This window comes from Salvia splendens, chromosome 12, assembly GCF_004379255.2.
Source record: "Salvia splendens isolate huo1 chromosome 12, SspV2, whole genome shotgun sequence".
NCBI classification, from domain to species: Eukaryota; Viridiplantae; Streptophyta; class Magnoliopsida; order Lamiales; family Lamiaceae; genus Salvia; species Salvia splendens.
This window is the reverse complement of record NC_056043.1, coordinates 26,993,891-27,132,608: the sequence shown is the minus strand read 5'-3', so window position 1 is coordinate 27,132,608 and position 138,718 is coordinate 26,993,891. Positions and strand designations below refer to the sequence as shown.

General features: G+C 36.7%; 8 protein-coding genes, 1 long non-coding RNA gene, 2 other non-coding genes and 2 pseudogenes across 15 annotated transcripts; 9 read left to right on the top strand and 4 right to left on the bottom strand.

The window, feature by feature from the left end:
- Window positions 1–18,687: 18,687 nt before the first annotated feature.
- Window positions 18,688–27,234, top strand: LOC121758286 (pleiotropic drug resistance protein 3-like). The gene is made up of 24 exons (XM_042153698.1): window positions 18,688–19,076; window positions 19,184–19,307; window positions 19,963–20,048; window positions 20,857–20,941; window positions 21,225–21,384; window positions 21,459–21,535; window positions 21,844–21,897; window positions 21,982–22,072; window positions 22,220–22,521; window positions 22,603–22,884; window positions 22,996–23,309; window positions 23,474–23,634; window positions 23,744–23,847; window positions 23,974–24,127; window positions 24,196–24,333; window positions 24,442–24,515; window positions 24,617–24,949; window positions 25,046–25,336; window positions 25,419–25,502; window positions 25,590–25,723; window positions 25,874–26,101; window positions 26,302–26,473; window positions 26,549–26,803; window positions 26,876–27,234. The coding sequence occupies exons 1-24, from the start codon at window positions 18,727–18,729 to the stop codon at window positions 27,140–27,142; spliced, it is 4,320 nt and encodes a 1,439-aa protein (XP_042009632.1). The 5' UTR covers window positions 18,688–18,726; the 3' UTR covers window positions 27,143–27,234.
- A 759-nt stretch (window positions 27,235–27,993) lies between these two features.
- LOC121757224 lies at window positions 27,994–29,467 on the top strand. Its single transcript, XR_006041184.1, has 3 exons — window positions 27,994–28,737; window positions 29,016–29,045; window positions 29,407–29,467. It is a non-coding gene; the product is annotated as an uncharacterized LOC121757224 (long non-coding RNA).
- Window positions 29,468–30,996: 1,529 nt separating this feature from the next.
- Window positions 30,997–31,108, top strand: LOC121759797. Its single transcript, XR_006041741.1, has one exon. It is a non-coding gene; the product is annotated as a U6atac minor spliceosomal RNA (small nuclear RNA).
- A 208-nt stretch (window positions 31,109–31,316) lies between these two features.
- Window positions 31,317–33,641, bottom strand: LOC121759639 (annotated as a pseudogene).
- A 16,402-nt stretch (window positions 33,642–50,043) lies between these two features.
- LOC121757808 lies at window positions 50,044–51,339 on the bottom strand. The gene has a single exon (XM_042153288.1). It carries the CDS (start codon window positions 51,337–51,339, stop codon window positions 50,044–50,046), a length of 1,296 nt encoding a protein of 431 aa, XP_042009222.1.
- LOC121759774 lies at window positions 50,675–50,781 on the top strand. Its single transcript, XR_006041720.1, has one exon. It is a non-coding gene; the product is annotated as a small nucleolar RNA R71 (small nucleolar RNA).
- A 9,943-nt stretch (window positions 51,340–61,282) lies between the features above and the next one.
- LOC121759376 lies at window positions 61,283–65,136 on the bottom strand (annotated as a pseudogene).
- An 11,344-nt stretch (window positions 65,137–76,480) lies between these two features.
- Window positions 76,481–81,207, top strand: LOC121758527 (FACT complex subunit SPT16-like). The gene is made up of 3 exons (XM_042153911.1): window positions 76,481–76,755; window positions 77,440–77,524; window positions 77,906–81,207. The coding sequence occupies exon 3, from the start codon at window positions 77,925–77,927 to the stop codon at window positions 81,102–81,104; it is 3,180 nt and encodes a 1,059-aa protein (XP_042009845.1). The 5' UTR covers window positions 76,481–76,755; window positions 77,440–77,524; window positions 77,906–77,924; the 3' UTR covers window positions 81,105–81,207.
- A 4,443-nt stretch (window positions 81,208–85,650) lies between these two features.
- Window positions 85,651–90,842, top strand: LOC121757807 (putative RNA polymerase II subunit B1 CTD phosphatase RPAP2 homolog). The gene is made up of 7 exons (XM_042153287.1): window positions 85,651–85,849; window positions 86,620–87,207; window positions 87,295–87,885; window positions 87,984–88,174; window positions 88,277–88,537; window positions 89,048–89,206; window positions 90,327–90,842. Exons 1-7 carry the CDS (start codon window positions 85,651–85,653, stop codon window positions 90,429–90,431), a joined length of 2,094 nt encoding a protein of 697 aa, XP_042009221.1. The 3' UTR covers window positions 90,432–90,842.
- A 3,160-nt stretch (window positions 90,843–94,002) lies between these two features.
- On the top strand, window positions 94,003–108,321 carry LOC121758744 (shaggy-related protein kinase alpha-like). Of its 3 annotated transcripts, none has more exons than XM_042154135.1 (13): window positions 94,003–94,154; window positions 103,335–103,489; window positions 103,598–103,690; window positions 104,287–104,346; window positions 104,464–104,736; window positions 105,225–105,299; window positions 105,936–105,992; window positions 106,080–106,220; window positions 106,334–106,384; window positions 107,273–107,368; window positions 107,447–107,530; window positions 107,790–107,892; window positions 107,968–108,321. In XM_042154135.1, exons 2-13 carry the CDS (start codon window positions 103,382–103,384, stop codon window positions 108,048–108,050), a joined length of 1,224 nt encoding a protein of 407 aa, XP_042010069.1. In that variant the 5' UTR covers window positions 94,003–94,154; window positions 103,335–103,381; the 3' UTR covers window positions 108,051–108,321. The 3 variants fall into 3 exon arrangements, with proteins under 3 accessions (XP_042010069.1, XP_042010071.1, XP_042010070.1); XM_042154137.1 differs by having other exon boundaries at window positions 94,023–94,104; XM_042154136.1 differs by having other exon boundaries at window positions 94,026–94,154; window positions 103,305–103,489.
- A 1,874-nt stretch (window positions 108,322–110,195) lies between these two features.
- Window positions 110,196–112,102, top strand: LOC121759564 (zinc finger CCCH domain-containing protein 3-like). Its single transcript, XM_042155198.1, has 5 exons — window positions 110,196–110,404; window positions 110,479–110,546; window positions 111,468–111,546; window positions 111,625–111,699; window positions 111,779–112,102. The coding sequence occupies exons 1-5, from the start codon at window positions 110,257–110,259 to the stop codon at window positions 111,886–111,888; spliced, it is 480 nt and encodes a 159-aa protein (XP_042011132.1). The 5' UTR covers window positions 110,196–110,256; the 3' UTR covers window positions 111,889–112,102.
- Window positions 112,103–113,834: 1,732 nt separating this feature from the next.
- Window positions 113,835–116,619, bottom strand: LOC121759201 (pyrrolidone-carboxylate peptidase-like). Of its 3 annotated transcripts, none has more exons than XM_042154699.1 (5): window positions 116,422–116,619; window positions 115,450–115,774; window positions 114,956–115,060; window positions 114,822–114,869; window positions 113,835–114,246 (listed from the first exon to the last, which is right to left on the bottom strand). In XM_042154699.1, exons 2-5 carry the CDS (start codon window positions 115,714–115,716, stop codon window positions 114,007–114,009), a joined length of 660 nt encoding a protein of 219 aa, XP_042010633.1. In that variant the 5' UTR covers window positions 115,717–115,774; window positions 116,422–116,619; the 3' UTR covers window positions 113,835–114,006. The 3 variants fall into 3 exon arrangements, with proteins under 3 accessions (XP_042010633.1, XP_042010634.1, XP_042010636.1); XM_042154700.1 differs by having other exon boundaries at window positions 116,333–116,439; XM_042154702.1 differs by lacking the exon at window positions 116,422–116,619 and adding an exon at window positions 116,097–116,306.
- A 10,085-nt stretch (window positions 116,620–126,704) lies between these two features.
- Window positions 126,705–127,292, top strand: LOC121758322. Its single transcript, XM_042153738.1, has one exon. The coding sequence runs from the start codon at window positions 126,820–126,822 to the stop codon at window positions 127,168–127,170; it is 351 nt and encodes a 116-aa protein (XP_042009672.1). The 5' UTR covers window positions 126,705–126,819; the 3' UTR covers window positions 127,171–127,292.
- The last annotated feature ends 11,426 nt before the right edge of the window (window positions 127,293–138,718 follow it).

Here is a 138,718-nt window from a genome sequence, read left to right as displayed (position 1 = left end):
CACCAACTCGTTGTGGGGAATTTTGACCCAACTCAATTTGGCCGATATGTCAAATATGCCCCCCGAGCAACTTCGATCGCATGTGGCGATGATACGGGGTCTCCAAAGAACATCGGGGGTAGATCCGGATGAATAGTCATCCACAGGGGTAATTTTTATTTTTTAGGTGTTTAATTATGTAATTTTTAATTTTTAGTATTTTAATTATGTAATTTTTAAATTTTTTTGTAATTTGTAATATTATTCCGGGTATTTTTAATGCATATTAATTTTGTGGAAATGTTTTTATTTAAATTGAATAATATAATGGTGAGACCCTTGAGCTTGTCCTTGCGGAAGAACACGGATGTGAGTGTTGTGCTCTTGCCAAAGAGCATGGAGTAAAAGTGGGACCGAGCTCATATCCGTGCTCATTGGTAAGAGCACAAACGTGGATGCTCTAAAGTGCCAAAAAATTAACTCTATCTTTAGATGGGACGTCTGGGAAAAGAATACGAGTATCGTATAATTTTCATCAATACATGTATACACTGAACCTGCTACAAAACAACTGTATCAAAGAAAGGGAATGCCAGGCCCACCATTAATGGAATCATTTAATGATCTATCTATAAAGTCATAAATCAGTTCATTTGAAAACAATAACGTTGGGAATTTTTTTTTACTTTTTTGAAATGGTAACGTTAGCAAATAGAAACGGATTATTGGATGATTAGAAATAGCGTCGTCTACAACAACAAAATTAATATTGGCCAATTGCATCTTAATTAGACAATCGTGAGAGTTGAGACCATTAGTCTTGGGTTTGCATGTTATGTTTTAAAACAATAAATCACATATGACTTGCCCTAACTCATAAGTCTTAAGTCTTTTTACAGTAAAAAATTTAATATTGGCCAGTTGCATCTTAGACAATCATGAGATCATTTAGTCTTGGGGTTGCATTTTATGTTTTGATAAATTTAATTTGATACAATAATATGAAATTATATTAGATCTGTCATTATCTCTTTTATGAACGCAAAATAGCTACCAATTGAAACATCCCAACTATGTAAAATTTAACGATTGCAATCATTCGTCCCAAAAGCCATGACATCCCAACTATGTAAAATTTAGCGATTGCAATCATACGTCCCCAAAGCCATGATATGATACATTGTCTCAGAGCATTAGCAGCGGTGCGGATGTCCCGGCGGACATCTCCGCGGACATCCCAAAAACACTTCCTGGCACGTCATACGGACATCCCACTGCGGATGCCACGTCATATGGATATCCCACTGCACAGTGACGGACATCCCCAAGGACATCCCGACGGACTTCCCACAATAAAAAAAATTAATGCATATCGGGACGTCCGTGGGAGTCAATGCAATGGCGGACGTCTGCACGGACGTCGCGACGGATATCCGTGGAATGCCGCGGAACTCCGGTGTCCGTATCCGTGCCTCCCTTGCACAATGGCCGACGTCCCGCGCGGACTTCCGGCACGCCAGTCGGAATTACTGTTAATAGTCATACTCCCTCCGTCCCACCACAAGTGATCAACTTTCCATTTTGAGTTGTCCCACCACAAGTGATCAATTTTCTTTTTTAGCTAAAAACAAAACTTCAACCATCTCTTACTTTATTCTCTCTTTCTTATTTTATTCCCTCTTTAACTCTCTTACTCTTTCCTCTCTCATACTTTACTCTCTCCACTTTAACTCAACATATATCATTTTCTTAATTCTCGTGTCCAAAAGAAATCCATCACTTATAGTGGGACGGAGGGAGTATGATTTTTTAGATTTTCGTTACGTGGGAAGCTCAAAATAATCGATATTTTCAATTTTTACGTAAGTATAATGGATGGAAATGAATTTTTTATAATGCTTAATTGTCACCATAAAAAAATATAAATTATAAAAGATACTACCTCCGTCCTTGAAAGTTTGTCCCATTTTTCCATTTCTGTCTGTCCCCCAAAGTTTGTCCCACTTAACTTTTTATCATTTTTGGTAGTGGACCTCATATTCCATTAACTCATTCATTCTCACATTTTATTATAAAACTAATATATAAAAGTAAGACCCACAGTACACTAACTTTTTCAACTCACTTTCCATTACATTTCTTAAAATCCGTGCCGGGTCAAAGTGGGATAATATTTAAGGGACGGAGGTAGTAGAATACAATAATTCTTTTTAATTTTTTTTATTACGTATATATAATGATGGAAGAAAACAATTACGAAGTGAAAAGAGTGAAAACTAACATAATTAGTGGTGTAAGAGAGAACATAAAGAACAAAAAAAGTCACATATGAGAATTGTTGATCTCGAGACCTGATGGAAAGGAGACACGGTCCCGAACCACTTGCACTATAGCCTTCATATATTACCTCTAGTTAAAAGCCAGATTGATGGGGAGACCACCCCCCAAAAAAACGTAGCTTTGCCTGTTTGAGACTAGCCTTATTTGCTATTCCTACCTTTCTCTGATTGAACTGAGTGCTGAGGAATTGTTTCTGTATCAGATTGACAATATACATGGATACCGAAAGTAGTGAATTTACTTGCAAAATTTAACTAAGCGTGGAAAACAATCCACACAACAAGTAAGTATTTCTAATTGTCATGTTCAAATGCTCAATACACTATATCTGTTAAGAATCTAAATTTATTTCTTGTCTATATTTTTCGATGTGTATCACTAGATGAAGACATGAATTCCTAATACATGATCGTTCTCGAAACTGCACGTACAAATTTGGTATGATGGTATGCATTCAGTCATCTGGTACTATACATGCTAAACACATTTCAAAATTAAAAAATCCAAGTTTTAAAGGAGCATGTATATTATAAAGAAGATCAAATATCTAGCATGAGGGTTTACTAGTGGCAATAATGTGGCATCGATAGCATCCTCATTAAGAAAAAGATAAGAGAATTGAGAAAAAATATGCTTGACTTGCTTAAAGAGCATTTATATTTCTTTGCCAAAAATTTGGCAATGTATTTGAAAAATAAAATTGCGCTTAAAGAGCATTTATATCTCTTTGCCAAAAATTTGGCAATGTATTTGGAAAATAAAACTGCACCAACTATTTTTAGTTTTGACTTTTTCAAAAAGTTAATTTCTCCATTGTCACTATTATTTTTACCTCATCAAAATAAAAGTAAGAAGATATTTAAATAAAAAATTGAAAGGATGTCTATGTGAATTGTCGGCTACAACCAAAATTCAACACACAGATACTTCATTATAATTTAGTTTTTTTATTCATTATAATTTAGTTATATATCAATATATATTAGCATAAAATCTGTCCCAATCGTAACTTTGTGGTTAGTAGCTCATAGTACTCCTTCCAATCTAAAAAATAGATAAACGTAACTGACATGAGTTTTAATGTGCAATTGGTAAACAAGAAAGATGTGAAAAAAAGTAAGAGAGAGGAAAGATAGTGGAATGGGTGTTAGAGGATTGTGGGGTTCATATTATAAATGAGGTATAAGATTGTTATTTGTTGAAAACTTTCTTTATTTAGATTTTGTCTAATCTTGGAGGATGATCCAAATGATTAAATTAGTCTATTTTTTTAAGACGGAGGAAATATCATTTTTTTATTTAATACTGATAAATTTTTTTGACGTTGAAGCATGGCAGTAATATTTAGATTTTAGAAAATGAATTGTTGATTTATTGTTATTCGCGCAATCTACTAACTCCTCCGTCCTTTCCAACTAAGATGACGTACTTTCCTTTTAACTTTGTCCCAACTAAGATGACATATTTCTATTTTTGGTAACTTTCTCTTTCCAATTAATATTCAACTTTTTTCTCTCTCCATTTAATATTTTAATATACTCTTTTTCTTTCCAATTAACTACATTAACCAATAACAGAGGGTGTACATCATTGTATGGATTTACATCCGTTTCAGCTAAGAAATGTTTCATCTTACTTGAGACAAAGCAGAGGGAGTATATCATTGTATGGATTTACATCCACCCTTAATTTCTATGTATTTCAATTCCAGCTCATTTGAGATAGCTCCAACTCTTACAATTTTCAGCATTATCTCAATCAATTCACTATATGTTGAGTTGTGCTAAACTTTTCAATCATGAGTTACTGAATGGTCAATACTAAATTTAACTGGTAGAGGATGATATTTTTCTCAATCTTATACAAATAGTTTTCTTTTTCTATTTGTATTTATCCTATAAAAATTCACTTCTGTAAATTTTTTTATCTTATAAAAATAGTTTATTTTTTATTATCCTATAAAAATAATTCACTTCTAATTTTAATAAGTTTTTCTCTATATATTTCATTTTTTATTGGATACTACAATTATTTTTTTTTATCTTTGTTCTGTTTTATCTATTTCATATTAAGTACGTATATTATAAGAGTGTATAATATCTATACCGAAAATTGGGGTTATATGTGAACAAAATATGACTCTTACCGACATGAAGAGTCAATGATATTGATGGTCTCAAATAAAATGGCGACAACTGACAACTTTTTGGTGTGGTCTTATTAAATACACATGGATATCAAAATGAAGTTCAGTGGCATTTCTCAATAATATTGTGATGTACGTTGAAGTCCTATCTTTCATAAATTCCCCTTATCTTTTGTAGATAAGTTTTACCTTTTCTTATTTGTTTCTTCGTCCCTTCTTCTTAATAAAGATATTTCTTTTTGACATATAATTTAAAAATAATATATTAAATAAATAGTGAAAAAAGAGAGAGAAAATAAAGTAAAAGAGATGAAGAGAGAATAAAGTAAAAAGAAAAATTACTTATTGTCAAAAATAAAAATGACTCAATTAACTTGGAACTTTTCAAAATAGAAAAATGACTCTATTAACACGGAACAAAGGGAGTATCATAAAAGCTAAAAATTCACATAATCTAATTGATAAATTTGGAAAAGATATGCAGCGATCACAACTATAGAAAAATTATAGAAATCTAGTTTTGGTACAACATAGTTTAACCAAGTACACGAGTAATAAAAGAATTAATTATAGGATCGAATATTATAGAATTGGTCTATGTCCTGAGTGAATAATGTTGGTAAATTTATTTGCTCTAAATTAATTACATTAGTTGATAAATATTTAATTAAAAATTTCAATTAATATAAAGATGATGGTATAGTTAAATAATCTCACATTAGAAAACGAATTTTGTTAATCATGTATTTCAAGGGTTTCATTTCTATGTGTAATAATTACGTGCCTAAGTGACTAGCATCGTGCACGGTGGACGTGAATCTTGACGATTGGTCTTTGTAAATTTTCGTTGGTCTTAGTTCTTTTGCAGCACTCCCGCGGAAACTTCTCTTGTGTGTCTCCAGAGGACTTCTCTTGGGCGCCTTCTGAGACTGAGAGCTTTTCATGTGCATCTATCAATTGGCACCTAGTGGGCTTTCACCCAAGAATGTCTTATGAGACTAAGAGCTTATCCTGTGCATCCCCCGAACAACTAAAACATGTCCTAATACATCAGAGATATTCCCCGACAATGTTTTCAAGAATTATCTATCAAACTACGTGAGAGATATTTGTTACGTCTGTAACTCCCTCTGTCTTACAAGAAAAATATGCACTCTTTTCATTTTAGTTCGTCTCACAAGAATATACACTTTCTAATTTTGAAAACCCTCTTTTCTCTTTAAATTACTTTTTGTTTCTACTTCTCTTTTACTTAACTAATTATACATTGAAACTCGTGTTAAATCAAAAGTGCACATTTTTGTGGGACGGAGGGAGTAGATAATACTCCATACGTTCCCTCATAGTTTTAAAGTGGGTCGGGTATGAAAGAAAAAAAGGAAAAAAGGTGGATAGAATAATGTTAATAATATGAAAGAAATTTTCCATATTTGGATGTGACTATTTTTTATTGACAAATGAGATTATTTTTTTGGGATTGAGTGAATATAATTTTATACGGATGACATAAAATTATTTAAATATGAGGTCCATTATAAAAACCTTTAAAGCAAAAAATCTAATGACTCTATAAAACTAGCAACACAAGAACTAGAATTGCATATCTCAACATTTAATCTAGGTCCGACAATAGATTGAAATGCAACCACAAAAGATTTTGGATAGACTTTCAAAGACGAAGGGGGTGCTCAAATTTGAGTCTTTGTTCTTACAATATCATTTAAAGCTGCCATGAAAAAACTCTAACATGTCTATTTATACTAGGAGTGAAAAATAAGCAAAATAAAACAAGTCTTGGTCAAGAAGTCACATCCTTGACAAAACGCCCGACTGGGCGTTTCCCACGGCTCATTTCGCCCGCTTTCTGGACAAAAACTGATCTCACAACAGAAACACTGGACGGGGCACTTCTGCTGTGGAAAAAGCCCACCTGCACGTTTCTTTCTACACACTTTCTTAAAATGGATATAACTTCTTCTCTCGGACTCCCACTGCATCGTGCAAGGTACTCACGCGAAGCCCTTTCAAAGACAAAGACAATGGTGGTTGTAGAATCGAATTTGGATATCATCTTGATAGGAAAATTACTGTTGTCGGTTTGAATCAGACTCAAGTTCCACGTGATTTCTTGTCATGTGTCTACCTCTTCTCGGACCCCAATCAACCCATGACCCTCAATATCGTTGTATTCTATAATTGTGAACACCCGGATTCCTATCAAAATAATATTTATTAAATTAAGTGAAAGAGATAGTAAAATAAAAGAAATTACAAAATAATAAAAAGTAGATGTTTTATTTCTAGCCAAAAGAGAAAGTCAATCACTTACAGTTGGTTAAATAATGTACTAGTACTATTATTTCATTCTTGTTATTGTTACTTTTGTTTAAATTGTCTAAAATCATCCTTAGTCGTTAATTAGTAATAATAATTGTCAGAAATTAAAAAATTAGTAGGGGCTGAAATTAGAGAATTAATTGAATAAAATTGCTCCAAAAGATTATTTAAGAAAATAAAAAGATAATGTTAAAATGAAAAATAGAAAATATAAGAAAAAAGTCAAAATCAAGATTTTCGTAAATACTCTCATTTATGAAATATACAAAATATATTATTGGTATGATTTTTTGTATAGCACTCTACTCCATTATTTATATGTATTAGTAAAGGTATTCGATTATAAACTTAAGTTTAGTAAAATCTCTATCAATATTTTTTTTTCGTCCACCCCTATAGATATTATATCAAAAAATCATTTTATCATTTCAGTCCTAAGAAAACATATGGAGTAGTATTAATGATAACGAACTTACAAATGAGTTTCCACGAGTTTTGGACACACGTATCTCTCTCTAAAATTATGGTTAACTAACGCTATATTATTAATTTAGAATTAAAAGTTTACAAGTTAATTTAGAATTAAAAGTTTACAAGTAAGATTTTGTATTGCCCGCTTTTATTTTTACGTTTTTAAATTAAGATTTTGTTTTGAGATTGAGAGAGTGATAGACCTCGAGTAAAATACCGTCTTTGTTTTGATTTGGTTGCGATTGGAAATAGTGAATGCTTAATTTGTTGTTGGTTAAATCGTGTGGTGTAAGTTGTCGACGAGAATGACATGTGATTCGTCGATGGAAGAATTGAGCGTTTGTTTACAAGTACTTGAAATAACACCAAAGTACTAAAAATAAAATACCACAATTTAATTAATGTTCTAAATCAAATATTTGGGCCTATCAGTCTAGCCATTTTATTTCTTTTTAGTTGGGACCAATTTTGAGAAGCCCAAAATATTAATTGTTTATTCTAAACCTGAAATCAATTTTTTGGTGAAATATATTTCTCCCAACTCCATCACCAAACGGTTTTCCCCATATCTTCACTGACCTGAAAAATCTCCAACTATAGTAGAGTATCTATTAACTCCACATATATCCCTTCCCATAGTTTCAGTCATTTATCAACGTCGTTCCACTAATGCCAGTGCAATTTTTCTTCTGTTCCGTAAAAGTAATTTATTCTCATTCCATGGAATACGAAAATCTCCATGTTTATTGATGACTGTTGTGAAGGAAAAACCGGTTCCGGATCCAATATCTATTAACTCCACATATATACCTTCCCATACTTTAAGTTCATGACTGTTATCTTCAACATGCCCCATCAAGCTGACTGTTGTAAACCAAAACCCTTGAGAACTTCTGATAACTTTGGATACCATTGCCTTGAAGCTTGCTTTAGGCCATAAAGAGATTTCTTTAGTTTGCAGACCAATGTTGACTGAGGAGTGGCCCCTTCAACAGTCAGCCTATCTACTTCAAGTCTTGGTGGCAAAGACATATATATGTCCTCTTCTAGATCTCCATAGAGAAAGGCATTTTTGATGTCCAAATGAGTCAGAGACCAGCCTTTGATAGCAGCTAGAGCAAGCATTAACTTGACTGTTGTAAGTTTAGCAACAGGTGAGAAGGTGCCCAGAAAATCCATTCCCTCAAGTTGTGTGAATCCCTTGGCTACTAATCTAGCCTTATATCTTTCCACAGAAGCATCAACATTATATTTAACCTTATAGACCCACTTACAATCAATTGGTACTTTGCCTGGAGGCACATTAATGTACCAAGTGTCAATTCTTATAAAAGCTGAGAGCTCATCTTGCATTGCCAACTGCCACTCTTTTATTTGTGAGGCTTGTTAGTAAGTGTTAGGTTCATAGATAGCAGACATAAGGACTATGTATTTGAGGTATTCTGGAGTGAGTTTGGAAAGAGAAAAATGAGTTGAGATCGGGTAAAGAGATGAAGATGATACAGAATTGCACACAAAATCTGTTAAGTGTACTGGCTGTTTGGAGAGTCTACCTGCTCTTGTAGTTGTTGAGGCAGGCTGATTATTTGGGATGTCTTGTGAGAGTGAAGATGATGGTGAGGGAATGTTGCTGTTTGGAGTTTCAAAAGATGGGAATTGTGTTCGGGAATTGGTAGGGAAGGCAGATGGTTTGAGATGAGACATTGGAAAAATCTCTTCATGAAAGACAACATGTCTTGTTATGATTTCTTGCATAGAGTCTACTTCAAGCAGTTTGTATCCTCTATAATCAGAAGGATATCCTAGAAGAACACATTTAGTGGCTCTAGGTGAGAATGTATCTTCGCCTGTGTGCAAGGTTGAAGCATAGCACATGCAACCTATTACTCTAAGATGAGTGTATGAAGGAGGCTTGTGAGAAAGAGCTAGAAAAGGTGTGATATTATCTGGAAGAACAGAAGATGGGGCTCTATTTATGAGATATGAAGCACTCAGGATGCAATCCCCCTGAATTGGATAGGTAAATGTGACTGAAGCAGAAGGCTTCTAGCAACATTGAGAAGATGTTTATGTTTTCTCTCAACTCGAGCATTTTGTTGTGGGGTTTCAACGCATGAATGTTGTACAATGATGCCAAAGGAAGTGTATAGAGAAGGAAGATTGAGCTCAGGTGCATTATCAGTTCTTATGGCTTTGATCTTTTTGGAGAATTGAGTGAGAATGGTGTTAAAGAAATTCCTGAGAATGGAGTTTACATCAGATTTGTTTTGCATCAGAAAAGTCCACACAAAACGTGAACAATCATCAGCAATGGTGAAGAAGTATTTATATCCTTGCTGAGTGCTAGGATTGAAGGGTCCTCAAACATCACAATGTATGAGGTCAAAAATCTCAGAAGCAACATAATCAGATTTATTGAAAGAAAGATGTTGCTGTTTAGATAAAAGGGATGACTTTTATTGCTGAATGACAAAATATCAGACATAGATTTCAACTTTTTTTAATATAAATGGCCAAGTCTCTTATGCCAAACATCAATATTAACAACAGAATTGATGCTAAGGGGAACAGATATGGGAATATCAGTGGAGGCAGAAGAACTTTTGTGGTTTTTAGGCTCAGGATCCACATGGAGAGTGTATAAGTTTCCCAATCGACTACCCCTTCCAATCACAGTTGCCTGAGAAGCTTCCTGAATTTCAAGAGAATCAAGTGTGAAAATGACATTGCAAGACAAAGAGCTTGTCAAAGAACTCACAGATATGAGATTAAAGATAAAGGAAGGAACATGGAGGACAAAAGTAAGATGAAGTAAGAGTTATTGAGGATGTCAAGCACACTGTTCCTATATGAGAAATGGAAGCAGTTGCACCATTGGGTAATTTGACTGAGGCATTTTGGATAGGTGATGAAGAGCTAAAGATAGATAGATCACAACATACATGGTGAGTAGCTCCTGTATCTAGGAGCCAAACAGCTGGTGGTATGTAAATATTGGCAGCAAAAGGGAGATATAGAGTTGTACATGTAAATGGAGGAGATTGTGTAGGTGGAGATGTATTGACTGCGGCTGAAGGAGAGTTGGATGAGGTGGTAGCAAGCTGACTTTGCAAGAGAGCAATCGGTTGTTGACATTGATCATAAGTAGGCATAGCTTGTGCTGCAACAGGCTGAGAACTAGCAGCTTTGTCAGTTACATCTGTAGAACAATCATCAACCAGATTAATAGACTTAGGTGTTCCAAAATCTTTTGAATTCGGCTTGAATTTGCCTTTGCCAAAACCTGGTGGAAATCCATGAAGAATAAAGCACTTATCAACAGTATGATTTGTCTTTCCACAGTGAGAACACAGTCTGTTCCGATTGAAGGTAGATGAAGCGGCATTATACATATACGGCTGTTCACTCCAAGACGAAGGAGCAAAGTAATTGTTGTTGCCTTCAATCGATCGATGTCTTTCCTCTTACAATACTAGAGAAAACATCTTAGATAAATTTGGTAAAGGAACCATGGATAAGATGTGTGAGCGGATCTGAGAATAGGATGCATTCAAGCCGATCAAAAACTGCATCGCACACTCTTTTTCCTGGTGATTGCGCCATTTGGTGGAGCTGTGACATCTGCAAGTAGTGCACATATACCATGAAACTGGCTGAGTATTCTTATATTCATCCCAGGCAAGGCGTAGATTAGTGAAGTATCCATTAACATCATCATTTCCCTGAGATAACACCATAATCTTTTGGCGAAGCTGATATATGCGAGCTGAATCGCAGATAGAAAATTGATCGCACAGATCAGACCAGATTTCCCGAGCATCATCTAAATACATGATGCTAGAGCAGATCTGCTGTGAAATAGAATTCCTAAGCCAATAGATAATCATGCTATTGCTTCGGATCCAAGCTGGAAGAAGTAGATCTCCATCATAAGGCCGAGGCAAAGCTCCATTGACGAATTGCAGCTTGTTCTTAGCGATCAAGGCTGTGATAACAGATCGACTCCAATAGTTGTAGTTAGAGCCGATTAGAGGTTGAGAAACAAGTTGAAGAGCTGGATTATCGCTCGGATGTAAGTAGTACGGACTCGTTGTGTCTTCAAATGGAGGTGGAGCTCCATTGCCACCACCATTACCGCGTCGCCGTTCATTGCCGATCAAATGAGAAAAATTGAAGCGGAAGAGAATAAAATGTTCACTGATACCATGTAGAAGATCATAAAGCAAACTCCATTGAAAGAAGAAATATTATTGATGCTCAAAATAGAGAACAACAAGATACAACTCAACACAAAGCATGTGTTGGTATTTATACAAAGAAGAGCAAGCTGAAAAACGAAAATAACTCTCTAACTAACTCATCTCCATTCCACGTGATTGCTGACTAGACTCTGACGTCTAGATGACTGGACTCCAGCTCAGCATGTCGAACTACACTCATCAAACCCTATTTGCCGAGTTTGTCACCTTTTCATGTGTACATGCATCGAATGCTTGTTATCTTCAACGGCCTGCCCACTAATAATTGAAATCAAATAATTAGAACGTTAATAAAAAGTTTGGGATAGAAAAAAGGGGGAGAGAAAACTTACCTGCGGGAATGGGCTGACAGAGGCGCTGGCCAGTGGCCACCTGGAACGTCGGCTGAAAGGGCTGTGAACGGAGACAACAGACAGCGCATCGACGGAGATCGGCAGTGGCAGCGTTGACGGCGCTGCTCTCCGTGCAAATTTTGTGTAGATTTGAGAGAGTGAGGGAGAAGGATGGAGTCACGCCTTGTATTTCTTGTTAAAAGTCTCAAGATTGGCTTGATCAACTAAGAAGGAGATGACTTGATCAAGTCATCGATCAAGTGTGTTGAAGGAGATGGCGACCAAGAAGGAGATGGCTTGATCAAGCCATCGATCAAGTGTGTTGAACGAGATGGCTTGATCACGCCATCGATCAAGCGTATTGATTGTGGTCGTAATGGCAGCCAACTTGATCAAGCCGTGAATCATGGTCGTAATGGCCAAGTTGATCAAGTTGTGGACCGAGGTGCCAAGCCACTGGACCTCACTGTACGTTGCATCGATGCGAATGCGACAAAGAAGATTGAAGCACGTGCTGTGCAAGGAGAGCCACGAGCTGAAGCCAAGGACAAGCCAAGCAAGACAGCTAAGATGGAGGACCACACTTGTACTTGGAGAGACGTGTTGATACGTGGATTAAAGAAGAAGGAATCGTTGCAGAGTTAGTTTTGATTAACATAGTTAGTTTTAATTAACGATGTTAAAGTATGGAGATTAAGGAGAGATTCTAGATCTTTCCAATATGCAGTATATGTAATAGGATCTGGCTGCAAGTTAATCAATAAAAAAAAGGCAATAGCTCGAGCTTCCGATTTGCAGCAATGTTTAATCTTGGTTTCTCCATTACGTGTTCTTGTTGTTTTTTTCACTTCTGTTTGAGACGTTAATTTGGGGGATGAGAGTCGAGAAGGTTTTTGCTAAAGTGAGAATAGGGGAGACTAAGTACATAGGAGAGGAAGAACGAGAAGTTGAGGAGCATGGTAGAAGAATGGCGGAGGGAGAGAGACGTGAGATTTAGAAGAGAGATGGGTACCTCTGTTCCTTTTTGGTGAAAAAGGAGATTAGAGAGAGAGAGACGTGGGTGACTTGGGAGCATAGGTACTGATCCTTTCCTTTTCTTTAGTTTTTAAGTATTGGGCCACTTTAATTCTTTTTGTTGGGCAACCTTAATTATTTTGTTTGGGCCAGTTTAGTAGTACTTGTTTAGCTTGGGGTTTAATTAAATAGTGTTGGGCAGATTCTTGGCGATGAATTAAATCGGAAAAATACGAGTTGACCTTATATTATTTTGATGAAATGATAGAGGATGTTTTGATCACACACATATGATGCACGTTCCTTGTCATGTATGTTCAGATATGGTATGGTGATAGTGGATGTGGATGGAAAATAGTTGCGCAACCGAACTTGTGAAATATAACTTTTAGTGTACTTGGGCTTCTTTTAAAGTTAAAACCCCCAAGGTCACTCAAATTATGGCTCGACAAACTATATTTTGACATGTATCCACTGAGTGCATCAAGTACTCAGCCTTGCATATTGTTTTAAAAAATGTGCAAGTTCAGCGGCGACGGACGTGTTGGATGTTGAGGAGAGTCTTTGAAGATTAAGTCTTGTTTAGTATTATTGGTGGTGTCGTGTCTTCATACTCGGGATTATTCCATGTCTTGAACGCTTCCTCTGAGATTCTCTTTTTGTTAGTGGTTTGATTATCTTTGAGTCTTTGTTCTTCAAATTATTGAGACAACACTTTGTCGTATTCAAGTTTTGCAGTTATTCAATTGGCTTGGTCGTACATATTTTGTTCTCCCCCTTTCTTCCCTGCTTCTTTAATCCTCGCCTAACCGCGATTAATCGTGTTTTCTATCTTTAGAAAATGCAGGAGTGACAGATTTTAACTATAAACGACTAAAATAAAATTACTCGTGGTCTTGATCATAAGAAATGATGATGGGCGCAAATAAGGAAAAACTTTTTGGTTTAATTCTAGTAATCTTCAAAGTTAGACTTAAATTAATTAAATTTGAGTCGCATATTTATTATACTATCATCGTTAAGGAATCGTAGTCCGTGTATTTTTCTTGCCTTGGCTTATCTCTCAAATCGTCGTCATCATTTTTGGACTTGATATATAAATTATTCATTTGGACTATGTCACAATCATCAATTCGAATTCTTGAATAAAATTTTAGATTTTATTTAGCGTGTACAAATAGATAAGTTGATGATTTTATTAACCAAATTTAAAGTTTGAAAAAATGCAAGATTTTGCCTGATATTCATGATATTTTATCTAAAACCTCTTATTAATTGTAATAATTTTAACTATTTTAAGTCATGACTATCTGACTATCTCATGCGAGGCTGTGACCTAATATAATTATATGTAGAAATAAATATTGAGGTATAGCCAACTGCCATTTGTTAGCTATTTTGGCTAGTTAATCTTGGATATAGAGTAATCAATGATATCTTAATTAGTCGATTGAGCAACGAGATTCATGCAGTATTAATAAACTTGTGACTCACGTTGCTTGATGCAGGCATAGTGTGTTATCAATTGCAAAGATAAATTAATATTATATATTTATAGTGTAATTAACAGATAGCAAGGGACGCTATAAACAGATATAACAGTTAATCCAGACTCTAGTGCTTATCTAATGAAGGTCCATTGCTGGGTACTCCCTAGCTAGGATAATTAATTTTTATTACGTTGATTATATATATTTTGTGTACGTCCGAGCATAGGAATAAAGTTAAATGCACAAATTCAGGGTGTATATTTGATGACTGTTGATTACTTTCAATGTATATATCCATTTTATAAGTCTAGTATATATCCAAGTTTCATTAATTAAGAAGAGTAATACTCCATAACTAACGGCGAAACACATTATTTTCTCTGCTTTTATTATTAAATTATATTGTTAAAGGCATGTATTGCCCGTTACCATCCAATCATATACATGTTTAAAACATGCTCTACGTTTTATGATATTATGAAATTATAATGATTCTAATATGATGAAATATGAAAATGAAAAATACATGTTTCAGAGATATTATATAGAGGCAAAATGAAAAATAATCTAATTGAGATAATGAAAACAAATTATGTCCCCTACTATAATATACAAATTCACGATGTATATTTGATGAGTGTGGATGGTTAGAAATGGGCTTCCATCACATGGGTAAGAGAAACTATCGTCGATGTGTTCTTGTGCATTTGAGGCATTGAGTCAATTTTTGCTAATGCACGTTTATACGCTTGCACGTACGGCCATACAAGCTAGCGTATAAGAGTGCATTAAGCCAGTTTTAGCTGCGTAATAGTGTATAAGCTTGTATTGTGCATATATAAAAAAATAAATTGGAATACACATTTTGATAGCATTAATCAAGAGTAGCTTCACTGAAATCAGATGTGGTAGTAGGGCAACAAAGATAAATGGTTGCCCACACTGAGAATGGCAAGAGATGAAGATTGCATATGAGGATGACAAACGACGAGGATAGCATGGAGATGGGGCGGGGAAGTGATGGATGTGTGTTAATGTGGTTATTATGGGACCAAACCGAGAGTGCCTCTCCTAAGCACGCCGAGGCTTATAGTTGAGAGAGTAAAACTCAAGTTAAAGGAAGTGAGGTTATCAAACTCACCATCCAAAATTTTGCACGTGTGAGCGAACTCAACTTCGCATTTTTCTGGAATAATTATCACCTGACAATTACAAAATTTTAAAATCTTGTAATTTCTCATTCAAATCTTGAAAAATAGTATGCATGGCCTATTTTGATTAAATTTTGTGATTTACGTGTAATTAAATCATCTATGATGGATAGGTAAATCATTTTCGTTGAACAGAGACTATTTTATTGTAGTAGGTAAATCATTTTCGTTGAACAGAGACTATTTATTGTAGTAGTAATAGACAAGGCTGCTTCCTAAGCATAAAATAAGCATAATTCGCTGACAATTTAGTTTTAAATTTCAATTTGGCACTTAGAGCACCCACAACGGTGGACGGACGGCGTCCGCCGCTGCGCTCGCGCCGCTGGCACGGCGCTGCTCGATGCATCGAGCACGTCCGTGCCAGCGAGCAGGTGACGTGTCGACGGCTGATTGGGCAACGACATAGCCGTTGCATTTGAATATTTTTATACTTTTTTTCAAAAATTCGGTTTTTAATTATAAAAATCGATTAAAAATAAAAAAATATATTTTCTCAATCCCAAAAAATGGCCATTTTTTTGCCCATTTTCTATTTTTTTTATTTTTTATTTTTTTCCCCAAAATCATCTATAAATACACACATTCATCATCCATTTTCCACATCAAATCATCTCTCATTCATATTTTTCATATAACTTATCTACACCTTCATCTCTCACTCAAAACCTCAAATGGATTTCATCCATCTTATTGCGGGAGCCGAGCGCGAAGAACAAGAATAATACGAACAACATTGTGCCGCTTATGATGCATATGTCGCAGCGAATACCCCCGTCCCTCCTCCTCAACCAACTAGATCAACTCGCCGCTACATCCATCGTAACCGGGAGGGAGCCCATGAAAGGCTCGTTGCCGACTATTTTGCCGACCAGCCGCAGTTTCCGGCGGATTACTTCAGGCACCGTTTTCGCATGTCAAAGCGCATGTTTATGCATATTGTCAACACATTGTCCGCCCGTGTTGAATTCTTCCAAACAGGTCTAGATGCAGCCGGCCGGCAAAATATCTCGCCGTTGCAGAAGTGTACGTGTGCCATCCGACAACTCGCTACTGGGCAAACGGCCGACCTCTTCGACGAGTATTTGCATATCGGTGAGTCCACTGGAATCCTTTGTCTTAAAAATTTTTGCGAGGGCGTTCGTACAACTTTCGGTGATGAATTCCTTTGGGCACCCACCACCGATGATTGCCAACGGTTGCTTCGTCTTCACGAATCAGTCCATGGCTTTCCCGGAATCCTTGGCAGCATTGACTGCATGCATTGGAGGTGGAAGAATTGCCCGACTGCTTTGGAGGGGGCAACACTTAAGCGGCCACAAAGGCGGCTGCCCAACACTTATCCTTGAGGCGGTCACCGACTACCGCCTATGGATTTGACATGCATATTTCGGCGTTGCCGGATACAACAACGACTTGAACGTGCTCTATTCTTCACCCCTCTTCAATGATGTGTTAAATGGTGTAGCACCGGCGATCGACTTCACCGTCAACGGAAATATATACCACATGGGTTACTATCTCGCCAATGGTATCTACCCAAGGTGGTCGACTTTCGTGAAGACGCTCAGCAACCCGCAAGACCCGAGACGGGTTCTTTTTGCGCAGCGTCAAGGGTCCGCGCGGAAATACGTCGAAAGAGCCTTTGGGGTCCTTCAAGCCCGATTCAACATTGTGAAGGCCCCGGCTCGGCTGTGGTACTTGAACAATATCGCCGACATCATGTACACGTGTATTATCTTACACAACATGATTATAGCCGATGAAGGACTGAGAGCGGCTAGCTTCTACGACGAGGATGAAGCCGGAAGCTCAAGCGCGAGCTCTCCCCCATAGCCGACGAGGATGGTATCTACCCAAGGTGGTCGAATTTCGTGAAGACGCTCAGCAACCCGCAAGACCCGAGACGGGTTCTTTTTGCGCAGCGTCAAGGGTCCGCGCGGAAATACGTCGAAAGAGCCTTTGGGGTCCTTCAAGCCCGATTCAACATTGTGAAGGCCCCGGCTCGGCTGTGGTACTTGAACAATATCGCCGACATCATGTACACGTGTATTATCTTACACAACATGATTATAGCCGATGAAGGACCGAGAGCGGCTAGCTTCTACGACGAGGATGAAGCCGGAAGCTCAAGCGCGAGCTCTCCCCCACGCCGAGGTGTGCATATGACGGTGGGTGAGAGGATCCAAACAAGGCACACAATGCGCGATACCCGAACCCACGTTGAGCTAAAAGAAGATCTAATCAAACACATGTGGGCGAAATTCGGTAACGCGTTTTTTTAATTTTACGAATTTAATTATGTAATTTTTAATTTTTAGTATTTTAATTATGCAATTTTTAATTTTTAGAATTTTAATTATGTCTTTTTTATTTTATATGTAATTTGTAATATTATTTTGGTTTTTTAATGAATTTTAATGTTATGAGAATGTTTTTATTTAAAATGAATTGTGCTCGTCTTGGCGGAAAAACACAACTATAGGTATTGCGCTCTTGCCTAAGAGTAGGCAGGAATAGTGGCGCTGGGCCCACAACCGTGCTCGTTGGCAAGAGCACGGTTGTGAATGCTCTTAAACCCAAATGCTAAATGTCAGTACAGTAGTCTTCATGAACAACGTATTTAACTATTTATAATCAAATCGCCTTGCCTTCCCCACAATAGATTTAAATATTGTCCTCTACAAATATCAAATCAAGAAATTCGGATAGTCTCCGATTTACTCGTTATACATGATTTAATATACACGATCATTTCATCCCGAAATCAGTCTCAACACTTTTGATCTCACACATAAACTATTCTACCACCAGATTGGTTTTTATAAACAAACAGAAATTTAAAAATAACATGAATGCACTCAAATTTGCAAAATCTTTGATTTGGAACATTAATTACTCTACCGCAATAGTTTAAGTTGAGTAATTCGATGTTCGTTGACAATGGCGGCGAGCATGATGCATTGCCTTACCTCACGATAGTCTCAGGTCCCCATCAAGCCTACCCCTACCCCTACCACCCCCCTCCCAGGGATGTAACACAACGGAAAAAGTGTGTATTTAAACATTTTCAACTACGGCAAAAGGCCAGTAACGGATTCTCCCACGTTTCCTGTTCCACAACAAATGCAAGCTTAGAGAGAGGAAATGGATAACTTCATTGGCGGGGACGAGATCGAGTCGTTCAGGAACGAGCTCTCCGAGATAGGCAGAAGCTTCAGATCGTCAATCCGCCGCCACTCATCGAGCTTTCGCAACGATTCCACCTTGAGCTCTGTAATCGCCGATGAAGTAGTCTCTCAGTGGGCGGAGATTGAAAGACTGCCGACGTATGATCGATTGAGATCTTCGCTCTTCGATGAAGCCGGAGGTAGAAAGGTGGTTGATGTCACGAAGCTTGGCGCGCCGGAGCGGCACATGTTCATCGAAAAGCTTCTCAAGCACATTGAGCACGATAACCTTCGTCTTCTGCAGAAAATCAGGAAGAGAATGGATAGGTAACATTTGTGTTTGTCAAATTATGCTCTGATTTGGATCGTGTCTATTGCTGAAGGCTGATTGGTCGGTCAACTAATAGTCTTAGATTTTCAAATTTTTGGTGCAGAGTTGGGGTGAAACAGCCTACTATTGAGGTTAGGTACAATAACTTGTGCATAGCTGCCGAGTGTGAGGTTGTTGATGGGAAGCCCCTGCCTACACTTTGGAACTCCTTCAAAAGTTTGGTTTCTGTAAGTAGGCTTAAATTTTATTTTAATGAAAAAAAACAGAACAGTTTGTATCACCGTTTTTTCAATTAGTATATCATAAACTATCGACGCAGACTAACTAATACTCAAGCTATGCAAATCTATCCCTGGAAAGGTTTTTTTCGGTTGCATGAAATGGGTAAGATCATCGTGAACTTCACGCAGACTATAACAAAAAATCTCGGGGATATTCCGAACCATTCTTATCAGCTTTTAGCTACTGCAAAATTATTGGGGGATTGAATTGTGTAGTTCCATGCAGTTTGTGTATTAGTGAATAGTGAGTCAAAGTCGATAGTTCATGACAGCGTTGAAAAAATGACGTTTGGTTGAGGTATAGTATTTGACTTTTTTGCCTAGCTATGATGAGCAGTGAACCACATGAATATTAGGCCTACTGCCAAGTCTTCATGTTGTACCGGGCTTCTACCTGTGATATTCAGCAATACTGCATCTGAACATTCATATTCCTTTGAGAACATGCTAACGTTATTACCATGTTTGCTGGAGCACGTTCAGTCGATTTTAGGCTGTTTATGTGCTTTGGATGTTTCATATCTTCTGCATCAAAATCAGAATGCCTTCAGTTTTCTACTCATATGAACTGTAATTGAAAATATCCACTCTTCTTTTGTAGGATGTCACCAGGCTTCCCTGTATGCCAACACAGGAGGCCCGTGTGGAAATCATAAAGGATGTCAGTGGCATCATCAACCCTGGAAGGTGAAGTGAAAAGGCTTTTCATGCCGTCATATGTTACTAAGATTCTGACGATTCTTACTTGCTTTTCTCTACTGATGCTTCTTTCAAATTCTGCTTAATACTGTATATCCTCAGTGGTTTATCAGTCCATTGCTTCTTACCCTATGCATTTCAGTTTGGATAGTCTTGTTTACAGGGTCCTTCAATGTACCACAACTAAAATATTGAATATGTCAGTTTATAGATTGGTGAACGTTATGCAGATTGTGCAGACACTCCGCCTGATATATTCCCTTTCCTTTTCAAATCATAAAAAATCTGTAAAGTCATAAATGGTTCAATTATTCTTTGCCATTATGTTGTTGTGTGATATACTTGCGACGTTCAGAATCTTACACTTTTCATCTTACTATTGCAAAACTATCCCTACCTCTTATTTGCAACTTCAAGATTGCCAATACGGCCTTTATGTTAACTCCTCTCAAACGCAAAAAGGAGTGTCCATTCGTTTTGGGATTGCTTGATTTAGAGACCATATGCTGATAACAGACTCTTTGCAGCAATAGATATAATAAAAGAAATATATTCGTGATAAATTTCTGATAGACAAAGAGAAACCCATTCATTATTGTCAGGACTTATGTGGTGCTGAGAATGCTCATGACTATCATTTAGAATGAAGTCATAAACTATCTGCTAAATTTTCCAAATATCATCTCAGTGACAAATGCAAACATTCAGATTTATTCATTACAATTGCTGGTTAAGGTAGTCTTGCTTAGTTTAGTTATGGTCTTCCATATCTAATGTTGGTCTCCTTTAAATACAGAATGACTCTATTACTTGGTCCTCCAGGATGTGGAAAGACTACCCTTTTGAAAGCCTTAACAGGAAATTTAGACAAATCGCTTAAGGTAATCTTACTTACTTTTTCCTCCAAAATTTAAAGAACAAGAGATGTTTGAAAGATAAGGTCCAACAAGAAAGAGAATGTGTAGCTTCCATTTCTCGTTAAGTTTGATATAAATGTTCTGAACTTCTCCTTTTAAAATGTGAAATCTCAAAAAATTCAGGAAGAACTTTACTTTTTGTTTGTGTAATTTCTAACCTACTATGGCAATGATGTTCTGAAGGAGATTCATAACTGATGTCAATATCGTCTGGTGTGTTAAAGATAACATGTAAGGATGTCAACAGGTTTCTGGAGATATCTCGTACAATGGATATAAACTTGATGAGTTTGTACCTCAGAAAACATCAGCTTATATAAGCCAAGATGATTTACATATTCCAGAGATGACTGTACGGGAAACACTTGATTTTTCTGCTCGCTGTCAGGGTATTGGTAGCAGAGCAGGTATACTATTTAAATGAGGAAACTCGGATTTCATTTTATAATTAGTTGTTCTGATATGCTGTTTTCTTCTAAAGAAATTATGGCTGAGGTTAGCAGAAAGGAGAAAGAAGCCAAAATTGTTCCTGATCCAGAAGTGGACACTTACATGAAGGTACATAATAAGAGCTCATATTGCAACTTTCCTTGATTTGTTAACTGGACCTTGATATCAATCTTCAGAGCGAATTGTTTAGGCTAGCTTCTTTCTATAGGACCACTAAGACCCGGAAATAAATATTTAAAATTCAAGTAAAGAAAAATTAAGAATGTGAGCTTAAAATGTTCCCAAGAACATTGATCCCAAACACCAATACTGGATTACGTTCCAGTTTACAACATTTGAATATAAAATCTTTTAATCTATCTTTTGAGTTTTTAGGTTTCATGTTGCTATGTCCTGATATCGGCATCTTTGTGCAGGCAATTTCTGTGGAAGGACAAAGGACTTCTCTTCAAACTAACTACATTTTGAAAGTATTTGATCTAGCTTTATTAATCTATCTTTTTGATATCTTTATTGGTGCAATTAATTGTCTTTGACAATTTTCATATTCTTAGATTCTTGGTCTTGATATATGTGCTGATACACTCTTTGGAGATGCCATGAGAAGAGGAATATCTGGTGGCCAGAAGAAGAGACTTACTACAGGTAAATTTGATGCCAATACATTTTATATTTTCTATGATAACAAATGATGCTTAAGGATTATCAAATTGAAAACATTTTTTGTATCCTAAAAATTAGTTATTGCTGTGTGTATATATTTCAGTAGTTAAGATGAACAGTATCATGCAGGTGAGATGATAGTTGGACCAACAAAAGCCTTATTTATGGATGAAATCTCGAATGGTCTAGACAGCTCAACCACATATCAGATAGTTTGTTGTCTTCAACAACTTGCACACATCTCAGATGCTACAATAGTTGTTTCTCTTCTCCAGCCTGCACCAGAAACATTTGATCTCTTTGATGACGTAATTTTGATGGGTGAGGGAAAAATTGTTTATCATGGACCTCGAAATGATGTCTTAGAGTTCTTTAGAAATTGCGGATTTGGGTGCCCTGAGAGGAAAGGAGTGGCTGATTTTCTCCAGGAGGTAAGTGCATCAGAAAGTGCTACAAAAGTTTATCTTTTGCCTGATAAGATACAACAATGAACTATTGACTGGTCTTCCCAGGTTATTTCTAAGAAAGATCAAGAACAATACTGGCTGGAGACACGACAACCTTACACTTATGTGTCAGTTGATATGTTCGCGGCGAAATTTAAGGAATCTGCGCATGGAAAGAATCTTACTAAGGAACTTTCTGTACCATTTGATAAGTCGAATAGCCACAAGAGTGCTATTAGTTTTAGTGTGTACTCTCTGTCCAGATGGACTCTTTTCAGAGCTTGTATGTCGAGAGAGTTTCTTCTGATGAAACGAAATGCTTTTATGTATGTTTTCAAAACAGCTCAGGTTAGCCAAACTTATTTTCTGATTCTTCCTCTCTTCAAGTGCACTGACAATATCAATTTGCACTTTCTGCCTTAACAGTTGTTAACTTTGTGAAGTATCACTCATTTGCAGCTTGTCTTCATTGCTTCTGTAACAATGACTGTATTCCTGAGGACGCAAATGCATGTTGATCTTGTCCATGCAAATGATTACTTGGGAGCTCTATTTTACACTCTCATTATTCTTCTTATAGATGGAATGCCAGAGCTCTCCATGACTATAGCAAGGCTTCCAGTTTTCTACAAACAAAGGGATTTGAACTTTTACCCTGCATGGGCATATGCGATTCCAGCAACCATCCTGAAAATTCCTATGTCATTGCTGGAAGCTCTAGTCTGGACATGTCTTACTTATTACGTTATTGGTTTTAGCCCTGAGGCTGGGAGGTTAGTAGTGGATGAACGCTTAAAATTCTTACGCTCTGCTTATATTTTCTTGGAGTATGGTTGTCTTTGATTCATAGGACATGACCAGCTCAGCATCAGTAAACAGCTCATCAAGATTAATGCTTAATCTTAAGCTAGCAATACTGACCCTCACCGTTTTACAGGTTCTTTCGCCAGATGATTTTAGTTTTTGCTGTGCACTTGACCTCATCATCTATGTTCCGATTCCTAGCAGCTCTCTTTCGGACTGTAGTTGCGTCTACAACAGCTGGAAGTTTGGCCATACTGTTTGTGATGTTATTCAGTGGCTTTATAATCCCACGGCGTGAGTAATTTCTTAAGCCATAGTAGTACTAATTTAGTATCCTCCATGCATTTATTAGTCGCACAATATTACCTCAAAACACAATGTTCTGAAGAAATGGCTTTTGCAGCATCTATGCCAGTTTGGTTGAAGTGGGCATTTTGGGTTTCTCCTCTTTCATATGGTGAGATAGGCCTTTCATCCAATGAGTTTCATGCTCCGAGATGGCAAAAGGTGGGTGCTTTGTGCGCGTGAACTTCATATGGGTGCTTTTTGATCTAAAATTCTCAACTTGATAATTAATCAAATTCTGACTACCATAATGACGTTCAGTGTTCCATATTTGTCATGTTTTGGTAGGATCTGACTGGAAATACAACCATAGGAAACCAAACACTTGCAAACCGTGGATTAGACTTCAGTAAAGATCTCTTTTGGGTATCCGTGGGTGCCCTTATCGGGCTGTCACTGCTCTTGAACCTTGGTTTTGCATTGGCATTGAGTTACTTAAAACGTACGAACATTACTTAAACATTACAAATGCATGCATGATCTTGTACTAATGAATTCCAAATGCACCAGCTGCTGGTTCTCGTGCTATTATTTCAAGCGACCAACTTTCAAAGCTAAAGGGTAATAGTAAAGAACTGGATAAAAAAGCTAGTATTGAAGGGCATTCCAAAGTTTCTTCTCCTAGAACCAGTGTAAAACCTCATGGAGGTTAGGCATTTTCACCTTTATCTATATCCTATAAAAGTACATTAATCAGAATTGTAAAGACTAGAAATGGTTTGTGTTCTTTCATTGGTTGATGATCTATTTATGCAGACAGAATGATTTTACCCTTTCAACCCTTAAGTATGGTATTCCAAGATGTGCAGTACTACGTGGACACCCCAATGGTAAATCTGGAAACTGATTTACTAGGAAATTTCCTTATCATCAGATATAAAGAGATGGAGTACTAATCTAACTGCTTGTTTTGCTCTCTGCTTCCTTTTAGGCCATGAAAGACCATGGTTACACTCAAAAAAGGCTTCAGATCCTTTGTGATATCACTGGTGCATTCAAGCCTGGTGTTCTCACAGCACTCATGGGTGTCAGTGGGGCTGGGAAAACGACGCTTCTAGACGTACTTTCTGGCAGGAAAACTAGTGGCACCATCGAAGGAGAAATAAAAATTGGAGGGTATCCTAAAGTCCAGAGTACATTTTCTCGGATTTCAGGTTACTGTGAACAAACTGATATACATTCTCCGCAAATTACTGTGCAAGAATCAGTTATTTTTTCTGCATGGCTTCGTCTTGATCCACAAGTTGAGGAAAAAACGAAATATGTACGATAACATGTCCTGAAGCTACAAACTTTCAAGTTTTAGTAGCAATTTCCCCATCAGTATAATATACCATAATTTTGTTATGAAATCTAATAGGAATTTGTCAAAGAAGTCCTTGAAACCATTGAGCTTGACAGCATCAAAGATTCATTAGTGGGCTTGCCTGGTGTTGATGGTCTGTCAACTGAGCAAAGGAAGCGGCTAACAATAGCTGTTGAACTAGTTGCTAATCCCTCCATTATCTTTATGGATGAACCTACCACTGGACTGGATGCCAGAGCAGCAGCAATTGTTATGCGGGCAGTGAGGAACGTGGCAAATACGGGAAGAACCATTGTGTGCACCATTCACCAGCCGAGTATTGACATTTTTGAAGCATTTGATGAGGTAAACAGCAATGTATATCTTAGTTGGTTATCTCTAGTTTGTTTGATAATCTTGTTTACATGCTAATATATGTTACTTCTAGTTAGTACTATTGAAAGCTGGAGGTCGCATGATCTATTGTGGGCCATTAGGTCATCATTCTTCTGAAGTGATTGAATATTTTGAGGTGTGTCTTCCCTTGCAATTTCCAATGGATGTGTCTTTCTTAGTAGAAAATTCTGTATTAACTTTATGGTTTCAATTTTCATAAAAGGCAATCCCTGGTGTGGAAAAAATCAGAGATAACTACAATCCAGCTGCATGGATGTTGGAAGTCACTTCCACTTCCTCCGAAGCTGAACTTGGCTTAGACTTTACTGAGATTTACAAGAAATCTAGTTTGCATGAGTAAGACCATCATGAATAACATCTTTAATGTAGCTTCAATGAAGCTAGTCATGGAAATTTTTATCCTATCTTGTGATACCTTTCCTCTTTTATTCAATTATCACATCAACTCATCAGGCATGCTCTTTTCTCTCTATTTTTTGGCTTAAGGAGTAACAAAGAGCTTGCAAATAAGCTCAGCGTACCACCTGCTGGATCAAAAGATTTGCATTTCTCAACCCGATACCCGCAAAATGGTTGGGAGCAATTCAAAGCTAGCCTCTGGAAGCAGCACTGGTCTTACTGGAGGAGTCCTAAGTACAACGTGATGCGCTCGCTTCATATGATTTTTGCAGCTTTTCTTTTCGGCCTGGTGTTCTGGAATCAAGGCAAAAAAGTGTAAGTTCCTGCAATACTATAATGGACAAAACTTGATGCCTTTCTGCAATCTTCATAAAATTTTGGTTGAACTGAATTAACCTTTGGAAACTTATTCTTGAGATACTGAGTTCAAACTCAGAGTTTGCTGTCTGTTTGTTGGAAACCTATCTCTTCACATGAAAAGTTTATTTAACATCTTTTGCCTTGTGTGTGAACAGACATAATCAGCAGAGTCTATTCACTCTGCTGGGCTCAATGTACGCCTCCACGCTATTCTGTGGTATAAACAACTCCTCTTCAGTCCTTCCATATGTTAGCACCGAGCGAACTGTTCTCTACAGAGAAAAGTTCGCTGGAATGTATGCTTCGTGGGCTTACTCAGCCGCGCAGGTATGCAGCTCGCCATGCCAAATGTGACCAAAATCACATGTTATCAAAATGTCTGATGAGTATTGATTTCTACAGGTCATTGTCGAGATTCCATATCTGTTTGCACAATCAGTTGTATTCACAGTCATCACATATCCGATGATCGGATACCACTGGACTGCATACAAGGTGTTTTTCTACATTTACACCATGTTCTGCACGCTGCTATACTTCACATACCTCGGAATGCTGCTGATTGCCATAACACCAAGCTTTCCAGTGGCTGCCATTTCGCAGTCGGCCTTTTACACCATGTTCAATCTGTTTGCCGGATTCTTGGTCCCTCACCCGGTTAGTTACTCACTTGTCTCTCCACAACCACAAGCAAGCTTGATTTTGTAATATTATCTGTTTTTGTGGCAGCAAATTCCGAGGTGGTGGATATGGTTTTATTACATGGTTCCGACTTCGTGGTCGTTGAATGGCATGCTTAATTCACAATTTGGTGATATAGAAGAGAAGATCTTGGTGTTTGGAGAGACCAAAACGGTATCAGCCTTTTTGAAGGATTATTTTGGATATCAACACCATCTTCTACCTCTTGTTGCTGTCATGTTGTTGTTCTACCCTATTCTTTTTGCTTCTCTTTTTGGAATTTGTATTTCCAAGTTGAACTTTCAAAGGAGGTAATGTAATCTAATCACACGGCATGCCGTCTCATCTGTGTCATAAGTTATTGTAACAAATTCATATCTCTTATATTTATATAAAGAGTCGGTACGAAGTTTGTAAAAATTTTGGATTTTCTCAAAACATTAGTAAAATGGAAAAATCTGATACTCTCTCAGTGAAATTCTGAATACGTTTCCAAAAACGTGGAGTTGCTTTATGATTTGGTTGAAATGTCGACTTGCTTTCGCATGACCTAGACTTCATAGTCCGATGCACATAACTTCTCCTTCCCACGTAACCCAGAGATCTTGCAGTCCGATTCGCGTCATCCATAATTCTTGCTCGACCCACTCATCAAGATGTGCAGTGCAGGGACAAAAAATTCCTTAGTCTACATACCAACTTCACAATATGAATTCATGTTATTAATTGGACATAATAACTCGTTGCTAATTTAGTAGTATGTCTACTATGAAATTTTCTCATTGCAGAAAAAAAGTAAAATGTGGTAGTACAAATATTCAGATTTGGCTGAAGCTTAAATGATCGAGAAATTGACTGAAGGATATACACTGACATTCAACGGCATTTAGTGCAGCCAACTAAGTTTCAAAGGTTAAACAGCAAATTGAGTTATAATTGAGCAAAAAAAGTTATAAATAAATTGATTTATTATTATACTCAACCGTTTTATGGCGTTGATTATGCACTTTGATTAAATTAAGTAGCAATCCCAACCCCTGTTTTAAACTGAACCGGCGATCAATTTTGAATACGTAAACTGAACAGTCTGGACCGGGAACCGGTTTAAGCAATTTTTTTTTAAATTTAAATTTGTTCCACTTTTTGAATTGCTACGTAGGTTGAGGTTGTGTGAAGAGAACTCACTCCAAAGCCGCTTTCTCTCCTCACGATCAGCGCTCCTCACCGCCGTCGACTCGCCATCGCATACACAGATTGCTCTCCTGCATACCCCTCTCTAAAGTCGTACGCCTCTTCCTGTCTCTTCTTTTTTGATTACATATAAATGTGGCTTCCATCTATTTTTCTTTCCTTCATAATGTATATGTACGTCGACCAGTCTTTGAAAATGCAGGGGGTAATGCCAAATTTGTATTTTTCTGTTCTTCTATTCGATCGATTTTATTTTTGGTAGGTTTTGGTGCTGTATTATTTTAGGAAGACAAACTGATAACTATGGTGCTAATTAGCTTAACTATGCTAATTTTATTGATAAATTCACCGCTTGGTTACATAACCATCGCTGTCCCAGTTTCAAATTCATCCATCCACCACAATTATTTGTCATTTACACAAACAGCTTATGTGCATTGAACGTCCAGTTCGTATTGTTTTACTTGAGCAATTAATTGAACATCTTCAGTCATCCAACAGCCACTTTATCATTCCTGTGGTAAAGCTATGTTTCATATGCACCTATATTATCAAACGCATTTGGTGATTCCGCCTTTCACTTCGTATCATAAAATATTATTGGAGCGGTTTGTATTATTAGAAGACCTGCGTATGGTTATTGACAATGAGATGTGCTGATAGAATGCTTCATGAAAATTGGTTCACGAGCTGGAAGATCTTCCTTTGTTGTAGACCGGGTTGGTGATAATTTGTTAGTTTTAGTTTTTCATTTTTGGGGAGGGTTTACATTTAAATTTCTCAAGTTCCTATTGCGTTGAATTAGATAAATTGTTTTTCAAGTTCCTATAATACAATTGATTTGGAATAGTCAAATATGGCAATTTGCTCTTTCTTGACAAACAAAGAACTCAATATATCATAGTGGGCTAAAAAGTGGGAAATATTGTAGTAGTATATGATTGTATGTGGTTGATGGACCTGATATTCTTATATGTGGTTGTGTTTGTGTTTGCAGGGAACAAGAGAATGAAAGTCAAGATTATACGTATCCTACATAAGCGTATTATATTTTTACATGCATATCGGGAAATTGTCTGAGTACTTTTCCTTGGTAGGTACTAGGTAGAATAATCCAATGGTTGTGTAGGTACGATTCTGTGTGGTTTTCGATAAATAAACTAATTTTATTTTCTAAATATGCACATTATTGATTATATGGCGGATGCAATGTAGCAAACATATTTTTCTTTAGGGCGTGCTATAAGCCTGTTTGTCCTTGACCCTATTGTTTGTGAATTCTGCTGGGCCTGATGGACAGAGTATGTATCTTATCCTCTTAGTACAGCCAGTTTCCTTGTGAAATTTATTTCAAGAAGCTGAAAATATGTTCTTTTTGGAACTTCCAGATGGCATGCTGTTGCTTCTTGGACATGGGATGCCCAAGACGAGACTTGTGGTATTTGTAGGATGGCATTTGATGGTTGTTGCCCTGATTGTAAACTCCCAGGAGATGACTGCCCCCTAAGTAAGTTTTTTTAAACATTTCTTGCTTGTTGTTTGTCTTATCTTTTTATTCCTTCCATTTTTAGTGGTTATCCCCTGTTTTTGGCATGTTAAAAGCTTACTCATATGATTATTATGTCAATTGCAATATTACATATAGTAAGTGAAATCCATTAGTTTCTCAGTTCCGTCAGGTAAGCTTGAATACCTAATTGCCTATCCACCATCGAGGTCCTATTTTACTTTTGATCTATTCACTTATTTATCGCATGTCAAAAGTAGTATGATCTACACAGATAAACTAGTTAACAAAAATGAACTTGGTGTCAACTGTCAAACACTAGTCTCAGGGCATGTTTCAATCATAGAGAATTCCAACTGATGGATTTCACCAACTGCTTATTTAGGACTTTTGGAGCTGACAAAACCTGCTACTTTGGTTTAATAGGTTGACAGAGCCTGCTACGTTGGGTCATAAAAATATTACATAGAATAAACTATGCAACTGAATGAATGTTATTTGGTATAATAGGTTGGGATACTTTATAAGTTTGGCTAGTCTTGGTTGCTGTAATGAACTAAGTGACTGTAGGTTTACTTGCTCAGTAGGGAAGCATATTGTTGCCATTGAATATATACAAATATGAATTACGACTAAGGTTTCCATTAGGCCACCCACTCTACTTTTTACGGCCTTAGTGCTTTCCTCCGTTCCATCTCTGAGCTCTTTCCTGTCCTCTCTCCCTCTAACCCCCTTCATCCTATTATCTTATTACTCAAACCACCATTGCATGATAAATTTAGACCGATGAAAATCATTCGAAGTTGCAGAAAATTGCTGACCCCTTCTTATTGTTCTTGATGTCCTTTATCTTGTGCTGACCTGCCAGAAACTTCTGCTAGAAAATCAAGTCCTCGCTTGTAATGAAAATCTTGTACTACTATCTTTTTTAGTCTTGTCATTCTTTGGGTTAGAGTGAAAGATCTATTATAGCTGGTTTTTCAATTTATGACTTTGTGAGAAACTATGGTTATTGATGTTCGAATAATGATTTCCGAAGCCATTCATATTTTCATTGTCTTTGAATTTCACTATATTGCACTCACTTTCTTTATGAATCTATGTTAGAATAGCCACTATCTAATCCATACACAAATTTATGTTGCAGTTTGGGGTTCTTGCAATCACGCATTCCATCTTCACTGCATCTTGAAATGGGTGAATTCACAAACTTCACAAGCACATTGTCCCATGTGTCGTAGAGAATGGCAATTCAAGGAATAATTCTTGTTCATTTCTATACATATGTAGTTATATGTATGTCTCAACTCAAGAGCTGTGTTTTACAAATGGCAAATTTTGTCGGGCTCAATCGAAATTGCGAATCTAATCATGTTTGTTGCGGTGGGAATATTGTAAATCCAAACCATTCCATTCTTGATGTATCTCATTCTTTTTGGTTTATTTACTGTTACACCCTGAGCTTATATTCGTGTTCGTAGAAAGGAGAGATGGTTGGTATCTCCCCTGACAGGGACGGGAACAGCCTTCAGGCTTTACTTGGTTAAGGCTTACCACTTCGGTGGATCTTATAAGGACTTCGACTTCTATATGCCATTGTTGTTGGTTTGCACTTTGCACTAATTAAATAAGTAATTACTTTTTCATGAACCAATTAACTCATCTTCAATACAACAGAAATACTACTAAATTAAGACTATAATTCATTCAATTAATGAAAGCATATGCAACGAACGTCATCAGAGAGCACTGAAACTACGATGCATAGCAAGAAAAAAGATAAAACTAAAATTTAAAAATCGCAAACAATTCATCGATTGATATGAGAAATTCCAATAGCTGATTCCATAGTAACATTACTCAAACATGTATCTTACATACTGCTACACCACATTAATTAATTCCATAACATGTATCTTTGGCTCAAACCAGACTACAAAAGAAGCTTAAAAAAAACCAAAAAACAATAAAGCATCAAACAAGAAGATGCACCACTTGAGGTGAAAAGCCATTAGCAACAAGAGCAGTATAATTCAATGCCTCAACCATATGACAGATTTTCAGTTCTGCCACTGGAGGGGCTTGACGACTTCCCACGTGAAGTCGGGGTCCTCTCTTCCGAAGTGGCCATATGCTGCTGTCTTCAAGAACCTCCCGTTGTTGCCCCTCTTCAAGTCCAAGTTGATGGAGATCATCCCAGGCCTGAAGTCGAACTTCTCCTTCACGATCTCCAGAATCTCCTTGTCGGGGATCTTCCCAGTGCCATAAGAGTCGATAAAGATCGATAGGGGCTCAGGCACACCAATCGCATACGACACTTGCACAATGCACCTCCGTGCAAGCCCACTCGCGACAATACTCTTGGCAGCCTGCCTGACAATGTAAGCACCGCTTCTGTCGACCTTGGTCGGGTCCTTCCCTGAGAAGGCGCCACCACCATGGGCACCCCAGCCACCGTAGGTGTCGATGATGATCTTACGACCAGTGAGACCGGCATCACCATGGGGTCCACCAATAACAAAGCGGCCGGAGGGGTTCAGGTGGAAGATTGTCTTCTCGTCCAAGTACTTCACAGGGATGACGGGCTTGATGACGTGCTCCTTGAGATCCCTTGCAATCTCATCATTTGTAACAGTCTCATCGTGCTGAGTAGAGATGAGAACAGTGTGGACTCTGATCGGAACCATGGCGCCTTTCTGATTGCAGTACTCGACTGTGACTTGGGTCTTTCCATCAGGTCTCAACCAGGGGCATGTACCATCCTTGCGAACCTCAGTGAGACGAGCACCTAATTTGGTGGCAAGCACATGGCTGAGAGGCATTAACTCAGGGGTCTCATCGGTGGCATAACCAAACATGTGTCCCTGGTCACCAGCACCAATATCCTCTGGCCGCTTAGTCAAGTGGCCATGGACACCCTGAGCAATATCCGGGCTCTGCTGCTCAATATTAACAAGAACCTTGCATTTATCAGCATCAAGACCAACATCATCAGAAATAAATCCAATCCTACGACAGGTATCACGCACGATCTTCTCATAGTCTATGTTGGCCTTGGTTGTGATCTCACCAAAGACCATCACCATGTTGGTTTTGGTACAAGTCTCACATGCAACCTTGCTGTCGGGATCTTGCTCGAGGCAGGCATCAAGAACTGCATCAGATATCTGGTCGCAGAGCTTGTCAGGGTGTCCCTCGTTCACACTCTCAGAGGTAAACAAGAACGTCTCCATTTCCTTAACCTGCAAATATAAATCATGAAGAACCCTTGTCGTTACAAAGAATCTGTCACCTATAAAGAAGAATCAAATGGAGCCTAACTGAAGCCACTAAAGGACCACATAAGGAGTCATGAAGATTGAAGAGTCCTTATCTTTACTCGGAAATCAAGTAAAGCCTTAAAGAAGAATCAAATATCAATAAAGAAAGGGCATATCTCGCCAAACAGCATGTGAAAAAGGTAACTATTGCGTAAATCTCAGTTAAACAAAAAGCACAACCGATTCATTGATACAAATGATCAAGATCTATAAATTAAAAAAAAAAAGAGAAGAAGAAAACAAACGATGTTGAAATTTCTTTCGATTCCGTGCTTATTTATGTGAACTGAACATGATTATGCCGCTAATACACGTCACCGCATCAAACCCCAAATTTTATCATGAATCCCTAAATTTAAACATGAAACAACATATGCAAGCCTACTTAAATCACACACACATACAACAAAACATGACGAGCTCACACAGAACAAGATCTCTCATACTGCTCCACGAAAAAGAAATGCATGATAACGAAGAATTTCAAGTGAAAATAACATAAACACTAAAATCATCAGATCGTGTAATCGAACGAAGCAAAATGAGGAAGCAAACAATTCAAAGCAAGAAGCGAAGCACACAAGTAAAATTAGCAATAAATCAAACAAATTGTATGATTGATTTGGGTGAGAATGTGTACCTCAGATAAATTCAACTCAAACAGCAGAGGAGAATGGCGTGGAAGTCTCCGAGCCAGAGGCTGGCCAAATGTTTACGAGTATTGGCGAATTAAGTTGGGGTTATTTATAGGGAGGAATTGGATAGGATGATTGCTTTCAAAATTCTTCTCATATTCTCCGTATAATTATGCAGAGTGTTAAGATTTAGTAATTTTATTATTTTTTTATAGTAGTTGGAATATCAATTGTTTTTGGAGATTTTTTGTAGCACCCATATTATTAGTATGTGTTGACTGAGTTGTGTTAGCAATATTAAAGTAAAACTAAGAGATTTAGTGGTTCAAATAATGTGATTATATTTCAAATTAAAATAATTAGTAAATAAAATTATAGATTATTATTATCAATTTTAGAGTATATGGTAGTTAAGATTAACTAATTTTCTCTCTTCAAAATCATCTCAAAGCTTAAAATTTACGTAACTCTGTCAATTTAATATATTTTTTTTGCAAAAAATATATCAAATTAAAGGTATTTTTATAAGGATTCTAATGAGATTTCAATTGTGTATGTTCCGACGGCGTTCGGATTAGGGATGGCAAATCGTGCCTGTCGGGTCGTTATCGTGTCGACACGATAACGACACGACACGATAACAACAAACACGAACACGATCCGTTAAGAAAACCCCAAACACGAACACGACCTGCTACCCTTAGACACGAACACGACACGTACCATTTCGGGTCAACACGTACATGAGATGACACGATAACAACTCGATAACAACACGACCTGATAACGGTTAAACCTATTAAAAACATCCAATTGCTAATTACAAAATCTGATCTAAACATAAAAGCATCAATAATTTCTTAGTAACAAAATCCAACAAAAATCCAACAAAAATCCAAAAATAATTCAACAAAAATGAAAATAATAAGAATTAATAATATTATAATATTATTTCTTAACGGATAACACAAACCCCACACGAACACGACACGAACACGACATGAAATTTTCGTGTCCTTAACGGGTCGAACACGACACGAACACGACATGAAATTTTCGTGTCCTTAACGGGTCGACCCGATAAGGGCACGAACCCAATAAGCTCTGACCCAAACCCATTAATTTCGTGCCGGTTCGTGTCGTGTTATCGTGTCGTGTCAAAAATTGACAGCCCTAGTTCGGATGATGAAATTTGATAATTTTTATTTCAGTTTTCGTATATGTTGATAAACAGATTTTTTATCAATAAATGCATCAAAAAATTTCAATATAATGCATGTAAAATATCAATAAAAATGTGTTGATATTTTCGTGTACTTTGTTGAAATGCTCATGTCATTGTATGTTGATATCAAACAAACCACGAAAATTATGATATGATAACATAATGACGATCTTACCTATTTGTGATATTTTATCTATTATTTATTGAAATTAGTGAGGTTTAATCTCATTCACTCATCTCAAAATCTAAAGGTGCAAATACGGTCTTAGTTTTGAATTATGATGCTATAAGAAATATAAGAGGACCATGTGATGAATTAATTACTTTTATTATTCTCTCATATGGGTTCTCTTGCTCTCTCTTCAACTCTCTTTTTTTTAATTAATCTCTTCGATTATCAACTATGTTCGTCGTGCTGTCAAGCTCTTTTCATGCCATTGGTGTTCTGGTGTTAACTCCGTAAGATGGATTTTATATATTCAAGAATATTTTGATTACTTCGAGTTATCTTATACCGACCGGCTGTTCTTCGTAAAGAGATTTTTTTAACCATCCAACATCCATATGGTTCTATGAATATCTAAGCTCAAATCTTCACCGAGATGACGTAGGCAGTTGTGTATTTGGCAAAAACAAACGTCAAGTCAGATCCATCATCGAAGAGACGGTCAATACAACGACGAATCGCCTCAAGCATTGAAGGAGGAAACGAATATGATGGAAACCATATGTCCTCAAAAATTTCATAGCCAAAATTCTATGTTGTTGTCATTGATTATGTTGCTAAAGAGATCTCTCTTCACTCGGTGGAGTCAATCCCTAAATTCCCAACAAAAAGACGAGACAGAAGATTTTATTTTTGTGACTTACCCCTTGACGGCAAGGTGGATTTCAAACCGTGGGAAGTGGGGAGTTAATAGGTACCTGGACTTTTACTTTGTTCTAGAAATGAGCTGATATTCTTCGTATAATTGTTTAGCTTATTTTATGATTTATTGTTATAGTTATTAAGATTTAATTTACTTTTTAGAATTTAATTTGTTTTTCTAATTTATAATAGAAATTTTTGCACCACACATTATAAGTATTAATATATGTGGAGTCTTTTTTATCAATATTAAGAATTAATTAATTTTATCAGTCTCTCCCGTCGATTCTCCCTTCTAGAGAAACCTCTTGCTTTCTCTTATTAATTTCTCCGATAATACCTATCATAGGATCTCCAAAATTTAGTTTCAAAATTGATTCTCTCCGGTTGGCGTGTTTGTTGGTAATTGGTATAGGATGGCCAAAATTTAGTTAAAAAATTTAGGTTGTAGGAATAGGAATATAGGATGACCAAAACTTAGTTTGAATATTGAAAATTTAATTTTAATATAGGAATAGGAATAGGAATATAGGATGACCAAAATTTAGTTTGAAAATTGATTCATGCTGACATTTAATTTGGTGGGTCTGTTTGTGTTGTGTAGCTAGCTAGGTAGACGATTTTATTAATCCTGGCAATTGATTTTTACGGTTTGGATTTAGTCTAGTTGATATTCAAGACAACTCATTTTATTTATTGATAAGAAGTGGACGTTCAAAGTCAAATTTAAAAATTGATTCAGGTGACATTGACAAGTTGGGGTGTGTGTGTGTTTGTGTAGATACATAGGTAGACTGATATTTTAATTGTTGATTAATCGTATGACTTTTAGTTCTTCATATTTTAATACCTTACCAATATATACCGTTTTGTATCAATTAATAGTATTTTTCATGACCATCCACTATTTTTTATGTGGTAAGTTGATAGGGGAAAATTATTTGAATAACTGAATATAAACTTCTCACTATATATGAAAGAATAAAGCCGTGCTTGTTTTTTTGTGATCAGCCACTATTTTTTTATTTGGTGTGAATAGGATATCAACTCCAAATGTGAATCAAGTCTTGCCTGTTTGGTGTGACTTAATTTTTTATGTGTGATTCTAGGAAATTAAAGATAAAACTAGGAACTGTAAAATTGAGATTTTCTTTAGTCGACAAATATAAACATGACAAACTGGTAGTTAATAATAAAATGAGATTTCCGATGGGAGACAAAATGGAAATTCCAAAATACTCGATATATGAAAATCGATAGTTATATATATTCCCTTCATTTTAATTTTAAATTAAGTTATTCGTAGAATTTTATACTATCTTTTTTTTTACTTGGAATAAATCTATGGAATTGATATAATTAGGAATCAACATAATCAAAATGCGGATATATCAAAATAGGAGATACCAAGTTAGTAAATCAGGTGAAGTTACAATTTAGTAATTTAGAGAGTTGTAGATCCTATCTCTTTTACATTTGCTAAAATACATCATCACAATTAAATGTATAATTGGGGGGTTGCCGACACTTTAGCAATTCATAGTGTTTGCATGGGGCATTTAATTATTAAATTTATTTGATTTGAATTGAATTGAATATGTACATCGTCACCGCAATGAGGATACTATTTATTCAATGCGAAAAAAATGAAACATTTAATCATTAAAATTTAATATTGTTGAAAGGTGTGTTAATTATGGAGCCTAAAATATCTCCTACCATGTTTAGGATTTGTTTCTTTGAAGTATATTTCCTTGTGATAGATTTATTCCTTAAAAGATATTTCCTTATGGAATATGTTTCCTAGTTTGACTAGAATTAGGGCTCTCTAGTTGCTTATAAATAGAGGTGCTCCCTCATTGTTAAATCATCCTGAAATTATATAGTGAAATCCCTGGCTTGGCATCGCCCCCAGACGTAGATACACATTGTATCGAACTGGGTAAACAACTTCTTGTGTTCATTCTCTTTCATATTCGTGATTGCATGTGTTTATTTCTCAACAACTGGTATCAAGAGCCTAGGGTTTAAGAGGCAGAAATCACGATGGGGATCGACGAGAAAATTGCTGTAGAGAAGTTCGATGGATCTGATTTCGGATTTTGGAAGATGCAGATTGAGGATTACCTGTACGGTAAAGATCTCTGGAAGCCTTTAAAAACCAAACCCGAAAAGATGGAACATGAGGAGTGGGAGCTGCTGGACAGAAAAGCGATGAGCGCGATTAGGCTATCGTTGTCCAAGGATGTGGCTTATCACACGACTGCAGCAAAGTCGACAAAGGAGATGATAAAGATCTTGGAGGACATGTATCACAAACCATCAACGGCAAACAAGGTACATCTGATTAGACGATTGTTTAATTTTAGAATGCAAGAGGGAAAGCTGGTGCAACAACATCTCAACGAGTTCAACATGATTACTTCACAACTGAACTCGGTTAATATAAAATTCGATGATGAAATTCGTGCCCTGATTTTGCTATCGTCTCTGCCTGAGAGTTGGGCTGGCACAGTGACAGCAGTTACTGCTGCAGAGACAAACTTAACAGTTGACAGAGTAAGAGATCTGATGATTGGTGAGGAAGTTCGCCGGAGAGAATCAGGATCTTCTACTTCGGGATCAGCACTGAATACAGAACAGAGAGGCAGATCGAAGGGAAAGCAAAATCGTGGAAGATCAAATTCCAGAGGAAGGAGTCAATCCAAGAAGGATTTGGATAAAGTTAAATGCTGGAATTGTGATGAGTTTGGGCATTTTAGAAATCAATGTGAGGCACCGAAGAAGTACAAGAATAAGGATCAGAAGGACAAGAAGACAGCAAACGCTACCATGTCTGATGACGATGGCGAGGCGTTGGTCTTGAGCGTCAGTAGTCCGATGGAATCGTGGGTATTGGATTCTGGGGCGTCGTTTCACTCCTGCAGCAATGTGGAGATAATGGAAGACTACGTTTCTGGCGATTTTGGGAAGGTACATTGGCTGATGACGAGCCCTTAGATATCGTGGGAAAGGGAAACGTGAAGGTAGTGACGTCCAATGGATCCGTAATAAAACTGAATGGAGTCAGACACATTCCTGGATTGCAGAGAAGTTTGATTTCGATTGGGCAGCTTGATGCAGAAGGGTACACCGTGACGTTTGGCTGCAACAATTGGAAGATTACCAAGGGAGCTATGATAGTAGCTCGAGGTAAGAAGGAGGGTACGTTGTATACCACAACTAACTCCAAAGATTGCATTGATATTGCAAGTGAGGCAAATAATGCAGATTTGTGGCACTGTCGTCTTGGCCACATGAGCGAGAAAGGGATGAAGATAATGTGCTCAAGAGGTTTACTGCCTGGCTTGAAAACTGTTGAAGTTGGCCTGTGCGAGGATTGCGTGTTTGGGAAACAGAAAAGGGTGAGTTTCTCAAGAGCAGGCAGAAAATTGAAGACACAGAAGTTGGAGATGGTCCACACTGATCTATGGGGACCAGCACCTGTGAAGTCCCTAGGAGGCTCTGAATATTATATGACTTTCATCGACGACTCTACTCGAAAGCTATGGGTTTATTTTCTGAAGAGTAAATCCGATGCGTTTGACGCTTTCAGGAAATGGAAAGCCCTTGTTGAAACTGAAACCGGGATGAAGGTGAAGTGTCTAAGATCCGATAATGGAGGAGAATATGAACTTGCAAAGTTCAAGGAATTCTGCGCCGAGAATGGAATCCGCATGGAGAAAACTGTGAAAGGAACTCCACAGCAGAATGGAATCGCAGAGCGCATGAACAGAACGTTGAATGAGCGAGCAAGATGCATGAGGTTGAAAAGTGGATTGCCAAAGAGTTTTTGGGCAGATGCAGTCAACACAGCTACATTCCTAATTAATAGAGGTCCATCAGTTCCCTTGGAGTTTCGGATACCCGAGGAGGTTTGGACAGGAAGATAGGTAAATCTATCTTTCCTACGCATCTTTGGTTGTGTTGCTTATGCTCATGTTAGTTCCGTTGAGAGAAGTAAGTTGGATGCTAAATCTATTAAGTGTACGTTCATTGGTTATGGAGGCGATGAGTTCGGTTATAGACTCTGGGATGAGCAGAACCGTAAGGTTATTCGCAGTAGAGATGTCATCTTCAATGAACATGTATTGTATAAGGATAGATTGGAGGCGTCAAGTCCCAGCAGTTCTGAGCCACAAGTGGTCGAGCTAGACATCTCAAACTCGAGTGGGAGCAAGGAGAGTCAGAATGCTGAAGAGGTGCTTGAAGAAGAACTAAACACTCCACCACCGACTATTCCGCTGCCTAAATCGACTAGAGAGCGACGTGCACCTGATAGGTACTCGCCCTCTAATTTCTATTTGTTACTTACTGATGGTGGTGAGCCCGAGTGTTATGCAGAGGCAGGAGAAGGCCCTGATAAACGAAGGTGGAAAATTGCCATGGATGACGAGTTTGCCTCTCTTCTCCTAAATGGCACATGGGAGCTTGTGGAACTTCCTAAAGGGAAAAAGGCATTGAATTGCAAGTGGGTCTATCGAATCAAAGGTGAAGCTGATGGTAGCAAGCGCTACAAGGCTAGGCTGGTTGTCAAGGGATTTGAGCAACGATACGGTATTGATTATACAGATGTGTTCACTCCTGTTGTGAAACTAACTACTATTCGTTTAGTGTTGAGTATGGTAGTTGCAGAAAATCTATTGTTACATCAGATGGATGTAAAGACGGCATTCCTTCATGGTGATTTGGAGGATGAGTTGTACATGACACAGCCTGAAGGATTCATAGTAAAAGGAATGGAAAACCTTGTATGCAAGTTGAAGAAGAGCTTGTATGGTTTAAAGCAAGCTCCAAAGTAGTGGTACAAGAAGTTTGATGGATTCATGATGGAGATTGGCTATAAAAGATGCTACGCTGACCATTGTTGTTACTACAAGAGGTTTGACAAGAGCTATCTTATTCTGTTATTATATGTTGATGATATGTTGATCGCAGGAGGTGATCAAAAGGAGATGGATAAGTTGAAAAGGCAATTGTCTGAACGATTCTCCATGAAAGATCTTGGAGAGGCTAATCAAATTTTGGGCATGAGAATCGAGCGTGACAAGGCGGCGGGAAAATTGTATCTTTCGCAAGCTGCTTACATTGGTAAGGTTTTGGAAAGATTCAACATGGATAATTCGAAGCCAGTAAGTGTGCCTTTGGGCAGTCACTTTAAGCTGTCGAAGAAGGAGTCGCCGAGTACAAAAGAAGAACGTGCTGAAATGAAGAAAATTCCTTATGCTTCAGCAATTGGCAGTATTATGTATGCAATGGTGTGTACGAGGCCTGATATTGCACAAGCAGTGGGAGTAGTGAGCCGGTTCATGGGTGATCCGGGCAAGCAACATTGGGAAGCAGTTAAATGGATCCTTCGATACTTGAGAGGTACTACAGAAAGCGTCTTATGTTTCAATGGCAAGAATGTCGAGCTGGCAGGTTATGTGGATGCAGACTTGGCGTCCAATGATCTTGATGGGAGAAGAAGCACAACCGGGTATGTATTTACTTATGGTGGTACTGCTATTTCATGGACTTCTAAGTTGCAGAAGACTGTTGCTTTGTCTACTACGGAGGCTGAATATGTAGCTGCGACAGAGGCAAGCAAGGAGATGGTGTGGTTGCAGAGTTTCTTAGATGAACTTGGGAAGGAGAACAAGAGTAGCATACTCTACAGTGATAGTCAGAGTGCTATTTTCTTGGCGAAGAATCCAGCGTTTCATTCTAGGACAAAGCATGTGGAGTTGAAATATCATTACATCCGACACCTAGTTGAGATGAAAATCCTGCAACTTGTGAAGATACTTGGAAGTGAGAATCCTGCAGACATGTTTACTAAGGTGGTGACCTTAGAGAAATTGAAGCTATGCATAGCTTCAATTGGCCTTGGAACTAGAAGAGAAGGTTAGGCGATGCTAAGCGGATGAAGGGATGAGATCACGAGGAAATGGTTGTTTAGGAGTTGTTAGTCTCCAAGTGGGAGATTGTTAATTATGGAGCCTAAAATATCTCCTACCATGTTTAGGATTTGTTTCCTTGAAGTATATTTCCTTGTGATAGATTTATTCCTTAAAAGATATTTCCTTATGGAATATGTTTCCTAGTTTGACTAGAATTAGGGCTCTCTAGTTGCTTATAAATAGAGGTGCTCCCTCATTGTTAAATCATCCTGAAATTATATAGTGAAATCCCTGGCTTGGCATCGCCCCCAGACGTAGATACACATTGTATCGAACTGGGTAAACAACTTCTTGTGTTCATTCTCTTTCATATTCGTGATTGCCTGTGTTTATTTCCCAACAAGGTGTGTTTCAAAGTGTGTAGATCTGTAGGTTTAGAGATGAGTTAGTGTTTTCCGCAATCAAATCTTGAAGTCGACTCCTCATGCATGTTTGTGACGCATAACATATTGTCAATATATACACATTTTCATAATTCTTAAAACGAATTATATTTTAAAACGAAACCATGCATGAATTTTATCTTTATAATTATAATATCATAGCATAGGTCTCCATTTGGACATCATTCTTATACATGAAGTAACAGTCAAGGATAAAAACATTAATTAGTAGTAACATTTTAATACTCTAGGGTCCACAATAAAAGAAAGCATGAAATAAACAAGGAGTAAAAGGCATGAATCAGGTCATTAATGCATGCAAGCTTCAATACCCGCTAAAGTTAATTAAGTATGGCTATCATGCAAGACGATTAATTATTCGATAACCAACATTCAATACGAATATACAATAGAATTGAAAGATAAATTTACGTCATGGGGAAAGGAAAAAGGTGAATGATTTTAAAATTTTGTTATAATATACTACTACCATTGAATTGAAAGATTAATTTGTGCTTAGGCATTTTCAATTATTACATCAAACTTAAACCCATTTTTTAGTGTTAATAGTATCTCACCTGTGCTATGCATGACACATTATATTTTCATCCAAAATTTATATAATTCCAAATAATTATGTAGCACAAATATTAAATGAAATATCATTTATTGAAATTAATCCATAAATATTAGTAATAAAAATCTTTTACATATCTAATACTACAAAAACTAAACTACAAACACACATCAACAATATAATTAAAAAAATATATAATTCAATAATGAAACATTGTTACCGATAAATGAAAAAAACAATTAAAAACTTATAATGAAAATTATTAAATGTTGAATAGTATACTTGATGCGATATTTTAGAGTTCTTAATCAAAGTATACAGATTATCAAGTTCAATTATTTTGTCTTTAATAATACTACACTACTGCAAGAATACAGTATCGTAGTAGTATTTCAAGTGTCGATCCACAGGGAGGCGAGATTGCTTACACTTAATATGACTACACAAAGCATATAAAGATTTGGTTTTGATTTTGAGATGGTTAACTAACGTAAGCTACTGAAATGAGATTTTTAACACGAGAAAGACAAGTCACTCCAAGTTGCTCCCTAAGCTTGCGTTGTTTTACACCATTTACAATGAAGCATACGGCGGGATTATAATTATCAACCTAATCGCGTGCACTGAACATGTCTACGACGTATAGTTCACAGTCAGCTGAACACTTGTTCCATGAACCAACTTTCAACGACATTTAATTCCTGCGGATGCGCGGGAACAAACGTCGTCTACTATAATTACTTACCTAATCCACTATCAATTTATCCCCTGAACAGTTCTAATTCGATAGTATACCAACAAACGATCAATCCTAAGCTATGTTAAAGAGACGATAGTTAAGATTTAACAACACTACATCATTAGCCAAAAACGTAGCATTTTAATTATCAAACACATTGTTGGTATCAAACGTACGATTCAAGGTGTTAAAACAAATATACAAGCCAAGATTACAACTTGGAGCAACAAAGAGAGTCTAGCCTATACACATGGTAGAATGTAGAAACAAAACCATAGGTGTGTGGCTCTCGTCGAGTGGAGTCGGGATTCGGGAATAGATGGTCGGAATAATGGCCGGAATGCCTTCCTTCTCTTCTTCATCTCCTCCTTTCTCTCTGTTTTTCTCTCTAATATCGTGTGTCGAACCCCCTGCTAGACGTCCTTTTCCTTCTTTTTAATCCCCCAAAACCGCTGGGAAGAAACCGCCTATATGCAGTTGGAATCACCATGCCCGACCGGGAGAAATTGGAAGTGGAAATCGCCCGACCGGGCGTAAGGATTCTGGATGGCTTCGCGGGAAACGCCCGACCGGGCGTTCCGAAAGATGAAATCGCCCGACCGGGCGATTAATCTGGACTCCAAGTTCCCTTCAAATATGACCCGGCCGGGTGTATTTTCAACCCCACAAATTCACCCGGCCGGGTGACTCATTTTCCGAGCTTTCTGGATTCACGACGCCATTTGCACAACCTTTTCACCATCCGAGCTTCATTCCTACACCATAAACATACCTTTGCAAGCATCAAACTATATAAATCATGTAAAGTTAGGGGAATAGAACTGTACAATTTGATTCACATCAAATACCCCCAAACTTATTTGCTTGCTCGTCCTCGAGCAAGATCACAATAAACATAAAACTTTAAAGCTCAGCTCACAAAAGTTTTTCAAAAGTTTTCTTAAGAGCGAATCACGTAGGGACGTGAATGACAAAATCTAAACCCCAACATTTCCAATCAAGATTTCCCACTCTCAAGAACAATCACTCATCCACCTAGAATTTTAAGTCAAGGTGCACATCAAAATAAGTCCAAGCATAAGATCATACAACTCAAACCGTCATCATTGACTCATCAAGCATTACTTACCACATAGACTTGCGGATTTCAAATCAAACTTCAAAAACTCTACCAAGTTATTTACAAAACATCCACAAGCATCAACAATAAGGTCCAAGGTCTTAATTAAAGGTTGTAATGGGGCTAGGGATGAGGTAGGATAAATATGGATAGTGAGCTCAAAAGCTACACATTTGAGTGCCAAATTCTTTCCTCCTACAACCTCCTTCCAAAGATCGAACAACAAAATATTACAACCAAACTCGAACTCCCCCAAACTTGAGATCTATTCTAGACAAGATTACATCAAACAAATATAGAAGCTCTATCTTTATTCCATCAAACTTATTCTTTTTCTTTTTTTTTCACTTCTCTTTTTTTTTCTTTCTTTTTTTTTGTAAAGACCTCGACTTTTGCGAATTTGGAGGTCGTCTTTTTCTTTCTTTTCTAAGAACTTCATTCTCTTCACACTACATTAAGTCTAGAAATGACTACTCTTTACAATTCACCACCCCACACTCCAAACTCAAAACACAAAGCTCAACTTGTATTTAGCACCCAAATAGTAGCGCGGTCTCTTGATGAGGCTAAAATTAGGCTTATTTAAGTAGCTCAGTGATCGGCTAAGTGTTTACACAAAGAATAGGGAATTAAGCTCAAGGTGGCTTCTAGGGGATCATTAGATGGACTAGGCATGTGATCATTTGGCCATGGAGTTCATCCTAGTGCCTTATCCTCCCAAATCGTTAACACAAACGAACGCAAGCACTTCACTCGGTAAAGCAAATCAACCCAAAATAATTTCCACAAGACATGCGATTTTCATACTCTTCTCAACTCAAGAAATCGGTTGTAATCACAACATGCTCTTTCAATTAAATTCATGCACCCATTCCATTCATCCTAAGCTTCAAAGTTCAAGTAAAATTAAGCAAGATTTCCCAACCAGAAAGCCGAAGATAAAGCATGCACCCGTCAACTACATAGATTCAAAACATCTTTATCATGCAATACACCCAAAAATATACATCACAAATCATTCACAACCCCCCCAAACTTGAATGCATAATTGTCCTCAATGCATGCAAAGAAGACAAATAAAGTAAAGGGAAAGAAAACTCCCCCAAACTTGAGATGACGTCCATAGTGCATTCGGGTGGGATGGTGGGTGTAAAAATCCTTTGCAGGTGTGCTTCCTCCTAAGCTCCAATCCTAACTCCCAGTTGCTCCTACAAAAAAGAAACAAACCTACAAAAAGAAACACTCAATTCAAAATAAATGTTAGAGGAAAGAATTGAGCAAACAAAACCTCCAACACATGAAACCAAAAAAAATAAAAACATAAAAACTTGGGTTGCCTCCCAATCAGCGCCTTTGTTTATAGTCGTTGGCTCGACCTCCTTCATCCTTGGTCTACACTTTCGGATTCTCTAGTGTGACCACCTCTTCTGTCTCCATGCCACCTTCAACTCCAACATAAGCCTTCAAGCGTTGGCCATTCACCTTCTAAATGCTCCCGTTCTTCTCATCCTGAACATCCACAGCACCATAGGGGTATACCTTGTGCACCACATAAGGCCCCCACCATCTTGACTTGAGCTTGCCAGGAAACAGTTTAAGCCGAGAGTTGTACAAAAGGACCCGTTGTCCCTCATGGAATTGACGAGGCTTAATGGCTGCATCATGTACCCTCTTAACACGCTCTTTGTAGAGATCAACACTCTCGTATGGATGAAGCCTAAACTCGTCCATTTCATTCATATCACACATTCTCTTCTCGGCTGCAGCATCATAATCCAAATTAAGCTTTTGCAAAGCCCAAAAAGCTTTATGCTCAAGCTCTACCGGCAAATGGCAAGCCTTTCCAAAAACCAACTTGTATGGTGAAGTTCCAATCGGGGTCTTATACGCTGTTCGATATGCCCACAAAGCATCATCTAACTTTTGAGCCCAATCCTTCCGAGACGGCCTTACAACTTTCTCAAGCACCCGCTTTATCTCACGATTGGAGACTTCAACTTGACCACTCGTTTGGGGATGATAAGGGGTAGCAACCTTATGTTGGACACCATACTTACCTAGGAGGTTCTCAAATAACTTATTGCAAAAATGAGTTCCTCCATCACTGATAATGGCTCGTGGTGTCCCAAAGCGGTTAAAGATGTGATTCTTGATAAACTTCAACACCACTTTGGCATCATTGGTCGCCGAGGCCACTGCCTCTACCCACTTAGAAACATAGTCAACAGCAACGAGAATGTATTGCTGCCCATTAGACTTGGGAAACGGTCCCATGAAGTCTATTCCCCAAACATCGAAAAGTTCTACCTCGTGAATATTATTCATCGGCATTTCATTTCTCCACGAGATATTGCCGGTTCTTTGGCAACTGTCACATCTCTCTACATAGGCTTTTGCATCCTTGAAGATCGATGGCCAATAGAATCCTGACTGAAGCACCTTAAATGCGGTTCGACGTGCTCTAAAGTGGGCGCCATACAACGAATCATGGCATGCAGACAAAATCTGAAGGTGCTCATGCTCTCCCACACACCTTCGAATCACTCCATCACTACAAATACGGAAGAGAAACAGATCTTCCCAAACATATGCGCGGGTGTCACTCAAAAACTTCTTCTTTTGGTTAGATGACAACCCTTCTGGTATAATGCCCGTGACAAGGTAGTTTGCCAGATTAGCAAACCACGGCACATATGTTTCCCGAGCTTCCACTTGCAACACTTGCTTGTCGGGAAATTTCTCATTGATCCTTCTCTTTCTTTCATCTTCCGTCTCTTCCAATCCTTCTAGTCTCGAGAGATGATCAGCTACCAAGTTCTCGGTCCCCTTTTTGTCTTTAATCTCCACGTCAAACTCTTGTAGTAGGAGGATCCACCTCACCAACCGAGGCTTTGCATCTTTCTTGTTCATCAAATACTTGATAGCTGAATGGTCCGTGAAACTACCACCTTCGTGCCCAGTAAGTATGCACGAAACTTCTCAAAGGCGTACACTACTGCTAACATTTCCTTCTCCGTCGTGGTGTAATTCAGTTGAGCTTCATTGAGTACTTTGCTAGCATAGTAGACGACATGTAGGACCTTATCTCTCCTTTGGCCTAGAACGGCCCCCACAGCATAGTCCGAAGCATCACACATCAATTCAAATGCCTCAAGGCATTTCTCATCAAAGACGAACTTGGCATCCTTCTCGAGTAAGTTGCAAAGTGGCTTTGCAATCTTCGAAAAATCTTTTATAAATCGTCGGTAGAATCCCGCATGTCCAAGGAAACTACGGATGCCCTTCATATTCGTTGGGGGAGGTAACTTCGAGATCACATCAATCTTCGCCTTATCCATCTCCAACCCCAACTCTGACACCTTGTGTTCCAACACTATGCCCTCCTTGACCATGAATTGACACTTTTCCCAATTGAGCACGAGATTTGACTCCTCACATCTTTGTAAAACCCGTCTCAAATTTTCCAAGCAGAGGTCAAATGATGATCCAAAGACGGAGAAGTCATCCATAAAGATCTCCATTATGTCTTCATTCATGTCAGAAAATATTGCCATCATGCAACGTTGAAATGTCGCCGGTGCATTACACAAACCAAAAGGCATCCGGCGGAAGGCATACGTACCAATCGGACATGTGAATGTCGTCTTATCTTGATCTTCCGGGGCAATTGCAATCTGATTGTACCCCGAGTATCCGTCTAAGAAGCAATAATGGGAATAACCCGCAATCCTATCGAGCAACTGATCTAGAAATGGCAACGGAAAGTGATCTTTTCTCGTCGCCGTGTTCAATTTCCTATAATCCATGCAAACTCTCCATGAGTTCACCAATCGAGTTGCCAAAATTTCATTCTTTTCATTCACGGTCACGGTTATTCCCCCTTTCTTCGGTACACATTGCACCGGGCTAACCCACTCACTATCGGAAATGGGATAGATCATCCCATATTTCAATAGTTTCTTCACCTCCTTTTCCACCACTTCTTGCATAAATGGGTTCAACCTTCTTTGTCTTTCTCTTACCGGTTTAGCTCCCTCTTCCATCAAAATTTTATGCATGCATATAGCGGGGCTAATCCCTTTGATGTCGGCAATAGACCATCCTAGAGCTTTCTTGTGTGACTTCAGTAGCTCTATCAACTTCGATTCCTCTTCATCATTCAACATCGCCGATGTCACAACCGGTAAAGATTCATCCTCACCAAGGAATGCGTATTTCAGATTTGTCGGGAGTGGCTTCAATTCTAGCTTTGGTGGTACTTCAATTAAAGGCTTCACATCCGCCACAAAAGTATCCACCACACTTTCATTCTCGACACTTGGTTGTTCAACTTGATAATCTTCACTTTCATCAAAATCAAAGTCTACTTTAAAAGTCGAACCAAAGTCTCTTTCCAAGCTCCCCTTATCATATACGCTTCCTTCTATACTTGCCGAGCAACGCATCTTGTCAAAAATGCACTTGTCGAGGACATCAACTCTAAAGCACGCTTTTGCATCACTAGGATGCTTCATCGCTTTCTCCACATTAATGGTAACTTGCTCACCATTAATTCTAAACGTGCCAGAGTTGTCCTTAGCTCCTAGCAACACGTCCCCCGTGGCGAGAAACGGTCTGCCAAACAGAATTGGCACTTCTTTGTCTTCGGGCATATCCAATACTATGAAATCAACGGGGATGACGAACTTGTCCACCTTGACCAAGACATCCTCTACTATCCCCAAGGGCTTCACAATGGAGTGATCAGCCAATTGTAGAGCAATGTCGATGGGCTCCATTATGTTCTCCAGTCCAATGGCACGCGCCGTTTTCAACGCCATCAGCGAGATCCCCGATCCTTGATCCAACAGACATTTGGTGAAAATTGTATTGCCTATCTCACAAGGAATCACGCAACTTCCCGGATCCCTCTTCTTCATTGGCATCATTCCTGAAATCAGTTGTGAGCAATTCATGCTCAAAGCTACTATCCCCTCATCTTGCAATTTCTCCTTATTTGCCATCATGTCCTTGAAAAACTTGGAGAACTTGGGAAAATTAGTGAAGAGGTCTACCAACGATACATCCACATTCACTTTTCGAATCACGTTCATCATCCACTCGAAGCTTTTCTCCTTAGGAGCTCTCTTCTTCCTCTTCGGTGGATATGGTGGAGGAGGAATGTGATCGGGGAAGTTGAACTTGCTTTTTGGGTCTAATGCCGGACTTGTCATCATCTGTCCCTTTGATTCCATCTCTACTTTCTGCTTTTCCTTCTTTTCTGCTGAAAACCTGTCGCTTATCTCGGATTCTACACCATTTTCCTTGCTGCCGGATACAGTCTATTCTTGACCATGTTGGGCACCCTGTACCAACGCGGGACTTCCCTTACATGCCTCGTCCGCCCCTGCGTGCGAGGAATGCAAGCCTAACATCTCATCCGCCCCTGCGTGTGAGATGCCGGAAGTGCCTTGGCCGTCCATTGATGGTGTCGAATCCAACTCACGACCACTTCTCAAGACCACCGTCTTACACTGTTCATTGCCTCTCGGGTTGGGCACAGTATTACTTGGGATGGTGTTAGGAATCCTTGTATGTGATGATGTAGCTAGCTGCCCGATCTGCGTCTCAAGATTCCTCATTGTCGCCTCCATCTGACCAAACTTTTCCACCGTCTTCTCTTTGAAGTTTTCATTCTCCTTGACTCTTAGTCATGAAAGAGAGAATCTGTCCCAATTGATCCTCGACCGATGGCTTCTTCTCATAACCCGGGGGTTGAGTGTTGTTCCTCCATTGATTACCCGAGTTGTTGCTAGGACCAGCTTGATTCCATCCCGTTTGTTGAGGCCTCCAATTTTGCTGATTGTTGTATTGGTTGCCTTGATTGAACCCTTGGCGATTGTTGCCAATATAGTTCACATCCTCGACGCGTGGTCCTTGAAGACTTGGGCATTGATCAGTATGATGCCCACCTTGGCACAACCCACACTTCATAACGGTCACTGCTTGAGGTTGAGGAGTTAGTTGAAGAGATTTCACTGCTTTCGTCATTGAAGACATCTGGGTACTAATGTCCGCCAATTGAGCCTCAATGGCTGTCACTCTTTCCGCGTCTTTGGTAGCACCAAATGTATCTCCTACCTTCTCAGCCGCTCTTCTTGGATTATGCCAATTCCTTTGATTGTTGGCCAACCTTTGGAACAAGGCTCTCACCTCATCATGCGTCAAATCATCCAAGTTCCCGTTTGAGCCTGCAGTGACTAGTCCCGTGCCCTCATTGTTGAGACCTTTGTAGAATTTTAAAAGGTCATGCCCCGGAGCTAGTCCATGACTTGGGCATTTCCTTATCATCTCCGTGAATCTCTTCCATGCTTCCGCAAAAGACTCATCATACTTCTGTCGGAATGAAGTGATCTCCTCTCTCAACTTCTCAATCTTCATTGGAGAGTTGTATTCCAAGAGGAACAAAGTCTTCAACTCTTGGAATATTGCTATGTTGTAGCCCGGTAGAGAGTCATACCATGCTCTTGCTTTCTCCCTCAACGAGAACGGAAATAGGGCCCTCTTAATCCGATGATGCTCCACGTTTGGAGGTCTATGCGAGTTAGTTAGCTCATAAAAGGCATTGAGGTGGCTCACTGGATCTTCCTCATCCCGTCCGTGGAAAAGATTTCCTCCATTCACCAAACTAATGTAGTGAGGTGGAATGTTGACGTTGTCGTTTGCATAAGCGAACTCCCCCGGGTACTCAATTCCCGACCTAAGAGTATCGCCAAACCTTCCCACGGGTGGTGGAATCTCATTGTTCTCTGCCATTGATTCGGTATCCGACTCTTGATCTCTTTCTGCACTTAACCCAAAGAGTGAGTTACTTCTGATTGGACTCGGATAGTCCGGAAAAATCTCAAACTCTGAATCTCTGACCCTTCTTCTTCTTTGATAACAGAGTAGTCCAAACGGCGGTGTACCCTGTGATCGCGTGTGCATTCACTATTTTTATTATTTTTTTATTATTACCTACACAACAGAAAATACACCAAGCACAAACAATATATTTCCTAATTACCGAAAGCGAGACCTCTCGACAACTTCGGGGTAAGTACTATAAAAAGTGTGTGCTTAAGTGAAACTAAACTACCTAAACTAGAATTAAGAAAATGTCACCTTGAAAAAACACTCCTTCGTCTTCAAGTCCAGATGTGGTAGATAGCTATCACCTCCAAAGAAAACGAAATGAGTACCTACAAAACTCAAAAAGAAAAATCAAACAAAATAAAATAAAAACTAAAATAATTAAGCATAAACAAGCTATTGCCTCCCCGGCAACGGCGCCAAAACTTGGCGCGATATTTTAGAGTTCTTAATCAAAGTATACAGATTATCAAGTTCAATTATTTTGTCTCTAATAATACTACACTACTGCAAGAATACAGTATCGTAGTAGTATTTCAATTGTCGATCCACAGGGAGGCGAGATTGCTTACACTTAATATGACTACACAAAGCATATAAAGATTTGGTTTTGATTTTGAGATGGTTAACTAACGTAAGCTACTGAAATGAGATTTTTAACACGAGAAAGACAAGTCACTCCAAGTTGCTCCCTAAGCTTGCGTTGTTTTACACCATTTACAATGAAACATACGACGGGATTATAATTATCAACCTAATCGCGTGCACTGAACATGTCTACGACGTATAGTTCACAGTCAGCTGAACACTTGTTCCATGAACCAACTTTCAACGACATTTAATTCCTGCGGATGCGCGGGAACAAACGTCGTCTACTATAATTACTTACCTAATCCACTATCAATTTATCCCCTGAACAGTTCTAATTCGATAGTATACCAACAAACGATCAATCCTAAGCTATGTTAAAGAGACGATAGTTAAGATTTAACAACACTACATCATTAGCCAAAAACGTAGCATTTTAATTATCAAACACATTGTTGGTATCAAACGTACGATTCAAGGTGTTAAAACAAATATACAAGCCAAGATTACAACTTGGAGCAACAAAGAGAGTCTAGCCTATACACATGGTAGAATGTAGAAACAAAACCATAGGTGTGTGGCTCTCGTCGAGTGGAGTCGGGATTCGGGAATAGATGGTCGGAATAATGGCCGGAATGCCTTCCTTCTCTTCTTCCTCTCCTTCTTTCTCTCTGTTTTTCTCTCTAATATCGTGTGTCGAACCCCCCTGCTAGACGTCCTTTTCCTTCTTTTTAATCCCCCAAAACCGCTGGGAAGAAACCGCCTATATGCAGTTGGAATCACCATGCCCGACCGGGCGAAATTGGAAGTGGAAATCGCCCGACCGGGCGTAAGGATTCTGGATGGCTTCGCGGGAAACGCCCGACCGGGCGTTCCGAAAGATGAAATCGCCCGACCGGGCGATTAATCTGGACTCCAAGTTACCTTCAAATATGACCCGGTCGGGTGTATTTTCAACCCCACAAATTCACGCAGCCGGGTGACTCATTTTCCGAGCTTTCTGGATTCACGACGCCATTTGCACAACCTTTTCACCATCCGAGCTTCATTCCTACACCATAAACATAACTTTGCAAGCATCAAACTATATAAATCATGTAAAGTTAGGGGAATAGAACTGTACAATTTGATTCACATCATACTTTGTATATAAACCCACACATAAACTGACATTACAAAACTAATTTAAACAATCATAAATTTTAAAACATTAATTATACTCTCAATCTGTTGAATTTTGGAATTGAATGATTACATAGAAAATTATAAAGTTGGTAGATTTTAGGAATATTTTTCTTATATATTTATTTAATTATATATATTTTATTTGATTACATTCTGAATATGTATTTTAATTAATTTTATACTCCTTATTTACTAATACTATTAGTACAAAATATAAAGGATGGGATGGGATGAGATGAGGTGAGACCTCTTAGTATCTGAATATTTAAAATGTGATAAGATTAATTTTAGAAATGTATATCATCAATTGATTTATTATTTGATGCACAAATATTTTTCATGTAAATATTTAAATCATTTGACTGTATTTTGCATGATATATCTTAAATTAACTTATTATTAGATGTTTTATTACTTTGTATAATGCAAAGTATATCATCAATTGATTTATTATTTGATGCACAAATATTTTTTGTGTAAATTTTTAGGGTTTAACATTTGATAACTTTATTAGCCGATATAATCTAGCAAAAACAACTTCCATTCTCATTTTCTTCGCCAAATATTTATGTGACTTTTTTTCTGGACAACAAACATCTTCCTACCCAAGCTTTACTCGTCGGTCAGCTCAATCAGGTACTTCTCTCCCTTTCTCTATTCAACAAACAAAGAAGCAATAGTTTAAATGAAAATTTTACAACATTAGAAAAAAAAACATACTCAATTAGAAAAAAAACATACTCAACATTAGAAAAAAAAACATACTCAACATTAGTGCTATAGTTCAACATAATAAACATAGATATTGTACAAAAATAGCAAAAAAAAATGAAATCGGATAGCTTTTGCAGAATGGTTGGAGCTAATTCAATCTCAATAATGAGATGAAGCATTGTTGAAGTTATCCCTAGCAAGAAAGAATTTCCATCAATTCTTCAAGCTTCTTTGCTTGGTAGAACTCAATTATTTTGTAGAACAAAGTCGAATCAAATTTCGTATTTCCGTTTCAGTAAATCATCCTTGTACAAGTCAAATTTATAGAAAATGGGTAGCTTTTCGTATTCTTAGTGAATATAATCCAATATTATTTGTTATAAATTAAATTAATAACAAATGAGTTACAAATTGTTTGACCTTTCACATTATAATCTATTAGTAATAAAAAAGAATTTGAATCAATTGATTTTGTATTGTTGTTGCCGGTTTGTGTACAATTGCACCATAATGATGGAAACTTATTTTCTCTAATTAATATGCATTCAATTGTAGTAAAAGAATTCTAAATGGATGTGTACATTTCTTATTTTCTTGTAAAAGATTCAAATTCATTAGGAAAATCACAATTTTAATTATCATCGAGATGAATGAATGCACACAACACAAGCAAAACTAAGCAATTAATTCAGCATAGAGACAGCACAAACAATAACCAATTTGAAACTGATGCATTTAATTCTGTGAAAATATGAATTAACCATTTTGCATTTAAAATTGAAAAATGAATCATTTAAACTCTCTCTATATATTACTCCATTTTTTCAGAAAAACGGTTGTTTTTAGTTTAAGTTTTAATATGGCCCCGCTTAGTAAAAACAAACGAAGGAAGTTAGGATTCAGCTAAAATATAAATATGTGGAAAATAATAATGTACATTATTTTTGTAAAATGGAAAAATGACTCTAATAGTGAGACTAAAAAATAAAGCAAATTTACATCACGCAAATCAAAAAAACCTAAAGAATGTATAATCACCACTTCTCCTAATGATATTTAAGATATTGTTTATCAAAAGCTATAATTTAAGATTGCACTGGTGAGACACTTCCTAGTCGAGCTCATTTGTTGCAATATAGTGCCCCTATAAACTAAAACCCAAACCTTAAAACCTAAATCATAAACCCTTAACTTTAAAATATACTCATCATGGCCAACAAATGAGCCAAATATCAATAAAATTCTCCCTCCGTCCCAGTTCAAAAATTTAGCATTGTACAAAATAATTTAAAAATTAAATAAATTCACAAATAATACCATACACTACTATTTGTGATGATAAATCTAAAATTAAAATTAAAGTATTTATATAAATATTAGAAATGTTTATAATAAAAATAACATTCACATAAACATGTAAAAGTGTGTAGACAATTGAACTATAATTTATAGTATTTTAAATGGTCCATTTATGGACCATTTAAAATACTATAAATTATGTCTATTGTACTACAATAATATACTAAGATTATCAAATTGATAATTTTGTAGGAGTATTCATTTAAATATTTAAAATTAGATTACTATCACAATTAGACATACTGGAATAAAATTCCTGAACCCGTAGTAGGTAGTATTCTAACTATACTACTATAGTACAAATTTACAATAAAAAAATGAACAAAAATACATAGAATATAAATTACAATGAAAATAATAAAACAAATCGAACTATAAATTGAGTCGAGGAAAACCCTCTTTCCGGCCCGCAAGACAAATTACTTCCAGCTATTTGCTCTCGGATTGACATATTGTTCCCATAGATAAAAGAACTTTCTCCTAATATGTAGAAACACCCCAAACTGTTAGACACTGATGAACTTGATGAAGCTTCGGGAATCAAGCAATATAATGCTCCTAAAATGCACACTAAAATATAGAAAACTTTAGAAAGGAGGAAGAATGCTATTGTTGATGTGTAATCCATCTACAAATCAATGCTTTTCATAGGTACAAAATAAGAATGCGAGAGGTTATGTAATTAAGTCGCCTTAAACCATAAAGTAAAGTTAAAGCAACGAAGGTTACAAGAAATGAAATGTCTCTTCATTATCATCCTCCACTACTCAAGCCATTATTCTCATAAGAGATCTCTCTTTTTATTTTATTTTTCTCTTAATTTCTTTGCACAATTAGTTAGATGTAATTTAACGCACATGACTTGATATGCATGATTGAATTGAGACATAACATTAGTGATGGATCATAATATTAAATTATTTCAATCCCACATTAAATCCAACGAGATTTAAATTAAATTACTATTAAATTATTCAAAGCCATAGTTTCATAATAGTATTGCTAAATAGATTTTTTTTTCATGCATCATGTATGTCGATATATGTTTTATGGGGTAGTAATATTTACTATAGTGAAATGGCCTGTTAAATAGATAAAATCTTTTCATCTCTCTAATTATCACACAATAAATACAACCTTTTTATTTTTAGAATTTTATTAGAAATTTTATAATGACATTCTTGTTATTTTCTCCAAAACTCAAGGAAGATAGAAGGAAATTGTCTAACGGTTGTTGCATAGGAATAAATTCTCATCACCATATATAACCGTCCAATTATATATATGATCATGATTCTAATCAATTAACCAATTTAATAATTTTTGTTTATTGCGTTTACATCCTTTTCATAAAATAGTTATACAAAAACTCTCAAAACTCCCCTTTTATATATGTATAGATTTTATATCAAAAAGTAATTTTACTCCAATTATTTATACCAAACTCAAATTTATATTTATGAGTCTCACAAAATTTTTGCAGTAGCTACAATACACATCCATATTTATATTTAATATTGTTTCATAAAAAAAGTACAAAAATAAGTTTGGATTTGCATTATGATTGGAGAAATTTCTACACCAAAAATGAAATTTGGTATATGATTGGAGATGATTTTAGAAATATATTATTTGGTCACGGTGTATTCATTCAATAATACAATAAAATATGCCACCACATGGATCACGTAGGTGGGCATTTTTTCTTTGAGAAGGAATGCAAGGGGGTTTCTTAAAATTCAACCCATGTTACTATGTTAGTAGTTAACATTTATTTTATTAGGGAAAAGTTGAATCCAAACAAAACATACACAAATTGATGAGCAATATATGATGGAATTTCATTAACAAAAATATGGTACTTGCGTGGGGAGGGCCGAGGTTATTGGATTCCACGTTGATTGCATGTCACCAACTCAATATTATTATGTGCTTTTACAAAAGTGATAATAGTTGGCTTAGCTTACGTGACTTCCAACTAACCTCACTTAATTATTCACAATCTCCCCCATCACATAATCGTTTTTAAATGAGTTTACATCTGTTATATTTTATGTGACGTCATTTTAATTTCTATTTGAAATAAAATAACTAAATGATAGTATAAGCATAAAGTTTACTACTTATTTTGAAATAAATTAAAGTACTATAATAACTAGTTTGACAAAATATTTATGAAATTAACCCATACAGAATAGAACGCAATAGTTAAAGCCCAATATATCATCCAAGTCCAACAGTTTGAGCCCATGAAACCATTCATAAATCATAATTAAACACAAGAACAGTCGAACTTTTAACTATATCCATTAATTTTGATAGAGAAATCGAAATATTTAATGAGTTATTTGCAGTGCTCAGATTATGTCAGCATAAATAGTGGGTAATTCACCCTATATTTTTACTCCCAAAAATAGTTTTCTAAAAATCAATTGCATCAAGAGAAGGAGATGTCAGCATGAAATGTACTCAGTTGATAAAAGGCAAATTAAACCCTTTCTCCAGCAAATAGTCCAATAGCTCGAATCGACTATAGAAGAATATATCTACATTAACTTTTATGTTAGTTTGTGTGAGTGTGTAACAAAATATTGATAACACTCTTGAGTTGATTTGGTTGTTAACATTGAGTGATGTGATATTCTCAAATAGACGATTATAACATGAATAAATGAAAAAAGAGTTTCATCAATCCGGCCAAATTAAAATAGACGTAATTGAATAACATGACCTAGCTTGAAACCTATTACATAGAAACCCTAGCTAGTACGTAGAGAAACCCTAATACATGGATAAAAATTAAAAGGAAACAAACCCTACTAAATCATACTTAAAACATTATTATAAACTAGCCCCATGATTCTAATCATGGGGTTTCCCCGATTGGGGAGCCACTCCCGTTTGGTACAAACGGGATGGTGGGCTGGACCGGGGTGCACTGGACCCCGGGAAATGAGCAAAACGAGGGTGATCCAAAAGCAAAACCGCTTGGGCCGGGAAAAGATCCAATAGAACCCGAGCTAGGAGATGTTCCGCCAAAACTACCGAAGGTCTGAGGCTGATCGACTTCCTTGAGAGTTCTTGCTCCATTCACATCCATTGCGAGTGCACCGAGTAACAAGGTGAGGCCGAGGAGAGCCTTACCCAAACCCACCTCCATCTCTTCAAATATCTTTAGTTAATTCACTCTTTTTGTGTGTAGGTGGTGCGTGTATTTGTGTTTTGCTTGAGGTAATTATACCCTTATTTATATCAGAGGGATTTGTATTGTTGGGTGCATGGTGCATTGGTCATATAAGTTGGTTTTGAATTACTAGTATAGATGGAAATGAAGAAATGAATGGAGTGGTAGATGTGTGGGATTGAATGCAGCTACTCCTAATTTATGACCATTCAATGTCTTCCTCATTTATGAAACCATATAATGTGAGCTAGTGTACATGCTACTACATTTTTGTGTTATTATTTATTTGCTCGTACCTATTTTAGTAGTGGTGAATTGCAGTGTTATATTATGGTACTCTTTCTAGTGTCATAAGTGGAGACGTGGTTCCAGATGACATATTTTCAATATTATTAGGTGGTTATACTCCCTCCGTTCCTCTGTAGCTGAGTCGTATTCTTTTTTGGGTTGTCCCACTGTAGCAGAGTCATTTCCTTTTTTGACAAAAGTACTTTACTCTCTTTTCATCTCTCTACCTTTTTTTTCCTTTCTACTTTATTCTCTTTTTACTTAATTCATTTAAAACAATTTTTCTTAAATCTCGTACCGAAAAGAAATGCCTCTACTATAGAGGGAGTACCAAGATACAATCTAGAATTGAGTTGTGAGATTAATTTAGTCATAGGGAGCTATGACTAATTATCCCATGATTATCCATCTAAGATTGAGCTGTGTGGTTGAATTTCATGAACCAAACACACTACAAATTTGATTTCGGATACAATCTTGCAAACCGAACACCCCCTTTGAGTTGTAATACGATATTTTTAAGACTTCTTCAATTTGATTGACATGTACAAACCTTTCAAAATCTTGAATTCTCAAATTACCGAATTTCATATTTTATATTTTCAGTCGAGTTGAGGAGTCATCTTTCCGCAAGACGAGAAACGTCCTTTCGGCGAATAGTCTCCAAAAATAAACAGCAACGGCGCGAGTGTTGCAGCATCACTGACAAACGAGCTCCCAAGAATTGGATGATGGCAATGACAGAGCTTTGATAGACGAAGCATACAGAGAGTGAAAGAGAGAGTGTGTATGCAGAGATTGCTTTGGTTGAACAATGCATCGATGACTATTGATAGTTAAAAAAAAGTAGTACTACTAACTTTACACTGCATAGTTGAATTCAACGTTAACAGTTACTCCGTAGTTTAAAATCATGCTATATTCCTTTCATACTCTCTCCGTCCATTAAAAATAGTCTGGATGTCCATAAAAATAGTACTCCCTATTTTAAAAGTGGAAACCTCCTCTCTTATCTTTTATACTTACCGACTTTTTTTCTCCACCTCTCTTACTTTATCAATTTATTATAAAAGTTCGTATCATCACAAATGGGACTATTTTCGTTATCGAAGGGAGTAGTATCCAACCATCACCATCTCATTTTAACGTTTAAACTTGAAAGAGTGAGGATGGAATCGGAAGCATTTAAGTATTCAACTGCCCAGACAATAATACTTTAGATAATTAATAGAGTAACTAGGTCACATCATATTAACCTAATACATGTATGTACTGAATAACAAACTCATAAACTGAGACTTGTTAAGATTATTTATTTAATCATGTAATAGGACATTTTAAATTATTTATGGCAAAATATATGTATAGGTACTTACAGTTTGTTAGTAATTTTTTTGTACAGGACAAATTAAATTAAACAATACAGTATAATTTATAAACTTCAAATAAATTAATTTACATTGCAAATAATTAAAATATTATCACCACTCATTCACCCCAAAATAAATGTATACGGTTTGATGCCCACTAGCTAGAACTAATTTCGACAATTCCAATGTATGTTTTCATGATTTACGAAACTATTGAGTGTGCTATGATTTATTTGCTCGTATAGTCGTATTTCATGCTGTCTTACTATTCAATGAGTGCCTAATTTTAGGGTAAACTTTTTTTTATTAATCCCATAATTGGGAGTACCATTTATAGTCATTTTTGTCTCTTTGGTTCCAAAAAATGACACGTTTCCATTATTATGAGCTGGCTTTAACAATGCATATCATCTCATCAGAATTATGCAACAACTTAATCTTAACTCACCATAGCTGTTACTGTACTACACTTCAACGTCGTCTAAGAAATTGAAATTTACCAGCACACAATGTATGATGCGGGTTTTAATGCAAAATTGGTAAAATAAGAAAGATCGATAAAGAAAAAAGTGATTGAAATATTATTAGTAAAAATGAAACTCACCTAATTAGAGATTGAAACCTAACATAAATCAAGATTAATTTTGATGAACAGACCAAAACGGAAGAATATAACTATATTTTCGTGACAGATGCATTACATTTCAGTAAAGTTCCGAATGCCGAATGGCACAAGATAAATTTTCTCCTCAGAAATATGATTTGAGCTTCTTTTTTTTTTTCTTTTCTACTCCTCAGAAAAGAAAAAAAAAATATATGATTTGAGCTTCTAAATTCCAGTGTGGATATATGGACGACTTTTTTTTAATATATAATTCTGTTAATAATGAATATTACTATTCCCCTTTCACTTCATTCCAAGGCAAATATTTGATGGTGTTCACTAATAAAGATGATCACGACTTGGGAAGAGGGTTTTCTTTATTTAATAAACGTAACAAAATAGTAAAGACATTATCTACTCCATCAATGTGTGTTTGAACAATCGGCATGGAACCCTGCAGGTTTGTATCTTCATTCTTCAGTCACATATTTATCTTGAAGAAAAAATGAGAGAAGGAGATAGGAGGTAAGAAATTTCCACATAATTACAAAGGAAGACTTTCAAATTGAAGTATGTTAGCAAATGATATCGTTTTTCATAAAAGAAGATGATTTACATGTAATTTACTTTTAAGATTTTCTAGTTTTTCCCCAAACTTTGAAAAAATGATGTCTTCATTTTACTTTGAATCAATCTCATATAGAGCATGTAAAATGAAAGACATCATTTTAAAAGATCTACTAAAAGGAAAACAGCAATGTAAAAGTTGGTTTCAAAACAAATTCAGGGGCAAACAGCAAAAACAATATTCACAACTTCCTAGACGACTTTCTCAATACAAGAACAAATAGTCTTCGAAAAGAAGAGAATAACACACACGACACAGAGAATTAATCCATCTGCAGCCTGACTTGAGCCGGTTGGACTATTATCTTCACTACGATAGAGAGCAGAAGAGTCATTGTGGCTACGACATGATGCATTCGATAGCTTGCTTGCAAATCCCAGTCATTGTAGCCCCATGCCCATAAACCTAAACCAGTATTAATCATAGAGCCCAGATAGATGTTATTCGAGACTCTATTTCAATCACATTTAGTATTTAAATTGCTAGCTTACTCAGATGTTTGAAGGTAGAGAATAACCGCAGTAAGAAAAGAAGGAATGACAAGTCAAATAGAATGAATATGGGATAGGAGAAATGTGATTTCATACCTCAATGGGAACTCCGAGTTCTTCTCCCAAAGCCCTCATTCTAGCCAAACCAGTTTGGTGGTTGGGGCCACCTCGACGAACATAAAGGTGCATTCTAGCCGCTTTGAGTTTTGATTCCTGCTCTATTTATGGGTAAATTTATGTCATCCTCAAGAGTAAAAATCAGAAATGTCATCCTAAACAAAAAATATTTTGAGTACCTTCTCTTTCAGAGCTCTGATAATTCCATTGAATGTAGCAGCAACATCAGTGAAGTTGGCAATGCCACCTCCAATTAGAAGAGCTCTCTTACGGCCATCTGGGTCAGCTGTGGCACACTGCAAGCAGCAATGACAGAGAATTATGTTAGAAAAGTATATAGGGAGAAATGTTGAGACGTGAAGTACTCGAACGCAAATCAGAGTTCTCACATCAATAACAACTCTGGCATATTGCAAAACTTCTTCTTCATTTGGAGCTCCACTATACTCAGCATAGTTACCAAGCTCAGATGCATAGCCCAGATCTCCAACCTTTTTTGGGGAAATTTCAAGTAGAAATCAATAAGTATTCTCAGACAATATGGAACATAAGAGAACTTAATGCAAAATTTGGTTTTTGCTTGGTTGGTTGGGCATCAGTGAAGATAAATCTGGAATACTTACTGTATCGGCATATATTACACTTGCACCACCTCCAGCAACCATTGTCCATATACGCCCTTTTGGATTCAAGACAGTAAATTTCAAAGATGCACTGGTCTATAACATGATAAAGAATACAGGTGAGAAGATTAGCAATGAAATGTGCTAAGTACATGTACATATAGGTTCACAATATAGAACCGAAGCTTCAGAAACAAGGTTTACTTTTGTTAATCTAACAGCTATGAAGTTGATTTAAGATCATCTATTTAACTTGAAGTACAACAAGACCATAATATATCATTGAAGTTATATTCCAGTTATCCAGAGTGAAGCATGTTAGTAAACAAGCAAAGCTATGACCATTAGCCAAGGCCACAACATGGATGAACCCTGGGGATGGCAGGGCAGAAAAATCCTACTCTCTTTCAACTATTTAAGTGTGAATGATCATACTCATTGTTTATTTAATAAAGAACCACAGAACAATCATTACTGAACCAATGGTCTAAAAATGAGGTTCTTTCTTTCTCATTTCTAGTTTTAGCACATGGAATGACCTTTGGAACACAATAGGTGGTGGCATTTACTTTCTCATCTGGTGAGTGAATGAAACTCTCTGTTGGACTAAGAACTCTTCCAAAAGGTAGAGGAAACTCGATGTTACCCCACCTGAAACAAATCATAATTTATAAAGAGATAAGCTTTATATTCTAGCAACAAAGTAATTTGAATCATGCTATGAGAACCATGCATCAACATACTTTTTGAAGTTTTTGAAAGCAGCTGTGTCATCCAACTCGCCTCTCATATCTAATGGAAAAGGCTCCCCATTCACTAGTGTAAATGGGTTCATCTCAAGAAAACTAAAATCCAGATCTGTGGATAATAAATAGGATCGATGTCAACTTACCCGGTTAAAAAATCAAAAGATAAAAATCATATGCTTCAATTGCATCAATACAAAGATAACAGAGCAGAAGACAAGGGATGAGGTATGGTATCGGCTGGGGGACAGGGATGAAGAGAAATTGAATAACGTGTTGCTCTATCCTTGATGAATAGTTCCAACAACTTGATCTTTTCATAATTCAAAGTCGTACGAAAACAACTGATGAAGTTGAAGTGTGCTATTAAACTAACAATCAGTTCCATTATGAGTGTAATAACTTGAAATACAGAGAAGACGCCAGTTATAAAATTTCCAATCTTTCCCCGGACCTGAAACAAATGATGAAGAATTTAGTATCAAGAGGACATGAAAATATAGGATAGTATCACTTCATTATGAAAAGGTTGGGTTATACACCGCATCACTTCATCAGAAGATGAAAAAAATCAAAATATTATATAATTATAAACAAATTAATATAGGATATCTCACACCAAATAAAGAGACAAGGTGATTCAGATGTCTACCTCTAATGGCAGTGTAGTAATCAACGGAGCACATACATCCAAGGTCATTGGCTTTTCAGTTGGGAGGGATATTGTTTTGACCTGCAGAACAATAGATTAGTTGGTGTCTATTGTTGCATACCTCATGTTAATTTCGAAAGTAGGGAACCAAACAAAACCATGTTGCAGTAGTCTACCTTGTCCCAGTTCTCTTCAATTTCAATGCCCCCACATTCTGAGAAGCTAATGGTGGATCCTAACCTATCAGATACTATATAGAAAGGTAATACTCTTGATCGTGAGGTACGAAAGGTTCAACAATGAAGGTCGCTATAGGGGCTTTGCAACCACTCATCTCAACCTGGGAAAAATGAAAATCAAGTAAGCTTCCAGTGTAGCATAACTAATATTAATAGAGAAATCTATTAGATTTTTCTATACCTCAACGCCAAGGTGCTCTTTGACAAATGCAGCTACTTGAGCAAGATCCATGTTTAAGGCTACAAGACCACTCTTGCCACGTTTCCCGAACAACATGTCAGGTTTCACAACCAACTTTGTCGATGATAGCCATGGTTCTTTGTTCGTTAATTCAGACAAGTCTGTTGACTGTGTTACCTGAGGGAAAGTACATAGTCATCAGCACAACTAGACATTTACTGAGATCAAAGCAAAAAAACACTTGTGCAACCACTGGGGAAACACAACGTTAGCATAAAAAGCAATAACAACGCAACATATTAGTAACTTTACAGAGCTTAAAATCTTATATCAGATCATATGGCATCCGCAACAACTCAAATCCAGAATCATCTTCATTTGGAAGGAAAAAGAGGAAACATGAGACAGTTGTAGAATTCTTCTTATCCGTAATGATGTGTTCATGTGTTTTATCAATGATTATCTAGTTATTCATCATAGATTCATGATCTAATGTGCGAAACTCATAAATAAGTAATCATCTCACAAATCCAACAACTCTCATAAGTCATATCCCTGATCTAAGTGCAGAATAAAGTGACAGGACAGTGATCACAGCATACTAAAGGGACCAGTGAATCAAAAATCGCGATTCACAATTTTCCGAAACACAAATATATAGGTACGGATCAAAACCCCTAACTAAAAGAATTCCGAATAAACAGAGTAAGGATCCGATCCATTCCTAGGTAATTCCATTTCAAACAAAACATAGGATACAATTGAGATGATAAGTAGAGTATATTTTTTGTGTATACCTGAGCAGAGCATATCTGAAGGTCAATACCACATAATCTCTTCAAATGCTCTTTCAGCAGTCTCTTGGAGTCGTACTCTCTGATCTTCTTTCTCGCCATTTCAGACCTAATTCGAGAAGAGAAATTTCGGAATAAGGGTTTAAATTCGCTGACCTTTCTTAATTAGGGATTCAATTCACTGACCTTTCGTAATTATGGATTCAATTCACTGACCTTTCGTAATTTGGGATCGAGGCATGTGTATTCTCCGTAATAAGGGATTTCTGATATTTTAGCTTATTTATGTATTTTTTTAATATTATTTCTCTCCAACCATTTATCAAACGTCTAAATTACCCCTTTAAATTTGTTTTTTGTTTGCTAGTTTCGTGCCTCTAAAATAAATCTCCAAGAGCAAATGGTCTCTTATTTCCTTGACATACTCGAATCATGAACCATAAATTTGTTGTATGTATTCTACAGTGCATATGATTCCACACAATCTACACTGAGAGCACCCTTTCATTCTTATTTGATTTCTTAGGAAATATTTTAATAAGTTGAAAAAAGAAAAAAATATTTGTCTTCCACCCGAAGAAAATCGATATCGTGAGTACTTGTATTTGATTAATGAGTATAGTTGCATGTTTTATTATTGTTATATTGTATCCTTGGCTTTAGGGATGACAATGGGGAGGTCTGGGTTGGGATTGGATTTTCCCAGGAACCACTCAGCCAGGGAAACATGTGGGTCAGCTCAGCAGCTCCCGTCTTGCCTTGATGATAGTGGAAGAAAATTGAGAAAATAAAACATTAATATGTCCATATATTTAGTGACTTTAAAGTTGGAAGAAGAGGAATATGTAGGGGAACAAAACCAATGGCAAGGATGAGGAGGGCCCACAGTGTCTGTTACTAGCATCTGGGGTGGTGGGTGTGACCATGGGTGAAAGTGCAGAATTTGGGAGACATAGCTATTGAGACTCTCAGAAAATATAATGACAGAAGAGTCATAGTGAAATGTATCATGTATAGACATTAGAGAAGTGGTGACATGATGAAGGGAAGTGAATGGAAGTGGTTGGGTCGTGTCTAGAATGGATAATATATGTATTAAAAAGATCATCTTTCTACACCTAATTTATCACAATTTTATCGTCCCAACTAAGAACAAATTTGAAGGGGGTAATTTAGACGTTTGATAAATGGTTAGAGGGAAATAATATTAAAAAAGCACATAAATAAGCTAAAATATCATAAATCCCTTATTACGAAAAATACGCATGCCTCAATCCCTAATTACGAAAGGTCGGCGAATTGAATCCCTAATTACGAAAGGTCGGCAAATTTAAACCCTTATTCCGAAATTTCTCAATTCGAGAACTAGTTTATGTGAATGGAATTACGCTTACGCAGAGTGAGAGGGGGTGAGAGATCTGGTGAAGATATAGAAATTCTCTCTGAAATGGAGATGCCTCAGCTTGACCGAAAATAGTGAGATGTTAGAGCATCTCCAATAGCGGCGAGCGCACCGGCTAGCTGATTCTTGGCGCTCGCTGGTCCGCTCGCCGAATCATTGCAGCCGGCGAGCGCCAAACCGGCGAGAAAAACGGCGAGCGCACGCCGATTCCCGAGCCCTCGGCGATGCGCTCGCCGATCTCCTGGCCGCCATTGCAGGCTCCAGATCGGCGAGCGAAATTTTTTATTTTTTTATTTTCGAAACATTATATATACGCGATCTGCGAGTCAACTGGAAGCTCATATTCGACTCCAAAAGGATTTAATTGAAGAGTTGTGGGCGCGGAGGACTGCACGGCGTTAGTTTTTTTTTGTAATTTTGTAATTTTTTAATGTACCTTTTTTAAATTTAAATGAAATTATTGCATTTTCCCGTATCTGTGTCGTAAGTTGAATTCCGTATTTTGTGTGATTGTTATTTTTATAATTTTGTTTATTATAGCTGGATTATGGCTGAGCTATTGCTTGTCCAATTGCTTGTCCTGATGATGTGGCAGGAGGAGTTTGTGGCTTGGCTATGACTGGGCTATGGTTGGGCTATTGCTATTGAAGATACTCTTAGGTGAGAGGAGTGGAAGCCAAGAGAGCTCAAGTTGTTAGGGAATAAATAGTTGTTGGATCCATATAAATTTATTTTTGTAGCAGAAGCCAATAGAAATCAGTTCATTTTAAAATGTCTATACTATCCATAGGTATAGAGTTTTTCTTCCATAAAATTTTTATATTTGTTCAAATTATAATTTAAGGATATTGGTCTCTAAAACCATAAACTTTGTCCAAATTTTGGTATTTCTCATGAACTTTAAAATTGGTCTAATATATCACAAATACATTTTGTTTGTTATTTCCCATCTTAACTCAAATAAAATATCTTCGGAGAAAAACTAATTCTTCGTGGGCAACCGAGAAATATTTACGATATTTTAGACAACTTTTTAAGTTCTTGGTAAGTAGGATAAAAGCCACGCAAAACAACATGTTGATCTAGTAGTGAAGTAGGATAAAAAAAATGCACGTAAGTTAGTCAGATATAGTGATTTAATTACCATGGGAAATAACAAACAAAAAGTAAAGTTTGTGATATATTAGACGAATTTTAAAGTTCGTGAAAATACCAAAATCTTGGCAAAGTTCATGATTTTAGGGACCAATATCCCTATAATTTACTATACAAAGTCTATGTTAATAATCTAAGATTCTAAATCATTCAAAATTATATTTTTATGCAAAATTTAGAATATATATCTCCTATCAATATTCATTTTTGCGGTTGCTTATATCAAGGAGATTATTGTATTCTTTGTAGATTTTTTGTCATACTTTAAACAATCGACGAGATTTTTGTGGTTGCTTATATCAAGGAGATTATTGTATTCTTTGTAGATTTTTTGTCATACTTTAAACAATCGACGAGGATCGTATCGTTCATTATCATTAGTCATTTTCCGATTATGGTGATTTCTTTATTTTTAATTGAAACTTTTGAGTTCTTGTCTGCAGAAAAAATTATACTACCTCCGTCCACCAAAAATAGACATAGTTGTGTATGACACGAGTTTAAATGTGCAATTAGTAAATAAAGAGAGAAGGAGAAAAGAAAATAAAGAAATAGTGATGTTTGGCCAAAAGAAGGTTGGTCTTGTTCCTCTACCGCCTCAAGAAATAAGTAAAGATCAAGAGTATGTGCAACAACAACGTGAAAAGAGGCAACAAATGAAGACAAGGACTCAAGTTGCAAAAGATTATGAGGCAAAGAACAATAAAAGCTACAGCAGATGGTCGTTGAAGCAAATGATCAATCACAAGAAAGTTAGGATGAAGAACACTTTGAGAATTTGAGTACACATATCACATATTAATAATTGATATCCACACCAGAGGTACAATCTTTGGTCCTTATTTTGGAACCAACATTGATACTTCCAATTCCTACTTCTGTTGTGAAAGTTTTGATTCCAACTCTCATGTAATCGACAAAGATACCACCACCATATGTCGTTCCAAACTTTTTTTTTATCTAAATGCTAGAGTTCGAGCTATAAAGTGGAAAGATAAATCGAACCAAGAAGTATGGTTTTGTCAGATGTCCAAATTAATCAAGTTACGCACGAGATGAGTTAAGATTCGACTACCAAAACTATGTATACTTAACGTGCATGTTAGAGGGCTGAAACAAGACAAACTATTGAGTTGGATCATGAATAAGTATTTTGGTCACGACAAGGAAGATCTGTACAGGATTTGAGAACAAATCCTTTTGAATAAATGAGAAATGATGTATATATCGCTGAAAATAATTAGTTTGATTTCCTTTTCTTCTCTAAATTAGAGTTTCCTGAATTCCTTAAATTGTTTCAATATTTATTTACTTTCTTAGTTAATTAAAATAAGTAGTTGAAAAGTTATTGACAAATATTAATTGACTTTGATATTCTTTCTTTAACTAGAGATTCATTTTAGTATATTTCTTTTAAGTTTTATTTTTCCTATGTGTATGATTTTTTGCCTATAAAAGGGCCTCATTGTTGTACTAAAAAGTTACATCTTTGAAGATTAATACTCCCTCAGTCCCGCTTTAGCACTCCCGATTGAGTTGGGCACATGTTTTAAGAATAGTTTGAGTGTGTAATAAATAAATAATGTAGTCGATATTTGGACCCACTTTTTAACAATTTTACACTTAAACACTTTTTAATGCTTATTTTCGGCTGTTACTATCACTCATTAGATTGATTTTTTTTTAACTTAGCTATATTAACATTAATGAATTTTTAATTTCTATAGAGATACACTCAATTCAGTATATCACCAAAAAAAAGAAGAAGAACAACGACCAAAGGAAGAGGGGTGGAAGATAATTTGGAAATCATGCTCCGAATCAAACAATTAAAATTAAAATATAGAATCTGTCCAAAACAAACAAGCAAAATTTCGTCAACAACGTGTTACAAAAATGGCTTTTTAATTTCTGTGAACACACCAAAATTCGAAAACCCTGTGGACTGGACAAACAAAGAGGATTAAATTCAAATCCTGGCCGTGGCGAAATCGGCAAAGAATGCTGGCGGATTATTAGTGTAGGCGGTGACATGAGCGTCGGTGGAAGCGCTGCCGCTGAAGAGCTCCGGGTCAGAGTGCAGTACACCTCTGTTGGCCAGATTCTTGAAGTAGGCAGTGTCGAACGACACCGGGCTGGTCGAGTCCAGGGGCGAGAGACTGTCGTCGCTGCCGTTTAAGGGCAGTTGGATTTAATGAGGAGTAAACACATGGTTCGGGATGGCGGCGGATCTCGATCTCCAGATCTAGGGTTCGCATGGAAGGGGGCAGAGTAAACAGAGAGAGAAATGAGGGGAACGTGAAAGGTTTTTTTTAATTGGCTTTTGTATTTAGTTGTTTAATTGATTTTAAAATTGGAATGAAATCATTTTTTATGTACCGAGTCCAACCGGGACTGCTAAAGTGGGACGCCCGAAATTGATTAACCGGGACTGCTAAAGCGGGACGGAGGGAGTAATATTAAGAGTTTTATCTCTCTTGAGTTCTCTCTTGAATTTTTCATTCGTTGACGCTTTCATTCGACTTACGAATTTTCACACTTGTTTTTTTTGTTATAAAAATTAACTCCTATATAAGGGAGGAAATTACAAATAAACTCCTATACCATAGATGACATCAATCATTTCATCTTTATGACTTATCAAACGGCTCCTACATCACGTATGTGGCATCATTCATCTACCTCCTATGAAGCCTTCCGAGGCCTGTTCTAAAGCGAATTCCTCGTTGTTTTTCTATAAGCTATGAAGATCATATCAACTACTCCATCCGTCCTATAATAGATGACACACTTGGGGATTAGCAGGGATTTTAGGTGATGTTGTTTTGTGTGTTAGGTGGAGAGAGAAAATAGCATATTTATATTAATGTGAGAGGGAGCTATTTCCAAGAAATGAAATGTGACATTTTTGTGGGATAAACTAAAAAGGAAAGTGTGACATCTATTATAGGACAGAGGGAGTATTTCCAATTACATGTCATATATGAATGACATGTTTAGGTTTGGTTAAGATCCTATGGGGATACTTTTATGAGGTTTATGGTTGTACTAGTATCCATCCACGTGCAATGTACAACTAAATTAATTTTTTGAAAGATAATTTAACACTTTTTTTTCAAAACAAGAGGAGTATAGGATTCGTTTTCTTGATGTTATTCGCTTCCTTTTGAATCACGGTTTGACTTTTAGAGGACATGGTGAGACATCAACTTCTTCAAATATGGGCAACTTTCTGGAGTTATTATATGTGTATAGTTTAAGGAATGATGAAGTTGGCCAAGTTGTATTGATAAATGCTCCTGGAAATAATCAAATGATTGCTCCATCAATTCAAAAAGAAATGGTTGAAAATGGAGAGATAATTGAAAGATTTTTAGCCTTAGTTAATGTTAAAGAGACTTCATCAATATGCTTGAAAATGACAATTGACTTTGTATTTTCTAAGTTAGGATTATTTTTGTCAAGATTGAGAGGTCAGGGATATGATGGGGCTTCAAATATGAAGGTGAATTTAATGGACTCAAAAGCACTTATTTTAAAAGAAAAGCCATCGGCGTGATATGTCCATTGCTTTTCCCATCAGCTTATATTGGTACGTGTGGCAGTATGTAACGCCAATCGACATGTTTCTAATTTTTCGGCTATCTTAGCCCGATCGTAACAATATGTGGATCTTCTTACAAAAGGGCAGATAAACTCTGACAAATTGAATATGACAGAATGGTTGAAAGGATTGAGAAATGGGAAATCAATTCAAGTAAAGGTCAAAATCAAGAAGCTTCTTTGCATAGATCGGGTGACACTCGATGGGGATCTCATTATATCACTATAATTCGTCTTGCATCTATATGGCCCTCGATAGTCAAAGTACTTGAAACAGTGTTTGAAGATAGAGTTGATCCCGAAACAAGTGGCAAATCTAAAGGGTTGCTTCAAAAGATGGAAAATTTTGATTTTGTGTTTCTTATGATGTTGATGAAAAGTTTGTTGGGTATGATTGAACTATCTTGTGCGCTGCAATATAGAGATCAAAATATTTTGAATGAAATAAATTAGATAGTGATTGCGAAAGAGGACTTGCAAGCATTTCAAGAATCTAGATGGGAGGATTTCTTGCAAGAAGTGGAAGCATTTTTCCGGGCAAATGAAGTTGATGTCCCTAACATGGATGACATTGTTCCAAGACGTATTCGCATGAAGAATGATGGAAAAAGTATTACAAACTATCGTTATTATTGTGTTGAATTTTTTGGTCAGGTATTTTTGATAACTAATACTCCATCTGTCCCTTAAAATTTGTCACCATTTGACCCGACACGGGTTTTAAGAAATGTAACAAAAAGTGGGTTAAAAAAGTTAGTGGTATGTGGATCCTACTTTTATATATTAGTTTTAAAATAAAATGTGAGTGGGAATGAGTTAGTGGAATGTGAGGTCCACTACCAAAAATGGTAAAAGTGAAATGTGACAAATTTTTAGGGACGAACGAAAAATGAAATAGGTGAAAAATTTTCAGGGACGGAGGGAGTATTCTTATTTATTTAAACTTTGATATTAACTCTGTTGGCTTAATTAGTCAAGAAATGAAGAATCGTTTTTCTGAGTCCATGATGAGAAACCGGGTAGTGCTAAACCATGGAAAGTGAGGTGAAAGAGGTGACAATGAGCCAATCCGCAATTGGGGTCAGATTCGAGCGACGATTCTCCTATCTATATGATGTCCAAATGCTATTCAAAGACTACCATTTTCTTCATCGTCGAAAGAGCTTCGCGTGAGTATCTTGCACGACTCAATCGGAGCTCGGATGAGAAAGTTATGGTCGTTTTACAAAAGTCGCGCAGTCAAGCGATGGAGGCTCCAGAGAGTTCACCCGGGCGGGTGTTTTCATGTATGAAAACACCCGACCGGGCGATGTGTGTCCGGGAAGAATTCAAAAGGTGGGATTTTGAATTATTTTAAGTGCCTTTTCATATTCTAACCCTAGTTTGAGTGACCTTTCATCTCCTAACCTCCCACATCTATAAATAGAGTCTTTTGTATCATTTGTAAGAGATTAAGAATAGATTGAGTTTAGAAAAAGAGTGTCTCCTTTGTGAGAGTCCCTCCCCATGTTGGGTGAGATGAATGTTTGGAAAAATCCATGGCCGGGCTATGGTTACTTTGTGGTTAGCCCGGGGTTAGTCACTTGGTAAATTTTCACAACTAGCACCATGTAGCTAGTGGCGGAGCTTGAGTGAGAGTATACCCTAGAGGCGGAGCTCGAAAGAGTATACCTCTAGTGGCGGAGCTTGAACGAAAGTATACCCTAGTGTCGTGTAGCTAGCGAGTGAGTCGATATAAATGGTTACTTGGATGAAAGTTGCCAAGGGTTGCCATCATCTTTTTGGTGGAGGTCCTTCGGTCTTCAAGAGGTCATTTGTTTACTCCTCAACTTCTTCCATTTCGATCCCCCTCGTCCATTCTATTTTTGTTCTATCTTTTTGTGGGATGAAACACCTATCCTTTTTAGTGTAAAATTTTATTTAGTTTCAATGTAATGCGTTTTTATGTTTTTGTTGTAGTGTTTTTAGTTTGTTGTAATTTCAATTGTGTTGTTTTTTTATAAGAACAAGTCTTGGGCTAATTTTGGAGATTCACATCAGTCCAACACATACTTACTCAAATGTATGGCATGTCTTGATCCAAGAAATCATTTTTCCAATTTCAATGTCGATAAACTTGTTCATCTTGCCACTATTTATCTGGAAGACTTTTCATCCATGGAGCTTAACTTGTTAACTCAATAACTTCAAAGTTTCGTGAATGATGCAAGAATAGATACACGTTTCTCAGATTTTGAAGATTTGGGAACTCTTTCAAAGAAGATGGTTGAAACGATGAAAGAAAAGATTTTCAAATTGGTATCGATTGATAAAATTGGTCTTACTTTTACCAGTAGCGACAACATCTATTGGAAGAGTATTTTATGCAATGAAATTTGTGAAGTTAGAGTTGCGAAATAAGATGGGAGATGACTGGTTGAATGACAGTTTGATGGTATATATCGAGAAAGATGTGTTTGCAACTATTCCCAATGAAAGGATTTTGAGTCGTTTTCATAAAATGGATACTCGAAGAAGCCAACTATCTCGCATAGCATAAGATTTGTGGTATTTATATTTTATGTATTTTTGTTTAGAAATGTTTATTATTAAAATATTATATTTATAAGCTTGTTCGGTTCGAGCCAACAGTTTTTGATTCCTGGATCCACCATTGTTGATAAAAAGGCTTGAACACTTAGTCAGCAATGTCTAAGCTCCTTGCTGCTAGAACAAAGGCTCCAGACATCATGCTACTTTGATTGTCAATATGGAGGTCTCGCAACCCATTACCATGTCATATTGAGTAGTGATGATCATGGTAGTATTGTTACTTTATAGAATCGTGTCTTAGATTTGTAGGAATTGATATTATCCCCAAGACGTGTTCTGATCAAGTTTATATCATAAAAAACATAGCTAGTTGAAATTTATTTTAGTACAATAAATAAGTTTAAACATAACTCCCAACATTCATTGGAAAAATAAATTAATTATATTGAGTTAGCAACCGGCTTAAATAATTAATGTTCATAGACTATCTTAAATATGAGGTAAATTAAATTAAAAATCAATATAATCATGATAATGACACTGATTATTATTCCCTTAAAACTTTAATTAAATTGTGCTTGATATAATTAAAAAATAGAAGTTGATTAGGATAAGGCTTATCCACATCTTTACATTATTCTCCTCTTATTTCATTTTTTCTCCACTTTAAGGATTTATTACTCCATCTGTTCCATAAAAAGATGTCTCACCCTCCTTTTTTATTTGTCATATTAAAAATGTCACACTTCCATTTTTGAAAAATGTTCTATCTCACATTAATATAAAAATTATATCTTTCCTTTACACTTAACACACAAAAATTAAACTTCTTAAAATTTTGTGTCATCCCACAAGTGTAATATTTTTTGTGGGACGAAGGGATCATCATTTTTTCAAAACGAGTGTAAAAAAGAAGTGTGAGATAAGACAAGAGAGTAATAAACAAACATTGTGTTTTGTATTCATAGGGCTCAATCTAAATATAATGGTACTCAAGTCCAAATATGATGAAACATGTAAATTTTTTAATAAAATATTTTTCTTATTTCTTAAAAATAGAAATTCTTTTCTCTTTTGTCCATCCCCTAAAAATATTTTCTTTTTTAGAAAATTTCTTTCTCTCAAATGAGGTGACACCTTTTTTCCACTAAGAGCATCTCCAACAACAAAAGGTAAATGAAAGAGATATATCATCTATTTACCTTCTCAAAAAGTGATATATGCCATTCCAAAAAGTAATACTCCTACATTTCAAAGGAAAAAGGTATATAGAAAAGTATATCATTTTAAAAAAATAAAATAATAGTACAAAATGCATTAAAAACATAAAGTGTAATACATTCTCAAATACCTTCCCCCTTGGAGAATGATTTTTCATGAAAAGAAGACAAATATGGTGGTTAAAAGATTTTACCTCTGCATTGACGGAGAGGTAAAGATACATCTTCAAAATGAGAAAAAATATAATACCTTCTCAAATACCTCTCCTCTGGGAGAACGATTTTTTTACTGAAAAAATGTAAATATGGTAATTATATGACTTCACCTTTTCATTTACTTCTCCCCTTGGAGATACTCTAACACATTTTTATTTCTATCTTTCTTACTTTACTAATTTTATATTAAAATCAATGTTATTTCAAATATTTTTATTTTTATTTTAGAAAAGGAATAAAATATGAATTATTAAGTACTTGCCCAAAGAATTGTTATAATTTATTTGTTATTATGTGAAAACACAAGTATATTTTGCAGAAAGATATGAATTCAAACTCAATATAATTGATTGATTTATTTCCCTAAATATGATCTCTTACAGATGCTAAATTAGTAAGTGTAAATAATTTAATATACTAACACTTTCCCTTCCCGCCAATCTATACAAAGGGAAAGCAATCTCCCGCCATATTTACAGCAAAGGAAGATACGATGAAGTTCATGGCCAATGGGCTGCTCCTCGTAGACCCCCATTTCATTGACCTTTCACAAAAATAACCACCTGAAGTACCAAAATGCCCCTATTAAGTTGTAGTAGGGGTATGACATGATCTATACATTGAATATTTTTATTAACATTATTATATTATTAATCATGATGTGTATGTCACTATCGCAAATAAAACACATTTTTAATTTCATAACTTACTAGAAAATTTTCCATATTGGTTTACTTTATTATATAAATTGTGACTCTTACTAGACATTATTTACTTTCATACTTTTTTAAATAGAAAATTTATAATATAATTTAAGCCATTATCAATATACTAATTCAGTAATGAATTATGAATTTTGGATGATGTTGATCAATGATCATGCTATTTAAGTAGTTTATTAAATATCATATATATACGTCCGACTCCACAATAATTAATTCTTAGATCGGTAACTGATTCGAAAAGATTGGATATATACTATGAATTGAAGTTATTCAATATGTTTAGTGAATAAAGTGCATGTAACTTGAAAAAAGTACTATAATAAAATAAAATAATAATATAAAATCTTTAATATAAAAAATAGATATAATTAGAAGTGCGTATATAGTATCTGACCATTGCCATGTGAATTATTGTTTGCGTGGTGTTTTTTTACTAAAAATTTGGAAAAGGAATAAAAGAGAAAATAAAAAAGAAATAAAAAAAGGGAAATAATCAAGAATTGGATAGAAAAAGAAAAAGAAAAAGAAAAAGAAAAAGAAAAAATGAATTTGAAATAGAGTATTAATCTCATTTTGCCCTCACTTACGAGAACCCTCCCTCATAAAATCCACCGCCATTCACACCCACCGCCACTCACACACACACACACACACACACACACACACACCCGCCATTCACACACAAACGCGACAACCTCTCTCTCCGGCGAACCACTGCGCCTCCGGTGACCGCCCCGAAAGCACCTCATCCACGTTTTCTCTTTGTCTAAAGTTCTCTTTCGCTGTTCAAACACACACGCCGGCCTCTTTCTCTCTCTGAGTTGCCGCTGTCCGGCAGTTTCTGGTGCCACCATCGCCGATTCCGGCACATCTAGGTTAGAATTGTCTCCACTTTGTGTAAGCAAGTCCCTTACACCACCTATTTGCCCAATTTCTTCTTCAAATTAAAGTTAGGGTTCATTATCATGTTTTTTTCAATTTAAAGTTAGGGTTCATAATCACGTTTTTTCAATTTTAAGTTAGGGTTCATAATCAAGTAAAATAGGTGCAAATATAAGATAGGTGCAAATCTAACCGTTTGATTTTTAATCCTTTGCCTAGAGATAGTTGGAGAGATGGTATAGAATGAAAAGGTTATCTTGATGTGTGAATGTTGTAAATTTTAGAATTCTGCTTTTGATTTCGGAATTTTTTTATGCTACTTTGGATTGATTTGTAATTGATCTTTTAAGCATAATTTACACCTTGATAAGAGGAAGTTTGTATTCTTGACATGAGAAAGTTTGGACAGCCTTTAGACAAAGTGGAATTGTGAGGATTTTGCATACTTTTGGATTAAAGATGTTCACAATAAGTTAAACATGCTTATCTGGGAATGTGTTTTAAATGTTTAGACTAAGGTTGATGGAAAAAAGTAAGTCATTATGCTAAATTGTTGTAGTTAGTTAAGAACACAAGTCCATAATATTTTGGCTAGATTTTGAAAGGAAAACTTGATTTAAACTTACATTGTTTTGTGTTGATGTTGATAAGAATTATACATATATACATATTGAAAGGTAATCCTGTTTCGAGAGATAACACGGGTAAGGAGAAAGCAAAGGAGTAAGGTGATTCCAACATCAAGACATTTTGGATTTTGAGGTAGTATTTTCTACACTAAATCTTAATTTTTGAATTAAGTTATGTTATTGCATATTGAGTATTGAGTGTTAATTGGTAATGCCATATGCAAACCTGATATGTGATTTATTTCTTGGATATGTTGAGTGATGATATTGAAAGAAATGAAATATACTTTAATTATGTGATTCGATAATATGTCGAAACAAGTTGTTAATGTGTTATGTTGGACTTTGCTGGAAAAGAGTGTGGATATGAGATACATGATGTGATAGGAGGATGTGATATGTGATGCAAGGTGTGATTGGTTTGAGCCTTGTTTTACAAGTCAACATTGTGGATTCTTATTGGCTGTGGCCTCCCCTATTTGCTGACATACATCATCTTATGTCTTTTATGAAGATCAATCTGGGTGGATGCAATGCCTGAAGAACGGAATGGCCTGCCTGTAAATGCCAATGGCAATAAATATACAATTGACTTGCCTACATTCAGTAGGCGGCTGCAAGCTTTCTACAAACACTGGAAAGATCACAAAGATGAGCTTTGGGGTTCTTCCGATGTCCTTGTTGTGGCCACACCGCCTCCTTCGGAGGATTTACGGTATCTGAAATCCTCTGCTCTTAACATTTGGTTACTTGGATATGAGTTTCCAGAGACGATTATGGTTTTCGGAGAGAAGAATATCCATTTCATTTGTAGTGGTAAGAAAGCATCACTGCTCGAGGTTGTCAAAGCATCTGCCAGAGAGACTGTAAATGCAGAAGTTGTAATATGGGTTAAGGCAAAAAATGAGAATGGAAGCACTCAAATTGATAAGGTGCTCCGGGCTATCCGTTCTCAGCCAAAGTCGGATGACCATGATACACCTGTAGTTGGAAACATAGCTCGTGAAGCCCCAGAGGGGAAACTCTTGGAGATATGGTCAGATAAGTTGAAGGGTTCTGGTCTAACCCTGAGTGACATATCAAATGGATTATCTGACCTTTTTGCTGCTAAGGACAAAAATGAGATTACATGTATTAAGAAAGCTGCTTACTTGACTGCTTTTGTAATGAAGAACTTTGTTCTTCCAGAGGTTTTAAAGGTGATTGATGAGGAGAAGAAAGTGACACACTCTGAACTCATGGAGGAGACGGAGAAGGCTATAACTGACCCTCCCAAGATTGGCGTCAAACTAAAAGCTGAAAATGTTGATATCTGTTACCCTCCTATCATTCAGAGTGGTGGGAACTTTGATCTCCGGCCTAGTGCAACAAGCACTGATGATCCGTTATACTATGATTCTCCCAGTGTTATCATTTGTGCAGTTGGGTGCCGCTACAACAGTTATTGTTCAAATGTTGCTAGAACATATCTTATTGATACTGATGCAGTGCAAACCAAAGCTTATGAGGTTCTTCTTAGGGCTCATGAGGCTGCTATTCATGCACTAAAGCCTGGAAACAAGGTTAGTGATGTATATGAGGCTGCTTTGACAGTAGTGAAGAGAGATGCTCCCGAGCTGGTACCCCACCTAACAAAATCTGCAGGAACGGGCATTGGTCTTGAGTTCCGTGAATCTGGATTGACTCTTAATGCGAAGAATGAAAGACTTTTGAAAGAAGGCATGGCTTTTAATGTCTCACTTGGTTTCAAGGATCTACAATCGAAGTCGAGCAATCCAAAGAGCCAGAATTTCTCACTATTGCTTGCAGATACAGTTATTGTGACGGATGGTGTCTGTTATGTTGCAACTTCGGTCAGCCCTAAAGTTTCTAAAGATGTTGCCTATTGTTTCAATGAAGATGGAGAGGAAGAAGAGCCACGAAAAGCCAACATGGAACCTACTTCCAGGGCTTCTATGTATTCCAAAGCAACGCTTCGTTCAGACAATGGGGAGATCTCCAAGGAAGAACTTAGGAAGCAGCACCAAGCAGAACTTGCACGCCAGAAGATTGAGGAAACTGCTCGCCGCCTTGTTGGGGTGGGATCAGCTAATGGGGATGGAAGATCTACTGTGAAATCAGCAAGTGAGCTAGTTGCCTATAAAAGTGTTAATGAACTTCCACCACCTAGGGAAATGATGATTCAAGTTGACCAGAGGAATGAAGCTATTCTAATTCCCGTGTATGGAAGCATGGTACCCTTCCATGTTGCTACGGTGAAAACTGTGTCAAGCCAGCAGGACACTAATCGAAATTGCTATATTCGTATAATCTTTAATGTACCCGGCACACCCTTCACTCCTCATGATGCCAATTCTTTGAAGAACCAAGGGGTGATTTATTTGAAGGAGGTCTCGTTCAGATCCAAGGATCCAAGGCACATAAGTGAAGTGGTGCAGCAGATTAAAACTCTTCGGCGTGGTGTTATGGCCAGGGAATCTGAAAGGGCTGAGAGAGCCACTCTCGTCACCCAAGAGAAACTTGAACTTGCAGGGAATAAGTTCAAGCCGATAAGGTTGCACGATCTTTGGATACGTCCAAATTTTGGTGGCCGTGCCAGGAAGTTGAGTGGTACATTAGAAGCACATGCGAATGGGTTCCGCTATTCTACTTCGAGGGCTGATGAGCGTGTTGATATCATGTATGGCAACATAAAGCATGCCTTTTTCCAGCCCGCAGAGAAAGAGATGATTACCCTTCTTCACTTTCACTTGCACAACCACATTATGGTTGGAAATAAGAAAACCAAGGATGTGCAATTCTATGTTGAGGTGATGGAGATGGTTCAGAACATTGGCAGTGGGAAGAGGTCTGCTTATGATCCAGATGAGATTGAGGAGGAACAGAGGGAGAGAGATAGGAAAAATAAAATTAATATGGAATTCCAACAGTATGTGAACAGGGTGAATGATCTATGGGGGCAGCCCCAATTGCGCCTGGACTTGGAATTTGATCAACCTCTCAGAGAGCTTGGTTTCCATGGGGTGCCATACAAGGCCTCAGCTTTTATAGTTCCAACTTCTAGCTGTTTGGTTGAGCTGATAGAAACTCCTTTTCTGGTGATCTCGTTGAGTGATATTGAGATTGTCAATTTGGAACGAGTGGGTCTAGCACAAAAGAATTTTGATATGGCAATTGTCTTCAAGGATTTCAAGCGTGATGTGATGCGGATTGATTCCATCCCATCTTCCTCGCTTGATGGCATTAAGGAATGGTTGGACACTACTGACACCAAGTACTATGAGAGTAGGCTGAATCTTAACTGGCGCCCTATTCTAAAGACTATTATGGATGACCCGCAGCAGTTCATAGAAGAGGGTGGCTGGGAATTTTTGAACTTGGAAGGCACGGACTCTGATTCTGATAACTCAGCAGAGTCAGATAAAGGTTATGAGCCATCTGATGCAGAGCCAGAGTCAGAATCAGAAGATGATGCTTCAGAGAGTGAATCACTGGTAGAATCTGAAGATGACGACGAAGAATCAGAAGCAGAATCTGAGGAAGACAAGGGCAAGACATGGGAGGAGTTGGAGAGGGAAGCTACCAATGCTGATCGGGAGAAGGGGAATGACTCGGACAGCGAGGATGAGCGTAGGAGAAGAAAGATGAAGGTTTTTGGCAAGACAAGGGCTGGACCTAGCAGTGCTGCCTCAAAACGCTCCAAGTTTAGGTAGATGGTTGCTTACAGTTGAGGTAGTGTAGCTTATTTTGGATATTTATAACTTGTAGAAGACCTATTCCTTTTCCATCTTTTGTCAACTTAAGCTTTTAGTTTTTTGTGGTTGGATCAAGAATATCTCAAAGTATATTTTGGTTCGTGCATGCGGTAACCTAAATGATTAGGTGTAGGTTTATAGCCTTTTGTGATTTGAATTAAGCATATCTCAAAGTACTGTGCATGCTGGTGACGTAAATAATATATGCTCATGCTAAATAAATACTTCCTCCGTCCCAACTAAGTTGAGTCAAAACTTTTGGGCACGGAGATTAAGAAATTATGCTGAAAAGCTAGAGAGATGAATAAAGTAGGAAAGATAAGGAGAGGGTAAAGTATGTGATGTAACGAAGTAAGAGTTATTGGATGTTTTGTTTTTTATTAAAAAGGAAAAATGACCCAACTTAGTTGGACATCTTAGAAAGAATACAACTCAACTTAATTTGACCTCTCAGGCAATTGACAACCATAACTCCAGAAGCCCGTCTCATACCAAGACTTTTGCCACGTCATTATTCCTCCATGTTTTTGTCTCAGGCCAAACCTCATGTACGCCTTCTTCCTACGCTAGAACATTTAGTTTGCAATATTCATTGTTTTCACTAGTAAATTTGAAATATGAGTATACAATACTTCGTAGAGAACACATCAAAATCAAAAATATTTTTACACCTTTCTCCAGAGTATGCCCAGAAAGCGCTTGTGGGTTTGACGCTCCTCCTCTGTCAATGTATCCTTCATTTTGCGCTTTGAAGTAGTGGTACATGGTGCTAATCATATCGATGTCCTCAATTGACTGACAAATACTCTACAAGCTGGGTGAGGTCGATGGCTTTGGGCAGTGCTGGATGTGGCCGTGTCTCTCAGTTCTTCAATAACCCCAGGCGGTTATCCGACTTCTGGAGTAACTCAAGCTGTGCGTCCTACTTCATACACGATGACTTTGGCAATTACGGGTAGTGCCTCAACAACCACCTCAATGGTCTAATCCATGCCTGGTACATAATAAAATTCTCATCCGGAGCCAGATTTATATTCTGTTGAGAGAGAGTAAAGAAAAATGTACGACATGAGGAAGGGATTTTGAAGTGTTGGGAGGGTGGATATTTATAGAATTTGAAATTATAATTCTTTTTTTTTTCAAAAACCCTAACTCACCCTTGGAAACCATCCCCCACCCCCATTTTGGCATTGCGTCCCGACCCACAATGAAACTTAAAAGGAACCTGATAGAAAATACTAAAAGTTAATATCTTAAAGTTCGGTAATGATCACCTACTCCATTAAAAGAATCCATTTCTACTCCATACTCCCAGCACAATAAAATGGACCCATCATCACTTATTAAAATTGTTCATATTTATAAGATTATCTTATTTTATTGTGAATGTGGAGTAGTAATAGATTTAGATTAGTAGAGTATGTAATCCTTAGCTCTTAAAATTTAAAAGATCATCTAGCTCTCAAATCAGACTGCTCCCGATTCGGGTATCGGGTATCCACATGTATCCAAATTGACAGCAATTACTTACGATTAAATAAATCAAAAAGACCAAATTGACAGCAATTACTTACGATTAAATAAATCAAAAAGACCTAAATCAAATCAGAAGTGCTCTTTTTGCTAGTTGCGTTTTGCCGCCTTCATCTTCTTCTTCATCTGCCGGCTGGTTTCTTCTTCTTGTTCATGGTATTTGTGTTTTTACTGTTCAGAACCTGATCCTAACGCCAAATGCGTATGGGTTTGCATTATTGCTGGAGCAAATTGATTTGAGTGTTGCAGTATGGTTGGAGTTAGATGTGCCCTAGCTTCGAAAATCTTCCACTCCGCTTCTATAACTTTAATCCTGGATTCTTTGATCCACAGACGAGAATTTGAAGAAAGCCTTTGCGATATTGGTGGTTCGTTCGACCCGCAAAAGATTATTTCGTCTAAGTAAATTCAAATCCTTCGATTGTTTCGAAAATGGCCAAGTATGAATCCCTGACAGTGAAGGACTGTTGCATGCATGACTATTAACCTTGATCAACATACATGCATGCAACGTACATGCATGCGACATATAGTGAGGTGGCTGTGACGTGGCGTTAGTAAAGAGTCTTGACCAATGAGAAGAAGGCAATGACGTGTTAGCAGCCAATAGGAAGGATCCTACGTGGAAGATACTAAGCTGGAAGACGGCGTGAGCTAGCTTGAGCTAAGAAACAGAGTATAAATAGTCGATTGCTACTCTTTCTTTAGTTTTTAGCGTTGATATTGTGAGTTGTACGTTTTGATAAGCTCCGATCGTGGATCGTGAGCTCCTCTTTGATTCGTTTCTCCGAGTTGTAAAGACTTTCGATCATGATTGTTAATTCAGTTCATTCTCATTGATTGTAGAACATTATCATTGTTAATGCAATCCATTCTATTGATCATTCAAGTGTTGAGATCTGCGTTTTATCGCTGAGTTCGGCAACGCCGAACTAAGAGAGGAAGACCGAGAAGAGGTCACTGAGCTCGGCAGTGACGAGCTAAGATAGGCCGACCACGAAGAAGTCACTGAGTTCGGCAGTGACGAGCTAAGATAGGTCGATCGCGGCGTAAGATCGTAACAAATGGTATCTAGAGCCAACGTTCCTCGGAAAATGACGTCGGCGACGCGATTGACGGAGGAGGAGGAGATAGAGTTGGAATGGGAGAGTGTATGGGAGAGGATTAAGGACAGGATGGAAGCCTCATTCTGCAAATTCAAGCGAGAACTAGATGCTGACTTAGATAAGATACGGAGGTCACTTCAAGACATGTGCTCGACGATGGAGACAACGGATGTGAGTTCCGGCAGCTGCAAATTACAATTGGAGCTTCCTAAATCATTCGACAATCTGGATTTTCAGAAATCAATCGATGTTGATCGAGTAATTGCTGATGAGGATCTAATAGAGCAACACAACAGTGGGAGATTTGAAGAAATGGATACAAAATTGGAGATCGGAGTGGAGGATGGTGCAAGAGTGTCGATGGAAATTAATACACGGGAGATGGAGAGCTTCATTCCTATGGGGAAATCAACCGAGGTGAAGAAAGGGAGGGAATTAGAGCAGGATACACTCAAAGGAACAGAATGCATATCATATGCTCGACAAAATGCGTCAATGAATGAGTTGACTATGGTTTTACCTATCTCGACATATTATAGCTCGTCACTATCGTGGGTGCTCAATTGGTTTCCGAGGCCTACGGTGAAGCTAAAGTTCATGGCTCAACATGGTAAAGAGATTGGTATTGAGAGTAATGAGCAACGGGCATCGACCAATGTAGGAAAGGACCGGAATTATGTGATAGTATTGCGTGAATTAGGTTGGTTGTATGATGGAGATATGGAGGAGCAGGTTGTTGCATACGTGACAATGGCTAGTGAACTTGGTTGGTTAGCATCAAATTGGTTTACTAGGCCCAAGGCAAAGATGGAAATGGAGAGGGTAGGAATAGGTGATTTGATGGATATCTCTGTATTGATGGAAATACATGAGTGTGGTCAAAAGATGGGGCATAAAGTAGATAACCTTTTTCTTTCCACTAGTGCACAATCGGCTGGAAGTTTGGTGATGCATAGGATTTATTTCCTTTCAATGAAGTGGTTGTTGGATTGTGATCCTAAGCCCAAGGTGAAGATGAAGTGTAGGGTTGATTGTGTTGAGTTCTACTCCAATTTCAGTCACCATTGTAATAGGGTTGATTGTGTTGAGTTCATGGTGGTTCCAATTGATAGTTGTAGAGTCTTCAAAGGGGGTGGTATGACTAGAGCTACTCATATGCAAGTAACCGGAGCATCGGGCTACGTCGCCATATGGCTCGTCAAATTCCTGCTCCGGAAAGGCTATACCGTCAAGGCATCCGTTCGTAATCCCAATAATGCAAAGAAGACTCAGCACTTGCTTGCACTCGATGGAGCCAAAGAGAGACTTCATTTGGTGAAAGTAGATCTACTGGAAGAAGGGTCCTTCGACTCTGTAGTTGATGGCTGTGAAGGTGTTTTCCATACTGCATCTCCTTTCTTCAATAACGTCACCGATCCACAGGCGGAGCTGATTGATCCTGCAGTGAAGGGAACACTGAATGTTCTTGGGTCATGTGCCAAAGTGCCGTCTGTGAAAAGGATTGTTTTGACATCGTCTATAGCTGCAGTTGCATACAAAGGGAAGCCTCTCATACCTGAAACGGTAGTTGATGAGATGTGGTGGTCTTCACCAGAGTATTGTGAACAGATGCAGTTGTGGTATGTTCTTTCAAAGACATTGGCTGAGGATGCTGCTTGGAAGTTCGTCAAAGAGAAAGGTATTGAAATGGTTGCCATAAACCCAGGAATGGTGATTGGTCCGTTATTGCAACCAACACTAAACGAAAGCTCTGCAAATTATATGCAAATTGCAATTTGGAAAGCTTGATGAGGTTGTTAGTTGTACTAAGCCATCGCCTTTCACATGGAGTGGTTGCTCATTGGTTCTCTAAGCCAAGGGTTAAAATGAAGTTGGAGAAGATAAAGCCACGAGAAGCTTTTCTATTAGGTGACTGGGAGTTGGTGGTGTTTCTTGGTGACTTGGAGTTAGTGATGCTTCTTGGCTTTTCTTGTAGCTGGCCATGTTCTACAGTGAGCAATTCTGAGTGCTTCTTATTAGGCATAGGAGGGATCAGTGTGGAGGAAAAATTGAAGGTATGGGAAGGTAAAGCACGAGAATATTGGCTCCATGATTCCTTGTGGACAAGGAATCTTAGGGGGGGATTGTTACGATCACAAATTGTAGAAGGAAGATCGCCGGCCGACGCTTCTTGGGAGTTTGCGGATGTGATTAAAGCCAGATTTCCATGGTTCCTTGTGGAAAAGGAACCTTAAGAGGGGAGTATTGTTGCATGCATGACTATTAACCTTGATCAACATACATGCATGCAACGTACATGCATGCGACATATAGTGAGGTGGCTGTGACGTGGCGTTAGTAAAGAGTCTTGACCAATGAGAAGAAGGCAATGACGTGTTAGCAGCCAATAGGAAGGATCCTACGTGGAAGATACTAAGCTGGAAGACGGCGTGAGCTAGCTTGAGCTAAGAAACAGAGTATAAATAGTCGATTGCTACTCTTTCTTTAGTTTTTAGCGTTGATATTGTGAGTTGTACGTTTTGATAAGCTCCGATCGTGGATCGTGAGCTCCTCTTTGATTCGTTTCTCCGAGTTGTAAAGACTTTCGATCATGATTGTTAATTCAGTTCATTCTCATTGATTGTAGAACATTATCATTGTTAATGCAATCCATTCTATTGATCATTCAAGTGTTGAGATCTGCGTTTTATCGCTGAGTTCGGCAACGCCGAACTAAGAGAGGAAGACCGAGAAGAGGTCACTGAGCTCGGCAGTGACGAGCTAAGATAGGCCGACCACGAAGAAGTCACTGAGTTCGGCAGTGACGAGCTAAGATAGGTCGATCGCGGCGTAAGATCGTAACAAGGACGCAGTTCATAAGCTTCAGCTCTTCCTTCTTGATGGAATCAAAGACGAAAACCATCTATTAGCTGCTGGTTCATTGATATCCCGCGGTGACTACAACGATGTAGTCACCGAGCGCACGATAGCTGAGATGTGCGGCTACCCACTCTGCACCAACCCTTTGCCATCCGACCGGCCGCACAAGGGGCGTTACCGCATCTCACTCAAGGAGCATAAAGTCTATGACCTTCAAGAGACGTACATGTATTGCTCGAGTACTTGTTTGATCAATAGCCGAGCTTTTACTGCGAATTTGCAAGAAGAGAGATCCTCGGATCTCAACCCTGCGAAATTGAGCAGAATTGTTAAGTTGTTTGAAGAATCGAATTCGGACACTACTGTGGATATGGGCAAGAACGGAGACCTAGGCATTTCCGAGTTGAAGATTCAGGAGAAAACAGGTAGAGAAGCTGGGAATTTGTCCATGGAGGAGTGGATTGGTCCGTCAAATGCGATTGATGGCTATGTGCCACGGAGTAACAAAAACTTGGAGTCACTTCAATTGAACAACAATAGAAAAGCTGCTAAAAAGGGAAAAGGTTGAAAGTTTTAATCTTTTAAGTATGATTTGTTTATGTTGTTGTCAATTTGGTTCATGTAATCTCCTTGATGTGTGTATGTTGCAGGGCCTAAGCATCGGCTTTCTGATCCAAATGTGCAAGACATTATGTCCTTTGACATGAACTTCACAAGTACTATCATTACTCAAGATGAGTATAGCGTTTCCAAAGCTGCTCCATCATTGAAGGCTAAAGAATCAAGAGGAAAGTTGAGTGCTAAAAGTGTAAATTGTGAGAGCAAGCCAATGCAAAACCCAGCTGCTTCATTGACTGACAAAAATGAAGTTCAACCGAAAAAGTCTGATATAAGTATGGGTTCTACTGGAGTAGATGACAATGTTGATGCACCCGAGGATATTTCTAGTGCTTGCCAAAGTGATGATACCAGGGCTACTGTTCTGAGGTCCTCTATAAAGACTTCGGATTCAAAGAAATCAGTCCGCTGGGCGGATGAGAAGACTGATTTTGATGGGCAAAATCTTGAAGAGTATCAAGAATTTAAAGAAGAAAAAACAGATTTAGTAACACCCCATTCAGCAGTTGAGGAAGTCGGTGAGGAGGAGTTGTATAGATTTTCATCTGCTGAAGCCTGTGCGGAGGCTCTAAGCCGAGCTGCTGAAGCTGTTGCATCAGGAAAATCAGATGCATCTGATGCTGGTATGAAGTTGGGCTTGAATTAATATTGCTGACATAATGTTGTGCTGTTACTTGCGAGTTAAAACTCTTGTCCATTTCTCGTTGTGTTTAACATACAGTATCTGAAGCGGGTGTAATAATATTACCACCTCCTCATGGAGTGGATACTGCTAACTCTGAAGAGAATGCTGATATCAAGACAGGCCTGATACAGTTAAAGTGGCCTCTTAAACCTGGAGTCTTAAGTTCTGATTTGTTTGACTCTGAGGATTCTTGGTATGATAGTCCCCCGGATGGGTTCAACTTGCAAGTAAGTTGGCCTTCTGTCAATGGCTTTTGTCAATTTTTTGTAAGTGTCATTTTGTTTGTCTGTCATTTCTGACTGGCTGTCTATATTTTACTCTTTGTTCAGTTGTCGACTTTTTCAACAATGTTTATGGCACTCTTTTCCTGGATATCGTCATCCTCTTTAGCATATATATACGGAAAGGAAGAGAGTTTCCACGAGGAATACTTGTCGGTCAATGGGAGGGAGTATCCTCACAAGATTCTGTCAGATGGGCGCTCTGCGGAGATTAAGCATACTCTTGCTGGCTGCCTTGCTCGAGCCTTACCCACTCTTGTGACTGAACTCAGGCTTCCTGTACCAGTTTCAACTCTTGAGCAAGGACTGGTATGCTTATACTAAAGGGTTTTATTTATTTCTGGCATTCTGGAGAGTTTGTTTTTGTGGAATGTGGCTGGTAGAGGAGCTTTAAATGTGTGCAGGAATGTAATTATATATTTGGATATTACTATTTGGGAAAACAGTGAAGTATTTGATTTTTAAGAGCTGTTCAATTGTAAACGTTTCTTCTACGGTGATCAAAACGCTTTTAACTATAAATTCAACTGTTAATGTCATATTTGGATTGGAGGTATAATGGGGTGTATACTGTATAGTTGATTCATCATAAATATGATAAATGATAATATGGGGGAACAGAGGTTGGAGTAGTTGTACTCAAATTCTTTGCAATTCATGGAGATCTGTGATTCTCCTCATACAACTTAACTAAGAAATTCTGTAGGAGCAGCGAGCATATTGACTTAGCTATTTTCTTATTTTTCCTTTGTAAACATGTCTTTTGTCTTTTTTAGCTGAAACTGTTTTGTTCATCCTCTATTTATTTGTATGATGCAGGGCCGCTTACTAGATACAATGTCTTTTACCGATCCAATTCCTGCATTTAGGATGAAACAATGGCATGTTATTGTCCTGTTGTTTCTTGACGCTCTTTCTGTCAGTAGAATTCCATCGCTGACCCAATATATGTTGAGTAGAAGAGTTGTAATTCCCAAGGTGAGAAACTTAAATTGTAAGCCTTTTCTGTTATGTGCGCGAATATTAGACTACTACTAATAAGTTGGATACATGGTGTGGAATTTTTTTGAAGTACTTCTATGCTTCATTTACCATATGTGGAGCTCCATTTTTTTTATGAGTTCTTCTTTAGATGACAAGACTTATTTATTAGTTTCTTTGTATTCTTACCGATTTAAAAGTGCAGCTATAATGTGTTCTGTTATGCAGTGTCTATTGGCTGAGTTTACATTGAACTTGCTTACACCAGTTAATTGAATAGTAAGACTTGTTATTTTTTTTGTGTCTTTGGGCCTAGGTGTTGGAGTGGTTAATGCATGGGTTTTTGGTCTCATGTCTCAGTTTGAGTCTACCGTTTTATGGTATTTAAATTTAATGTTGCTATTACCAAAAAGAAAAGAAAAACAAGATTTGTGTGATTAATTGGTTGCTTTGTTTAGTCGAATATGTTCTGTTAAGGTTATTGAATCATGCAGTGCTCCATTAAAAAACAGTGTACGGAGCTAGGGATTCCATCTCTGTCTAAGAAAGAACAAAAAAATGGAAAACAGGCGATCAATATGCTGGCTCCCAGTAATAGAAGTTTATAATTCATTGTGTGCGCAAAAGGTTACTTCTCTATAGGCACTAAGTATTTGAATTGTGTATAAACTATTTAGTTATGTCTTTTAGCAGTTGCACAATTTTCACCTGCTCAACTATCCAAAGATAACTCTTAGAGCGCTAGATATAGTAACATGCGAACCAAGTTTACAAGTGGAACGAAATGTATCAGAATTACTAAGTTGGCATTCAAATAACCCTGTCAGCTCAAAATCGCTCTCCATACGATGAGTTTTCATTAAAGCTTATGCTTAATTGCTTACGCAGTTACATCCAAACCATTTCCAACTCCAATCTTTAAATTCACTTCTGTCACAGGTTTATGTACCTTCTTAAAGGCCTGGTGTACAATTATTGATGTGCTCTGTTAGTAGTTGCTCTCGTGTCTATTCTTGATAATTCACTGTTACCGTTATTTGTCTCAGTCCTTTTTTTTTCTTGTGTTATGTTTCTGCAAATCATGAAATTTCAAGTGGCTTTTATTTCGAACAATTAGGTTCTTGAGGGTGCACAGATTGGTTCCGAAGAATTTGAGATAATGAAGGATCTGGTCATTCCACTTGGCCGAGCACCTCAATTCTCGACTCAGAGTGGAGGCTAGTCAAAGAAAGCCATCAAAGAGTGCCTTGCTGCATACTACTATATTGGAAACTCTGCTGAAGCAACACGAGTTAGAGAAGATGGGTTGCGACTGCTTCTATCTTCTACGAGCTTTGCCTGGCCTTCGGCAAATGCTTTCAAGTTATATGGTTTGATGCCAGTTGCAATGTTTTGAAATATCAATGAGTTTATACGACTACGATAAACCTGGGTTTCAGCCACCAGAACTGTGAAATGCAAATGCATATATAATAGCTAGCCAGCAAGTTAAGCATACCTGATTTGTTTTTATTTTATTTTATGGCGATTTTCGAGCATCTTGATTTTTGTAAGAGATTGCTTTGCCATTTGGAAGTGGACTGTTTTTTTTTTTAATTTTTCAATATTTAGCCGAATTGAATTTTTTGACCAAGGATAGATATTGGCTATGCTATCATTTTCATTAATGTTCGTATTCAGACAAGACAGGACAGCCCCAGTCCTACTTCCCTAATTAACCAATTAGAAGATTGAACTGAATTTCCTTTTCAAGTTTTAGTTTTTCTCTTTTCCATTTATTAATAATTGTACATCAATTTTCAAATCTTTAAATAAACGTATGCGTTTAAGATCCAGTTTTCACCGAAAGTTTGATAATTTTGTGAAATAATGTTTGGAACTTTGTATGATTTATGTAAAATAAAATTTTAATTTTGAGGGTACTTAATTATTTATACAGCAGGACCACTTTTATTTTTAGATAGTTCATGACTACTTTCGGTTTGTAGCGACTCTGAATTCTGGAAAGGGAAAATTCCAGATACTGTGAGAGAATTTACCTTCATTTATTAATGCAACTCTTAACTGCTTTATGAATTTTATTTACTGTTTCAGTTCTTCCAAAATTTGGTAAAGAATTGTATTTACCGCAATGAATTCGACTGTAGTACAATCATTCGTCAAAAATAAATAAAAAGCTAATAATAGTAATAATGCTAGTTTTATCTTATTCTCCTTGTCTCCAGAATAAAATTTAGGTAGCTATGACTATGAGTACATCTAACTCCATTACACTGCCATTTTCCATGCCCTCTTAAGACTCAAATTTAAAAGACAAAGATTTAGGTAATATATGGACAGTAAAGTTGACAATAATAATTGATGCGATTTCTATTACATTTTCGATGAACGAATAAAAAATATAGTTCAAATACTCCATAAAAGGACAACTTTTTAAAAGAGTGCAAACAATATAACTCTGGTAAGTAATAGTAATTGAATTTTTCGTCACATATTTTAGTCTATGATAATGAGACAGTATAAGATATACTACTGTTTTTTTTAATATACTACTTAATTTATTCAATTTTTTTTCCAAGAAGCAATGCACTGTATAAGCAAATAAAGAAAACAAAGATGTATGAATAAATTAGAGGTTTGAGGTTTGACCGTCAGGCCATCCACAACGCTGTTCCTATACCGTTTCTTAAACCACTATTTGAGGGCCCCACTGTACTTTTTTACTCCATTCCTTAACTAAGGAACGGAACCTGCAACCCTCCGTTCCTTAACCGTTCCTTAACCGTTCCTTAAATTACTATTCATTCAATTTCATTTTTTTTTATTTCCAACCCAATTCAATTTAAATAAACACACTTTATTAAAAAAACACACAACATTAAAAAAAATTACAACTTAAACGTAAAAAAATAAAAAGCACACAATTAAAATCCTAAAAAAATAAAAGTACACAATTTTAATAATTTCATCCGCCAAAATTTGCCCAAATGTGCTCAATTAGATCATGTTGGAGTTGGGTGTGGGCACTAGAGTCGCGTGTCCTTGCACGAATAGATAACCGTTCTTGTATAGACGGATGCGCTCCACTTCGAGGCGGACTACTTGCGGTTGAGCTTCCGGGGGATTCGTCGTCGAACCAATTTCCCGCCTCGGGTCCTTCGTCTTGGACAATCATGTTGTGCAAGATTATGCACGTATACATGATGTCGACCATGTTTTCCATGAACCACGTACGAGCCGGGGCTTTGATGATGTTGAAGCGCGCTTGGAGAACCCCGAACGCCCTCTCCACATCCTTGCGAGCAGCCTCCTGCTTCTGCGCAAAAAGAGTCTGCTTTGGGTTCGCAGACCCACTGCACGTCTTCACGAAGGTAGGCCACTTCGGGTAGATGCCATCGGCGAGATAGTACCCCATTTTATAAAGCCGGTTGTTGGCGACGAAGTTGATGGCCGGCGCTTTACCATCCAAAACTTCGGTCAAGAGGTCGGACTGGTGGAGCACGTTTACGTCGTTGTTCGACCCGGGGACCCGAAGTACGCGTGCCAGATCCAAAGGCGGTAGTCGGCAACGGCCTCAAGTATAACGGTTGGGTGGGTGCCTTTGTGGCCGCTCGTGTAGGACCCCTTCCACGCCACCGGGCAATTCTTCCATTGCCAGTGCATGCAATCGACGCTGCCGAGCATCCCGGGGAATCCGTGCACTGTTTCGTGAAGGTTGAGCAGGAACTGACAATCGGCCGTGCTTGGCCTTCGGAGAAATTCGTCGGTGAAGGCTGCCCGGACGCCTTGGCAGAATTTGAGCAAGCACATTCGCCCAGTGCTGTCTCCGATGTGGAGGTATTCGTCGAACATGTCGGCCGTTTGTCCAGTCGCAAGCTGGCGGATTGCTGCAGTACATTTCTGCAGCGTCGTGTGGCTGGGACGGCCGACCGCGTCGAACCCTTCCTGGAAGAACTCTTCCCGGGCTGCCAAAGTATTCGCGATGTGGAGAAATAACGGTTTCCCCATGCGGAAACGGCGACGGAAGTACGTATCTCCCCAAACCGGGTTATCGCAGAAGTAGTCGCGTACTAACCTTGCGGCGGCTTCCTCCCGGTTACGATGGATGTACGTACGGGAGCGTCGTTGGGGTGGCGCGGCTTCTTCCGCCTCCCGTCGTCGATCTTCTTCAAGTGATTGTTCCAATATTTGACGCATTTGTTCATAAGGATCCATTAGTTTGATTAAATTTGGGAGAAGGAAAATATAGTTGATTTGAGATGAAAATTGGGGTGGAAATAGAGAGGAATAGATGTGTGTTTGTGATTGAAATGAGTATGAAATAGGAGTATTTATAGAGTAAATAAATAAAACAAAAATTAAAAAAAATAAAAAACGGATATAAAAAAAACGGTCTCATTACCGTTGCAAAATTTTTTTTTTTAATTAAATTCGAATTTTTTTTAAAAAAATTAATTATTGCGTCACCGGACGAAGCCCACTCGCGGGGCAGCGAGTGGGCTGCACGCGTCGAATGGAAGGCCGCCACGTCGCCTCGGCGCGTGGCGGAACGTTCCGTTCCGCGTTCCTCCGGAACGGAACGCGGCACGGCATAAGAACGGCGACGGAACGCACCCCGCAACGCGTGCCGCCGCGGAACCGTTCCGCCGGAACGGCATAGGAACCGCAACGGCACAGCGTTGCGGGTGCCCTCACGCCCCCCATTATTGCAACATGCAGAGCTAAATAAAATAATAATAATAATAAGCCTTTTGAAAAACAAGGGAAAAAAGTATATGAAATATTATCTCTCTCTGATCTATTCATTTTACACTGCTTACTATATTTCCCTCTGGTTTTTTCTCTCTCTAAATTGGTGCGCATTTCTCTTGTTTTTCTCTGGGTGGAAGTGTCAGGTAATTCAGCCACACAATTCATCATCGAAGTCAGTCATCGATGATCATCGGTGCGCTCTTTCTCACTCCGTCCTTTTCTGCATTCTGATTCCATCACGTTTTTCCTTTTCGCTTCTGCATTCATTACTTGTGAATTTCATTTTCTTTTTGTATACTGTATGTTTTTTTCCTCTTTTTGTGTTGATACAATCGCTGATATCTGCGGATTTTCGGTGGATTTTGTTTTGAGTCACCTGCGGTGGATCGGCGGATCGCCTTTCGTTGAGTTTGTTTCACTGAAATGTGATTTTGTTTTATGAATAGTTTTCCTGTGTGTGGAGCTGATCATTTCTCCTTTTTTTTTGGTTATCGGCTTGTTAGGTCTCTTATCTTCGAGTTTGATGTCTTTTTAGCCAACTAATATTAGCTGTGATTGTTTCAAATGTGGTAATTGTTTTCACTTATTAGGTTGTCTTTCGTTTTCAGCTTGGTTATCGTTTTGGTCGTTATGCTGCTCTGTATATACTAATACTGAGAGGATTTAGATGTGTCCTACAGGTTGGGGGTTGTGTGTTAAGGTTAGGGAAATGGACTTACAGCATATGTTGTGCTCTAAGTTTTGATGTGTAGGAGTCGATGAAAGTAGTGTTGCTCTGAATCCACAAAATTGGATGAATGACTCCTATGCATGGACCTGTGGACGGTTAATGAATGTTGAAATATAAATAAATGTAGGAGAGGGAAGTTAGGACACATTCTCCACACCTATGTGCCATTAAAAGCTTCACATAAAATAGAAGATTCGATACCCTTTTCTAACATTTCAATAAGTTGTCATCTCTGCAAACAAAGAAATAAGTTATTTAAGTAAGACCTCTTTGAATTCTAACTACCTTCAAAAGACCACGGGTCAAACCAAATGAACATTTGGTCGATATATTGGCTTGATCAATGGGATATTGGATACCCAATTTTACATGAGTTAAGAACTTTGGGTAGCAATATTGCCAATCTTATACTTATTCAACAGTTGATGAAGTGTGCTTTATTCAACATTACGGACTCATCTAATGTAATTCTGTGGAAGTTCCTTAAATAGCTGCTTGTCATAAATATTGACAATAAATTCATCGTAAGTTTATTTTAAGTAGATATCCTTGTCTTTGTTGGATTTAGTGCTTCAGTCGTTGTATAATCTACCCATGGCTTACAACAACTTATCTGGTGTGGGTACCATGTGGGATTAAACCATCACTAATAATACTATTTGCGTGATCAACAGAAAATGATCTCATCTATGTTTGCTTTGCTATTGTCTCTAGCCTTAAACCATGTCGGTCTTCAGATGCTTGCACACGGGGCTGGGTCTGGGCTAATTTGGAGTTTGTTTTTGGCCAGCTGAGCAGACCAGGATTTTCCTTTAGCTAACTAAGCTATTTGATCAAGTATTGATTCTTCTTTTTTACATATCACACACACACACACACACACACAGAGATTCTGTACCTGGCCTTAGACTGCTATGGTTAGCCCATCAAATTCAGTTCTTCAAAACTTCCCTATTCAATCATCCCTTCTCCTTTTCATTCTGTCTGTTTTCTGAAGCAGCAGTTCTGCATCGAGAAAGCTTAAACAGCCAATGCCGTGATAAAATGTACTTATTTTTTAGTTTTGAGTGCGCCCACTGGTTTCCTCTTTAATAATCTTGTTTTGGTACTTATTGTTGGATTGGTCTAAAATAAAGAAATTTGAACTGGAAATACATGATGGGTAGTACTTCCTTAAGTAGAATTTCCAAAGATTTGAAATTTTGAATTGGTTATTATTTGAGCTCATCTTTCCATTGTTATCAGAGGTGCCTGAGGCTTAGGTGTACAACTTTAGTAAGGCGTGTGCCTAGGCTATATGGCACCTTAGAAGAGGTTATAGGTGCAAAATGCTACGCCTAGTGTAATTTTTATTAAGTTTGATTTTTTATCCATGTGATTTTAGCTTCCATTAAAGATTACTACTCATCTATGACTAAGTGATAAAAAGAACGATCTTGAAGATCATGAAGGGGAAATCCAAAGTGACCTTGAGGAAATTGAGGAATTTAATTACAAATAGGGTAAGGATGCCTAATTTACCATGTCAATCTTAATGATGATGATTAGTCATCTAACAGAACATGATTCATAAATTATAAGTACTCTTTTGTTTGGCAGGAAAGCTGAATATTGAGGCTTAATAACTTTATTAGACAATCTGGTTTATAATGTTATCATCCCTGAAAATAATTATTTATCTTATCTAATTATTATTCGTTACTCCATCCCCGAACTCCCTCCCCCTCCATTCTTGATACTTGGTCATTGATAATGGGCTATAACACACATTGTTTGCTTGAACTAATGCACTAGACTTTCACTTTTCTTTACCTCTTCTCTGGATGTCCTAATTGGAACCAATTCCCTAAAACAGATCCGTTTCCCTTGAAAATACCCCCATTAAAAGACGCATCAAAATTTTTTGGGTCTCTTCAAAATTCCTAGAGCTGAAGGAAATCTTAGTTTTACTGGCCAGGAGATGTATATAAATACATGCATCACATCCCTTTTATGTAGCTTTATGTTCCTCATATATTTATACAGTTTATTATCTTTACCCACTTTTGGCTGATTCTTCTTATCTCTGGGCTGAATTGCCTCCACCTTCTCAAATTTCCTGAGTAGGTGTTATAGTGGCTGGGAAAACTATTGGAGGATCTCTGCACACACATCCTTGTTTAACTATGTATCATTTCTTTTAGATCCTTGTTGTTGGGATTTACGCACACACAAGGCTTTCACACACTCAAGAAGATCACACACACACTCACTGTTGTATGAGATCACACAATGCAGAAACACACACACTCACACTTTGAGTATTGAAGATGATAATCTTGGAGAGAAACTGGAAAACTCTTTATTGATTAAACTCTACTCTTTACTAAACTACATACACGGTTTATGAGCTATTTAAAGCTCTACAATCAAGTAGCAACTGCTACTAACTAACTACAAGAAGAATCAAGAAAGCAAGAAGAATAACCGCTACATCTCAGCTAACTAACTGGTGCTCCAACGGCTAGTTCGGCTAGGTTGCTTCTTCCTTCTCGGTTCAAGACCGAACTCCTTCCTCGGCTCAAGACCGAACTCCTTCCTCGGCTCAAGACCGAACTCCTTCCTCGGCTCAAGACCGAACTCTCTTCTCGGTTCACAACCGAACTCCCTTCTCGGCTAGTTCCAGCTCAACGCCGAGCTTACCGAACTCCCTTCTAGCCGAGCTTACCGAACTCCTTTCTAGCCGAGCTTACCTTCTTCTGCCTTCTTCTTCCAACTGAAATGAGCACTCCATTATTACAATTCTCCACCTGAGGGCTCATCTCAGTTCTTGCACAAACATTGATCAACTTCTTGCAATGATCAAACTTGTCTCTACCTAGAGACTTTGTTAGCATGTCAGCCGGATTGTGCAAGGTGTTAATCTTAATCACCTTCACTCTCCCCTTCTCAATCTCGTCTCTAATAAAATGCAACTTTATGTCTATGTGCTTGCTCCTTTCATGAAAACCCGGATGTTTAGCCAAGCACATAGCTGAGCTGCTGTCACAATGAATCACCATTGTCTTTTGGTCAAAACCAAAGTCAGAAATCACTCCCTGAATCCAAAAGCTCTCCTGTACAGCTGCAGTGAGAGCTATATACTCTGATTCTGTTGTTGAGAGAGCAACAACACTTTGCAAACCTGATTTCCAGCTGATTACAGTTCCAAACATGGTGAAAAGATAACCTGTTTGGGACTTTCTGTTGTCCAGGTTTGCAGCATAGTCTGCATCACAATAGCCCTGCACAACCTCCTCAGATTCACCTTCCCAGCCATTGAAGACAATTCCCCAGCCACTGGTTGACTTCATGTACCTCAATATCCACTTAAGAGCATTCCAATGCTCCTTCCCCGGGTCAGCCATGTATCTGCTAGTCACTGAGATAGCATGTGCCAGATCTGGTCTGGTACAGATCATAGTATACATAACACTTCCAACCACACTAGCATAAGGAATAGACTCCATCTCCTCAGCCTCTTGCTTAGATTTAGGGGCCTGCTCCTTTGAAAGCTTAAAACTCTGGGACAGAGGAGTTGATGCAGCTTTTGCATTTTCCATTTTGAATCTCTGCAAAACTTTCTCAATATAGTCAGTTTGCAGCATCCACAGCTTCTTGCAGCCTCTATCTCTCTGAATATGTATGCCTAGGATCTTCCTTGACTCTCCTAGATCCTTCATTTCAAAACTTGACTTCAGATCTTGTTTAACTTTCTGAATTTCTGTCATAGAAGGCCCTGCAAGTAGCATATCATCCACATAGAGTAATAGGTAGGCAATGGGAGTCCTGCCTGCCTTCTTGATGTAAATACAATCATCATATTCTGACTTGGAGAAGCCAATCTTCTTCATCTGTGCATCAAACTTCTTGTTCCACTGTCTAGGACTTTGCTTAAGTCCATAAAGACTTTTCTGTAACAGGCACACCTTGCCTTCTTCTCCAATCTTCACATAGCCCTCTGGCTGTTCCATGAAGATAGTTTCCTCTAGATCTCCATTGAGGAAGGCTGTCTTCACATCAAGCTGTTGTAGCTCCCAGTCAAGCTGATTCACCACAGCCAATAGGATCCTAATTGAAGTGTGCTTCACAACAGGTGCAAACACTTCATTGAAATCGATTCCCTCCTGCTGTGTAAAGCCTCTAGCCACCAGCCTTGCCTTGAACCTGACTCTATCCTTATCAGTGGTCTCAATCTTTCTTTTAAACAACCACTTACAGCTTACCAGCCTCCTTTCCTTACCATCTGTACTCAGCTTGGATTTGTCCACCAAAATCCATGTTTTGTTCTTGAGTAAAGACTCTATTTCCTCATTCATGGCTTCAATCCATCTTTCTCTATCTTTACTCTGCATAGCTTCTTTATATGTGAGTGGATCTGCACCATCAATACTTTCAGCTGCACACAGAGCATAATACACAACATCAGAGAACTTTGTTGGTGGCCTTGTTTCTCTTCTAACTCTGTCCCTTGCAAGCTGATAGTCTCTGATAGAGTCTGATATAGACTCACCAGCCTGGTTGCCCTGAGTTGGAGCCTCTTCTTTATCTGAATCAGACTCACTCCCTGAGTCAGTAACTCCACCTGCTCCTAGGCCAACCCCCACAGGCTCCACCTTGAAGAAATCACCCTCATCTTCACTGGAGTCCAGCTTATCTTTCAGGAATGGCATCTGATCCTCCAAGAACACCACATCCCTACTCACCAAGACCTTCTGCTTACCGGACTCAATACACCAGAGCCTATACCCCTTAACACCCCTCTGATACCCCAACATAATACATTTCAGAGCCCTAGCTTCAAGCTTGCTTTGCCTAGCATGAGCATAGGCCACACACCCAAACACCTTGTACTTTGAGTAGTCACTATGAGCTCCATACCACATGTAATCAGGAGTTTCAGATTTCAGGGCAGTAGATGGGCATTTATTGATGAGATAGGCTGCTGTATACACAGCCTCACCCCAGAACCTGCTGCTCAAACCAGAACCAAGAAGTAGGCACCTCACCCTCTCTAGGATTGTCCTATTCATCCTCTCCACAACACCATTTTGCTGAGGATTACCAGGAACAGTCCTATGTCTCTTCATACCCTTCTCTTTACAAAACAGATCAAACTCAGCAGACAAGAACTCTAGGCCATTGTCTGTTCTTAAGCATTTAACACTTCTACCCTTCTCTAGCTCAACCTCCTTACACCATATCTTGAACTTTGTGAGTGTTTCAGATTTTTCTTTAAGAATATATACCCACAACTTCCTTGTATAGTCATCAATGATAGCTAGATAATACTTTCCTCCACCAATTGAACACACCGGTGAAGGCCCCCAAAGATCACTATGTATGTAGTCTAAAGGGGCTGTAGAAGAGTGAATACCTGTAGGATAGGGTGCCTTCTTTGCTTTTCCAAGTATACACTGCTCACAGGGGTTCATCTTGTTGAAATCTCCAGAGATCAGACCCTTCTTGATGAGTTCTTTCAAGCTTCCTTCAGCTGGGTGGCCCAATCTCTTGTGCCATAGCATTATGGAATCATCTGACACTGCATTGCTTTCTCCATCAACAGCCTTAGCCTTCAGATAATAGAGAATATGCTCTCTGTCAGCCTCCATCATCACTGCATCTCCAGATTTAACAAGCAATTTTCCTTGACTCATCAATATGGTGAACCCTCTCTGCTCCAGCATTCCCAATGAGATGAGATTCCTCTTCACTTCTGGAATATACCTCACCCCAGTTAGGATCTTTATAGAGCCATCTTGTAGGCTTAGCTTTACCTTCCCTATTCCTCTGATCTGACAAATGTGATTATTACCCAGCACCACAGTGCCGGATGCTTCTTGAAGGTCATGAAACCAGCTCCTATTTGGGCACATATGGAAGCTGCACCCTGAGTCCATAATCCACCTATGACTGACCCCACTGTCACTAATATTCATAAGTTGAGCCGGGGGATCAGCACTCTCCACACAATCAGATTGGTTGTGTCCCTCAGAGGCTATCTTTCTCTTCCATGCATGACAATCTTTCTTCAAATGTCCAGGTTTCTTGCACCAATAGCAAGCTCTGGTTTCCTTCTGAGCATCAGAACTTGAGGGTTTAGGGCCCTCAAACTTCTTCTTGAAGTTCTGCTTCTTGAACTTCTTCACATTCAAGGCCTCTGCAGCTTGAACATTGGAGCTTGCAGAGCCTCTGTTGGCTGTCTTCTGGAGTTCTTTGGCCATCAACGCTGAATAGACTTCTGCATAGGTGATAGGTTTATCTCTTCCATAGATAATTGCATCACTTAACTGGTCATACGAGCTAGGCAAGGCATTCAATGTGAGAATGGCCTTATCCTCATCTGAAATCTTGACATCAACAGATCCCAGGTCATCAATGATCTTGTTGAACTCCTCTAGCTGCTCAATGATGGACCTATCTCCAGAAAAACTATAGGCATACAGCCTCTTCTTGAGATACAGCCGGTTAGCCAAGGATTTGGCCAAGTAAACTTCATCCAACTTGTCCAAGATCTCCACCGCAGTCTTGGCTTCTTGAACATCCCTCAAGACCTTATCTCCAAGGCACAGAATCACTGCAGAATGTGCCTTGAGCTGCATCTCCTCCATCTTTGCCTGAGCTTTATCATCAAGCACTGGAGCCTTTCCTTTCTCCTCTGGTTTTGCAAGAACTGCGGCAAAGCCTTGTTGAATCAAAACCGCCTTCATCTTCATCTTCCACAGGCTATAATCATTCTTGCCTGTGAACTTTTCTGCATCAAGCCTTGCTGCCATCTCTGAAACCGTTTGATCCTCTGCAAATCAGCTTCAATATCCCTTCCCACAGACGGCGCCACTTGTTGGGATTTACGCACACACAAGGCTTTCACACACTCAAGAAGATCACACACACACTCACTGTTGTATGAGATCACACAATGCAGAAACACACACACTCACACTTTGAGTATTGAAGATGATAATCTTGGAGAGAAACTGGAAAACTCTTTATTGATTAAACTCTACTCTTTACTAAACTACATACACGGTTTATGAGCTATTTAAAGCTCTACAATCAAGTAGCAACTGCTACTAACTAACTACAAGAAGAATCAAGAAAGCAAGAAGAATAACCGCTACATCTCAGCTAACTAACTGCTGCTCCAACGGCTAGTTCGGCTAGGTTGCTTCTTCCTTCTCGGTTCAAGACCGAACTCCTTCCTCGGCTCAAGACCGAACTCCTTCCTCGGCTCAAGACCGAACTCCTTCCTCGGCTCAAGACCGAACTCTCTTCTCGGTTCACAACCGAACTCCCTTCTCGGCTAGTTCCAGCTCAACGCCGAGCTTACCGAACTCCCTTCTAGCCGAGCTTACCGAACTCCTTTCTAGCCGAGCTTACCTTCTTCTGCCTTCTTCTTCCAACTGAAATGAGCACTCCATTATTACACTTGTCATAGTGTATTGTGTATTCTGAGTTTCCTTATATATATATATTGTTGACAGCAGAATAAGTGGCCTTCTCTGCATTGTTCTTTCCCTTTATTCCCAAGTCTGTTTTTGATCACTTGGAAGGTTGAAGGGGGGCTTTCCTTTGTAATAACTAAAAGAAATAAATTTGAGTATTTTTAATTTCCTTGTTTTTCTCTTTCAATAATTTATACTCCTAGGCACACTAGGTGGTAACAAAAAACCCTTCTTATTGGCATATAAGTTTATGTCTACTCTACTCTAATGTTACTTATTAGTTTTGTATGATACCTCTTTATTTCAATTTTTGTCTGTTGATTCCTGTAATATTTAGAGCGATGCTGTTTTATTTTATTTTAGTTATTTTTGTTATTTGTGTTATAGTAAAATAGTTCACCTGCTCATCTAGAGAATGTTGTCAGCCTAAGCGTACACATCATTTACTGCCAGATAGATAATACATCAATTTTAACATTGCGGATGGGATTATACTGTAATTCATTTTAGTGGTAGTATGGGGCTATTTTTCCTTTATATCTTTTTCCTCAATCTGAAATAATCGTGGATTATGTAATCTGGACCTGATACATTATATTTATGATGTGATGCTTATTACTTCCTCGTCCAACTCTACATGACTTAAGATTCATTTTGGTTTGTCCCCTTTATAAAGACTCAAAAATCAAAGCCAAAAAGTTTACGTAAAAAGTGTCTTACAAGTAGACTTTTTTAACTTATATCCATAAAACTGCATTCCTTAATATACGTATTCAAAGGTGTTGAGCCATGTAGAGTGGGATGGATTTTGCATTAGATTGTAAGAGCTCACCTTAAAACTATAATATGTTACGCATTCTTCTTGAGTTATTAAACATGTGCTTATTATGTTATATGTGGTTGAGTCCAGACACTGCATCTTCAGCTACACAAGCAAAGTGGTGTTTTATTGAAACACTATTTCTTGAACTTGCAGAAATTCCATTAAGGATACTGCCTTAACTGTCCCTCATTTCTTATGGATGCTCACAATTTCGATTCGAATTGTATTCACTGTTGACAATTAGACATTCTATAATAATGATTACACTTCTTTATGTGAATAAGCATTCAAAGATTTCTCGCTATAAGCACAGGTCTTTTTCCTCAGGAGTTTACATTGGCGCTTTGGTTCATACAGGTGAGTGACTTGCCTGAGGATATATAATCTGATAGTTGTTTTGGCAAATGGCTACTATGGCACCTACTTCTGACTCAAGGGAGTCAGGGAGTCATGCTGTAGGGCTTGATAATTTGCCCGAGGAGATGAATGACATGAAAATCAGGGATGAAAAGGTATGTAGGGTTAAAAGTAGATATTGAAAACTTTGTTTCTTTATAGTTCTCTTATTGTGCCTAACTTTTGTTGGACTTGGCATGTAATGAGATCTTTCTTATTTATAGGAAATGGAAGCAACAATTGTAGATGGCAATGGGACTGAGACAGGTCACATAATAGTTACTACTATTGGTGGTCAAAATGGCCAGCCAAAGCAGGTAATGTGCCATCTTGTCATCTGTGTTTCTCTACTCTCTTTATCTGATGCTGCCCTAGCTGCAACCTTCTAGGCCAAAAAGACCTTCCCCCCCCCCCCCCCTCAACACATAGAGCAAGCAAAATTTTAAAAAAAAGAAAAGAAAAAGAAATGATCTGTTGTGGTAGAATATGAGATGTCATCTTCTTGAGTTCATACTCTCAGTTTCTTGATGGAATTTCGATAGTATTTACTTCGGTCACATTGTAAAATTCATTAGAAAATATAAGAAATATCCATGCTTATATGAAAAGTAGGCTGTTGTTGATGACAGCAGACCTAAAGAGTATATAATAGCTAATGCCAAGACTTTCAAGGGAAATCATTCATCTGCTCAGAAAGACTCTAAGGGTGCCACTTTTACTCTTAATCTTTCTTAATATAGGACGCATAGGGACTGTAAGGACACTGGTTTTGCAAGTTGGGTGAACTATTACAGTATTACTGCAAATTTATATGCTTCTTGCATCTTTTGCAATTTTATGTTCTTCCCTTAGCTTGAGGGTCTGGAACTGGCTTACAAATTTCACTTTTTCTCCTTTTGGGCAATTCTTTCAGACAATTAGTTACATGGCAGAACGTGTTGTTGGACATGGGTCATTTGGAGTTGTATTTCAAGTAAGTTCGTTGATTTCCTTTGGCCTTAAATTTTTATGTTGTACAACGACCATATTGTGTTTGTTATATGCCAATGCAACTACATTGTCATTGCTCATCGATTTTATGGTAATACAGGCAAAATGTTTGGAAAATGGAGAAACGGTTGCTATAAAAAAGGTTCTCCAGGATAAGAGGTATAAGAACAGAGAGTTGCAAACCATGCGCCTTCTCAACCATCCAAATGTTGTGTCTCTGAAACACTGCTTCTTCTCGACAACTGAAAAGGATGAGCTTTATCTCAATCTGGTACTTGAGTATGTACCTGAGACTGTTCACCGTGTAATCAAACATTATAATAAGTTGAGCCAAAGAATACCACTGATCTATGTCAAGCTGTATGCATACCAGGTATTTTTTCAGTTGCATTTCCTAGACTCTATCTGCTCTGTGAACTGTGGTTATTATCTTGGGAACATGTGGTGAAACTATATTCTCTCTTTGATATGCCTCTTCTTATAATTAATTGTAGGCGCTTGTAGGTTCTTAGCTCGAAACCATGTTTAAGTTTTTATTGAAATATAACATCTAATTATTCCTCTTGTTTTTTGTCTTTGTCATAATTTTCTATTCCACTCAAGCTACTTAATGAGTTGATAAGATTCCATCAACTTTATCACCATAGAGTCCTCATTATTTTCTGAAATTATGTCACATAGTTAACCTTGAGATATCGGTTGCTAATCTGAAAATCTACTTCAGCCTTTGTAGGCAAGGAATATTACTATTTCTATTGTGTCTGAGCAGCTGGATATTAATCAATAAATGTGTTTCTACAGATCAGCCTCATAATTGTATACTTATCAGAATTTTTAACTCACCTAGCTGTTGTTTGGCAGATCTTCAGAGCTCTGTCTTACATCCATTGTGGTATTGGAGTGTGTCACAGGGACATAAAGCCTCAAAATTTGTTGGTATGTTTGTTCAAGTTTATATATCATTGGGGGTATGCAGACTTATTCTATTCTTGGTGACTGAGTTCTCTATCCTTAGATTTGAATGACAAACAAATTCATATGTAGGTGTCGTACTTCATTTTGCTTGATATATGGCAGATATTTAATAAATGTTACTTCTGTACCAAGTGTGTGTATATAATGTTGATATGCTTAAATCTAGGGTGATGATAAGTTGCTCGTAATCTGATATACTAGCCATTTTATGTATGATCTTCTGTTTCTTGCCGTCTGCTGTAAATTTTGTTCTAGTTAACCAAGTGTCAGGACTCAGAATACAAGTATAATTAGTATGTGGAGCTCAACAGGATATCTTGATGGGTTATGAATCCAAGTAAACTGGGCAACATGAATTGGTAGTCGTGTAGGTCTGATGTGATGATAATTGAGGCTTTAACAGATATCCAACTGTATCGTCATGCATATATACTTGCTTATTTGCTTAATTTAAAATCATTGTGTAATAACTGCCTAAGAATTTGCCTGTATTTAGATTTAGAGTTAATTTGCTTCATTCAGTCCCTTGTAAGAGTTTTCTCTAATTTGCCTGATCCTGACTTTCTTTCCATACAATAATCTGATCATGTTATGCAGGTGAATCCGCACACCCACCAGGTCAAATTATGCGATTTTGGAAGTGCCAAAGTTTTGGTATGAAATATAGATTAATGAAGTTGGCATCACGTTCATAGTTGGAAGCGTATATTATTGGCTTTATTATTTTTGGGTTTTTGGCAGGTCAAAGGGGAGCCCAATATCTCGTATATCTGCTCTAGGTATTACAGAGCACCTGAGCTTATTTTTGGAGCAACCGAATATACCACTAGCATTGACATTTGGTCTGCTGGTTGTGTGCTTGCTGAGCTACTTCTTGGACAAGTACTTATTTTCTCTTGCTCTGCCTAATAGATAGAGACCTTCAGCACAAGCAGTTACAGTGTTTCTTTTACAGTTTTACCTCATAATAGTAACTATTTTCCTTTTTTTATCAGCCTCTGTTTCCTGGTGAGAGTGGAGTAGACCAGCTTGTTGAGGTCATCAAGGTTCTCTCTCTCTCTCTCTCTCTCTCTCACTCTCACTCACGTACAAACTCACTCAGTCAAGGAAATAAATAGCATTTCTATCCATGCACTATGTAACCATCTTTTATAATCTTGTACTATTATCTATAAATCCTTCCCCCCTATCATATGATCGTTTTGGTGGGGAGTTCTCTTTTTTGCTTGGGGGGGGGGGGGGGTTCTGTGTGAGTCCTTAGCAGTGTTGCTAGGGCACGGGGCGCACCGGGCCAATGAGGTGAAAATCCGGGGCACGGGGCAGTGGGGTGACGGGGCGCACTACATGCAGAGGTATAAATGAGAGAAATGAGAAGTAAAAGAAATTAAATGGGCAAATGAAGTGTAGAGATATAGTAAATGAGAATAGGGAGTCTCCATGACAGATTAATGGAAAAATATGAAATAGTAAAGCACCATTAATGAGCCTAAATGTTGTTAACCAGTTACAGTTTTACAATATCTTATCTGTTTGTTTCTTCAGATATTTAGATGTGTAAGTATTAAAAAGGGGAGAAATTCTGGATGGGTTCACGTGGGAACCATTCCTGGTGAAGAAAGCTAGGAGCAAATGCTTCTTTGCATATTGCTTATTTATATATACAACAATGCTTAGTTTATGCTGTTGCGATTTGTATACACAACACTTTATTCCCAAAGTGTTTATTTACATAATGCTTCTTTGTATGACAACTGTAGATCATATTGGTTCTGAGTACCTTCAGAGAATTTGATCTCTTCCCATGAAAATCTCATTAAGTCATCTAGTGGATTTTGGGGTTCTCGAATCAATCTTGGATGTCAAAGGGTTCATGTTAGTGAATCTTTGTATAAAGCTCAGTGAATCTAACTCCTCTAATGAAATGATTGTCTCAGGTCTTGGGTACTCCAACCAGGGAGGAAATAAAATGTATGAATCCCAATTATACCGAGTTCAAATTTCCTCAAATTAAAGCTCATCCATGGCACAAGGTATTCCTATGCTCTTGCGTTTGCCCTCATTTCTTTGTTTGTTACGGGATTCCAATTTACAATTTGTCTGTTGACCAGATATTCCATAAACGCATGCCTCCAGAAGCTGTGGATCTTGTTTCAAGACTACTACAGTACTCTCCTAATCTGCGTTGCTCAGCTGTGAGTATTCTAGTCTTTGCATTGATTAAAGGGTTGAAACCGGTCATTTTGGTTTCATAGTGCTTTTCTATATGCATTTGACAACTTTACCAACTGTCCTCTGCTTTAGATCATAGAAGTCATGGTTACATCTATTGTTTTTATTCTCTGTGGACATCTTATAATTTTCTTCGGTGATTGGTTTCCAGAAGCTCTTATACTTATGAATTACCTTTACTATTAGTTTAGCAAATAATTGAGTCATTAACACGCACTGCAGCTGGATGCCATAATGCATCCCTTTTTTGATGAGCTGCGTGATCCAAACACTCGACTTCCCAATGGCAGATTCCTGCCCCCATTATTTAACTTCAAACCACAAGGTAAACATTCCCAAGTCTTGTTAAATGCCTCATTTCTGTTGGATACCATTTCAAATAGTTGCCTTGTGTGTACAGAGTTGAAGGGTCTCCCAGCGGAGACTTTGGCAAGGTTGATTCCTGAGCATGCGAGAAAGCAGTGTCCTGTTCTCGCATTATGATTCTCGTAGTAACCAGTTGAGCCTTGAAGAGCCGTGCACAAACATAATGTATCTCTGTCTTCATCACCATATGTTGTTGTTTTTATGTTATAATATGACCCTGTTTGCATGTGTATGAAACTGTTGACTGATTGCCTGAACACCATCTGTTACTACATTTTTCCTGCTTTTTGGCCTAGAGGTTTTTACCTCATGTGGATATAAGGATGACTTCTTATCTGTAATGAACTCACCATTCTCTCTTTCTGTATTGCTATCTTAATTTCCCTTACATGTCCATTTGTTTAGGGAAATTACCATTTTTAGGGAACAATCCCATTATCTTATTTGAATTTGAATAATATTGTTTTCCCAGGCTATTCTTATTGCGATGTTGTAGTATACTCTCTCAGTTCCATTGCAGTTGATTACAATTGAGTCGGTGTTTTTTTTTTTTTGGGTGTTTCATTATAGTTGAGTCATTTTTCTCTAGGATAAATTGCCTAAAGAGTCAAACTTTAGGGAAAGTTTGGTTTTTCCCACAAACTATAAAAGTTGGGCTTAAAGTTACGAACTTTATCGGATCGTGCAAATTTCTCAAACTACCGACCTGACGACATATTTCCGTTAAAAGCTTATCCCACGTGGCATGCCGAAGGCATGATTTGGAAAAATTTCTGGCTTAACCCTAAACTCAGGTAATATAACCTCTTTTTGGCTGATTTCGAAAGCGCAACCCCAATTCAATCGACGGAAAACGTAATCAACAAGAGTGAAATCGTCGACAAACGGTTTAGGGATGAAATCGGCGACGTGTAAAGAAGATTTAATAAAAAAAGCATAAAACAGCGTCGTTTTGTGTCTAGTCAAAAATTTTGCCAAGTCACGCCTCCGGTATGCCACGTGAGATAAGTTTTTAACGGAAATATGTCATCAGGTCGGTAGTTTGAGAAATTTGCACGATCCGATAAAGTTCGTGACTTTAGGCACAACTTTTATAGTTTGTGGGAAAAACCAAACTTTCCCCAAAGTTTGTGACATTTTAGACAATTTTCCCTTTTCTCTATAGCAAAATTCAACGTAGTTTATGAATTTAATTTCTCTGGAGTTGATAGTTTTTTTTTCTGTAATTTGTGGGAGATTAAGCTCACTGTTGATATGAGAGTCTACAATAATTTGTTGCCACGAATGCATGATTTTCCCCCAAAGTGAAATACGATTCATGGAATTAGTTTATGGGTTTTGATTATCTTGAAATGGTAAAAGATTTGATGTATATTTTGTTGGTTTTGGTGGAGAGAATTTTATAGATCATTTGTTTTAAGTTTCAAAGTAAAATGTGTACTCCTATTTCAGTACCAATTCTAAAATTAAATAGTAAAATGGACCTGGTTATTAGTTGGTGCCTGTTTACGTTGTAGTTCTATCATGATGTCTTTTACAGTTTTTTTTTCTTCTAAATTTACCAGAAATCTTATAAAACTTCTCTATTCTATAAAAATATGCATTTTTGGAAAGATACCAATTTTATTACAAAAATAGTAAAGTAGGAGAGAGAAAAAGAAATTGAGTATAATCTTTTAAATAAGACAAAGAAAAAGAAATTAATGGAGAATGAGGCTATTTCAATAGAGAAAAATCAAAATATAGCAGTCTATTTTTTATAGGACATATAAAAAAATACTAGTATCTGTTTTTATAAGTCGATTTAATACCTTATTTTTAACAACGTAAAATTTAAGTCCACTGATGGCTCTAGAGTAATTTTATTCATGTCACAAATGTGACGCCCAAAATTTAACCAGTAGAATATTTTGAAAATTATGTAATTAAAGATGAATGGTTGAATTTTCTCATCGTTTCAGGTGTTTATCTGAAAATGTCGCACGAATTAGATAATTACCATTAGTACTTATTGTTTCAATTTTGGAAATAAAATGCCATAAATTTTTTTTTTCTAGCAATCAAAATATCGATGTATAATTTCAACTGTAAGGTGGATATTCCAATCAGATTATTTGAAGGATAATAGTATATTCTAAAAATGAAATGATAAGCATGAAATAGTAATTACATACTGAAGTAACCGATCGGAGGACAAAATCGACAATTTACCCTAAAATTAATAAGCAATTATATACAGTAACATTCATAGTGGGGAATCAATCAACTCCAGCTGTAGACACTACTCCAGAGATACAAATGTTGTAGCCGGAGATTGGGAAAGATGCCGTTGGGGAAATACTACTGCGATTATTGTGACAAACAATTCCAGGACACTCCGCCATCACGGCGGCGCCACCTCAACGGCGTTGCTCACCAGAGGGCCAAAGCTCTCTGGTACGACGCCCTTCGCTCCTCCTCACAATCACAATGTCTCTCTTTCTCACTTCTCGCTCAACATTTCATTCAACAAACACAAATACCAACTCTTCTTTTCTTTTTTTAGTTGGTCTGGATCAGGTTGATGACTTCCAGTCCATTAGCAAAGGCGTCTGCCATCGCTTTGTCCGTACGGTAAATTCTCGCACTTTTTACTTGATTGCTTCAAAATGTTTACTGATAAAAGTGCCACTCAACAGGATGAAATTGATTAACCAAATATGTTGGATTAGATATAAGTTATGAGATGAAGAACTTCCTCGGTTTAATGTGTTATTGTGGAAGCCTTATGGAGATGTATGTTAGGTGTTTGATAATTTGCTTCATTGGCAGCTCAACTAATTAAACTGATTTTTGTGACAAAAAAATTACTATGAGTTTTTATTGTAAAAGAGGTCAAATTAGTGAATTAAGAGGGTTCTCCCCTTAATTATGTTTCAAATTAGGTTAAGTGACCATACATATACAAGTTATGGCTAAAATTAATTTTAACAAATTATGGATTGTTAAAGATTTTTCAGAGTACAAAGAGGGAAAATGAAGAAAGCTGGTCGTCTTTGCAACTATCTTGCAACTTTAAATATTCTAGTGCTATGTGTTCTTCACAAACATCTCCATGTCACTGCCCATTAGATAATTACGAACAAAGATTAGGAGAGGTTAGCACAGTTTTCGCATATATTTATGTTCACGGATTCAAAGGTAGTATATTGATGAAGGGCAGTGAACACTCCTAACTATCCTATTAAGAGAAGCAAGTCTGTTTGAGTATCATTTGAAACTAATACAGTTTATTTCACTACATCATATCTGGATGATATATTTTTAACAATTAGTTACGGTGCCTTCACGATGACGAGATTATCCAATTTTCAGCAGGCTGCATATATTTGGCCGGATGGTGTATGAATGCATCAATCTAGAAACTTAATTTATGACTTCCCATGCTTAATAATATGATGATGAGCGAAAACTGGTTAATCCTGAGTTTTTGAAACTTGAAAGACTATATTTTGTTGAAGGGTTTTTCTCTCTAATTTATTTCTTAAAGTAAAGGGTTCGTGCCAATATGGAGAGTCATGCAAGTATCATCACCCCAAGAATTTGACAAATATGAATGCTCAAAGATTGGAAGGTATCTGTTGTGTTCTTTAACTACTAGTATTATAATCAGTAGTTTAGATATTCATGTTGTCTGCTCTCCAATAACCAGGAACGACTGCTGCTAGTCATGCTCTGTCTGGGGGTATTCCCGATAGTCATTTGAATGGAGGAGCCACTCTGCCTGGCAAGTTTACATTCCCCTTTCAACAATATCTCGCTCTTCTTAATATGTCTCAGTGGTAACCTTTTCCATTTCATTGCAGCTATATTCCTTGGCAATCAAATGGGGATGTCGCTTGGAAATCTACCTCCATCGTTGTTACCTCCTCCAGAAGGTGGATACCCATCTCTACCCTTTGTCGATTGGGGATAGGTGTGCCACCCTTCATTATACCAAGCTGTAGTTAAATATACATATTTGTAGTGCTTATTCTTCAAATTTTAGCTTGTATTTACTACACCTAGAAATTTGTTGTTACCTAAAATACATGAATCCTCACCTTATTGTGCCTTTTTCATGATACATTCTCCTGAATGTATTTTCACACAGCTTTATAGAACCAATATATATATATTTCCTTGTCTAATCTGCAATGTTCTAGAATGTCATGTTACGCTTGGAAGAAATTTGAACTTGAGATTCCGAGCATGACCATTATATTGGTTGAATATTCACCTTTCATATATTCACTTGAAATTGTAAAGTTTTCACTTTTCAGGAAGTTAGGAACTTTGCAGTAGCTTCTGATTGGGTGTGTTCTCTTTGATTGTAAATTTTGTCATTGAAAAAGGAGGAAAAATGAAATTCTTACCCTTTAAATGCCTCCTTTCTCTTCACTCCTTGTATATAAACAAAAATTTCATCATCATTTCTTGTTTCTCCTTTTCATTCCAAAGAGGGAAAATATTGTTGAAGTGAAAAGAAGGAATAAAGAAAGGGTGAAATTCTTTTTTATTGAAAAGGAGGGAAAATAAAAGAAGAATTTAAAGGGTGATGACTTTCTTTTCCCTTTTTTCTTCTGGTAAATTTACAAACAACAGAGAAGGCACCCTAATTATTAAACAGAAAAAATATAACTTTGGGTTGCAAATCAAGCATTTAAGTTGTACTGCTCTAATTTATGACGAGAGGATGATGTGGTTAGATCTTAACGTGTTTTGGATGATTTGACAGTGATTAGAGTATGGTTGAAGTCAGAAATTTCTGTCCCCTCCCGATAGCAAAATGAAGTTGGATAACTAGAAAGATGGACTGCTTTTCAAAAGTTCCATTAAATGAATTTGATCATGATTGAGTCGACTGTGTAATATATGCATGTGGGGTGGTTTTGGTAAAGGCCCTGCCCTGCATGGACTTGGGATGTGGATGGCATTTACTTTTTAGGACCACATCAAGCTGCTAAAATATGATGTCTAGTGCTATTAGATCATTTTATATCCAATGGTATACGATCTCTTGGTTATGGGCCAGCGATTCATGTTCACCATGATATCCTGTCCCTGCTCGCACAACATCCAACCAAGTGTCAAACCCGGCCATCACGTCATGATGGCACAACACATTCTCGTGTTAGACCCGAGCAACCACCTCATTTCCAGTAGCCAAAGGAGACATATGAAACATGAGCAGTGTTGTTAAAAGTGCGCCCGGGGTGAGGCGGCTGGGATGCTGGGGATGGCTGTGACTTTTCAAATATCGAACCACCCTAAAGTAGCGGTTGTGCCTTTCAAATCCCTAAAACCTAAAAAGTTTTTTTTCATAAAATAACAAACACAATAAATGTTTAAATCTGTCAGATTTCCTGCTTTAAATATGTGTTCTTCTCCCTTCATATAACTTCAATAACACACTCACAATTCTCTAAACACAGGGTATATTTACTGCAGTTTTTCTTCATACTCAAATTCTCGCCTTGCATCCCGGATTTTTACCTAATCGCTCGGTGCGCCCTGAGCTCCTAACAACTCCGAACATGAGCTGAATATGTTTTGTAGGTAGATTCTTGTGACTATCTCAAGAATTTTGATGCTGTGAATTTATCAAATCCACGACTGCCTTCTTCTTCCACTTGTACATTTGATGTTACCCCAATTTTGAAATAGCTGGAGCGTTTATATTATTCATAGTAACTATGCGACATATTCTGGTGCATATGGACGGATGATTTCAAATTTGTTGAGCTATTGTGTTTTCAAATGATTATCCACAATTTCTATTTCTGAAACAACTTATTTTCTTACAAGTCAAATTAATAATACTTAGATAAAAAGCATCGTAAAGCTCTGCAGTAACTTAATGTGGAGTATGTGAGAGAGAGATTTGATAATTTACATTCACTCAAATATTTATTTATAAAATTATAAAAGCAATGCAGTGAATAGAAAGGTCCCATCTTCTTGGCATACACAACACAAATCCAAAGGTGAGTCATAACAATCTCCCAAAACTTATTGAGAGATTTAAAAGAAGACGATGATGAGTTGAATGGCTCTAATATATGGAGGCAAGTGTCTCCAAGAGAGTAGCAGCAAACTGCATTTGAGTCTCTTCATCTATTGTCAAGAAGAGAGGAACATGGACAAACACTGATTTTATCCCATTCTGCTCTGCAAACCGCAACGAGTGGTAGTATACATAGTTGCAAACGAATCGACCAGCATCATCTGATGTTGTCACCTCATATCCCATCTTCGCCAATGATTTTGTTATCTCCTTAACTGGAAGAGAAGTCTGCACCAAGAAACACACAAAATTGAACCAACAAATATCCAAACATATGCAATTCTAATTTCATGGACTTTAAAAGAAAACTTGACAATAACTTCACTCCTGCTGTTAGCAAGAAAATCGATAGTGAACAGTACAATACGAGACAAAAATAGTGAGCACAATGCCCAAGAATGCAAGTGTGACAAAAGGGTCAAGAGAGCTGAAATGAAAAGCTTGATTAGTGAAGCAAGTCTTTGGGTTAGTCACATATTATAGTCTTTTAAGGAGAACCTGAAATGTTCCTTCACCTCCCTCTTAAAACCTTACCAACTTCCCTCAAAACAAAAGATTTCACAAATCAGCAATGTTTAGACTATTTCTACTTACACAAAAGTGAAAACTTAAGCAAAACTTATTCCAACACATGCACAACTTATTACATGTCATTTTATTAACATTGGTGGTGGCCCAGATAAAATGTACTGTAAAGGATCAGACTTCCCCAACATTCTAGCACGCAATGATTTAAGCTTTTGCGTCAGAGAGAGTTTCACCACTGGACATCGATAAGAACCATAAGCAAAATTGTCACATACCTCACGAAGTCGTGAGATCCCACCATCTGCTGGAACAATGGGAACTCTCTGCAATTAACCAACAAAGATGCCAACTTATATATTAGAATTCCAAGAAGATGAAACAAAATAGACAGTCTGAAGTCAGTCTCAACCTGGGGCTTCCATCCCATCTCATCAGCACAACGGAATGTAGCTTCATTGACAGCTTGTTGCTCGATAGCAAATCTTGTTGCTCCACTATTAACCCCAAAATGAACCTGAAAGCTAACTTTCCACATTATGAAAAACTCATGCATCAAAACAGAAAGCATCCAAGTAAATTCACAGGTGCACCTATATCTTGGCACTTCTATCAATATCAAATTAAACAAAATTTGTAACCATGATATCCATTGTGATTTTCTAGCACTGTACACTCCAATGCTTTTGAGTGCTCAACAATTGAACTGATTAATTAATAAAAACAGCATAGTCAAGAATTTTCGACAAGGATGAACATGCAATGAGCCAATGACACACATACTCGCAAGATAAAATGACTATCACAAATTCAGGAAGTTTGTGCTCTGTTTTGATGAATATTTTCCTCATTTAATTAGCCACATTCCCAAGTTAACTATACAAGAAAGTAACCTAAGCAGCTCACCCAAATAACTCGGTTGGAATTCGGAACATTAGCATCCTTACTCAAAGCAGATTGCAAAGTTTGATATAAGGGAACGATAGCTCCTTGTCCTGCAGTTTCAAGAACTGTACAAGTGCCAAGGATCAACCCTTTTGGCAGACCCCTTTTGTTCATGTATGATTGCAGATTATTCACAATTGTCTCAGTAGGATTTTCTGCAACCCCATGAAATTTCTTAAATCCGGTCACGTGGACTGTTACTACAGGAGCAGGACCTTCAGACCCCATCTATCTATCAACACGCAATCTCAATGACGCAAAATATGTCAAAGAATTCAGGTTAAACCTGAAAGACAATGATCAAACATGAGTAAAATCTCAAGCCAGCAAAAGGAGATGGTCAACAAAGCCCCATGCATCAGCACAACACTACAATAACTAATGCTATACAAATTTATGTAATACATAGGAGTATTGTTCAGGATATGTATATAAAGAAAAATCATCAACAAAAACAATCAAGCAAAACTCAAAAATATATTCAAAGACACAAGAGAAGAAAGTACAAGTAAAGCAATTCAAGAATTTTCTTCAGCCTAGAAAATCAGTATGCACTCAAAATCTTATATTCTATGGAGAATTCAAAACCAACAATATATTACACGTACATGAAAGAATCTAACACTATATTTGCGGCTGAAAAAGGAAATAAGAACTTTTACAGCTGACGATCAGAACTGATCAAAACCCATGCCTGATTAATCTGAATTCGTAAACCTCTGTGATTAAAAGTTGACTCCACAAAAACAAGAAATCTCAAAACACACAATAGAACCAGTACTGAAACTAAAACCCTCTTGGAAATTCCAATACAGATAGATGATCAAGGAAAAAAAACCAATACCGACAGAGGGATCGGGAAAAGGGCACACGTAGAATTCAAGAAAGGAACAAACTTTGGGCAAATATTGAGTTTTTTCCTTCTGGGCTAACCTGATTTATGAAATAAAGAGGGGATGACATCGGGCCTCAACCACTAGTCTTATCTGTACATCTTTATTTTTTATTTAATTTTTATTTTTTTGGGAGATTTTGTGGAACTAATTGAACTTCATTTAATTAAATGAATGAAAAGATTCGACTTTTCCGGCGATGCTACTATTGTCACTCTCTCCCTGTCTATCTTTCTCCATCAGCATGAATTTTTGGGGGCTTAGACGTAAAAGGGTAAAAGAAGGTGGGTGGTGGTGGTGGTGGTGGTGGGCTGGACTGGGCCCCTTTTTTTATTAAGAAAACAATATTGGTATCAATTCATAATTATCTCTGTGTTATTATATTGTGTGTATAATCATTGCCCCTTGAATGTATTATTATAGTGGTTCAAATCAAGGTAAAGATAAAAAGATTATGGTGATATGACCCAGCTGCTATTTTGCTTTTTCTCCACTAAAAGTGGATTCGAAGTTAAATTGTTGAGTGTTATTCAATTTATAATGTTTAGTATCGATTTTATAATGTGAAGCCATGGATTTTATGTAAATTGTGTGAATACACTACCACTAAGCTTTGGCCACGTGGAGGCTAATATTTCAATTTGTTGCAAATTAGGATAATCATTAAATTGATCGATTCATCAATTTTTTTATATCAAACAGATGATTGTCGTTCCAGGCTGCCCAGCTATATTCCACAAATCAAATGTTGGGCTTTTGATGTTGTCGAAGAATTTTTATTTTGTATAAGAGGACGTCTAATGGTACTACTTTGTAACTAGATAAATGTTTTCCGTAATACCAACCTACTAAATCATATAAGCACATATAATCATTGAGTTCGTGCAAGCTCAATCTTTGAGTTGTAAAATTGGAGGCTTGATCATAATCGCAACAAAATCAATAATTAAATGTTGTCCCAATTTATCCATGGTGTTTATACTTCAATTTGGTTTAATTAGCGCGGAATTAAACTGATGGTTGATATAAGAAAAGACTTTCTAAGCGAGATGATTAATGATGCTTAGGTCATTCATTGACATTAATTAATTAAATTAATAACAATGATTAAATTTAAATTAGCGTTATTAACTAGCTGGCCGACCATGTCCGTTTTGGACTGGCTACCCTTGAAGGATTTGTGGCTACTTAAATAAAGAAAAACCCAAAGAGGAGGATGGCTAGGTCAATGAAGAGGAGGCGGCAAAAGAGGAGGCGGCAAAGGAGAAGGAGGCAAATGACAATTTTTTCCTTTTTTCCTGAGTGAACTTTACAAGGATTAAGAAAAATAATTAACAATGATATTACATATTGTAATCAATTTGGTCACTGACTTTACGAGAATTAAATCATATAATTTTTCTTAAATTAATCATTATAACTGATTGATGAAATATATGTTTCTATAAATGTGTGTTGGAATATAAGATATAGTTGGAGGAAATATTTGAGATGACAATAGATGGAATATATGAAAATGATTTAGGAGATGTTGATATGTGGAAAAACTAACACTTTATTCTCAAACTTTCTCAAGTTATTCCAAATGATACAACTCTCCTCTATTTATAGACATCCTATAGTAATTCTAGAATTCTCTACTCCACTCTTTAATATTCTATATCTAGATTTTTCTCTATGAAAATCTAGATATTTACTAGATAATATCTTTTCTATACCTAGATATTTCTATTAAAATATCTATATATTCTACCACGTAATTCTAGAGAATTCCATATAATATCTAGATTAAACATATCTAGATAATTCTACTACAAAAATGTGATCATATTAGTATATGATTGTAATTTCCAATTTAACAATTAAAATTTAGAATCAATTCCTATATATGATTCTAATTAAATCGGTCAGCTACTCGTACTTAAAAGAAACGCTCCCATTAAATATTTTAAATAACCACTTTAATAGAAACAACTTAGATTTTGTCCTATTTCTGCCCATAAACATTGATTCCATCAAATCATACACATTACATAAAACACGTAAATGAAAGAAAGAGGGAGAAACAAATCCTTAGAATTAGAGTAGAGCAACTAAAACGAAAAGAGTTCAATGAAGCTTTCTTTTCCCTAATCCCGCTATAGAAGTTTTTGATCCTATTATGTTTTATGATTAATTACGTGAAATACATGTTGTTCAAATATCATACGTTATCTATATTCAGTTATATTTTCCTTGAATACATATATAGTAATTTCTTACATCTATAAGTGTGACTGGATAGTTTTGATTAACCTCATTGTTTATATAACTACATGAATTATATACTCTATGTAAATTTTGATATTAGAGACAATTGTTTATGCATAAAACTAAAGTCATTTCATGTAAGTATGAGATTTGTAGATTATTACGAGAACAACATTTCCTTCATTTAAATTATAGATCTAAAAGTTAAAATAATATGCCTTCTGAGATAGTGAAATTTGATGTCGGACCATCAATTGATCGAGAATGGAGAAGAAAATGGTTTGTTACGTAGGCTGCGGCGAAAGTAGATTGTTGAAGAAATGAACAGATTAGTGAAGAAGAAATGAACAGATTAGTGAAGAAGAAATGACGTTGTGATAAGGATCTAACTATTATGAGATTCATTTCCCCAAGGAAAATCCAATTTGATGATTGATCTTGCTATTTTTTTTAATGTGATTTTCAATTTCCAAAGATAAGCAAAAGATAAAATAGATCCAACAACAAATATTGAATCTAAGCTAAAAATGATGGAAGATCAAGGAATGAAGAATATGTAAAGGAAGATAAATGTCATTGATGGAATAAGCAAAATGCACTTACACCATGCTAACAAGTATCCATAGCTACACCTTCAAGGAATCCACAAGCCTCAAAGTGTACCTCTACTTGATCCATACTTGAACTATCAATTGATGGGAAAAGCAACCTAGAAAACTAGGAATTGGATACAAACCCTCAAAGGGGAAGAACAAAGCTCACAAGCTACAAATTCAATGTTCAACCAACTAAAATATGATAAAATATGCTATTTATAGCTTAGGCCTAAATTCCAAGAAAGGCCCACAAAATCTAGCCTCTGCGTGAGCCACACGGCCGGGTGGACTCGGCGGCCTCGAGTCACCCGTCCGGGTGGAATCCCCTGTTAGGATTGGTATATTGAAAAGCGTATTTCGAGCATGTTGCACGGATAGAATTGCTTGTATATAATATATTCTACAATCCACTTTTAACCCAAGACGAGAAGAAGTAATTTTATTGCATTGGTGTTTGCTTGTGCATTTATGAGATGTTTCTCAAACATTTAAATGTATAAGAAGCAAACTAGTCTAATTCTTCTGCATAGTAGACTGGTCGTGAACGACGTTCACAGAAGGTGACGCGGTTGGTCCTTTGTAGAAGAGAGTTAGAATTTCACGACCTAGATAGGCTTTGGCTACCTATCGTGAAAGGTTGCAGTGTCAGTCCGCATGTTTCCTTACCTTAAGAAATAAACGACACTGGTGTGGTATAGCACTGAAGGATCTAACAATTGAGATAAGTCTTTCTTGCTATTTACTGAAAGACGAGGTCTCGGTGATTGTTATTTTTTAATCATTGTTGACATAACATTGAGCATACGATATTGATTATGCACTACTTTGATTTATCAAATGGTGCGGATTTTTCGCTATCCAATAATCCTGATATCTGGGTAGTGGTGATCAATGTCTAGAGGTGCTAGTATTGTTATTGCAATGAATCATGCGCTGGGTGAGTCCAGTTTGATAATATCCTCAATAGGTGTTCGAAAAAGGTTTTATTATTCAGAAACCCGGCCGGTTGGAATTTATTCCAGAATAATAAATAAAGATTTTGAACTAGTCAACTCTTGGAAAAAGATATTAATTAATTAAATTCAAATAGCAGACTTAAATTAATTAATGAATATTTATATGTTAAACACGTGAAATAATAAATTAAAGAGGTAAAGCCTGGATTACTCGTAATTTGGGATTGGACGGGCAGTCAATATTATTATACTATAGTGGATGATAATAATATTCTGTTTGGATTTGAATTAAATTAGGGCTCAATTTAATTAGTAAAAGTCCAACCTCCATGAATCCCTAATCTGGTCCATCATAACTCTATATAAAGGAGACTAAATAGAAGACTAATTTAATGAGTTTATCATTGATTTTCGTGCTCCCCCCTCTGGGAGTGGACGAAAAATCGGTTTTTGACTAAACTGATATTCTGTATTCTTTCTAATCAAGTCATTTTCGACTCTGACAAGCTTTGCCCACCCAAAGGTCATTATCTGAGTTTGAGATACGGATTATAAGGTTCGTGGTTGAGTATGAAGAACATCACGTGGAGAAGGCGCAAGCAATCGTCGATTCTTCGGAGAATCAGATCGGTAATTCTAAACTATAGGAAATTCATGTTTTAGGTTTTAATTCCTTTTACATGAATTATTTGTGTTCTTGTGTGCGATTTTGTGTTTAACATGTGAATCAATTAATCCCATAATCGGTCAAATAGATCTATAGATCTGATTTATTTGTGTATTGATACGCTCGGATTTTGTGCTATTTTAAGAGCATTTTACGTCAGCAGTTTTATCTTCCTACCTCCCCACCTGCAGTGGGGCGCCCTAAGGCGCGCCGTATGGTGCACCACATCATCATTTTATTGTTTTGTTTAATTAATTTAACTGTTTTCAAATAACAAGTAACGAGTAAATAAAAAACGGTCTAAATAACAAACGGCGAAGTTTTAATAAAAAAAGTTACATCATTGAACTAACGATAATCGCCGGGTTCTGTACCCGGCCAATGCGCCCCTGCGCTAAACGTAGGACTATTGGGGCTTGAATCCATTTCGTAGTAATTATGTAAATGTAAGTTTCGAAAATGAAATCGAGTGAAATGAAATGTTACAAATGAACGGTATTTATAAAAAAATGAAACCGCGTGCCATCGTCCGCGGTTGATCGTCCGCGACCTCCACAATGGGGCGGACGATGGCGCGGACGATGGCCATCGTCCGCGCTATCCTCCACTACCGAAGTATAGGGCGCGACTATCGTCCGCGCCCTATGGTGCGCACCCACAATGGGTGCGGACGATGGATGACGCGGACGATGCGCGCCATCGGGCGTGCCATCGTCCGCCCATTGCGGATGCCCTAAGGCCTTTATTTGGTCCGTTTTTAATGTCAAAGTCACAATTCATATTCATATTTTGTATATTTTATGTATTTTGGTATTTTGACGTGTTTCGTTAGAAATGTGCATATTTGAGCCTAAAAAGACAATAAAAAGTCGAAGTTGGAAATCTGGAGCATTCGAGATGCCCAACGACCGCTGAGACAATAGCGGTCCGCTCCGGAGAAAGATATGCTGAAACGAAGAACACGCCCAGCGACTGCTGGGTAGTGCTCAACGACCGCTCCAAATGATCCAGAAGCTACGTGACGATTTCCAGCGACCGCTGGGATGAAGTGTAGCGACCGCTGTTCGAAAGACAGAGACTACAGATCAACATGCAACGACTGCTGGCCGAGGTGCAGCGGCCCGCTGGGAAAATGCGGCGCACAGAATTGACTTACTTTCTCCTCAAGATTTACCAAACTTAGCCACTTTTTGCCTTATTTGCTGATGCTCGAAATTTCCCCTATATATATACCCCTTCAAATCTCTTCATTAAGGATCCTCTTTTTGCCAATTAATTCCATAGCATAAATTTGAGAGCTCTTCATAGTGCAAGAGGTTGAAGAAGGAAGCAAGAGATCATCAAAGAGCTACAAGGATTTAACCTTTGGGTTTTATTTGCTTTAGCACTTATGTTCATTTTGTTTTCCATACAATCTATGTTTTTAGCTTATTCAATCATGTGTAACTAAACTCATAAGATTCTAGGGTTGTGTTAGTAACGACTTTGATTATACAATTCCATTTTCTATTTAATATCCGTTTTGTTTTTACTTCGTTTCTTCCCTAAGTTGTTAGATAATGCTTCACGTTTGAGTGACACATTCTGTGATGAATTAATATAACTTGCTACCTAATCGTGAGAGGAGGTTGACGAGTTAGGTCCACTTAGTAGACACTACAATTAGCTTCCCTTAAAACGGCACTGTTAATTGAGAGTGAAGACTTTTCAAGGGTCTTAGGAGCTTTTGGGAGTTACGGATCTAGGATTGACAACCCTAGTGTTAGTAATCTACGTTTGTGCCGCATGGACAAAACTTATGTGACTCGTTCTATCGAAGTAATAACCGTGCTGGGTATTGTAGTAGGAATTTGTATAACCATAACTGTGAACGCACATCCCTGGAATTCCCTTATCTCTCATACTTTATCTTTGTGATTTAATTGCAATTAATTGTTTATTGCGCTTTTTAAGTTTTTATTTTCAAAATTCCAAAATTCTCTTGATTTTCCAAATGATAAAAGAAGCTTAGAGCATCTCCAATGGCGGACGTCCGGTCGGACATCCGCGACGGGCGACCGGGACGTCCGCCATTGTGGCGTGGCAAGTCGGATACGGACGTCGGATGTCCTCGGACGTGCGGGCGACGGGCGGGTGGACGTCCGCCATTGTGGCGTGGGTCGGACGTCCGGTATTATTATTATTTTTTAAAACTCTATATATACGGCTCGTTGAACTTTATTACTATGTAATTTTTTTTTCGAATCATGTATGTTTTTTTTAATGAAGTTGTTAATTTTTCCCGTTCGTATTCGTGTTGAAATTTTATTTCCGTAAACGTAAATTGCTTTATTTATGAATTTGTGATTTTTTTTATTGCGGGAAGTCCTAGTGAGAAGGGCGATGGGAATGGTGGATTGTGCAGGGGAAGTCCTAGTGACGTGGCAGTGGGATGGGAAGTCCTAGTGACGTGACAGAAGGTGTTTTTGGGAAGTCCTAGTGGATGTCCGAGTGGGACATCCGTGCATTGGAGATGCTCTTAGTAGAAGGTAGCCAATTTGTGATTGTTTTCCCTGTGTTCGATATCCGGTACTGACCTTTAACTATACTAGATCTACTCTGTATATTTGCAGGTTTGTTTAGTGCTAATAAAAAGTGCATCATGTATGCATTATTTCCGCTGTGCAAGGGGCACCAAACCCCAGCATCCCCTGGATAGTCAACAACTTCGATTTATCACCCGTCCGGGTGTCTTTTGTTGGCCGAAAGTCACCCGTCCTGACCCCTCCATGCCTTCATCTTGGCACCCGTCCGGGTGGCTTTTGTGGGCCAAAAGTCACCCATCCTGGTGGAACTCGCTGGCTCTTTTAACTTAATTTATTATAACATTTAATAAATTAGAGTTTGATTATATGCAGGGGCAGACCTAAGTGGAGGCTTGGGGATCCTTGGAACCCTAGCTATTTTTGTATTTATTATGTATAATATATTCACGGAAATAGTGACCAAGCTTATTAGTTGAAGTGGACACCAAGAATGACATTTTTCTAATCTAGGCAAAGCCCATGCATATGCTCATCAGAAATTCAACTCAGAACCAGTCCAGCTCAGGCCCACGCACAATTCAGACCCTGGACCAGCCCAACCAAAATCTAAATAAGGCCCACAACTACGAATCATATATTATAATGATTTATCTTATAATTTTAACATAAAATTTAAGGGGTAGTAGTGCCTAATATCACAAAATATCCAAATATTGGTTTTTTCTCACGAACTTTAAAGTTGACATATAATATCACGAACTCAAACAGTCGTTGAATTTTTCCCACCGGTGACGAAATCTGACTATATTAAAATGAGATGGATAACCATATATGCCTTTGGGGACTTGTAATCAGATTACTATCAATTTTCAATTGTAACCATATTTGTTGTGATGGGATTGTAAGTAAGATGCATTTGGATTCTGTAGCAGATTGAAAAAAATTCAACAACTATTTAAATTCGTGATATTATACATCAAGTCTAAAGTTCGTGTGAAAAAATAAATTTTTGAAAAGTTTCGTTATATTAGGCGCCAATGCCTCTTATTTTAATTATATCATACTAAATTTTTGTATTAATTTATAATTTTCAATTCCTCTGTACATTTATCTTTTTTTCAAAAATAATAGTACTCCCCCCGTCCGCCATTAGGAGTTCCGGTCATTTTTGCGCACTCATTTTATAAAAATGATAATAAATAGTTAAAGTGGAGAAATAGTAATGTACGAGAGAGAATAATGTTAAGAAGACTATTATTCTTTCTCTTACTTTACTATTTCTCCACTTTAACTATTTATTATCATTTTTATAAAACGAGTGTGCAAAAGTGACCGGGACTCCTAATGGCGGACGGAGAGAGTAATAAATAAACATAAATGTACATATTTATTTAATAAATACTACTAATAATGTAATAATTCATACAACTCTAAAAGAATTCAACGAATATATATAAACTTTAAATGAAATTTGAAAATACAAAATCTAATACATAATTATCTTCTAATTTTAACTATTTTATTAAAATATTTAATAATTTCTTAAAAATACATAGAGAAATTTAAAAAGTAAATGAAAAAAAATTTCCTCACAATCTAGCCCAAACCAACACAACTCTGTCCACTTCCTAAGTTGGTTAGATTGGACTGTGCTGGGTTAAAATTTAAAGAATAAACCCGGCACAATTCAGTCCATTTACTAAATGGGCTTGGGTTGGACCGAGCTAGATTCAAATTTATAGAAATAAACCTAGCCTAACCCAGTCTGCTTGAGTGGTGGGCTAGGGCCTAAACTATCTGGCCCAAGGCGGGGCTCGGTCAAGTAGCCCGACTCAGCCTATTTAACAACTCTATATTATATTTAGAATAAGATTAATATTATTTTTATTAAAATTCAGAATAGAGGAATCATAGAGTTTGAATCTTAAGTTTTTTTAGTAAAATAGGAAATCGTATCATTTGATATTTATGGATGAATAGTATAATAAAGAATCTATATATGATCGATAATATTTGAGCTGTCCACGAATATTAGTTGTGGATGATCTAAACTAAGATACTCCGTGAAACTCCGAATAGGATTTATTTTATTCCTTAGATGAATTTTGTTTGCATTTTGCTTACTTTTTATTTTATTGTTTACAACTTTTAAACATGAAAAGAACACTTTTATTATTTATAAACAATACTCTCTCATCTCTAAAAAATAGATAATATTTGAAACAATACGAATTTTATGTACAATTGGTAAAGTAAGAGAGATAGAAAGAAAAAAAAGTGATTGAAGTATTGTTAGTGGGGTTAAATAAAATTGATCTATTTTTAAGGGCATCTCAAAATGACAAATATGATCTATTTTTAAGGGACGGCGGAAATATTATAAAACAATATTATAAACACTTTTAAACATGAAAGGAATATAAACCATTTAAAAAAGGATAAATGAAGTAGTAATATTTTGAAACATTATTCACTATTACAAATATAATTATTTAGAAAAACAAATTAGGTAGATATGTATCATTCAGTTTTTGGGTCGTAGTCCATCTAGCCGACCAAATAATTTCGTTGTCCATGTTAGGAGAGAAAACATTGATCATCTATTTATATGGCTGCATATCATTAAGTCATCATATCTCTATCAATTGCGTTGCAGCCTTTCCTCACTGCTGACGTCATCAGATTCCGTCCATACTCTCCCCTAACAAATCGATTATTCTTTAATTTATTTGTATATAATAATACTCCATGAAATTATACATATGGAGTTATTTTATTCGAACTCATAATCTGCGTTTGGTGTTACAGAATAAATTAACAAATTAAGGCGAGTAGACGTCTCAAATACTACATAAAAAAGTTAATTAGTCTCCTTAATTTATAATTTTGCTTTTATTTATTCATTTTCAGTTTTTTATGCGGAGAAGGAGAACGGTGAGGCTAATTCATCAACTATAAATTAATATAATAAATTACTAATAAACAGGTTATGCCATATCCTAGATATCTATATATGGTACATTGTGCATTTGTACTATAGTATTTACCAAAAAAATGTTCTTCTTCTCCATACTTCAAACTATTTTTCATAAAACTTACTACTATCTTCAGAAAATCTTGGTGAATAAATTGCGTCCACCAAATACTACCATATATAAAATGTATTCTCTCTATATCCATAATTATTTGTCTTTTCTTTTTGTATTTTTTCTAAAAAATGAATATATTTCTAATTTTGTTAATTTTGAAGATAAAAAGGTTGGTCCAATAATAGAAGATGACGAGGTATAAAATGGCAGTATCCAAATCCAATGGATATGGAGAGTACACCCACTCTGTAAGCAATAAGCTTTCCAATCTATTTAAGTTTCTAATTTAAGCAACTAATTTCAGCTCTAACCAACCCAAACCTACCCCTCTCTCTTTTCTCTCTCCATTTCAATCATGAACGGTGAAAAGAAGAAAAGAAAAATGGAGGAAAGTACTGTTCATGTTGCTCCCGGTGAAAACGAAGATGAAGATGAAGATGAAGAAGTGAAGATGGAGAATTTCTTCGCATTGATTAAGAGCACCCGAGAAGTGTGGGAGCAGCTGGCCGGTACGTCGGAGAAGAAAGAGAGAGCCACTACCGCAGATAAACCTCAACCGACGCCGTGGAATCCGACATTCATGCTTGAAGATTTCGTGGAGGCGCCGGCGCCGGTGGTGGAGAAAGAAGGCACTTCTAAGGAGGGAGAGAAACGAGAGAGTGGTGAGAAAAAAGGATTGGAGTTGGACCTCAATCTCTCTTTGTAGTTGTAGGGAGTACTTATTAATCATATCTACATTTCTTTCTATTTTATTCTGCTTGCCATATCTACATTTCTTTCTATTTTATTCTGCTTGCCCATGATCTCAATGGAAGTTATCTTTCTCCACTTATTATTGAATTGGTATAATGTTTTAAAAACCAACAAGATGCGCGAACCGATAAAGCTATTGGTTCGTTGTTCAACATATCAGATTGATTGAACCACTAGTCAAACTGTAATACAAATATATATAATTAAATATATACTATAATATACAAAATATTTAAAATTTAGTAGTATAAGATATAGATAATTAATAATATATCACATAATATATTAAATCTCACATATAATTAGTTGCGTATAATATAAATTTAAAAACATGGTCCTATTAAGTTGATAAGTTTCTTACTGCTGACATGTAAATATTAATGTCAATAGAAGACATACGTATGTCAACTAACTTTGAACCAACTTTGTACTACATTTCTTAAAATCTGTATCGAGTAAAAACTCCCTTTATATTTGTAGACAAAGGGAGTATAAAACAATTAAATATCTTCTCTCACTTTCTCTAATTCTTCTTCTTTTTAGTATTCATACACACATCTAATTTTTATAAGTTAATAATTGATTTATTTTCATATAATCCTCATTATTATTAATAATTTTCATATAATCTAATTTTTATAAGTTTAATTCAACCAAAAAACAAACTAAATCCTCATTATTTAATAGAGTATAATTTTTATTATTCTATACTATTATTATTAATATTGTTATTAGGATGTTATAAGTTAATAATTGATTTATTTTCATATAATCCAAATTATAACTCATTAATTATAACCATAGTTATAATTATATTCATTATTACTATATTATTATTATTATTATTATTATTATTATTATTATTATTATTATTATTATTATTATTATTATTATTATTATTATTATTATTATTATTATTATTATTATACTATTCTCTCTGTCCCACAAGAATATGTACTCTTTCCTTTTTAGTCTGTCCCACAAGAATACGCACTTTCTAATTTTGAAAACTCTTTTCTCTATATTGAGGTGAGATCCATTACTCCACTAACAATACTTTAATTACTTTTTCTTTATACATTTTTCTTACTTTACTAATTGTGCGTTAAAATATGTGCTCAATCAAAAATGCATATTCTTGTGGGACGGAGAGAGTAATTAGTAATAACTAGTATAATATAATTATTTAAATATTAATAATATAATACTCCCTCCATATTTTAAAAATAACAACTCTTTCTATTTTAGGAAATCTTTACACCCATATACATCAATTTATTTATCACTAATAAAGTGGACCCCATAATCTACTAACATTAATTCCATTACTTTTTTCTATCTCTCTCTTTTACTTTACCAATCTCTCTCTCTCTCTCTTTCTCTCTTACTTTACCAATTTTTCTTCCTCCCTCTCTTACTTTACCAAATTGTGCATTAAAACCCATGTTGTTTCAAATGTTTCTATTTTTAAAAAACAAAGGGAGTACTAAATTATTATTTTATCTTAAATTAATAATTAATTAATATTGTTTTAATAAAAATTAAAAAATATTATATTCACAAATTATAATAATTAAATATTTTTAATTAGGTGCTTATGTGCTAAAATGATATAATTGATTTAATTAGTTTGAACAATTAATTTAATTATTAATTGATTCCAATTCATGGCTCAAAAATCAAATGTTCGGTATCTATGGTTATTTTCTTCCCGAGGTACCAAAAATACTGTTAAAAAATTAAAAAAACTATTGGTGTTCATTCGTAAAAAATCAAGTAAAATTATGTAGTTCACTCAAGGGGGCGGATGGTAGGGGTGAAATGCACTGAAACACCACTGTACACAACCTATTTCCAGTGTTTGGTGGCTCCGAAATCAATCCGCCGACCTGGTACACATCTTTCGGGTTTCCACCCCACACATACTACTATCTGCGAATTCATGTCAACACTTTCACGGCCTTGAGCATGTATTAGGAGAGGACTTTTTCCTGATTGTGCTAAAAACGTTGTGTATGTCCATTTTACCCTCGTAATTCATCTATAGAAGCAGCCTTCGCTCCCTTCGGTCACAAATTACAGCTGTGCTACTTCTCAGATTGACAGTGTGGAGCTCTGTTCGACGCAAGTTTAGAGCGACGGTCATAGTGGAATCCAAATCCGACCTAGGTTTGTTTGAAATCTTCGATTCATGGGTATCATATTGATCTGTTGAGTTTTGGTTTTGATATGTTGGGTTTGCTTAATTGATGTCGGAGTGGAGAGGATCATGTCGGAGATCCACTGCACGCGCCGCTGCTTGTTTCTCCATATGGTGAGGATGGAGCCGAGGAGAGGGTAGGCCGGTGCGATGGAGTGGTGGCTAGGGTTTTTGAGGAGGAAGAGAACGAGGAGAGGGAAAAGGAGGGAGATGGAGAAGAAGATGAAGAAGCCTAGTGCTGAGGATTAGAGATCCATTATTTTAGGAGGGAATTGCGATTGGTGATTATCAGCCAGATGAAGGTTAATTTAGTCATCTTTTAATTATTTTCAGGGTTTCACCCATTCAACCAAATACCACACATTGGGCTAAACTATTTTTTTGGGCTGAAAACCAAACAATATACTCCCTCCGTCCCATTTAAGATGATCATCTTTCCTTTTTGTTTGTCCCAATCAAGATGTCCACTTTCCAAATTTGGAAATAACCTCCTCTCTCCTCATTAAAATATTCAATTACTTTTTCCCTCTCTACTTTATTCCACCTAACAACATTTCCTAAAATCCCGTGCCACTAAAGAATGTGGCCATCTTGAATGGGACGGAGGGAGTGTACATCTGTCCATGTATAGGAGAAAACCACACTATCTACCAATCCTTGATAAATAGTGTGTAGGCTACCGTCCGCCCCCTGAATCTTAATGCTACCTCCGATTATGGTTTGTATTACCAACATATAAATTTTATCAGAAACATTCAATTTACAAAAGCAATCCGATTATGGTTTGTTATGACCAACATATAAATTTTATTAGAAACATTCAATTTACAAAGCAATCCGATTATGGTTTGTGGCGGACCTGCGGATGCGACTTGCGGTTTTCTTTGATTCAAGTTATATGGAAGAGATAATTGAACCGGATGGATCAGCTAGCAAATGTCGTTGCTACTTGATCAAGTTGCTCTCGCTCTCGCACGCCACCAATGTAATTTATAAATTCTCAATTTTGCACTACTTTAACAGAGAAAATGACAAGTTCGGGGTTGATCCCACAGAGAAGCTCGTGTATCAAGTGTGTGAGTAGTGAACAGGGGGTTGGCTGCTGCCACGCTTTAACTTTTGGGAGTTTTTAACTACTAATTTTACCTTAGACAGAAAAGTAACTAACTACTTGCTCAAGGGAATTTTAACTATTGGGTCAATTGAATTTGAGACTGGAATGAAAATTAACTACTTGGAACAGTAAACATGATGACAAAAACAGAACAACTTTGATTTTATACTCAGAATCCAAACGAGTACATCGGACATTCGAAGTATAGAAAGATCGAAACTTTAACTACAAAGCAACTTGAAATTAAACTAAGCTAACACTTCGGAAAATACGAAAGCAAGTAAACCGAGAAGATCCTCGGCAGGAAACTTGAGACAACGCTGACAGATATAGAGTATTTTGTAGCGCTCCCTTCGGTCGCCCTTTTCTCTAACTAAGCATTACTTTATCTAAACTATCTAGAGGACTGGACTAAACTAGAGAACTAACTAAACTAAAGACGGAAAGTAAAAGATCGGACCCTTTTTTTGCGTAGTGGCACATCCTCTATTTATAAGCTCGACAACGACCTCCAGCTGGATAACGATCTTGGCAGGGAATATTCGCTCACGTTGAGAGTGAGCGACTCATCGATTGCTACGTGCTTTCCTTCTAGAATGACGACGCTTTTCAGTAACAGATTCATGACTCAGCTCCGTCCTTGCGTCTCATATATCAGCACGTGTCCCCTTCTAGAACGTTGTCCTTGCTAATAGAATGATGCGCACCATCCAGCTCATTGCCTCTCATGTCCTTCTTCTGGAAGCCAATAGTCCCCTCCTTGACTTCTTGATTACTCCCCTTGATCAACTCCCTCGCTTTCTGGCCTTTTTCGCCTTTTGTACTTGCTTGATCAGTTTGGCCTTGTTGCCTTGGTCAAGCGGCATTTCTGCACATTTAACACTTGCTTTGCGCGATAAAACCGATCAAGTAGCGTACATTTTACCCCAAAACCGATCCATGAAATGGGCCTTATCAATTTGTTATTACCAACATATAAGTTTTCAATTTCATATATCTTCGCTATTTCTCTCTCTATTTTGGATTTGTTTTTCTCTTCTAACTTATAAACTCAATAATTATTCAAATATAAATACGTATCTCTCATACTCCATCCGTCCTATAGAAATAAGTTATTAGTGGTTGACACGGGTTTTAATGTGTAATTAGTAAAGTAAGAGAGAAGTAGAAAAAGTAGTTAAAATTATATATATATATATATATATTGTGGATAATGTGACTCATAAATAGTAAAGAAAAAGAAAAAAATAAAAAAAAAGTTTTCGATATGGATTATTTTTATTGAATGAATAAAAAAAATATATATTTCTATGAAACATATACTTTATAAACTTCTAAAACTATCTTATATATCGGAGCTTATTAAGTTTTTTAAAAAGCTTAGCCATCCTGATACTGTTTTGTTGGCTATCATTTATTTCAAATTGTGTGCAACATTTAAATACATATCAACTGCATGTATATCGTCTTCAAGCGGCGATGTAGATATAACTCGTGGCGTAACAACAAAAAGAAAAAAAAAACACTCGTGGCGTAACAAGTTTTAGTTTATGACTAAGACGTATATCCAACATTCATGATATAATAAGTTAGGCGTATAAGGTGCTCAACACCTCTCAAGATAATATATTATATACATAGAGAAATAAATGACATATGTTAGTAAAAAAATCAATTTGAACAATCATTTTTTATACGATTGACATAAAAATAATTTCTAATACACACATATGTAGTACATAAAATGTACTAGTAATTTATATAGTTTATATGAGAGAAAAGGTTATAGTACTACTTAATTATTTGTTCTCTATAAAGTAAAGCCTACACCGCAATTGCATCAACAAGGCTAAATATTCCCTCACTAAATTAGTGTAAAAACTACGCAACAATGATTAAGTTCATCATATTCAAAAGTATTAAGTAACCAACAATATTAGTATACCTTTAAATTTTGTTACCAATTTTCGTTTTTCCATATTCTTGTAGAGCATGTGATGAATATATGTTGTTGTGCACATTAAGTACATTTTTATTACAAAAATTCTTTAATCATATATCTCCATATTCTCCTAATTTTTAACCACACACATGAATATATAAAAGTGTTCCGATTTACATTGATATGTTAACCGAGTTTCAAAAAAGCCAAATAGAAATAATTCACACACATTATTTCTCACAACCACATCTTTTTGTAAGAGGAAGAATAGTACATGGTCCCATTTTTATTGGGAACCTGCAATTATTACTCCCTCAGTAGTCAATAGTTTGAATTTAACAAAATAATATCTAGAGGGTTAAGTGAGAAAAAATAAAATATGAGAGATAGTGATAAAATAGAATAGTGTAGATAATTGGATTTAAATTAAATTATTTCTCACAAACCCTCTTAATTTAAATTATCTACAGCAAATTACAAGTACTTTTATAAGGATTCTTAATCGTATATGTGTTCACGTGTGGTTGTTTTTTTAGCGAGTAATCCGTATTTAATAATATAAGATTCAAAATATTTGGTTGGTTCGAGTGTGATAATATTATGTCCATAAGGGGTGTGATCCGTTGCTAACTTTTTTTAAGTTACTAACTTGCTGATTCATCAATGCAATGCATTAAAAATGTCAATACGATGATACTGAAATGTCAACATAAACTTAAGTTGATATTTTAATACATTATGTTGACATTGATATTTAAATGTGTGTTGACATATTAATGTGATCATGTTGACATTTTTAATACACTACGTTGATGAGTTAGCAAGTTAGCAATTTAAGAAAAGTTAGCATTTTAACGCACCTCATGTCCATAATATGTACGAAGATATTTTTATTTGATGGCTACAGAGGGAAGACATTATGTGTAAAACATAATGACAATTGACATATATAGTAGACTACGAAGACATAATTATATGTAAATAAAAATTACACTTGATATTCTGTATTATTTGTGTATGAAGTTGGCATGCTATTCCTATTACATAATAAGATTGAATACATTCTGTCTGAAATATAACAGAATACGAAATATTAAGTGATTTATGATTATATATGATGACATTTTAATTTGAATAACTCTTACCACAAATCATCTTTTAATGATTATATGAATCTATACGCATTTCGTCCATGAGTAAATAGCACATTTTTCTTTTTTATTTATTCTACGAAAATGGTCACGTTTTTATTTTGAAAAATGTAAACTATCATTAACATATTCAACCATATTTTCTCTCTCTTTTTTATTATTTTGATTAGTTTTTTTAATCACCGCTATTACATTCAACTGTTTTTTTCTCATTTTGTTTAACATGGATTATTAAACAACATCCTCTAACTGATCCAGGATGGATGAAATACTTAATTTGATATGTATTTTTGTGAAAATAAATATTTAAAATAAAAAAAATGTTACATGAAATTAAATTTTTGAGTTATTTTAGGAGATAGAAAGTAGTTTCCATAGTAATCAAGTGATATTCTATAAGATGGAAAACGCGAATCATCAAAATTGATGTTGTGTTTAAATGACTCAAATCTAACATCTTAGATGAAAATCATTTGGATCACTGTAATGTAGCATTATTGATCCATTAAATTTTCATATCATATAATATGGCCCATATTAGTGATTGGTTATTATCTATAATAATGATCTAAACTGATTTAAATTCTGTAAGAATATTCGACTCTTGAATGCAAATGAAGTGAGTTTTGGTGAGGAGTTGAATGTAAATGAAGTCAGTATAATGGTGAAGATCCGATATAAATATGTGGATAATACTTCCGTCTCTGAAAGTTTGTCACACTTCTTTTCTGCACTTGTTTTGTACAAATAATAAATAGTTTAAGTAGAGGGAGGGTAAAATAAGAGAGAGAATAATATAGAGAAAAATCTACTAAATTATTTTCTCTCTTACGTTACACTCTCTGCACTCTAACTATTTATTATTATTTTTACAAAATGAGTGCAGAAAAGAAGTGGTGACAAACATTCAAGGACGGAGAGAGTAATATAAATGCCATTGGAAATACTTAATAAATACTTATTAGTTATTACATAAGGGTTAAAATGAATCTTAATCTATCCATATATAAAATGAGAAATTTTGAGATAATATATAACGCCATTGAAAATATAATTTTTTTAATATATACTTCGTAGGCATCATATAAATATAGTATATGAATTGTGAGTATCAAAATATTAATTTTAATATTATTATTTTATATTTTAAAATAAACATAGACCTAATCTTATAATACTATACTCCATCCGTTTCCTAAAAATAAAAACTTTTCATTTCAGGAAATGGAGCTACAATCTACTAGCACTAATTTCACTACTTTTTCTCTTCCTCTTTTTATTACCAGTTTTTCAATAAAACTTGTGTTGTTTCCAAAGTTCTTAATCTTAGAAAATGAAGGAAGTATATACTGTAATTTTTTTGAAGTGTATAATAAAGTTATTATTGAATCTTTCTATTTGTAATACGTTTCTGATATAACATTCACATTAATTAATTGACATTCAAGGTGAAAATAATAAAAACACTAAGATGATGCTATTAAATTCAATAGTAATATATTAACGATTGATATTGGTAAAACTGTATTCCGTTTCTAATAGTATGATTTTGTTTTATACTTCGTTTCTTAAAAACAGAAACTTTGAAAATGACACGAGTTTTAATATAAAATTGGTAGAGTAAGAACGATGAAGAAAAAATGGTCAAAGTAAGAGCAAAGAAAAGAAAAAAATAGTAGAATTAGTGTCAGTGGATTATGAAATATGTTTTTTTAAGTGGAAAATTTCTATTTTTAAGAATATGGGGAAATATAAAATTGTAAGCTTTTGCAATTTGCAAATACAACTGAAAAGGAAAAAACAATAGGCGTGTTTCTCGTTTTACACGGAATCAATGCACCAAGAATGGGAAAGTGCAATGAATTTTAGTACAATCTTTCAATCTATATTTAATATCTGATTTTTGCTTTTTAAACTACAAAAAGATGTTGTTTATCGTCACATTAATACATATTTATGTCACTATATTCATTGTCAGTGCCAATATAAATTTTACATGTATGCACCAATTTAGGATCATATTTAGCTTTAAAAAAAATTGCGCATGAGACGATTAAAAATTTTCAAAACTTTGTGGTTTGTTATTCAAAATTTGAATGGTGCGGAACGAACAAAAATTTCACCAAAATGTTGTGATTTTGTAAGTAATTAATCCTAAAAAATTAGTATATTTATAACCTAATAACAAATGTACTCTATCCGTCTTTTCTATTTTATTTTTTCTTACTTTACTCTCACTCTACTTTAATTATTTAATCGTAATATTTTTTAAAACCGAGTGACTAAAAAAAGTGTCTCAATTATCATAGGACGGAGACAATATTCTATTCACATATAATATTTCAAGAGGCAGAGTCCAATAGGTTCAGATACATGCATTATTCTAATTAAATTTATTTTTATTAGTGAATTCAAATTGAAAATTAATAAAATTCTTTTTTTATAATTACCAAGGGTATCCACCGGTGGACCTATTGACTATTTCCCGCATTGATTTGTAGACACCTCAATGGGTGAAAAATTAATAAAATTCTAGTTTAGATACAAAGCCACATTAGAACATAAGATCAATTATTTGCAACTTCATATTATTAGAGTGAACTACGAAAATTGTCCATGAACTATGCGTTTCACACGTAAACGGTCCATGAACTATAAAAATATCATGGGTCCTTGGATTAATAATCACATTCATAGTACTTTTTTACTATTTCATTACAATTTTGCACAAAAAATAGCCCAAAGGCATGTAGGGTATTTTTCGACTTTCATATCTAGATATTGAATATGAGATTTTCTCTATCTTTTTCTCTAGTAGTATTAAATACAGAGTATGATACTTTGTTATAGTTTGAGTGTCTGAAATGATATTTTTTTCGCTTCACTTTTTCAATCACTTTATGTAAGATTCTTTTTCTCTCTTTTTCTAAAACTTTTAAAATTAAACAATTAAAATAAAATATACTATTAAATTCTTAAATATATTAATTATAAAAATTAAAATTATAAATTTAATTGTAAAAATAACTTGTAGCTAAATTTTATTTTGATTGTGATTTGATTATTTTATTAATATTAAAATATAAAAATTTAGGATTAATTTAAAAATAAAAATTTAGAGTTAATTAAAAATTTAAAAATTTTAATATTAAAAAATTATCAAATCACAAACAAAACTAAATTTAGCTTCAAGTTATTTTCATAATTAAATAGATAATTTTAATGGATTGTAATTATAGTGTGTTTTTTTGTTGTTTAGTTAATTTAGTCTTTCGAATTAATAATTACAAAGATACCAACCCTAATATGTATTTGTACTTATAGTATGTTTTTTACGTTGTTTAGTTTATTTAGTTTTTCGATTAATAATTAATAATTACAATAATACCGTACATTTATCATAAAAATTGACCAAATTTTCTAACATAACTATATTTAAAAAGTATCCCTTAATTACAATGTTGACAACAACCATCAAAATCTAGTCAAGGGCAACCCTTTCTCCTGCTTCACTCTAATTCATCCGTAATTGTGGCTTAAAACAAGGTGCTTCTTCCAATAATTCATTTAACACAGGGCTTTTATTTAATTAGTGAAATAACATTTGACGTGGCTGAATATAATCATGCCAGTGAACTACACACTGTTGTCCAAATTCAACGGATTAATTCATTGCTGGATTCCTGATCACTGATCAGTTTAATGCAATTCCCAATTCAAAATTACAATTTCAAAAAATAATTGGTGACCTTCAATGAGACATTTACAGAGGTAAAACTACAAATTAAAAGGAATCTCAATTAAGCGAATTTGATGTTCTGTCGGAAGATTCTGTTGGATGGCCATCCTTCACTGTAGTTTGCAATTAATTTTAAGATTATGATATGTTCATTCCTTTCCATGAAAGCTACTCCTAGTACATATATATCGAGACGTAATATGGAAATAAATGAGTGTTCTTCTTTTCATGTTGCATAAGCCAATACATGAATTAATCTGATCTAATTTACAACCCAATTATGTGCTGTCGGTAACTTATACTACTCCTATAACAATAGTATAATTTATTAGTTCAACTTAGGGTTGAAATTATTTATCACCATTTGGTACGTACTATAAATTAGATCCTTTAATTAGTAAATATTTGTGATATCGAATTATTCCATTTATAGATTTATAAAAAAAAGACAAGTGAGAGTGCTATATAAATAATACTACGATTTAGTTATTTTTACACATTTTGATTTTTATTATTTTAAACAACTATAATAACAATTATTTATAAAAATCTTAAAACATTTTATATTGTGAATCATACTTAATTCTAATAATAATAATAATAAATAACTATAATCTATAATTACAATATACTAGTAATAAATCAATTATTAGTATAGTATTTATAATTAGAAATGTACTCCCTCCGTCCCCCAAATATTGTCCCACTTTGACCGGACACGAGTTTTAAGAAATGTAATAAAAATTGAGTTGAATTGAATGTGAGTCATACTTTAATATATTAGTTTTATAATAAAATGTGAGTAGGAATGAGTTAATGGAATATTAGGTCTACTACAAAAAATAGTAAAAAGTGTGTTGGTAGATTGTGATAGCTTCGGTTTTGAGCTCGGCTGTTGAGTTCGGTTTTTTGAGCTCGGTGATGGTGTTCGGTGTCAGAGCTCGGTGTTACGAGCTTAATCGAGTTCGGTGTTAGAGTTCGGTAGTTCGGCACCAAGTTCGGTAGCTCGGCAGCTCCGTGGTCTGGAGAGAACGATCAAAACATGAAGAAGAGTTCGGCTGTTATAACAACTCGTTTCAACAGCCGTTGGATGTACTTAGTTAGTCGTGTTTAATCCTGACCGTTAGATGGAAAATAGCCGTTAGTTAGTTTTGACCTTTTAATAGTTTGTGATTCTGCTTTATTCAGTAATTTTTCATCTTCCGTTTCTGGTGAATAAAATTCTCTTTCGATTTCCAAGTCTTGATTTTTTCCTCTCCCAACATTCGATAATCTGTAGCTAGGATTAACAATTGGCGCCGTCTGTGGGAAAGAGGTGAAAGGAGGTTGGTTTGCGGACGATTCAAACGATCTCG

What these genes read in the sequence shown, in the direction of transcription:
- LOC121758286 (XM_042153698.1), top strand. Translation starts at nt 18,727, where the DNA reads ATGGATAACTTCATTGGCGGGGACGAGATCGAGTCGTTCAGGAACGAG. An exon ending in GGCATTGAGTTACTTAAAAC is followed by an intron (nt 24,128 to 24,195) that starts GTACGAACATTA and finishes CAAATGCACCAG; the next exon opens with CTGCTGGTTCTCGTGCTATT. An exon ending in CAGTGTAAAACCTCATGGAG is followed by an intron (nt 24,334 to 24,441) that starts GTTAGGCATTTT and finishes CTATTTATGCAG; the next exon opens with ACAGAATGATTTTACCCTTT.
- LOC121757807 (XM_042153287.1), top strand. Translation starts at nt 85,651, where the DNA reads ATGAAGTTGGAGAAGATAAAGCCACGAGAAGCTTTTCTATTAGGTGAC. An exon ending in CAACTCTTGAGCAAGGACTG is followed by an intron (nt 88,538 to 89,047) that starts GTATGCTTATAC and finishes TGTATGATGCAG; the next exon opens with GGCCGCTTACTAGATACAAT. An exon ending in GAAGAGTTGTAATTCCCAAG is followed by an intron (nt 89,207 to 90,326) that starts GTGAGAAACTTA and finishes TCGAACAATTAG; the next exon opens with GTTCTTGAGGGTGCACAGAT.
- LOC121759201 (XM_042154699.1), bottom strand. Translation starts at nt 115,716, where the DNA reads ATGGGGTCTGAAGGTCCTGCTCCTGTAGTAACAGTCCACGTGACCGGA. An exon ending in ATTCCAACCGAGTTATTTGG is followed by an intron (nt 115,061 to 115,449) that starts GTGAGCTGCTTA and finishes GTTAGCTTTCAG; the next exon opens with GTTCATTTTGGGGTTAATAG. An exon ending in AGATGGGATGGAAGCCCCAG is followed by an intron (nt 114,870 to 114,955) that starts GTTGAGACTGAC and finishes GGTTAATTGCAG; the next exon opens with AGAGTTCCCATTGTTCCAGC.
- LOC121758744 (XM_042154135.1), top strand. Translation starts at nt 103,382, where the DNA reads ATGGCTACTATGGCACCTACTTCTGACTCAAGGGAGTCAGGGAGTCAT. An exon ending in TGAAAATCAGGGATGAAAAG is followed by an intron (nt 103,490 to 103,597) that starts GTATGTAGGGTT and finishes TCTTATTTATAG; the next exon opens with GAAATGGAAGCAACAATTGT. An exon ending in TTGGAAGTGCCAAAGTTTTG is followed by an intron (nt 105,993 to 106,079) that starts GTATGAAATATA and finishes GGTTTTTGGCAG; the next exon opens with GTCAAAGGGGAGCCCAATAT.
- LOC121758527 (XM_042153911.1), top strand. Translation starts at nt 77,925, where the DNA reads ATGCCTGAAGAACGGAATGGCCTGCCTGTAAATGCCAATGGCAATAAA.
- LOC121758322 (XM_042153738.1), top strand. Translation starts at nt 126,820, where the DNA reads ATGAACGGTGAAAAGAAGAAAAGAAAAATGGAGGAAAGTACTGTTCAT.
- LOC121759564 (XM_042155198.1), top strand. Translation starts at nt 110,257, where the DNA reads ATGCCGTTGGGGAAATACTACTGCGATTATTGTGACAAACAATTCCAG. An exon ending in CTCCTCCTCACAATCACAAT is followed by an intron (nt 110,405 to 110,478) that starts GTCTCTCTTTCT and finishes TTCTTTTTTTAG; the next exon opens with TTGGTCTGGATCAGGTTGAT. An exon ending in TGGAGGAGCCACTCTGCCTG is followed by an intron (nt 111,700 to 111,778) that starts GCAAGTTTACAT and finishes ATTTCATTGCAG; the next exon opens with CTATATTCCTTGGCAATCAA.
- LOC121757808 (XM_042153288.1), bottom strand. Translation starts at nt 51,339, where the DNA reads ATGCACACGCGATCACAGGGTACACCGCCGTTTGGACTACTCTGTTAT.